This window comes from Ranitomeya imitator, chromosome 6 (assembly GCF_032444005.1).
Source record: "Ranitomeya imitator isolate aRanImi1 chromosome 6, aRanImi1.pri, whole genome shotgun sequence".
In the NCBI taxonomy this organism is placed as follows: domain Eukaryota; kingdom Metazoa; phylum Chordata; class Amphibia; order Anura; family Dendrobatidae; genus Ranitomeya; species Ranitomeya imitator.
The window spans coordinates 105,485,507-105,629,685 of NC_091287.1; positions in this window are offsets into that span (position 1 = coordinate 105,485,507).

Sequence of the window (144,179 nt, forward strand, 5' to 3'; positions counted from 1 at the left end):
ATGTTTGATCTATATGGCAGCAGTATGCAAAAAATATATATATGGCAACATTACGTTCCGTCCATATTACAGTATTATGTAATAGATATATCTGGCGGCATTATGTATGACCTATATGGCAGTATTATGTAATAAATATATATGGCGGTATATTTATTATGTAAAGGCAGGAAAGTTGTGAGCTATGCCCTTCTGTGACCCCCACAATTATTATTATTTTTTTTTTTTGGGGGGGGGGGGCAATTAGACCTTATGCTATGTCGCCCTATGATTTGTATGTACGCCCCTGGTGACGATCCTCACAGCTTGTCCTGAAAGACAGCAGGCTTGGGGTGTCGGTGAGATTGAGGTGGGTTTCAGGGAGCAGGAGATGGGTGTCAGGGGGCATGGGGTGGGTCAGTGAGCTTAGGGTGGGTGTCAGGGCTCAGTCTCAGTCTTTCCTCTTCTGCTCCCTGGATCACTAGTCTCAGACCACCTGCCCTCTGCTCTGCACTGTATAGTAGGACGATCATGCAGGAGACCTGAGGAGCTGCAGGACTACAACACTTAGGAGCTCAGTCCTGGCATGCTGGGACTTGTAGTGACACAGCAGCTAGAGCTTGCTGAGTGTCATCACCCCCTGGGTCTGCTTCCTTGTGCCAACCATAGCCCAAATGTTAGAACACTATTACTGTGCCAACCATAGCCCACCTCTTTACACTGTGCAGACCTCCCACCTGATCCATAGGTGAAGCCCCCAGGCCGCTGCCTGCCTGCACACTGATCCCCCTGCACCATGCACAGCTGCAGGCAGGGAAGGGTTAACCATTACAGGCCAGCCTGGGTGCCGCCCCTTGTAACCAGGAGGGATCCCCTGCTGCAGAGAATCGCTCTATTTTTAGAATCATGGGGCTTCAGACTCCAGGCTGCAATCTACAGGGACAGTCACTGTGTGGGGTGATGAAGTGTTGCCACAGATCAGTGCTGCACACATAACGCTCCATGTACAGGGAGACACACTGCTGCTGCTGGGGGATTTCCTGCCCCTGGACTGAGGGAGGAAGCTTTCAGCAACACAGGGCAGGTCGTCAGTGATCGCAGCCTGTACTGTAATAAGTACAGGCTGTGATCACTGCTAATGCTGCAGATACTTACCCCAAACCCTCGCTCCCAGCAGCTTCTCCTCAACATCTTCTGTCCTCGCAGCCCACAGCAAACAAAATGGCCGCGATCTCCTCTCACAGCTCCTCTCACAGCTGTGACGTAGCAGCCCAGTGGGCGTGTCCAGGTCACAGCTGAGAGGCAGGAGAAGCGGCCTCAATGTAAGAGATGCTGTCGGGGTCCGACTGTTGGCTCCTATGTCCATGTGTGCCGTAAGTGAGGAGTGCAAGTGTCGTTCCCAGACACACACACCCCCACTAGTCAAAATGGCAGCCCCCAGTGGCACACACAAATGTCAATAAATAAAAAACTATTAAAGTAGTTAATTTAATTTTGTATTAAAAATAATTGATTGTATAATCAATAATTATTAATACAAAAATTAAAATCACGGCACCTTCCCTTTAAAGTTGGAAAACTAATTTTGTACTTGCCTGGATACACAGCACTATTCCACACCGCTGCAGCTCCCAAGTTCTTTGCAAAAGCCTTTAGTACTTCTAGCGCTGAGGCCAACAGTCACAAGAGGGCTATGCACACCACTGACACCAATGACTTGCATTGCCTCCTTTGATATCATGTAATGCCATAATTATAAAGAGAAATAACATATGTTATTGATCTCAATGACATGCATTGCCCCCCTGAACTGAAGACTTATGTGGAGGACAAGGAAGCTACAATGGTGGAAGAAGCAACATAAGGAACTAGATTAAAACCAATGACATGTGAATATATACAGTAGAGGAAATAAGTATTTGATCCCTTTCTGATTTTGTAAGTTTGCCCACTGACAAAGACACGAACAGTGTATAATTTTAAGCGTTGGTTAATTTTAACATTGAGAGATAGCATATCAAAAGTAAAATTCAGAAAATCACATCGTATAAATTATATAAATTTATTTGCATTTTGCAGTGAGAAATAAGTATTTGATCCCCTACCAACCATTAAGAGTTCTGGCTCCTACAGACCAGTTAGAAGCTCCTAATCAACTCATTACCTGAACTAAAGACAGCTGTCTTACATAGTTCCCTTGATAAAAGACTCCAGTCCACAGACTCAATCAGTCAGACTCTAACCTCTACAACATGGGCAAGACCAAAGAGCTTTATAAGGATGTCAGGGACAATATCATAGGCCTACACTAAGCTGGAATGGGCTACAAAACCATAAGTAAGACGCTGGGTGAGAAGGAGACAACTGTTGGTGCATTAGTAAGAAAATGGAAGAAATACAAAATGACTGTCAATCAACATCAATCTGGGGCACCATGCAAAATCTCACCTCGTGGGGTATCCTTGATCATAAGGAAGGTGTGAGATCAGCCTAAAACTACACAGGAGGAACTTGTTAATTATCTCAAGGCAGCTGGGACCACAGTCACAAAAAAAAACCATTGGTAACACATTACATCATAAAGATTTAAAGTCTTCCAGTGCCCGCATGGTCCCCCTGCTTAAGAAGGAACATGTGCAGGCCCTTCTGAAGTTTGCCAATGAACACCTGGATGATTTTATGAGTGATTGGGAGAAGGTGCTGTGGTCAGATGAGACAAAAATTTAGGTCTTTGACATTAACGCAACTCGCCGTGTTTGGAGGAAATGAAATGCTGCCTTAGACCCAAAGAACATTGTCCCCACTGTCAAGCATGGAGGTGGAAACATTATGTTTTGGGGGTGTTTCTCTGCTTGGGACACAGGACTACTTCACCGCATCAATGGGAGAATGGATGAAGCCATGTACCGTAAAATCCTGAGTGACAACCTCCTTCCCTCCGCCAGGACAATAAAAATGGGTCGTGGCTGGGTCTTCCAGCAAGACAATGACCCAAAACATACTGCCAATGCAAGAAAGGAGTGGCTCAAACAGAAGCACTTTAAAATCATGAAGTGGCCTAGCCAGTCTCCAGACCTTAATCACATAGAAAACTTATTAAGGGAGTTGAAGCTTCGAGTTGCCAAGTGATGGCCTCAAAATCTTGCTGTGCGTGCCAACAAGGGTTTTGCCACCAAGTATTAAGTCTTGTTTGCCATAAAATCAAATACTTAATTCTCACTGCAAAATTCAAAAAAATTATATAATTTATACAATGTTATTTTCTGGATTTTATTTTTGATGTTCTATCTCTCACTGTTAAACTTAACCTACCCTTAAAATGATAGACTGTTCATTTCAAACTTAGAGTGCCTTGCAAAAGTATTCGGCTCCCTGGAACTTTTCAACCTTTTCCCACATATCATGCTTCAAACATAAAGATACCAAATGTAAATTTTTGGTGAAGAATCAACAAAAAGTGGCAGACAATTGTGAAGTTGAATGAAATTTGTTGGTTATTTTACATTTTTGTGCGAATTCGAAAACTGAAAAGTGGGGCGTGCAATATTATTCGGCCCCTTTACTTTCAGTGCAGCAAACTCACTCCAGAAGGTCATTGTGGATCTCTGAATGATCCAATGTTGTCCTAAATGCCTAATGATGATAAATATAATCCACCTGTGTGTAATCAAGTCTCCGTAGAAATGCACCTACTCTGTGATAGTCTCAGGGTTCTGTTTGAAGCATAGAGAGCATCATGAAGACCAAGGAACACAACAGGCAGGTCCATGATACTGTTGTGGAGAAGTTTAAAGCCAGATTTGTATACAAAATGATTTCCAAAACATTAAACATCCCAAGGAGCACTGTGCAAGCGATCATATTGAAATGGAAGGAGTATCATGCCAATGCAAATCTACCAAGACCCACCTGTCCCTCTAAACTTTCATCTCAAACAAGGATAAGACTGTTCAGAGATGCAGCCAAGAGGCCCATGATCACTCTGGATGAACTGCAGAGATCTACAGCTGAGGTGGGACAATCTGTCCATAGGACAACAATCAGTCGCACACTGCACAAATCTGGCCTTCATGGAAGAGTGGCAAAAAGAAAGCCATTTCTCAAAGATATCCATAAAAAGTGTCATTTAAAGTTTGCAACAAGCCACCTGGGAGACACACCAAACATGTGGAAGAAGGTGCTGTGGTCAGATGAAACCAAAATCAAACTTTTTGGCAACAAAGCCAAATGATATGTTTGGCATAAAGGCAATCGAGAATCTGTGGAAAGAGCTGAAAACTGCTGTTCACAAATGATCTCAATCAAACCTCACTGAGCTCGAGCTGTTTGCTAAGGAAGAATAGGCAAGAATTTCAGTCTCTCGATGCACTTAACTGATAGAGACATACCCCAAGCGACTTGCAGCTGTAATTGCAGCAATAGGTGGCGCAACAAAGTATTAAGTTAAAGCCGAATAATATTGCACGCCCCACTTTTCAGTTTTTGAATTTCCACAAAAATTTAAAATAACCAATAAATTTCATTCAACTTTTCAATTGTGTTCCACTTGTTTATTCTTTACCAAAAACTTACATTTGGTATCTTTATGTTTGAAGCATGATATGTGGGAAAAGGTGGACGAGTTCCAGGGAGCTGAATACTTTCATAAGGCACTGTAAGGAAAAGGGGGAGGCATGTGCCCTGTGAGGGTCACAGTTCTCAATCCCAATGCCTATTAGATATGACATTCCTTTCCTGCCACACATATCCATAAGGGGTAATAACCTCAGAATATGATTCCCATGGAAGTCCAAATTTATAGCATATAAAAAAAGAAAAAAAAATTGAAAAAGAGATTTTTAATACAAGAATAAAAGGAATGTGCTTCATTGATATACAAAGAAGTAGTAAGTGATGATTATATATGGATCCTGCAGGACTTCATGAGTGGGATAAGTCATGAATCATGATTCTTCGATATATTCATATTTCTGAGATAATCTGAAAAATAAAAGAAAAAAAATGAATATCATCCTTATTGCTATATTCCTCTGAAAGGAAATAGTCCACAAGTTGGGCAGAGGGATGTCACACAAAAATACACCAGGATCAAAGAACTGTTAGTATTCTGAAGCTCCCTAATTTTTAGTAATTTAACCCTTTCACCTCCCCGTCTTAGTGGCAGAAACAGTCCACTTTTAACATAATAATACAGTTTATACATCCAAGACAGGGATAAAAGCTTTCTCTACACTTGCCGGTTAGGGAAGTTTGGATTGAGGACTTTTGGGGGCCTATGTCTGAATGGACTAGTCTATGTTTAATGTTCCTTGAACGCTTATATGAGATTAGAGGTGGCAGTTTTTATTCCTCAATTTCTGAGAGGCATCAAGGTCAAGGTAAAGAGGCTTATTCGCCATGCAATGCTCCTCTGGGAAATATAATATGCAAATTGCCTCTTCTGAAAAATAGAGGACTTGAAGAGGCAATTTGCATATTATATTTCCCAGAGGAGCATTGCATGGCGAATAAGCCTGCTTACTTTGACAAGCCAGAGATGGTATGTCACTCTCCATAAGGAGAAATGATACCCCTTAGACCCCAGTCCAGAGCCTCTCACCTAGCCAAATTAGTTCTCATGCTTCGCACTGACGAGGGCCAACAGCCCGAAACACCGTGTTTGCAAATTGAGATACTAATTTGGCTTTTATCCTAAGTCATATTGCACGACTCGTTAAAGAGTTGATTGTGACTTGTAGGATCGCTACTTCCAACAGGTGGCGCTATAGAGTTTAAGTCCTCTTTTTTTCAGAAGAGGCAATTTGCATATTATATTTCCCAGAGGAGCATTGCACGGCGAATAAGCCTCCTTACCTTGACAAGCCAGCGATGGTATGTCACTCTCCATAAGGTGAAAAAAATGGAAATTTGGCAAAAATTTTGAATTTTTATTCTGTTAAACCAGAGAGTTATGTGACACAAAATAGTTAATAAATAACATTTCCCACATGTCTAATTTACATTAGTACAATTTTGGAAGCAAAATATTTTATTGCTAGGAAGTTATAAGGGTTAAAATTTGACCAGTGATTTCTCATTTTTACAGCAAAATTTACAAAACCATTTTTTTAGGGAACACCTCACATTTGAAGTCAGCTTGAGGGGTCTATATGGCTGAAAAGACCCAAAAGTGACACCATTCTAAAAACAAATCAAGGTGCCCAAAACCACATTTAAGAAGTTTATTAACCCTTCAGGTGTTTCACAGCAGAGGAAGCAACATAGAAGGAAAAAAATGAACATTTAACTTTTTAGTCACAAAAATGATCTTTTAGCAACAATTTTTTATTTTACCAAGGGTAAAAGGAGAAACTGGACCCCGAGAGTTGTGGCCCAATTTGTCCTGAGTACGTGCGATACCCCATATGTGGGGGGGAACCACTGCTTGGGAGCACGACAGGGCTCAGAAGGGAAGGTGTTGTGAATTCTGTGGCTGAGTTCACTTCTGTGGTCACAAGTGGTATTGCAGTCTCTGGGCTTCCTCCCTCAGGTGTTTTGGTGAGCTCGTTGGCTGCCTTGCTATTTAGCTCCACCTGAGTCTGTCTTCCTTGCTCCTTGTCAATGTTCCAGTGTTGGATCTGAGCTACTGCATCTTTCCTTGGGCCTGCTGCTCTGCTAGATAAGTGCTTCTAGTTTGTTTTCTGTTTTTTTCTGTCCAGCTTGCTATTGTCTTTTGCTGGAAGCTCTGAGAAGCAGAGGGGTGCACCGCCGTGCTGTTAGTTCGGCACGGGTCTTTTTGCCCCTTTGCGTGGTTTTCGTTTTAGGGTTTTTTGTAGACTGCATAGTTCTCTTTGCTATCCTCGCTCTGTCTAGAATATCGGGCCTCACTTTGCTGAATCTATTTCATTCCTACGTTTGTCTTTTCATCTTGCTAACAGTCATTATATGTGGGGGGCTGCCTATTCCTTTGGGGTATTTCTCTGAGGTAAGTCAGGCTTGTATTTCTATCTTCAGGCTAGTCAGCTCCTCAGGCAGTGCCGAGTTGCATAGGTAGTTGTTAGGCGCAATCCACTGCTGCTTATAGTTGTGTGAGGATAGATCAGGTACTGCAGTCTACAGAGATTCCACGTCTCAGAGCTCGTCCTATTGTTTTTGGTTATTGCCAGATCTCTGTATGTGCGCTGATTACTGCACGCTGTGTTGCCTGATTGCCAGCCATAACAGTACAAGGAGCCACACCAATGATTCCCAATAGAGGGAAAAAAGAAATCCTGACATCATTTTTTTTTCTTAGCTCTGTCTTCAGTCTTTTTTTTCCCCTAGACATTAGAGTGCTTCAGGACACAGCTGTGGACATGGATATTCAGGCTCTGTGCTCCTCAATGGATAATCTCGTTGTAAATGTACAAAAGATTCAAGATACTATTGATCAGAAATCGATGCTAGAACCAAAAATTCCGATTCCTGATTTGTTTTTTGGTGACAGAACTAAGTTCCTGAGCTTCAGAAATAATTGTAAGCTATTTTTGGCCTTGAAACCTCATTCTTCTGGTAATCCTATTCAACAGGTTTTGATTATTATTTCTTTTTTGCGTGGCGACCCACAGGACTGGGCGTTTTCTCTTGCACCAGGAGATTCTGCATTGAGTAATGTTGATGCATTTTTCCTGGCGCTCGGATTGCTTTACGATGAGCCTAATTCAGTGGATCAGGCTGAGAAAAATCTGCTGGCTTTATGCCAGGGTCAGGATGATGTAGAAGTATATTGTCAGAAATTTAGGAAATGGTCAGTACTCACTCTGTGGAATGAATCTGCACTAGCGGCTTTGTTCAGAAAGGGTCTCTCTGAAGCTCTTAAGGATGTAATGGTGGGATTTCCTATGCCTGCTGGTTTGAATGAGTCTATGTCCTTGGCCATTCAGATCGGTCGTCGCTTGCGCGAGCGTAAATCTGTGCACCATCTGGCGGTACTGCCTGAGAGTAAACCTGAGCCTATGCAGTGCGACAGGACTATGACTAAAGTAGAACGGCAAGAACACAGACGTCTGAACAGACTGTGTTTCTATTGTGGTGATTCTACTCATGCTATTTCTAATTGTCCTAAACGCACTAGGCGGTTCGATAGCTCTGCCGTTATTGGTACTGTACAGTCCAAATTCCTTTTGTCCATTACCTTAATGTACTCTTTGTCATCGTATTCTGTCATGGCGTTTGTGGATTCAGGCGCTGCCCTGAATCTGATGGATTTGGATTATGCTAAACGTTGTGGATTTTTCTTGGAGCCTTTGCGGTGTCCTATTCCGTTGAGAGGAATTGATGCTACACCTTTGGCCAAGAATAAGCCTCAGTACTGGGCCCAGCTGACCATGTGCATGGCTCCTGCACATCAGGAAGTTATTCGCTTTCTGGTACTGCATAATTTGCATGATGTGGTCGTGTTGGGGTTGCCATGGCTACAAACCCATAATCCAGTATTGGATTGGAACTCTATGTCGGTAACCAGCTGGGGTTGTCAGGGAGTACATGGTGATGTTCCATTTTTGTCTATTTCGTCATCCATTCCTTCTGACATCCCAGAGTTCTTGTCGGACTTTCAGGATGTATTTGAAGAGTCCAAGTCTGATGCCCTACCTCCGCATAGGAATTGTGATTGTGCTATCGATTTGATTCCTGGTAGTAAATTCCCTAAGGGTCGTTTATTTAATTTGTCCGTACCTGAACACACCGCTATGCGCAGTTATGTGAAGGAGTCCCTGGAGAAGGGACATATTCGCCCATCGTCGTCACCATTGGGAGCAGGGTTCTTTTTTGTAGCCAAGAAGGATGGTTCGCTAAGACCGTGTATTGATTACCGCCTTCTTAATAAGATCACTGTTAAGTTTCAGTATCCCTTGCCATTGATTTCTGACTTGTTTGCTCGGATTAAGGGGGCTAGTTGGTTTACTAAGAATGATCTTCGTGGTGCGTATAATCTGGTGAGAATCAGGCAGGGAGATGAATGGAAAACGGCATTTAATACGCCTGAGGGTCATTTTGAGTATCTGGTGATGCCGTTCGGACTTGCCAATGCTCCATCTGTTTTTCAGTCTTTTATGCATGACATTTTCCGTGAGTATCTGGATAAATTCTTGATTGTTTACTTGGATGACATTTTGATCTTCTCAGATGATTGGGAGTCTCATGTGAAGCAAGTCAGAATGGTTTTCCAGGTACTGCGTGCTAATTCCTTGTTCGTGAAGGGATCAAAGTGTCTCTTCGGTGTGCAGAAAGTTTCATTTTTGGGGTTCATCTTTTCCCCTTCTACTATCGAGATGGATCCGGTTAAGGTTCAGGCCATCCAGGATTGGACTCAGCCGACATCTCTAAAAAGTCTGCAGAAATTCCTGGGCTTTGCTAATTTTTATCGTCGCTTCATCTGTAATTTTTCTAGCATTGCCAGACCATTGACCGATTTGACCAAGAAGGGTGCTGATTTGGTTAATTGGTCTTCTGCTGCCGTGGAAGCTTTTCAGGAGTTGAAGCGTCGTTTTTGCTGTGCCCCTGTGTTGTGTCAACCTGATGTTTCTCTTCCGTTCCAGGTCGAGGTTGATGCTTCTGAGATTGGTGCAGGGGCGGTTTTGTCACAGAGAGGTTCTGGTTGCTCAGTGTTCAAACCATGTGCTTTCTTTTCCAGGAAATTTTCTGCTGCTGAGCGTAATTATGATGTGGGCAACCGAGAGTTGCTGGCCATGAAGTGGGCATTCGAGGAGTGGCGTCATTGGCTTGAGGGTGCTAAGCATCGCGTGGTGGTATTGACTGATCATAAGAACTTGACTTATCTCGAGTCTGCCAAGCGTTTGAATCCTAGACAGGCCCGTTGGTCGTTATTTTTTGCTCGTTTTGATTTTGTGATTTCATACCTTCCGGGCTCTAAAAATGTGAAGGCGGATGCTCTGTCTAGGAGTTTTGTGCCCGACTCTCCGGGGTTATCTGAGCCGGCGAGTATCCTCAAGGAAGGAGTCATTGTGTCTGCCATCTCCCCTGATTTGCGGAGAGTGTTGCAGAAATTTCAGGCTAACAAACCTGATCGTTGTCCGGCCGAGAAACTGTTCGTCCCTGATAGGTGGACTAGTAAAGTTATCTCTGAACTTCATTGTTCGGTGCTGGCCGGTCATCCAGGAATCTTTGGTACCAGGGAGTTGGTTGCTAGATCCTTCTGGTGGCCATCTCTGTCACGGGATGTGCGTGCTTTTGTGCAGTCCTGTGGAATTTGTGCTAGGGCTAAGCCCTGCTGTTCACGTGCCAGTGGGTTGCTTTTGCCCTTGCCGGTCCCGAAGAGGCCTTGGACACATATTTCGATGGATTTCATTTCTGACCTTCCCGTTTCTCAAAAAATGACGGTCATTTGGGTGGTCTGTGATCGCTTTTCTAAAATGGTCCATCTGGTGCCCTTGGTTAAATTGCCTTCCTCCTCTGATTTGGTGCCTTTGTTCTTCCAGCATGTGGTTCGTTTACATGGCATTCCTGAGAATATTGTTTCTGACAGAGGTTCCCAGTTTGTCTCGAGGTTCTGGCGAGCCTTTTGTGGTAGGATGGGCTGACCTATCTTTCTCCTCGGCCTTCCATCCTCAGACTAATGGCCAGACCGAACGAACCAATCAGACCTTGGAAACATATCTGAGATGTTTTGTTTCCGCTGACCAGGATGATTGGGTGTCATTTTTGCCGTTGGCTGAGTTCGCCCTTAATAATCGGGCCAGCTCGGCTACCTTGGTCTCTCCATTTTTCTGCAATTCTGGGTTCCATCCTCGTTTCTCTTCAGGACAGGTTGAGTCTTCGGACTGTCCTGGTGTGGATTCTGTGGTGGACAGGTTGCAGCAGATCTGGACTCAGGTAGTGGACAATTTGACCTTGTCCCAGGAGAAGGCTCAGCTTTTCGCTAATCGCAGACGCCGTGTGGGACCCCGACTTCGTGTTGGGGATTTGGTTTGGTTATCTTCTCGTCATATTCCTATGAAGGTTTCCTCTCCTAAATTTAAACCTCGTTTTATTGGTCCGTATAGGATTTCTGAGATTCTCAATCCGGTGTCTTTTCGTCTGACCCTCCCAGACTCCTTTTCCATACATAATGTATTCCATAGGTCGTTGTTGAGGAGATACGTGGCACCTATGGTTCCATCTGTGGAGCCTCCTGCCCCTGTTTTGGTGGAGGGGGAATTGGAGTATATTGTGGAGAAGATTTTGGATTCTCGTGTCTCTAGACGGAAACTCCAGTATCTGGTCAAATGGAAGGGTTATGCTCAGGAAGATAATTCCTGGGTTTTTGCCTCTGATGTCCATGCCCCAGATCTTGTTCGTGCCTTTCATGTGGCTCATCCTGGTCGGCCTGGGGGTTCTGGTGAGGGTTCGGTGACCCCTCCTCAAGGGGGGGGTACTGTTGTGAATTCTGTGGCTGAGTTCACTTCTGTGGTCACAAGTGGTATTGCAGTCTCTGGGCTTCCTCCCTCAGGTGTTTTGGTGAGCTCGTTGGCTGCCTTGCTATTTAGCTCCACCTGAGTCTGTCTTCCTTGCTCCTTGTCAATGTTCCAGTGTTGGATCTGAGCTACTGCATCTTTCCTTGGGCCTGCTGCTTTGCTAGATAAGTGCTTCTAGTTTGTTTTCTGTTTTTTTCTGTCCAGCTTGCTATTGTCTTTTGCTGGAAGCTCTGAGAAGCAGAGGGGTGCACCGCCGTGCTGTTAGTTCGGCACGGTGGGTCTTTTTGCCCCTTTGCGTGGTTTTCGTTTTAGGGTTTTTTGTAGACTGCATAGTTCTCTTTGCTATCCTCGCTCTGTCTAGAATATCGGGCCTCACTTTGCTGAATCTATTTCATTCCTACGTTTGTCTTTTCATCTTGCTAACAGTCATTATATGTGGGGGGCTGCCTATTCCTTTGGGGTATTTCTCTGAGGTAAGTCAGGCTTGTATTTCTATCTTCAGGCTAGTCAGCTCCTCAGGCAGTGCCGAGTTGCATAGGTAGTTGTTAGGCGCAATCCACTGCTGCTTATAGTTGTGTGAGGATAGATCAGGTACTGCAGTCTACAGAGATTCCACGTCTCAGAGCTCGTCCTATTGTTTTTGGTTATTGCCAGATCTCTGTATGTGCGCTGATTACTGCACGCTGTGTTGCCTGATTGCCAGCCATAACAGGAAGGAGCGCCATTTTACTTTTTGAATGAAAAGTTGGCTCGAATCTTTAGCGAACACCATGTCGTGTTTGAAGAGCCCCTGTGTGCCCAAAGATTAGAGCTCCCACAAGTGACCGCATTTTGGAAACTAGACCCCCCAAGGAACTTATCTAGATGCATAGTGAGCATTTTAAACCCCCGAGGTGCTTCACAAATTGATCTGTAAAAATGAAAAGTACTTTTTTTCACAAAAAAGAATTTTAGCCTCAATTTTTTCATTTTCACATGGGCAACAGGATAAAATGGATACTAAAATTTTTTGGGCAATGTCTCCTGAGTACAACGATACATCATATGTGGGGATAAACTACTGTTTGGGTGCACAGCAGGGCTCTGAAGGGAAGGAGCGCCATTTGACTTTTTGAATGGAAAATTAGCTCCAATCGTTAGCGGACACCATGTCACGGTTTGGAGAGCCCCTGTGTGCCTAAACATTGGAGCTCCCCAACAAATGACCCCATTTTGGAAACTAGGCCCCCCAAGGAACTTATCTAGATAAGTGGTGAGCACTTTGAACCCCCAAGTGCTTCACAGTAATTTATAATGCAGAGCTGTGAAAATAAAAAATCATTTTTCTTTCCTCAAAAATGATTTTTTTTGCCCGCAATTTTTTATTTTCACAAGGGTGACAGGAGAAATTAGACCCCAAAAGTTGTTGTCCAGTTTGTCCTGAGTATGCTGGCACCCCATATGTGGGGGTAAACCACTGTTTGGGCACACGTCGGGGTTTGGAAGGCAGGGAGCACCAGTTGACTTTATGAACGCAAGATTGGCTGGAATCAATAGTGGCGTTTGGATAGACCATGATGTGCCTAAACAGTGAAAACCCCTCAATTCTAACTTCAACACTAACCCTAATCCCAACTCTAACCATGACCCTAATCACAACCCTAACTCCAACACACCCCTAACCACAACTCTATCCCCAACACACCCCTAACCTTAATCCCAACCCTAACCCCAACACACCCCTAACCCTAATCCCAACCATAACCCTAACCACAAGCCTAACCTTAACACACCCCTAACCCTAATCTTAACCCTAATTCCAACCCTAACCCTAATTCCAACCCTAACTCTAATTCCAACCCTAAGGCTATGTGCCAACTTTGCAGATTTGTGTGCTGATTTTTCTTCACCGTTTTTGAAAAATCCGCAGGTAAAATGCACTGCGTTTTACCTGTGGATTTACTGTGGATTTCCAGGTTTTTTTATGCGGATTTCACCTGCGGATTCCTATACAGGAACAGGTGTAAAATGCTGCAGAATCCGCACAAAGAATTGACATGCTGCGGAAAATACTGAGCAGTATTTTCCGCACCATGGGCACAGAGGATTTGGTTTTCCATAGGTTTACATGGTACTGTAAACGTGATGGAAAACTGCTACGAATCCACAGAGGCCAATCCCCTGCGGATCCGCAGCCAAATCCGCACCATGTGCACATAACCTAATTTTAACCCTAACCCTAATTCTAACTGTAACCCTAACCCTAATTGCAACCCTAACCATAGTTCTAACCCTAACCCTAACCCTAGTTCTAACCCTAACCCTGGTGGAAAAATAAATATATTTTCTTTATTTTATTATGTTCCCTACCTATGGGGTGATAAAGGGGGGTTATTTACTATTTTTTTTATTTTGATCACTGTGATATGATCTATCACAGTGATCAAAATGAATGAACGAATCTGCCGGCCGGATACACCCGCCATTTTGGAAGATGGCGGTGCCCATGCAGAAGATGGATGGACATCGGGAGGGACACCGAAGGTCAGTAAGTATGGGGGGGGTGGGATTGTAGCACGGGGGGAGCAGACAGGAGGACGGAGGTGAGCAGAGGACAGGACAGAGAGGAGGAGATCAGTGGCGGTGGCAGATCGTGGTCTCCAGCCATGGCCGATGATATTGCAGCATCGGCCATGGCTGGATTGTAATTGGTGAAATATTACGATTGCTCTGATTCACTGTTTCACTTTCAACAGCCAATCAGAGCGATCGTAGCCATGGGGGGGGAAGACACCCCCCTTGGGCTCAAGTACCACTCCCCCTGTTCCTGCAGGTCGGGTGAAATTTCAGTTAACCCTTTCACCCGATCTGCAGGAACGCGATCCTGCCATGACGCCACATAGGCGTCACAGGTCAGATTGGCACCGACTTTCTTGATGCCTACATGGCATCACAGGTTGGGAAGGGGTTAAATAAACAGCCACACGATGGATTTCATCAACCATGGTATCATTTTCATCAATATATCTGCTGACCTGAAACTGTCTGTAGGTTACTCTACACAATCCTGCTGACAGGTTCCCTTTAAAAGACTGATGATTTTCATAACTTCTTCCGCCCATTTTTTAGAGTTTTGCTGGGATAATTCTCTGTTTAAATTTTTTTTGTCATTTGATCGAGCAAAGTTTTTAACCTATTTCCGACATGAGGCGTAATAGTATGTCAATGTAGGACACCCTCCCATTGATGTGAGCCCACATCTTTCCCTGCACATGTCAGCTGTTTTGGACAGCAGACAGGTGCCCAGAACAGCCGCGGGGGCAATCGCGATCCACCTGCTGGTATCTTACCCATTAAATGCCGCTGTCAAACGCTGACAGCGGCATTTAACATCAGCTTTGCATGCAAAAAGTAAGCCCTCACTCAACCCGAGATCAAGAAAATTGGAGATGCTACGAGTATTGGAAAATGGCACAATTTCTTTATTTATTAACAAAGCTTATAATTTTTTATTTTACCACTTAGATAAAAAAAGAACCTGGAAATTTTTGGTGTCAATGAACTCGTTTTGACCTGGAGAATCATAATAGCAGGTCAGTTTTAACATTTAGTGAACATAGTAAAAAAAAGCAAAACAAAAAACAACTGTGGGATTGCACTTTTTTTTGCAATTTCACCGCACTTGGAATTTTTTCCCATTTTCCAGTACAAAATATGTTAAATCCAATAATCGTTCAAAAGTACAACTTGTCCCACATAAAACAAGCCCTCACATGGCCATATTGATTGAAAAATAAAAAAAGTTATGGCTTTGGGAAGAAGGGGAGCAAAAAATGAACAGATTGTGTATGAGGCGCTCATTTACGTCATGTCTAATAGAGTGTGTATCTGAGTCCCACTTACATCAGATTTTTGGCAGTTTTTGCTTCATTCACAAATTACACTGAAATTTCCAATTTTTAATAAAGATTTTGATTTACTTCAATTATTTTTTTTTAAATCGTTTGCTTTATATATGTCATTATACAGGAAAGACTGTTTCTTAACATTTTTTTCCTGTAAACTCCAATTTCTCATAAATTTTGTTTGTTTTATTGTCAGTAGTGTTGAGCGATACCGTCCGATACTTGAAAGTATCGGTATCGGATAGTATCGGCCGATACCCGAAAAGTATCAGATATCGCCGATACGGATACCCGATACCAATACAAGTCAATGGGACACCAAGTATCGGAAGGTATCCTGATGGTTCCCAGGGTCTGAAGGAGAGGAAACTCTCCTTCAGGCCCTGGGATCCATATTAATGTGTAAAATAAAGAATTAAAATAAAAAATATTGATATACTTACCTTTCCGGAGGCCCCTGGATATCACCGCTGGTAACCGGCAGCCTTCTTTGCTTAAAATGAGCGCGTTTAGGGCCTTCCATGATGTCATGGCTTCTGATTGGTCGCGTGCGGCTCATGTGACTGCCACGCGACCAATCACAAGCCGTGACATCATTCTCAGGTCCTAAATTCCTAGAATGAGGAGTTTAGGGCCTGAGAATGACGTCGCAGCTTGTGATTGGTCGCGTGGCGGTCACATGAGCCGCACGCGACCAATCAGAAGCCGTGACATCACGGAAGGCCCTAAATGCGCTCATTTTAAGCAAAGAAGGCTGCCGGTTACCAGCGGTGATGTCCATTGGCCTCCGGAGAGGTGAGCATATCAATATTTTTTATTTTAATTCTTTATTTTACACATTAATATGGATCCGATACCGATTCCCGATACCACAAAAGTATCGGAACTCGGTATTGGAATTCCGATACCGCAAGTATCGGCCGATACCCATTGCGTTATCGGAATGCTCAACACTAATTGTCAGTCCTTACAGTGGAGTCAAAGTTTGACACCGTTGTTCCCAGCAGTGATATGGAAGTCAGACATGCTTTCAGGGGTCTTCCCCATGCTGTTCTCCTTCAATTTAGCACTTTTTCAATCCATGTCAACATTTTCACTGGCCCCTAAATCTTCCTGTAAGATCTGCTGGAAAATGCTGAAATTTACCATTGACTCCCATTATTCTCGTTATTAGAAACAAGCATCTGAGCACTAAAAATCGCTTGGTTTGAGTAATGAGCATCCAAGCATTTTAGTGCCCATTTATCCCTAAATTTCACCTACAGTATATAAATGTTTTCTAAAGTTATCTATTTCTTAAAGGATCATTTTGACAACCACATTGATAACAACTTGCAGATAAAATATACAAAGTATTTTTCTTCTCCATATTATGGATATTAAATCAAACACACATGTATTATGAGCAGACTGGACAAGACTTATATAAGCATGACATTTTAATCCATATGGTTAGATTTAGGGCTGCGATTTTATAGCATGAGATATCTTCCATGAAAGAATTCTATTATGTATCGTTTAATGCCCTAACGCTACAGAGATTAGCCTATGAAAAATGTTAAATTACTTTCCAAGTTGCTCAGGCTTCTTAATATCTCTGTTGTACTGCAATGTTTATTTAATGTTTCCCCACTTAAATTCACATTGCAAATCTACAGAATCTGTCATACTAGTTGAAATGTAATTCAGATATCGTTTTTGTGAAAGAACAAAATAATAGAACAAATAATGTAACTTAAGTCTCACCATACATAGTAAGTCCTGTATTTGCTCTTGGAGAGCTGGTTGAAAAATACAATGCAGTGAGTAAACCCCAAAGGATTTGTCAGAAAATCTTTAGTTTCCTTTATGATTCAACATTTTCTATGCAATGCCATACTACAAAATAATTCTTCAAATTTGTTATTTGGCAAACCCCAAACAACTAATTTTCCTGATAAATTCATTCCAATGCAAAAATGAGAACACTCTTGTGAAAGTCTTAGGAGCAAAGCTAAAATTTAGACTGCATAATTGTAATTAACAAGAATTCAACCACAGGTAAATCTAATTGCTCCTTAAAGAGGTATCCATCAGACAGTTGACAATAAAAAGTTCTTACTTAAAGAAAACCTGTTCCATTTCATGCTGTCAGCAATGGCACCACATGGAAGAGGAATGTCACAAGATCTGAAAAAGAAAATAATTTCCCTACACAAGGAAAGTGAAAGCTACAAGAATATGAGCAAAGCTTTTCTTATCAGTCAGAATATTGAATCAAATCAGTCAGAATATTGAATCAAAAAGCAAAAGTTGTCCAAAAATTTCACAAAGATGGAACTGCAACCATCTCACACATAGATGTCCAAGCCTACCACGAACGTTAACACCTGAACAGAAGCATCTTCTGATGAGAAAGGTTGAAGAAAATTGATATGCAAGTTCTGGAAAATTAGCTAAAGAAGTGCAAAATCAAACCGAGGTGAGTATTTCCTATGACACAATTTGGTATATACTGCAGAGGAATGACATGCATGGTTGTCATCTACTAAGAAAGCCACTCCTAAAGGCCATGCAAAAAAAGCCCATTTAAAAGTTGCCACAGCCTATGATGAAAAATAAGAACACTACTGGGTGTTAGGGCTAGCGGAACGCACCGAGTAAATAGATGAAGTTATTGGTGCGTTCGCAGCCTGGGGTCCACCGTGCAGGAGGAACCTGCTGCTAGCAAATGGCACTATATGGCGGTATAAGCCATAATCTCCCTGGTGGCCAAGGCGTCCTTCACATGTTCTGCCAGTCCTTTCCAGAACCCTGGAGTAAGGACTTTTTCCGGCCACTCCACCTCTGAGGCCAGAGTCCGGAACTGGACGGCGAACTGGCTGACCCTGGATGAACCCAGTTGGAGTGCCGTATCGTGGGTGACACGAGGTCCTAAAAAGACATGTTTCAGAGAGTCCAGGAAGAGAGGAGCACTCTGCACCACATGATCATTGCGCTCCCACAGCGGCGTTGCGCACTACAACGTCCTGCCCGACAAAAAAGGGATAAGATAAAACCCACTTTCGCCCGTTCCGTAGGAAAGCGTGCAGCCAGAAGCTCTAGATGTATGGAGCACTGACTCATGAATCCCCGACATTGCTTACTGTCACGAGCAAACTTGTCTGGAAGTGGGAGATGGGATAAAGTCAGAGCAGGGGTGGCGGAGGACAAACTGGCTGCAGCCCCACTAGCAGCCTGTACAGCAACTGCGGTAACATCCACAGCTGAGGTTGTGCGTTCTAGAACCGCCAACCTACCCTCCAGCTGCTGGATGTACCACTGTAGATGCTGATCGTCTGCCATTTACTAGCCAGACCCTGATGCTAGTATTCTGTTAGGGCTAGCGGAATGCACCGAGTAAATAGATGAAGTTATTGGTGCGTTCACAGCCCGGGGTCCACTGTGCAGGAGGAACCCGCTGCTAGAAAATGGCACTATATGGCGGCATAAGCTAACTCTGTTACTTCACAGCATCACCAACAAAAGAAAGCACTGTGCCCTGTTAGACTCACAGGAGTACACAGCTAACTGCTGAGCTGATAGCAGTCAGTGGTCTTCCACACACACAAACTCCTCACTGAAGGTGCCGGTATACTAGGGGCTTATTTCAGCCGGGACTCTGAATACATACACACAAGACCACACTGGCACAAAGCACATAACATAGCTTGATACTAGTGCATGGCCATGCGGTCATGCAAACCTTTTATAGCTGCAGCAACTTCAGGACCTTCCTAGAGGACCAATGGGAGTTGCTGCAGTACCTGAGCATGTGACCCTTGATCTCCAATGAGAGATCTTACCCTGGGCATGCTCAGAAGGGGAAAAGTAGGACCTAGTCCCAAAGATGTCTGCTCACCGCTGACCAGTACTGGCTACAATGGCAGAAGCTGGAAAGGCAGCAGTAACCCTTTGCACAGTATCAGACTGAGCAAGACATTGGGACTGATGCCTCCACTGAGCAGGCTCCACTGCGGCAGGAGAAGAGTGGGAGACCGCAGCGGGGATGGCTCAAGATTCCCCTTGTGCAGAGGTGGGAACTCGACCCCTAACACTGGGTTTGTACTCTAAAGTGATGAGACCAAAATAAATGTTTCAGGATCTAGTGGCTTCAAAACTGCATGTTGTGCAAAGGTGAGGAGTATTTATGCAATGTTGCAGTTAAAGCTGATTGAGTATTTTGAGATACAAAAGCTTTCAAATTTGATTTGCTGTGAATACATTTACTGCACATTGCAACCACTGCAAATTGCCCTAAACTGAAGTGTATAATAATCTCTTTACCAAAACCTATTTCAATCACTTTAACACAAGCACAGCCTAGTAGTGTCAAACTGATCAACCATAGAAATAATTGGTAACCCTTGAAGCTGACAGACTTTTCATGCTTATTAAAATTAATACTGTGCAAAAATGATCCCTCTTAGTCATCTTATATTAGTCATGCCTTTCGGAATAGAATAGTGTCACTCTAAGGCTGACGTCACACTAGCGAGTTTTACGGACGTATGAGAGGCGCAGAAAATACGGATTGCATACGGTACATTGATTCTCTATGGTCCAGCTCCCATCTGCCGTATTTTACGGATCCGTATTATACGGTCTTGTACGGCCGTAGAAAATCGCAGCATGCTGCATTTGTCACAGTATTGCGCAGAAAAAGCCAATGAAAGTCTATGAAAGCGCAAAAAATACGGATTACGCACGGACCATGCGTGTGACTTGCGAGAAATACGCAGCGGTGTTCTATAGAAAAGCCAGCAATTCAGCGCGGTGTACAGTAAAATCACACTGACAGAATAGAATAGAATAGGTAGAATAAATGTGTACACATAGAATAGGTATATATATATGTCAGTGAGACACATATATATATACATATATTTATATTTCATACAGCGCTAGATATCAGAAAAGCCGGTAATTCAATTGCCGGCTTTTCCTATCTCCTTCACAAACCCGACAGGATTTGAGACATGGTTTACATACAGTAAACCATGTCATATCCCTTCTTTTATTACATATTCTTCTTTAGTAATGTAAGAAATGTCTTTGTGTCAAATTTGGGGGATCTAGCTATTAAATTAAAGGGTTAAATCGCAGAAAAAATTGGCGTGGGAAAATATTCTGAAAAGTTCCCAAGCTCGAGTTCATATGAGTTCATCCAGCAGAGGGCGCATCACCGCGACTCGAATTTACTACAGTACATTCCCATGCATTCCATTCATTCACCAAGTTTTACAGTTAGCAGCACAGCTGCATTAGCAGGCTCCTGGGTGTAAAATGATTTAACCCCGTCAGATGGATTTACAGCATGGGACAAGACTGTAACGATGGAAGGTATGAAATATTGTTGTTTGTTTTTTTAAAATTTGTTTCAGTTGACAAGGGTCTTCAGGTGGATTAAGAGTATAATAAAATATTAAAACACCATGTGTCCTTATTTCATTAAAATACTTTTTAATAATGTGTGTGTGTTTTATTAACCATTTCGTACTATTGGATTAATAATGAATAGGTGTCTTATTGATGCCTCTCCATTATTAACCTGGCTTAATGTCACCTTACAATAGCAAGGTGATATTAACCCTTCATTACCCCATATCCCACCACTACACGGGATTGGGAAGAGAGTGGCCAAGTGCCAGAATAGGCGCATCTTACAGATGTGCCTTTTCTGGGCTGGCTGGGGGCAGATGTTTTATCCAGGGGGGGCAATAACCATGGTCCCTCTCTAGGCTATTAATATTTGCCCTCAGTCACTGGCTTTACCACTCTGGTGGAGAAAATTGCGTGGGAGCCCACACCAATTTTTTCCGCAATTTAGCTCTTTAATTTAATAGCTAGAGCCCCCAAATTTGACACAAAGACACTTCTTACATTACTAAATAGGAATATGTAATAAAAGAAGGGATATGACATGGTTTACTGTATGTAAACCATGTCTCATATCCTGTCGGGTTTGTGAAGGAGATAGGAAAAGCCGGCAATTGAATTACCGGCTTTTCTGATATCTAGCGCTGTATGAAATATAAATATATATATATATATATATATATGTGTATCTCACTGACACATATATATATATATATATATATATATATGTTTTAACGAATATTTAAGCCCATGGATCCATTGTATGACCGTTTTGCAAGCCGGTGAGAAAATCTCGCAGTACGGATGCCATACGGATTACATACGGAGGATGACATGCACAAAATATGCTGCCACACCCTGCCTACGGATGACATACAGATCACTATTTTGGAAACATTTCTGCGTAATATGGCCGTAAAAAATGGACCATATTTTCGTACGCCTAGTGTGACGCCGGCCTTAGGGTTAGCATCATCCTACTGTGAGTGATGTGACATATATTCCATATTGGCTCTGCTTTCTGTGCACTGCTATGTTTGCATGAATACAAAAGAGAATGATACAGCACTACCATGATGAGGTACCATGAAGAAGTGTATCTAGAGCACCCTATGGGGTCATTTGGGATATCGTGGTGCTCTGCTCCATAAGAAAGTAAATTATAAATCCAAACGGAAAAAGAAAAAAAATAAGTACTCACCATCCTTTAACGTGTTATCAATTCAGAATGGTTGTAGTGTTAAACAGATGTGCCAAAAAGATGTCTACAGTTAGCTAAGTGAATATGAATGACCACAATGGCGCTCTTGACTAGCCTCTTAATCCAGCTGCAGATAATCCTACCAATCTACTTGTCGCTAAAATTGAACTAAATTATATGATATTGTGAACTTGCGCTTAGGAGGAAGTAATGGAATTATCTAAGAGCTCCCTCTGACAGGCATTCTAGAGTAATATGTATAGAAACCACTCATCCTACAGTGATGGTGTGCACAGAATAGATTAGTAGCCTTAAAGTGCCTTCATGCAGGAAATAAAATTAGGCATGTATACAAGTATTTATTGAAAATGTTGGGCTTTAGGAGCACACACACAAAGCTATTGAGAATGTAGAGCTGTAGGAGCACGCACATTGTTAGGACTGGCGGAACGCACCAAGACAGATGATATAGATGCGTTCGCAGTCCGGGGTCCACCGTGCAGGTGAAAACCTGCTGCTAGCAATTTGCAGACTATATGGCGGTACACTAAAGTATACACGCGTGGGTTAACCTCACCCAGTGTGAAAGAAGCAATCCTGTTGAGTCACAGGACCGCGGTACCGCACCTAAAGCGCGAGCAAGTAGTCAGCGAACTCAACCCCAACTAGGATTGAAGTCCGATTAGACCCTTGCTGGCACAACACCGCAACTGGGTGTGTAAGGAAACTGAACAACAATATTAAGGCACAAGAGTGCATGCGGTGCCGCACTGACAAACGCCACTAACCACCCAGGCTTGGGTAAGGAAAGCACAGAGGAAGTGCACGGCGCCTTACTGGCGGTCACAGCAACTGGACGCTGTAATGTGTGATTAGTGCTGTAGGATAAGTCGGGCACTAGATAGCAACCATACACCTTCCGCGAACAGACATTCAATAGGGTAGGGGTATCCAAGGACGACTTGCACTCACAACATACACACATTAACAATTGTAAGACAATACAAGCGCATGGCCGTGCGGTCATGCGCAGTTTATATAGCTGCAGCACAGGAAGTGGCCACAGCACCTTTGCCCTTCCAAGACCTGCCAAGAGGACCAATGGAATGTGCTGCAGAGCCTGAGCACATGACCCTCGATTTCCAACGGGAGATCTTACCCTGGGCATGCTCAGTACGTGCAGACAAGGACTTAGTCCCAGAGAAGTCCGCTCGCTGCTGACCAGCACTGATTTAATGGCAGAGACTGGAGAAGCAGCAACTCTCAGAACAGAGTGAGAATGAGCAAGACGCTGGGACCGACGTCTTTGCTGAGCAGACTCCACTGCGGCTGGACAAGAATGGGAGACCGCAGCGGAGGTGGCTCGAGATTCCCCCTGTGCAGAAGCGGGACCTCGACCCCTAACATTACCCCCCCCTCCTAGGGCCCCCCTCCTTGGGCCTCGCTACGCTCGAAGGCAGCAATGAGTTGCGGATCCCGAATGTGCTCAGCAGGCTCCCAGGATCTATCCTCAGGACCGTAACCCCTCCAGTCCACCAAATAAAATTTTTTGCCACGAACCACCTTGTACCCCAAGATAGCGTTCACCTCGTAATCGTCCGTAGACGAACCCGATGTCCCAGTAGATGACTCAGAAAACCGGGACATGTAGACGGGCTTAAGGAGAGACACATGAAAGGTGTCGGTGATACCCAGGCGTGGAGGAAGGGCCAGACGGTAAACCACAGGATTAACCTGTTCGAGGACCTTAAAAGGACCTAAGTAGCGAGGTGCAAACTTGGTAGACTCAACTCGCAGCCTGATGTTACGGGCGGAGAGCCACACTAAGTCGCCAGGAGCAAAGGTTGGTGCGGGGCGCCGATGTGCGTCGGCGGAGGACCTCATTCTCTCCTTGGAAGCCTGAATGGCATCCTGAGTGCGATCCCAAATGTCCCGTGCCTCCATAGCCCAGTCTGCCACCCTGGAATCGGCGGAAGACACGGGCATGGCCACAGGTACCCGCGGATGCTGACCATAGTTAAGGAGGAATGGATTCTGTCCAGTGGAATCAGCGACAGCATTGTTAAGAGCAAACTCCGCCCACGGTAGCAAAGATGCCCAGTCATCCTGACAAAATGTCGCAGATATGTGACCAAGGTCTGGTTGGCTCTCTCTACCAACCCATTCATCTCGGGAAGATAAGCCGAAGAGAGATTCAACTCGATACTGAGAAGACGACAAAGCTCTCTCCAGAACCGAGAAGCAAACTGGGGACCTCGGTCACTGACAATTTTGTCTGGCATACCGTGAAGACGAAAGATGTGTTTGACAAACAACGCTGCCAAGGCCCGTGCAGAAGGTAACCGGGGACGCGGCACCAAATGCACCATTTTAGAAAAATGGTCGGTGATTACCCAAATAATGGTACAGCCACGAGACTTGGGCAGACCCACAACAAAATCCATCCCGACCATCTCCCAGGGCCTGTCTGCCACTGGCAGAGGGTATAACAAACCAGCTGGCCGTTGTCGGGAAGACTTATTCTTGGCACAAGAGACACATGCCTGAACGTAGTCTCCGACGTCACGAACCATATGTGGCCACCAGTACATTCTCGCCAGTAACTCAGATGTCCTTTTTGCCCCAAAGTGTCCACCCACTCTGGACGAATGAGCCCAAGAGAGAACCTCCGGACGCAAATTGATGGGAACAAAAGTCTTGCCCGGGGGCACAGACTCTAGCGAAACCGGAGCTACAGTTCTCAGACTCTCCGAAGGGACAATGAGCCGAGGCTCGTCCTCCTCCTCCTCAGCTGACACGAAGGAGCGAGAGAGAGCGTCAGCACGAATGTTCTTCTCCCCGGCGAGATAATGTAGGGTAAAGTGGAACCGGGAGAAAAACAAGGACCATCTGGCCTGACGAGAATTCAGCCGCTGGGCTGTTTGTAAATAGACCAAATTCTTGTGATCCGTGAAAACTTGGAATGGGAACCGAGCACCCTCCAAGAGATGTCTCCACTCCCAAAAGGCCAACTTCATTGCTAGCAACTCTCTATCCCCGATGGAGTAATTTCTCTCCGCTGGTGTGAAGGTCTTTGAGAAAAAGAAGCATGGGTGCTTCCGACCCTGAGCATCCTTTTGATAGAGGACTGCTCCAGCACCAACGGATGAGGCATCCACTTCCAAAAGGAATGGCTTACCCACATCGGGACGATGTAAGATGGGAGCGCTAGCAAAATGGGACTTTATAGAAGTGAAGGCCTTGGAGACCCCTTCGGACCACGATTTGGGATTCGCTCCCTTCTTGGTGAGGGATACCAAGGGAGCTACCAAAGTTGAGAAGTGGGGAATGAACTGGCGATAGTAATTTATGAACCCCATAAAGCTCTGCACCGCTTTAAGAGAATGGGGTTCCTGCCAGTCCATCACTGCTTGTAGTTTGGCAGGATCCATAGCCAATCCCTGGGCCGAGATGATATAGCCCAGGAAAGGCAAGGACTCCTGTTCAAACACACACTTCTCCAACTTTGCATATAAGGAGTTCGCCCGTAAGAGTTCGAAGACTCTGCCAACATCTCTCCGGTGGGAGTCAATATCTGGAGAGAGGATGAGAATATCATCCAGATAGACGACGACCGAGGTAGAAAGCATATCCCGGAAGATATCGTTGACAAAGTCCTGAAAAACGGCTGGGGCATTACAGAGCCCGAAAGGCATCACCAGGCACTCATAGTGCCCATCCCTGGTATTGAAAGCCGTTTTCCACTCGTCCCCCTCACGGATGCAAATCAGATTGTAGGCACCCCGCAGATCTCATTTGGTGAATATTTTAGCTCCCCTTAATCTGTCAAAGAGCTCCGATATCAGGGGCAACGGGTATTTGTTCTTAATAGTGATAGCATTGAGACCCCTGTAATCGATGCAAGGACGTAACTCCCCGTTCTTCTTTTGCACGAAGAAGAATCCCGCCCCTGCCGGAGACACTGACTTCCTTATAAACCCTCTTGCCAAATTCTCCTGAATGTATTGAGACATAACCTCCGTCTCAGGGAGAGAGAGGGGATATACCCTTCCCCGAGGAGGCTCGGCTCCAGGCAAGAGGTCGATAGGAAAGTCGTAAGGGCGATGGGGCGGTAGAGTCTCAGCAGCCTTTTTAGAGAACACGTCTGCATAACACCAATAATACCTGGGAAGTGATGAAAGATCTGCGGGTACCTCGGTAGTAGAGACCTGTACACAGTCACTCACACACCTGCCCAAACAAGACTTACTCCAACCCAATATTCTCCCTGAGGACCACTCAATATGTGGGGAGTGGAAACGGAGCCAGGGTATTCCCAGCAAAATCTCATCCATTCCCTCAGGAAGGACAAGAAGGGAAATAATCTCCTGGTGGGAAGGAGATATGGACAGCGAGAACGGAACTGTCTGGTGTGTGATTTGCAGTGGGAGCGTCGCCCCATTCACAACTCTAACCGTTATTGGTTTGGCGAGCATGACTAGTGGTATAGCATGACATGTAGCAAAAGCAGAGGACATGAAGTTTCCCTCTGCTCCTGAATCCACACAAAGCTCGACTGTTAGAGTGGAGGAGCCTAACAGGATTGTCCCTTTAAAGGACAGTTTGGAGGAGAATGCTGCTGTGTCTAGTGAACCTCCCCCAATGGTTACTAGACGCAATCGTTTCCCGACCGCCGCGGACATTTATTGGTGTAATGTCCATGTTGTTGACAGTTATTACAAACCACGGGTACTCGAGCGGCTAGAGATTTAGGTCCCGCTCGAGAAACCTCCATGGCCTCATGGGAATCTGACGCCAAGACAGGGGATTCCAGAGGTCTGGCGAAAGTTGGAGCCAGCCGAAACCTCTGCCTACACTGGGTCCGCTCCAACCTCCGCTCGTGAAAACGGAGGTCGATGCGGGTAGACACAGAAATAAGTTCCTCCAGTGTGGCCGGTATCTCCCTAGTGGCCAAGGCGTCCTTCACATGGTCTGTCAGTCCCCTCCAGAACACCGGAATAAGAACTTTGTCTGGCCACTCTAACTCTGAAGCTAGAGTCCGGAACTGGATGGCAAACTGGCTGACCACGGACGTACCCTGTGTAATAGACAACAATTGGAGTGCGGTGTTGTGGGTAACCCGAGGCCCTAAAAAGACCTGCTTCAGAGTGTCCAAGAAGAGAGGAGCACTCTGTACCACACGATCATCTCGCTCCCAGAGTGGCGTTGCCCACTCCAACGCCCTGCCCGACAAGAGAGATAGGATAAATCCCACTCTCGCCCGCTCCGTAGGAAAACGTGACGCCAGGAGCTCAAGATGTATAGAGCACTGGCTCACGAATCCGCGACAATGTTTACTGTCGCCAGCAAACTTGTCAGGAAGCGGGAGACGGGATAAAGTCGGAGCAGGGGTGGCAGCGGACAAACTGGCTGCGGCTACACTTGCAGCCTGCACAGCTACAGCAGTGACATCCACAGCTGAGGTTGTACGCTCAAGAGCCGCCAACCTTCCCTCCAGCTGCTGGATGTACCGCTGTAAACGCTGGTCGTCCGCCATTTTACTAGCCAGACCCTGGCGCTAGTATTCTGTTAGGACTGGCGGAACGCACCAAGACAGATGATATAGATGCGTTCGCAGTCCGGGGTCCACCGTGCAGGTGAAAACCTGCTGCTAGCAATTTGCAGACTATATGGCGGTACACTAAAGTATACACGCGTGGGTTAACCTCACCCAGCGTGAAAGAAGCAATCCTGTTGAGTCACAGGACCGCGGTACCGCACCTAAAGCGCGAGCAAGTAGTCAGCGAACTCAACCCCAACTAGGATTGAAGTCCGATTAGACCCTTGCTGGCACAACACCGCAACTGGGTGTGTAAGGAAACTGAACAACAATATTAACCCCTTTACCCCCAAGGGTGGTTTGCACGTCAATGACCAGGCCAATTTTTACAATTCTGACCACTGTCCCTTTATGAGGTTATAACTCCGAAACGCTTCAACGGATCCTGGTGATTCTGACATTGTTTTCTCGTGACATATTGTACTTCATGATAGTGGTAAAATTTCTTTGATAGTACCTGCGTTTATTTGTGAAAAAAACGGAAATTTGGCGAAAATTTTGAAAATTTCGCAATTTTCAAACTTTGAATTTTTATGCAATTAAATCACAGAGATATGTCACACAAAATACTTAATAAGTAACATTTCCCACATGTCTCCTTTACATCAGCATAATTTTGGAACCAATTTTTTTTTTTGTTAGGGAGTTATAAGGGTTAAAAGTTGACCAGCAATTTCTCATTTTTACAACACCATTTTTTTTTAGGGACCACGTCTCATTTGAAGTCATTTTGAGGGGTCTATATGATAGAAAATGCCCAAGTGTGACACCATTCTAAAAACTGCACCCCTCAAGGTGCTCAAAACCACATTCAAGAAGTTTATTAACCCTTCAGGTGTTTAATAGGAATTTTTGGAATGTTTAAATAAAAATGAACATTTAACTTTTTTACACAAAAAATTTACTTCAGCTCCAATTTGTTTTATTTTACCAAGGGTAACAGGAGAAAATGGACCCAAAAAGTTGTTGTCCAATTTATCCTGAGTACGCTGATACCCCATATGTGGCAGTAAACCACTGTTTGGGCGCATGGGAGAGCTCGGAAGGGAAGGAGCGCAGTTTGACTTTTCAATGCAAAATTGACAGAAATTGAGATGGGACGCCATGTTGCGTTTGGAGAGCCACTGATGTGCCTAAACATTGAAACCCCCCACAAGTGACACCATTTTGGAAAGTAGACCCCCTAAGGAACTTATCTAGAGGTGTGGTGAGCACTTTGACCCACCAAGTGCTTCACAGAAGTTTATAATGCAGAACCGTAAAAATAAAAAATCATATTTTTTCACAAAAATTATATTTTTGCCCCCAATTTTTTATTTTTCCAAGGGTAAGAGAAGAAATTGGACCTCAAAAGTTGTTGTCCAATTTGTCCCGAGTACGCTGATACCCCATATGTGGCAGTAAACCACTGTTTGGGCGCATGGGAGAGCTCAGAAGGGAAGGAGCGCCGTTTGACTTTTCAATGCAAAATTGACAGGAATTGAGATGGGACGCCATCTTGCGTTTGGAGAGCCACTGATGTGCCTAAACATTGAAACCCCCCACAAGTGACACCATTTTGGAAAGTAGACCCCCTAAGGAACTTATCTGGATGTGTGGTGAGCACTTTGACCCACCAAGGGCTTCACAGAAGTTTGCAATGCAGAGCCATAAAAATAAAACAAAATTTTTTTCCACAAAAATTATTTTTTAGCCCCCAGTTTTGTATTTTCCCTAGGGTAACAGGAGAAATTGGACCCCAAAAGTTGTTGTCCAATTTGTCCTGAGTACGCTGATACCCCATATGTGGGGGGGAACCACCGTTTGGGCGCATGGGAGGGTTCGGAAGGGAAGGAGCGCCATTTGGAATGCAGACTTAGATGGAATGGTCTGCAGGCGTCACATTGCGTTTGCAGAGCCCCTAATGTACCTAAACAGTAGAAACCCCCCACAAGTGACACCATTTTGGAAAGTAGACCCCCTAAGGAACTCATCTTGATGTGTTGAGAGCTTTGAACCCCCAAGTATTTCACTACAGTTTATAACGCAGAGCCATGCAAATAAAAAATATTTTTTTTCCACAAAAATTATATTTTAGCCCCCAGTTTTGTATTTTTCCAAGGTTAGCAGGAGAAATTGGACCCTAAATGTTGTTGTCCAATTTGTCCTGAGTACGCTGATACCCGATATGTGGGGGGGAACCACCGTTTGGGCGCATGGGAGGGCTCGGAAGGGAAGGAGCATCATTTGGAATGCAGACTTAGATGGATTGGTCTGCAGGCGTCACATTGCGTTTGCAGAGCCCCTAATGTACCTAAACAGTAGAAACCCCCCACAAGTGACCCCATATTGGAAACTAGACCCCTCAATGAACTTATCTAGATGTGTTGTGAGAACTTTGAACCCCCAAGTGTTTCACTACAGTTTATAACGCAGAGCCGTGAAAATAAAAAATCTTTTTGTTTTCCCACAAAAATTATTTTTTAGCCCCCAGTTTTGTATTTTCCCAAGGGTAACAGGAGAAATTGGTCCACAAAAGTTGTTGTCCAATTTGTCCTGAGTACGCTGATACCCAATATGTTGGGGTAAACCCCTGTTTGGGCACACAGGAGAGCTCGGAAGGGAAGGAGCACTGTTTTACTTTTTCAACGCAGAATTGGCTGGAATTGAGATCGGACGCCATGTCGTGTTTGGAGAGCCCCTGATGTGCCGAAACAGTGGAAACCCCCCAATTATAACTGAAACCCTAATCTAAACACACCCCTAACCCTAATTCCAACGGTAACCCTAACCACACCTCTAACCCTGACACACCCCTAACCCTAATCCCAACCCTATTCCCAACTGTAAATGTAATCTAAACCCTAACCCTAACTTTAGCCCCAACCCTAACCCTAGCCCTAACCCTAGCCCTAACCCTAGCCCTAGCCCTAGCCCTAGCCCTAACCATAGCCCTAACCCTAGCCCTAACCCTAGCCCTAGCCCTAACCCTAACCCTAACCCTAACCCTAACCCTAGCCCTAACCCTAGCCCTAACCCTAGCCCTAGCCCTAACCCTAGCCCTAACCCTAGCCCTAACCCTAGCCCTAACCCTAGCCCTAGCCCTAGCCCTAGCCCTAACCCTAGCCCTAACCCTAGCCCTAATGGGAAAATGGAAATAAATACATTTTTTTTTATTTTTCCCTAACTAAGGGGGTGATGAAGGGGGGTTTGATTTACTTTTATAGCGAGTTTTTTAGCGGATTTTTATGATTGACAGCCGTCACACACTGAAAGACCCTTTTTATTGCAAAAAATATTTTTTGCAATACCACATTTTGAGAGCTATAATTTTTCCATATTTTGGTCCACAGAGTCATGTGAGGTCTTGTTTTTTGCGGGACGAGTTGACATTTTTATTGAAAACATTTTTGGGCACGTGACATTTTTTAATCGCTTTTTATTCCGATTTTTGTGAGGAAGAATGACCAAAAGCCAGCTATTCATGAATTTCTATTGAGGGAGGCGTTTATACCGTTCCGCGTTTGGTAAAATTGATAAATCAGTTTTATTCTTCGGGTCAGTACGATTACAGTGATACCTCATTTATATCATTTTTTTATGGTTTGGCGCTTTTATACGATAAAAACTATTTTACAGAAAAAATAATTATTTTTGCATCGCTTTATTCTCAGGACTATAACTTTTTTATTTTTTCGCTGATGATGCTGTGTGGCGCCTCGTTTTTTGCGGGACAAGATGATGTTTTCAGCGGTACCATGGTTATTTATATCTGTCCTTTTGATCGCGTGTTATTCCACTTTTTGTTCGGCGGTATGATAATAAAGCGTTGTTTTTTGCCTCGTTTTTTTTTTCTTTTCTTACGGTGTTTACTGAAGGGGTTAACTAGTGGGACAGTTTTATAGGTCGGGTCGTTATGGACGCGGCGATACTAAATATGTGTACTTTTATTGGTTTTTTTTTTTATTTAGATGAAGAAATGTATTTATGGGAATAATATATTTTTTTTTTTTCATTATTTTGGAATATTTTTTTTTATTTTTTTTACACATTTGGAAAATTTTTTTTTAACTTTTTTACTTTGTCCCAGGGGGGGACATCACAGATCAGTGATCTGACAGTTTGCACAGCACTGTCAGATCACTGATCTGACATGCAGCGCTGCAGGCTTCACAGTGCCTGCTCTGAGCAGGCTCTGTGAAGCCACCTCCCTCCCTGCAGGACCCGGATCCGCGGCCATCTTGGATCCGGGGCTGGAGGGAGCAGGGAGGGAGGTGAGACCCTCGCAGCAACGTGATCACATCGCGTTGCTCCGGGGGTCTCAGGGAAGCCCGCAGGGAGCCCCCTCCCTGCGCGGTGCTTCCCTGCACCGCCGGCACATCGCGATCATGTTTGATCGCGGTGTGCCAGGGGTTAATGTGCCGGGGGCGGTCCGTGACCGCTCCTGGCACATAGTGCCGGATGTCAGCTGCGATAAGCAGCTGACACCCGGCCGCGATCGGCCGCGCTCCCCCCGTGAGCGCGGCCGATCGGCTATGACGTACTATCCCGTCCAGGGTCAGATAAGCCCAGGGCACCTCGACGGGATAGTACGTCTAAGGTCACAGAGGGGTTAAGGCACAAGAGTGCATGCGGTGCCGCACTGACGAATGCCACTAACCACCCAGGCTTGGGTAAGGAAAGCACAGAGGAAGTGCACGGCGCCTTACTGGCGGTCACAGCAACTGGACGCTGTAATGTGTGATTAGTGCTGTAGGATAAGTCGGGCACTAGATAGCAACCATACACCTTCCGCGAACAGACATTCAATAGGGTAGGGGTATCCAAGGACGACTTGCACTCACAACATACACACATTAACAATTGTAAGACAATACTAGCGCATGGCCGTGCGGTCATGCGCAGTTTATATAGCTGCAGCACAGGAAGTGGCCACAGCACCTTTGCCCTTCCAAGACCTGCCAAGAGGACCAATGGAATGTGCTGCAGAGCCTGAGCACATGACCCTCGATCTCCAACGGGAGATCTTACCCTGGGCATGCTCAGTACGTGCAGACAAGGACTTAGTCCCAGAGAAGTCCGCTTGCTGCTGACCAGCACTAACTTTAATGGCAGAGACTGGAGAAGCAGCAGCAACTCTCAGAACAGAGTGAGAATGAGCAAGACGCTGGGACCGACGTCTTTGCTAAGCAGACTCCACTGCGGCTGGACAAGAATAGGAGACCGCAGCGGAGGTGGCTCGAGATTCCCCCTGTGCAGAAGCGGGAACTCTACCCCTAACACACATAAAGCTAGAGTTCCAATGCTGGTGGACATATTTTCCTACATGCAAACTTAAGAGGTGTTAATTTGCATATGATATGGCCACAAAATCAGGCTTGAGGTTTAGTAGTATTCCCCACTAAAATAATTATTAGCAGACAGCATACAACCAATACAACCAGAAGGGGTATATTTGCTCAACAATATCTCTTGGCATACTGGGTGCATCATATTAGCATTTGGGAGACCACTATTTCCAGTAGGTCAATGAAGTGACAGCAGGGGTATATTTGCTTGGCAGTGTCTCTTTTAAAGTGTTGTGTCCAAGGTATCAACACATGGTTATCCACTTTTTCCTGTAATGAGCAGATATGATTGTCAAGTAACTAGCAGGATACCTAAGGGCAGTCAGGGTGCAAAAGTTAATCAACACTATACATGTGCCATGCCATATATGTCCATTATATTGTCCCTGTCTATTGAAATTGACCACACTGCAGGTGATAGTGATTCACTGAAAGCAAAGGAGTTTAAATCCCAACCATAGGTGTGTGGTGGAAGGACAGAGTCCTCATCCAACAGGTTTTACTTTGTGGAGGTTTGCAGTGGGAGGATGGTGTTCAAATGCAGAAAGTTTTACCTTATGGAGACTTTCAGGTTCAGTTGCTTCTTTTATCGCATTACCTTTGACGTTTCACACAGAAGAAGAGACCTGGCTGGTGGCGTCTGTATGAAGACAGAGCCTTCTGGCAGACAGAGGGTGGGCGCCGTAGCTTGGTTACATCACACTTTCTCTTTGGAATGCTAGGTGAGTATAGTCCAGAAATAAGTTAGTCAGTTCAACAGTTGATGCATTTTGAAAACATTAGTTTTCTTCTTCAAGGTTTGGTGAACATCCCGATGTTTGCCAAACAGTTAGTCGAACATACTCAAACTCCATTTAATTCAATGAGAGACAAAACCAAACTCATAGACAACACCTTAAGTGGGACCAAAAAACTTCCAAACCCGATCAAATTAGGGAATAACACCAGGAAAAATGGCATAAATTGATGACAAATAGTATAAATAGTACAATTGTGCAGCATAGATGCATGAAGCAGGGCTTGGACCAGCCTTTCTAGCTGAAACATTGATCAGTAACAGGTGGATGATTGACAGGTGTAGGCCTGGTGCTTGGAGAGCAACCTGGAGTCCAAACATTTCCAAAAATTTAAAGCAGAAAACAGGAAAAGTGGCATCCATTGACCCACAGTAGAAACTTCATAATGGCACAGCAACAGTCAGCCATAGGCCATGATTGAGGTATCAGGGTCTGGGAAACATTTAGAACTTTGAAATTAAGTTTAAATTAAGATGAGGTGGATGAGGAACCAGTGTAAGCCTGCTTTGCTGTGAACCCTGATAGCTCATGCAACACCTCACAATGGATTTTTGCTCAGCCACACTTATGTGCCACAAGTATCAGCTTGGTAGACCACTATTGTTAGAAAAATTTAAAGGTAGTAACAAAGATGGTTGACTGATAAATTCAACCACAGTAGAAATTTGATAATGGCACAGCAGCAGCCAGCCATTAGGCATGCATGAGTTATCAGGGTTTGGAACAGAATTTACGGTTTTGAAATAAAGTTTGATACAGGAAAGAAATATAACTTGGTACCGTGTTAGCCAGTAGATAGAAAAATATTTAGACTTGAGAGTCCTCAGTGGTTAATACCTTTTAATGGCTAACTGAAAAGATGGTAACAAATTGCAAGCTTTCGAGACTACATACGTCTCTGCATCAGGCAAAGACTAAAACACATATTTATGCACAACATAGTATAGAAAAAAAAGGAAAAAAGGGGAAAAACCATGGATAAGCCAGGTGGCATGAAGCAGAATTACCATGGGTGATAAACAGTTACGTCCATAAATATTGGGCCAATTCTTAGATAAGGATTGTTTTATTGTCCTGTGAATAGGGTCTCCGTTGTGATGACCCCACATGAGGTCAAAGGAACTTGCCCCTCAGACCATGTCTGCATCCACCTGGCAGAAAGGCAGCATTTCCATGGCCAACAGATTGGAGATGGCAGAGTTAAAGCTTTTAGCTTTGGCATGTGTTGGAAACATTATTTTATGTGAACACAGCTCTGGGATTAAAAGCTGTCTGCTTTGCTGAGAGAGGGTGAAGTAGGGTGAACAAGACAAACTGCTGGACTGTGAGTGAGGTGCAAACAGAGATATCAGGGTGGATTGAGAAAGATATGGAGTGTTCAGTGAAACATAAATACAGTAGCAGGATATCCACTTCATTAATAGCTGACAGGCTGTAACTCACCCTGACTGTGAAGGGTTAACAAGTGGAGTTACTGCGGCTGGAGACCTGTGTGAGAATGCTTGCAACGGGACAGAAGGAGGAAGAAGCAGCAGATGTGGTTGATGGGATTGCTAGTGGTTGGTGAGGCTCGCTAGTCTACATTTTCTCTCAGTGAGATTGGCAGACTAACACATGTTGATCGCGCGTGTGCCGGTTCATACATGTAGTTGTTAAATTATTGCAACTTTTGCCTCTACTGAGCAGTTTTTTGCAAAGTTCACAGAGAATGTGAGTTGGGTCATCCTTTTCAGTCTCAAAAAAGGCCCCAGCTAGGCAACCCTTGCCAACCCTGTGAACTGCAGACTCTTGACTGCTGCTGACCGCAGCCAGAGTTGTTTCTGAGGATGCAGTGTTTGTCGTGGTTGCATCAATCTGTTTCTGTGCAGCAAGCTGCAATGTTATCTCCTCATCTTCCATCTCTTCTGCTGAGCTACATAGCTGCATGCCTCAGGCTTCACACCAAGTAGGATCTGCAAACTCATCATCATCCTTCCTGTTCTCCTACTCCTCACCCTGATAGTGTCACGCTGTAAACGGTGATAAAGGGGCAGGATGGCGTACTGGGACCCGCACCTGTCCCTACCAATATAATGGGGCCCTGGCTTTCCCTTATCTTAGGGGTACCTATGATGGTTAGGAGGCCTGAGCCGCCAGCGTATCCCTGTCTCCTGTGCAGGCCCTATCAGTGGCCCCCTCTCCCCCAAAGGAGGTGGACTGCACCAGTGTAATAATACAACAAATAACAGGGTATACAGACAAGGTAACTAAAAGTCTTAAACTCACCAAATGCTCACACAACCACAGAGGGTACACATAGAAGGGAAGAGAAGGAGAAAACTAGGAAGGAAAACAGGTTTAACATGCAACCAAAACAGCGGACACCAATCTCTGTAAATAAACCTCCAACACCAACACTACACTACTTCAACCTCCAAGCCAGGCAGTAGAACTGATCACTGACAATAGCTGAAGTCAGGACTGGGTCTATATAGAGAATCAGATTACAAAATCCACTTCAGCTGAGAGAGACCCAGCTCTCAGCAACTCAGCAATAAGGTTAACTCCTGCACTGCTGGCACAAAGCAGCCAGGTCAGAATACAGGTGAAGAGCTTCTGTTCACTGTGTGTGAACGAGGCCCAGAGCGCTGCGGTTCTCTGGAACCTCTCTGTCGTGGTAGCCCCGTGACAGATAGTCACTCTCCTCCCCTTCCTGCCCTGACAGCACAGTACAGTCCACCTGCACCTCAGGTATCTGATTTTCTTGAGGATCACCTCGACCCAGTGTTATCATCTAGTGATGAGCGTCTGGTTTCTACTCAGAGCCTATTACATCCAACCTTGGATCCAACAGAAACATTTTTTTGCATCATGCAGATGCTTTATTCCTCTGGATTCAGTGAATCTTTGAAGCAAACCTCTGATGCCCATGGAAAAGAATGTGTGAATAGCTTTGCAGACTCACCCATCTGTGGTTTCCAACAATCAGTTGGCCAATTGGAGAGTCATGACATGGATGGAAATAAGGGTAATTGGGGTGTCACCTCTGAGGATTGTACTGTGTCTGATGTTAAGGTGGATAGTATAGAAAGGTAGGAGACAAAAAAGTGCAAATAGGGTCTTATCCCCAGGATTGTTTCCAATCAATTATGAGAGAACTGCTCACCTGGTGGTACACAGTAAAGGCGTGTAGTTATCAGCTGCTGCAGATCCACAGGTCGGTGCTGCGACCTCTCAGAACCATTATAATTTTATCCACATTCATCTATTATAATGATGTTAAGGTGGACGGAGAGGAGGATAGGCCACTTGATGCAGCTCTTGCGATCCCCTGAAGCACAGCTCGTTCTGGCTCTCATCTACAAGCCATACTGCTGTGCGGTTGCCATAGAAAGGGAGTCAAGTAGCCCATGCAGTAACAGTTGTTAGTTGTTTTCAGTTGTGTTTGGAAAGGACAAGGTGGTGTTTGTTCAGTAGCGCTTTCAGTATCATTACCATCTAATCCACGTACACGTTGAATGCAAAACATATTCCCCCTTTCAAAACTACCTTGCTTTTTCCCATTAATGCTGTCACCCGTCACTAAATTAGCAATTAGTTTTTATTTGCTGAGATAGTTTGTCTGCATCCCAATATTAGCCCAAATGATTTTACTTAAAAAATGTAGCCTAATGTCTGTTAAGGTTGGCGGAACGCACTGAATATATATATGTAATAATAGGTGCGTTCGCAACCTGGGGTCCACCGTGCAGGAGATGATCCTGCTCCTAGCAATTGGCGGCACTATATGGAGGTATAAGCGAAGTCTGTTACTTCACAGAATTGCTAAGAAAGGTAAATGCTGTGCCCTCTTAACCTCACAGAGGATCACAGCTGCCTAACAAAGCAGAAAGCAAACAGTGGTCATGCAGTCAGCATAGCACACAAACAACTCCTCTCCGGTGGATCCGGAATTCTAGTGGCTATACGCCAGCCCAGAATTCAAACACATGAAACTCCTCACTGGAGGTGCCGGTATTCTAAGGGCTTATTTCAGCCAACCCTGACCACATGCAGACATGACCACAAGGTAGCAAAGCTCATGACATAGGTGGATACTAACGCATGGCCGTGCGGCCATGCAAACCTTTTTTAGCTGCAGCAGACAAGGACCTTCCTAGTGGTCCAATAGAAGCTGCTACAGGACCTGAACGTGTGACCCCAGACCTCCAATGGAAGGTCGTCCCTTGGGCATGCTCAGAAGAGGGAAAGCAGGACTTAGTCCCAAAAGCATCTGCTCGCCGAAGAATAGTGCTAGTTACAATGGCTGAGCCTGGAAGATCAGTAGTAATCAAGCGCACATTATCTGCCTGAGCCAGACCCTGAGAATGACATCTCCGCTGAGCAGGCTCCTCTGCGGCTGGAGGAGAATGGGAGACCACATTGGATGTGGTTCGAGATTCCCCCTGTGCAGTGTCTGCACACTAATAGTAGCCCAAATTTATTTGATCAGGAAATATGGCCTGTGCCTGAACAATACTAGCCCAAACAATTTTGATTATGAAATGTGGCCTCTTGCCTGCACATTAATATTAGCTCAAATGATTTTGATTATCAAATGTGGCCTAGTGCCTGGACCACAATATTAGCCCAAATGTATTTGATTAGGAAATGTGGCCTGTTGCCTGCGCACCAATGTTAGCCCAAATAATTTTGATTAGGAAATGTGACCTGGTGCTTGCACCTTAATATTAAGCCAACACAAATTTGATTAGGAAATGTGGCCTTGTGCGTACACCCCAATATTAGCCCAAATGTTTATGATTAGGAAATTTGGCCTGGTGACTACACACCAGTTTTAGCCCATGCAATTTTAATTAGCAAATGTGGCCAGGTGTTTGCACACCAATATTATCCCAAACGATTTTGATAAGGAAATGCAGCCTGGTTACTGCACATTAATATTAGCTCTAATGATTTTGATTATCAAATGTGGCCTAGTGCCTGCACACCAATGTTAGCCAAAAGGATTTGATTAGGAAATGTGTCCTGGTGCCTGCACACCAATGTTAGCCCAAACAATTAAGAAATGTGGCATGGTTCCTGCACAACAATATTAGCCCAAATAATTTTGATTAGGAAATGTGACCTGGTGCTTGCACCTCAATATTAACCCAAAACAAATTTGATTAGGAAATGTGGCTTGGTGCATACACCCCAATATTAGCCCAAATCTTTATGATTAGGAAATGTGGCCTGGTGCCTGCATAACAATATGAGCCAAAATTATTTTGATTAGGAAATTTGGCCTGGTGACTACACAAGAACATTAGACCAAGCAATTTTAATTAGCAAATGTGGCCTGGTGCTTGCACACTAATAGTAGCAAAAATGATTTTGATTAGGAAATGTAGCTTGGTTCCTGCACAACAATATTAGCCCAAACAATTTTGATTATGAAATGGGGCCTCATGACTGCAATGCAGTGTTAGCCCAAACGATTTTGATTAGGAAATGTGGACTCCTGTCTGCACAACACTATTAGCACAAAATAGTTTGATGCTGCAAGGGTCATTTCACACAGGGCAGGACCATATCTAACTTTTTGACAAATTATAGCAGGAGTGGCATCTGTGTTGTTACACTGAGAAAATAGTGACAGCAAAACTACATGTCCGCTTTTTTTATGAAGCGGGACATGTGAATTTTGCAGCCAATGACAGAAGCCCTTGTGTCTGGATGTTGTGTATGGTTCCTGCACCCTGATTGGCTACTGGAATCTACACTCATTAAGTTAATAAAAAAAATTAAAAAAACTTCCCCTCATAAAACACATCTCCTCTCATCATACTTCACCATTATCCTAGCCAAAGTCCTAACAATAGCATTAGTGGAAACGTGATCATTTACCGAACTGTGTTCAAATTTTGCCGACTTTGAGGCAAAATGCTCAGGAATCCGAACATGAATCTGAATTAGTTACAGTTGATCTGTTCTTTTCTAGTCATTTAGTTTTAGAAATGTTTCTGTATTTATCATTAAGGGTGGACACAACCAAAATGTGCAGCCTCTATTGATATTTGTGGCACATGGCAAAATGTTATTTTTACTATGATTGAATTTAGAAATTATAATTTACACCAAATGCTGGAGTTTTATCAATTTTTTTTAAATTCATTACCATTCAGTACTCCATTTTGCAGGAGCTTCCGAGCACCTTGATACTGGGATCATTAACTGATACCCCTTTTTTTCTTTGCTCTCCACAGTTCCAAAAGTTTGTAAGAGTTGCTGTGAAATTGGCTGAATCACTGAAACTGAACTCCTCTAAGGTTCGAGCCGAAGGCTGGAAGGTGAGAGGCAGGAGTATGGTGCACTCTTAAACAGCAATCTTGAGAAAACATTTTTAAATATAAGAACTGGTATTCACAGGTAATTGCACATGGTCAATGTTTCCATATTTCTGACATAGTAATTTGTTCTCTGATATAGCAATAATATAGTATCTTGCAAAATATTATTAACACTATTGATAACATACTAACATATTAATTTAATTGAAATGCAACAGAAGTGACTGTATATACTAGAAATTTAATTAATTTAGCAATTATGTATTTCTATTCACTATGATATGATTGGAATCTTGCTCACTTCTTTAGTGGTATGAACTTTTAGGAACACTAACATATATGTGGGATAAATTAATTTTGTTTTCCATTTTACAAACATTATCTGAATGACATCAACAGTGTGGCAAAATATATATTTTAGCCATGAGAAAAGATAATGCAGATACTTAAATGTAAGTAATTCTGTTGCTCACCTCATTACATTTCAGTGCTACAATTTGACCAATTCCAAATTCCAGGATAAGTTATTTTACCCACACCTTATCTTTGCAGCATGTAATGCATAAGCATCTTTGGTTCTTAAATTCTCTAGCACTCCGCCCACTTTACCCCTCTTCATGTAAACCACTGTCAGGGTTTGACACACTCGGCTGCTTCCCAAGTTAGACCCAGGTAACGCTTCTTGTAGTAAATCACCATTTGTTGGCTCTGCAGGTGGAGATATGGTGGACACCTTCCCACCATCTAAAACTAGCCTATGTCTGCAACTTTAATTTAACCCTCCCAACACGTAGTGTCCTGGAGGAAAATATCCTGGTTTCACATCACTGATGGCATTATGTGCAGTGACACATATCTCCCTTTATACACTGTGCCAGTCACTCTGTCACTCCATAAATAGTAGTGATATTATCATCCATAGTGCCTTAGTCAGTAACAACAAGCTGTCAGTGCTGAACATAGTAATAATAACCCAAATTTACGCTTCACAGAAAAAGTGTCCCCACTGTGCCACCACATAATAATAACTTGCCGATTGTACCTCCACATACTGATAATGCACCAATTATGCGTCCAAAAAGAAATACAAATGTTAAAAACTTGATACACTCAAATCAATGCAAAAGAAATGAAAAAAGTTAGTTTTTATTTCACACGAGCAATCCACGGTATACAAAACTGACGTTGCGTCCTATTGTTATGCCTTTATCCAAACAGGATGTAATATATAATAGGCCAAAACATCAGTTGTATATTCAGTGGATTTCTCTTGTGAAGTAAAACTTTTTTAAATATTTTTTGCATCGATTTTGGAGTGCTAAGTAGTTTCTATCTTTATTGGTATCTAGAGTGGAATCCTACTTGAGCACCCACCATATAGGAGTGCCGCGCAGCCCTTTTTGCTCCAAAGATAAACCGTAATCCCTCTCTAAGCCCCCATACTATAGTTACCCCACCTTCTTTAATTCCTCCCAACTCGCCTCCATCTCACATCAAGAGGTGATTCCTATCTACTCCTCACTGCTGTCTGGAAAGCTGTGCAGGCAGAGAAATTTAGTTATGTTATCACATCGCATGATGTGCCCTATGCAACTTCAACCTCTAACAAGGCCGCAGGCTCAAAGTAGCCTATTTTATGCCAAAGTGAGTAGACGAGCAGGGGCTCTGTCTTGCCATAGCTTATGACAGTCATTTGAGGAAGCAGGTATCATTAATAGAGAGAGTAACTGATGTGGCTCACTTCTAGCATTTCCACATCTTGCATTTTCCAGAATTTTCAAATGAACAGTCCAGCTCTGATCTGGTCAATCTATGCTGAACCATTTCCATTTTTTTGGTGAGTTCTTTAATTTTCTTAGACTATTGCAATTCTACTTTGCATTGATAAAATATTCCAGTTCCCATTTGCAAGTTATTGACATGTTCAGGAGCCATTTTCTATTTTTTTATTCCCCAAATGTGTCCTGTCAAACATACACAAAAAAAAACATTTTGAGCTATTCAATATTTCCACAATTAACGAAGATATAGCAATTGAATCTAACTATATGACTGATTGCTGACAGCTGGTGCCTTGTTACAATATTTGCCAGAAATAACCAGTGGTGTTTCTGTTTATAGCATTCAAATAACTTGATATTCCCAAGGTTCCTTGAGCAAAGTCATATCTAATCCATGAATGTTTGTTTTTCTGTATGAAGATTACGACTCTTACTTCTTGAGGATTAGTAATTTTGAAATTTTCTTTGATCACAATGTTAATTCATTAGAGCCTTATGCCTCAAAATGGTCCATCTGTTAAGACGTGTTTCTCATCAGTTGTTTAAATTACTAGAGGATTTGTTGGTGTGTTATTTTTGTTCACAGCCATATTAATGTTAGTAGTAACATAATCAGTTTCATTATGTGCATTTCATGCCGTTTGCACAGATTTAAAGCTTGGTTGCTTCATCTAGTCTCATGCTTCTGAAGCAGCTGTTAGGCATTTAGCTAATATAATTCTAATCCATGGGAGGATTTGATTTGTCCATTCAAAGTTAGATGTATGTGCAGCCCTGGAAATAAAACCATTCTCTATTTATGACAGCAATTTAGGTCTATAGGGTTGGCAAGCAGTATTCATTTATGTATTTAGGTCAGGTTTTCGTGGCTGACTTTAAAGCTAGAAAATGCTAGCAGAAATTAAAGTTAATCCTATATCAAAAGGCCAAATACATTTTACATATTGAAGCCTAACACCTGACAATTCAGGTAAAACTTCAGTTACTTTAGCACCCTCCCATGTCATCTTAGAAGTTTAATTTGCCCATGGTTTATTATTAGTCAGATATGCCAAAATGGTGTCCTGATGATAAATATATGGTGTGCAATAAGAGATAAACACAATTTATTACAGTGGAATTCAATTCTTAAGTTTTACAAAAATCTGCAATTCACTAAGGCTAGTGATGGGCGGACCTGTGCATGTTTGCGTACATCCAAACTTTAGAAAAAAGTTTGGTTTGGGTACCAGAGTAGGTAGCCCAAACATTCAGCAGTTCCCACACACTCCTCTAAGTGACAGTGTGGGAAACAGCGGCTCTTACCGGCGGTAACTTTCCTGTAGTCATTGCCGGTGACAGCAGCTGGGTATTGCGGACCGCTACGAGTTCCCATGCTGTCACACAGAGGACAGAGTGTGAACCAGTGGCTGTGACCAGCGGTAAAAAGCATACAGCTAGTCAGGCACTTACTGATTTCTACAACTGTCATCGGCGTCACATGCTTCTGAGATAAAGATAAGCCCACAGTGACTGCTTTACCTGCGCTTGTTATCAAGAATAGTGGGTACCCCACATCTTTTTTTAATTTATTTTTTTTTTAACATGCTGTGCCGTCCAAGGTATGGATCCTGAACTTTAGCGTTCGCATTCGTCCATCGCTACTTAGGACAAATTCAACAAAAAGGACCAAATGTGGCTGCCATTCTTCTGAACCACAGAAAGACAGACAAACGGGTAAAGAAAAAAGTGTCATAATTAATGTTTGCCATGATGGGACAGCACACAATGACGTCCAAGGCCCTTTCCAGCCAGAAGGTCTGTATTGCAGTAAAGAATTCAGAAGGAGGAGAAGAGTAAAATAGGTCAAAACACAGGAATAATAGGAATTTGCTTAAGTTAACATAATATACAGGTATTTATTCACCTAAAAACAATCTATCAAGAATAATTCTACATAAAGAAGAGTGTATATAAATGTACAACATGCTATTAGACATGAAGGACCAAGATGATAGAGTGCACTGAAACCAAAAAAATCCCCCACTACAGAGGCCGAAAAGCCCCGCAATACCAGTATCAGTCATCAAAGGTAGAGGAAAAAATACTACCACTGCCAGAATTCATCACAATTTATAATCTATAATATACAGTATTAATTGAAAAGGTGGCAAGTAAATGGTTTGGCGGTTGCTGAGTTTCTGATTACACTTTACAATAAAAAAAAATGTGAATAGTTTTATACTGCAATTTGACTGCTCTGATTTATAGAAAATCACACTGCTCACTGATAGAGGAACATGTGGGATGTGAAAACATTTGATAAGTGTAAACCCACAATCCAACATCTCTCCTAAAGTATGGTAGCAGATTACAAAAACTGACTGGTGATCTGTGAGATTGTTATGGCACCATTCAGACTGTGATAGTGTGGAGTGGCGCTAACTTTTTTTTTTTTTTAGTCTGCTAAGTAAAGATGAACAAATCTTTTGGAATTTGAATTTGTCAACTTCGTCAAATTTTGCCCCAAAATGTGATTTGTGACAAATAAATTTAAGCTTATTTCATTGCCAGAAAGCTTGTAATTGCTCATAAAATACACACACAGGAACTTATACTTCACAGGCGAGAGAGAATCTTCCACTGACCATAAGAGCTTACACTGTACAGGAGAAATAGAACCCCGCTGACCACAAGAGCTTACAGTTTACAAGCAAGAGAGAGGGAAGACCCCAGTGATCATAAGAGCTTACACTTTGCATTAGAGAGGACCCTGCTGACAATAAGAGGTTACTATGCAGAGAAGCGAGATTTACCTAGTGAAACCGGAGATGTAAAATAACTCTGCCATACAAACTGTGCTCCCCAGGGGACCACTAATTTCTAATGACCCAGGTACTTTGGGATCCTTTGCAAATGTCCTAGTTGTTTGGGCCCCAAAAGATTGAATTAAAAAAAAATGTTGGGCTGGGTACAGAAGAGCGTATACTACAATTTTGCAGACCTTACAAAGTAATTTTGCCCCTTAGTGATCCAACAGACTATAATGGGCCCCACTAGCACTCCAAACAGTATAATGGCCTGTACACAACCCTCCACACAGTATAATAACCCCCACACAAGCCTCCACACATTATAATGGCCCCCTACTGCCCTCCAACTAGTATGATGGCCCCATAAATAGCTCCCTACATAGTATTTTGGCCCCACATATAGTCCTCCACATAGTATGATAGCACCACAAATAGCTCTCTACATACTATGATGGTCCCATATATAATCCTCCACATAGTAATATGGCCCAATTAATAGCCCCCCATGTAATATTCTGGCCCCATAACTAGCCCTCCGTGTAGTATGATGGCCACATAAAGAGTTCTCCACATAGTATAATGGCCCCACAAAGTACTTATTGATTAAAAACAAAATAATAATAAAAAACTCCACTCTCCTGGTTGCTCTGCTGTTCTCGTCTCTGCAGCATGTGGTCTGAACTGCTCAGCACATCAGTCACATTGTAGTGATGTCATCACGCCCGCTGCCCTGAGATTTTATGCACAGGGAGGATGACGGGGAGCCGATGGCTCCCTACTCTATCAATTCTGTCTGCATTTAGTATATAGATACAGTTTAAAGTCAGGGGCCCCAGTACCAGTGCTGGCTATGTGACCTCCAGACTCACAGGCCCAAGTAGCCACCACGTGGTTTGCCGCTATTAGCAGTATGCTAGCACAGGTACTGACCACCACTATAGAAAGGCATTTATTTAGCTTACTCTCGTATACAGCGCCATTAATTCCACAGTCCTTTATAGACATCATCTCCAAAAGATGTCATAATTGTAGGGCATTATATGGAAGCCCACGCAGCAATGTAAAATGATATTTGCCTGTTCTCTGATGCTTCAGCAGTGAAGGAAATGGTGCCAGGCAAGTTTTATTTGTTAACTGTGAATCAAATCTCAAAATGTTTCAATTTGTGTAAAACTGTGAATTTCAGAAAATTTTACTCAAACTCAATCCTCTGGGCATTGATCCGCTCATTTCTACTGCTAAGAAAGTTTTCAACTATTTCAGATTTAAGAACCAATGTCAGTATAATCATAAGAATGTTTTATTAATAGATTACATTTCCCCATGTAAACTTTCAGCTGTAGTGAAAAAGAATAAGTATTCCATGGAAAGAAGACAAAGAAATTTGACTCTTATTTATTGGTACCCATATTATCCTTTATTAATATCGAATATATGGGGGGTTGTCATGGTATTGCTAGGCAACACACATGTCTAAATTGTCTTTTCTGGCCACCTAAACTGTACAGTGCTTAGTTAGGAAGGGAGAAACTGAACTTTATTCATCTCCGCAGGGTTCCGGTTATAGTCACAGGAGCAGCGCCAGCACAGGTTCAGTCACCTCTCTGAGTATAGAGCGCGGCAGCTGTAACCGTGCCCCTTACCTGGACTGACAGCGGGCAATAATGTAGAACCAGTGTAAGGCAGGACAGAGAGTCGCAGCTCTGTATAGCAATGACCGAACCCATGCCGATGCTGCCCTCCGACTGAAACCGAAATGCTGCCGGGCTAATTAAAGTTCTTTTTCTTTTGCTGGTGACAGGTTCCCTTTAACGTATGTCACATAACTATTTTACAGTGTAAAAATTATTCATTTTCTTGCAGTTTAAAGTCAAAATGAGGTTTATTGAGGAGGAAATGAGAATTACACAAAATGGCTAATAATAATTAATGACGACTATTATATTTGATCTGTTTTATAACAATCTATGACATCCAAGTAGTTATTTAAAAAAACATTATCTGCACCCCATCTGAAAGAATAGCATAGAAGGTATGAGAAAATTATTAACTAAAGATGAGAAATATTAAACATTTTATGTATTTCCATAATTTTATGACTATTTTCTTTTTTTATGGCTTGCGGTTTTATAACGTAGCACTAGCATTCCATTAGAGAGTGTAGTCAGCTAGTTCCCATATAAATAGCCAGCCAAATTTAATATTTTATATACAGTAATCAAATAAAATGGAATAGTGTCCTCCTGCTAGCTTTAGTGGAGAACTCGGGGGATTAACCAAAGAGACTGTCAAGCCAAGCTGCTCTCTTACTCTTAGTGAACAAGTCCTTGCGTGACAAAGGGCAGCAATGATTCTGTAGACAGAAATGGAGCAATTAAAAAAAACACATTCACACGGAGTATAATTTGTCAGTTTTCTTGTCAGCTAACTTCTTTGTGATAACATTACAGGGGCTAATCAGCTTCATGGATGTTTCTATTGGACAAGCCTCTGTAATTATTATTTTTACAGATTTTTCTTTGAAAAGTGCTGACACATTATTTAAGATTTCGTAAAAAGGTGTAGGTAGATTAAATATGAATAATGCAACCACTTGAATGGTGACAACTTAATTGTACCTAGTAAAGGCCATTTTTTTTTCAAAGTGTCATAAATGATATTTGCTGAACGCTTGTTCAATCTTATTCAGTGAATGCAGAAACTTTTCCAGGTATAAGTTAACATAATTGTGATACTCTGTAAATAGTAAGAGAGATTTATGTTTGTTAATACATATATTTAGCACATTTTTATGGTGATTAATTATATAGGAATTAAGAACATTATATAAAAATGACAATAATGGTAACAATTAAAATACAGTATATTATAAGGTAAGGATAGATGTTTTTAACAAATCATTTCATACAGCATAAAAGCCTAGTGAAAAACTTAACAAGCTCTTACTATTAATAAGTCATAGCAAGGTTGATTAGTGAAATTTTAAGTACATGAAATAATTGTAACACTTGGGTACTTCAGCATACGCCGGTGTTTAGATAATTTCACTATTCATCTGCACGGTGCCTCTACTCAAGTCTTTCTTGAAGGATGGGTAGTGAGAGGTTTATCCACTTGGGGTGACTCGAGGAACCGCTTTCCAGCAGTATATACAGTCATGGCTGTTGACACCTGTGACACGAAACACTACTCAATGTGACACTAATCACTGCACTCAGACTTACTATGAGGCATGATAGTCAAGAGGTCCATGGTCAGTACCAAGAGGGCTCATAATAGACAGAGGGAAAGGACAAAAGCATAGTCAGGAAACAGTCCGAGGTCAGAGTATAAGGAACGTAGCGGATCAAGACACAGGGGTAAGTCAAAAGGATGGTCAAAGGTAATTCCAAGGTTGTCAGTGGAGATCATGATATAACTCAGAACAGAACAGACAAACACATGCCACTTGAACAGAGTTGTCACTCACAGCATCCGTAGGACACCGTACGTGGTGGAACCATGACACCACCCTTGAAATTTTTCCAGAAAATGAAGAATTTCTCCCAGAAAATTATTGTAATTACATATGTTTAGGTATACACAGCTGTATGTAATAGTTTTTGCGCCCCTGGTTAAAATGACTGTTATTGTGAACATTTAAGCAAGTTGAAGATTAACTGATCTCTAAAAGGGCTAAAATTAAAGATGACACATTTCTTTAGTATTTTAGGCAAAAAAATATATATATATTGTAATTTTTTACTTTTTAACAATTACAAAGAGGAAAATGGGCAGATACAAAATTTTGGACACCCTTGGAGCAAGTTGCGTGCTCAGATAACTTTGGCACTCCCCTTGAGGAAGCGGCGTGTTTATGCCGCGAAACGCGCGTCGGGGCGTATTACCGGTGGGACCCCCTCATCTCTCTCCCCCCACAGACATTAGGTGAGCACCTGGTGTGTTTTCTATTGTTGGCACTGGGGCCGTTTTTCGGTCATCCTTGCATACTGGCTGTGCACCCTTCATTTAGTGCCAAATGCAGTGGTGATTCCCTTCCACACCATATTACTCCAGTACTCTTTCACATATGATACGTTTTCTGGTGTTGTAGGGACCATGATCGTTAGCATAGATTATTTGTCTAGCTCTGCATACAGGTAGCCACTTGTGAGCTAGGCATTACCATCGCTGCAGAAATCTCTACCTATTTGCCAGTGTGTATTTGGTTTTCACCTTTTTGGTGTCTCTATGTTGTCACCCACATAGGTGCCCACCTGGTGTTAGATTACAACCATCTGATTACTTTACGTCGGGGTGGCGGGATGTGGGATGTTTCTCTCCCCTGTTCATGTTATGTCATGGTCACATTGTTACGCATATTTATGTCCTATACCCTTCTTTTAATCTTTTTGTATAAATAAAGATTGTTCGTTTTACATATTGACTATATGCTCCCATTTCTCCTTTTTTCTCAAAGAGGAAAATGGGCAGATACAAAATTTTGGACACCCTTGGAGCAAGTTGCGTGCTCAGATAACTTTGACCAAGATTTCAGAACTTAATTAGCCTCTTAGCTTTATGGCTTATTCACTATCATCATTAGGAAAGGCCAAGTGATGCAAATTTCACAGTTTTATAAAAACCCAGCCTCCTTTATCTTTGTGCCAAAAAATGCAGCCATGGGTTCTTCATAGCAGCTGCCTAGCACTCTTAAACTGAAAATGGTGATGGCCCAACAAGCAAGTGAAGGCTATGAGAAGATAGCAAACAGTTTTCAAGTTGCCCTCTCCTGAGTTTGAAGTGTAATTAGGAAATGTCAGGTAACAGGAATAGTGGAGATTAAGATAAGGTCTGAAAAACCAAGCAAAATTTCAGCGACAGCTGTTCCTAGTATTGCTAGAGAGGCAAATCAGAACTCCTGCTTGATCGAAAAAGACCTACAGAAACATTTAGGGTATATGCGCATGTTACAGATTTGCTTCTGTAAAATTCTGTGCAGATTCTGCCTCTCTTGGCAGAAAATGCTGTTAAAATTGCACGCAGTTTTTATGCATTTTTTATGTGGATTTTCATGCCGATATTTCATGCGGATTTGTATGCGTTTTTCTTAGCTAAATAAAGATATTTTATTTAACAAAAAAAAGAACTGTGATGTGATTTCCTTGATCAACCTCTTCAGCCAGAAACCTTTATTTATATTAAATAAAGACACACACACAATTAAATAGAGACACACACAGTTAAATAAAGGCACACACAGTCACCAGCCTATGTAGGAGCATTAACATAATTAACCATATATGCTGTAATAAAACAGCAACTGTTATTAGTCTACGTCTCCATGGTCAGTAATTGGCAGCGCTTTGGACGCAGCATATGTCCGCTCTGTTCAAAGTGCTGCTGGCTTTTTAACACAGGTGTTCATTGAACCGTACTGCATCACCGCACCCAATACATTGGACAGGTGATATTTATTTTGCAGAGACCGAGCATCTCCCCAAGATAAATAGACATGCTGCAGTCTGGAAAGATGTGCCGCATGTCCGTCTCCTCAGGGAAGCTGCGGGCGCCGGTCCACGCATAGTGGACATGGGATTTATTGAAATCCCATCCACTGTGCTGTAACATCTGGCTCCTGTGGGTTGGACACTGCGGATGTATGCAGCGTCCATCTGGCAGCTTTTACTGACAGTGGGAACATACTCTCAGAAATCTGCGTGAAAAGCAATATCTCTTTATTTTTTTAAAAATGTAAAAAATATTGTGTGGGCTCTCAAGCTTAATTTTAAGAACCAGCAGAGGGAAAGCCGATGGCTGAGGGCTGATGTTAAAATTCTGGGAAGGAGCCAATAGCCAAAAAGGTACCCAGGCTATTAATATCAGCTCACAGATGTTTGGTTAGCCTTTACTGGCTAGTTTACAGGGGAACCCCAGAAAAAAATTGACATGGGGTCCTCCTATAAAATCGAACAAGCAAAGGCTAGGCAGACAGCTGCAGGCTGATATTAATAGCCTGGGAAAAGGCCATGTATTTTGGCACCCCCAGGCTAAAAACATCAGCTCTCAGCCACCCCAGAAATGGCGCATCTTATAGATGCGCCAATTCTTGCACTTAGCATCGCTCTTGCCATTTGCCTTGCATCGGTTGAAGTGGGGTAATATTTGTGGGGTTGATGTCACCTTTGTATTGTCCTGTGACATCGATACACCCGGTCCGATGCAGTCCATTTACCAAGTGTCCCATGACAATCTCATGTGTAAAACAGTTACATCGGGAGATGTAACTGCTCTATCCATCCTCTGGTGATACACTGACAGGAGCTAATCGCTCCAGCAGTGCATCACTGAGAGTTCACAGGAGTTCGTGCTCTCACTTATGGCACCACTGCGTGAGAATTTTCTCATGCAGCGGTGTCGCAAGTGACAGCCCGAACTCCGGTGAACTCTCATGGCAGCACAGTGATACACTGCAGGAGTAATCACCTCCTGTCAGTGTATCGCTGGAGGCCAGGTAGAGCGGTCACATCTCCTGATGTGACTGTTCTACACTTGAGATCATCTTGGAACACTCACTATTAGGGTTGAGCGACCTTTACTTTTATAGGATCGGGTCGGGTTTCACGAAACCCGACTTTTTCAAAAGTCGGGTCGAGTGAAATCGGCCGATCCTATAAAAAAGTCTGGGTCGGGGTCGGCCGAAACCCGAAACCCAATGCAGTGCATTGGGTTTCCATGGTTCCCAGGGTCTGAAGGAGCGGAAACTCTCCTTCAGGCCCTGCGATCCATATTTTAGTGTAAAATAAAGAATTAAAATAAAAAATATCGCAATACTTACCCTCTGACGCGCCCTGGTACTAACCGGGAACCTTCCTTCCTTAGAATCAGCCTTCCAGGACCTTGCGGTGACGTCGCGGTGACGTCGCGGCTTGTGATTGGCCGCGCGGCCGCCCATGTGACCGCTCGCGCGACCAATCACAAGCCGCGACGTCACCGCGACGTCACCGAAGGTCCTGGAAGGGCTGATTCTTAGGAAAGAAGGCTGCCGGAAAGAAGCAGGGCGCGTCCGAGGGTATATACTCACCCTCGGTCGCGCCCTGCTTCTTTCCGGCAGCCTTACTTCCTAAGAATCAGCCCTTCCAGGACCTTCGGTGACGTCGCGGTGACGTCGCGACTTGTGATTGGTCGCGCGAGCGGTCACATGGGCGGCCGCGCGGCCAATCACAAGCCGCGACGTCACCGCGACGTCACCGCAAGGTCCTGGAAGGCTGATTCTAAGGAAGGAAGGTTCCCGGTTAGTACCAGGGCGCGTCAGAGGGTATAAGTATCGCGATATTTTTCATTTTAATTCTTTATTTTACACTTAAATCTGAATTCCGATACCAATTCCCGATATCTTAAACATATCGGGAATCGGTATCGGAATTCCGATTCTAGATTCAAAAGATCGCCGACTTCATGGCCGACCCCACACAGGGGTCGGGTCGGGTTTCATGAAACCCGACCTTGCCAAAAGTCGGTGACTTTTGAAAATTTTCGACCCGTTTCGCTCAACCCTACTCAATATTAAATGGACTAAGGCAGACAGGGAGTATTATATGGTGGTTTATTATTTTATTTTTCTTGCAGGAGATACGGGCGTCGGAAATTGGGTGTTTGGTGAATATAAAGAGTTTTTTTGTTTTACAATTGAACACAGACTACAATCCCATCATCGGCTTACACTGTCACTGTTATATGTGACTGCAGACATAGCCACATGGGAGTAGTAGTCCCATCAGATGATGCCTGGCTACACACACACACATACTCCCACAGACAGACACATGCAGACAGGCACCCACACACATACACACAGACCAACGCACACATATACACAGACACCTGCGCAGACACCCGCACACACACACAGACACCCGCACGCACACACAGACACCCGAACACACACACAGACACCCACAGACAGACCCGCACATATTCTGTGCTCAAACAGTCTCCGCCCACACACACATTCCCCGCCCACACACTCTTCCTCCTTCCTTTCTGCAGGGTTTTTGGCATGCAAATCCGCAAACCTTTTTACATCTGCAGTGTAGGTGTGGATTGACTAAGTTATAATAAGTCAATGAGTGCAGAAATGCTGCAGATCCCTGTTAGGACTGGCGGAATGTGACAAATATAAATAAGAGGCGATATAAGATGCGTTCGCAATTCAGGGTCCACCGTGCAGAGAAGACACCTGCTGCTCGATAATGGCGGACTATATGGTGGTATTAGGAGAAGATACACACGGGTTAGCTTCACCCAGCATGAAGGAAGCAACCCCTGTTGCGTCACAGGGCCATGATACCACACAGAGAGCGCAAGCAAGGAGTCACAGAACTCTGCCCCAAGACTCAGGGTCAGAGTCCCTCGAGACCTCTTGCGCTTGATACCGTTACAATGGTGTCAGGAGTAAACTATACTTAAAATAGATTTAGTGTACTAGGTGCACACAGCGCTGCTCTGGCAAACATCAATAACCTCCCTAACTAGGGACAGGTAAGCGCACTGGTTGTGCACGGTGCCGCACTGGCTAATGCTGTTGTTAGATGCTATAGATTGTGCCTTGTGCTGGATGGCACTAACTGGAGCTAGACAGCTCCAACATTCACGAGCAGTCATCAACACTAGGGATGGGAATGATTCGGAGCTTTCACCAGAACAGGCATACATCCACGCACACAATAACTGATTTATACTAGCGCATGGCCTACTAGCTGTAGCTCTTCAGGACCTTCCTAGTGATCCAGTAGGAGCCGCTACAGGATCTGAGCATGTGACCCCCAACCTCCAATAAACGGTCGACCCATGGGCATGCTCGGTAGGGGAAAAGCAGGACATAGTCCCTGGAAAATCTGCTCGGCACTGATCAGTGCTGGCTACAAGGGCTGAGCCTGGAAAGGCAGCAGTAACCAAGAGCACAGTATCAGCTTGAGCCAGACGCTGGAATCGAGGTCTCTGCTGAGCAGGTTCCATTGCGGCTGGAGGAGAATGGGAGACCACAGCGGATATGGCTCAAGATTCCCTCTGTGCAGCGGTGGGAACTCGACACCTAACAATCCCAAAAAGAATTGACATGCTGCGGAAAATAAAACTCTGCGAATCAGTGCGGAATTTTCCGCAGAGTGTGCACACCAATTCTGGATTCCCATTGATTAACATTGCTTGAGCACTCCTTTACAGTTATGGTGCAATTCCATGTGGAGAAAATGCGGCGGATCCGCAACAAAATCCGCAGAGTGTGCACATAGCCTTAGAAGACTCTTGAGTTGTGGAACATTGTTCTACTGTTCAAAGATAACTGGACAAGTATAACCTTCATGTAAGAGTCGCCAAAATAAAACTTCTCCTGTGTTCTTACCATAAAAATCAGCATCAGAAATTTGCAAAAGGACATCTAAACAAGCCTGATAAATTTTGGAAAAAACGCCTGTGGACCGATGAGGTTAAAATAGAACTCATCTGCCACAATGAACAAAAATATGTGTGGATAAAAGAGGGCACAGAATTTCAGGGAAAAACATCTCACCAACCATTAAAGATGGGGCTGGATCAATCATGCTTTGAGGTTGTGTTGCAGCCAATAGCACGGGGAACATTTCACAGGTAGAGGGAAGAATGAATTCAACAAAATTTCAACAAATTCCTGATGCAAGCATAACACCATCTGTAAAAAAGCTGAAGTTGAAAGAGGATGGTGCCTACAAATGGATAATGATCCTAAATGCGCATCAAAATCCACAATAGGCTACTTCAAAAAGTGCAAGCTGAAGGTTTTACAATGGCCCTCACAGTCTCCTGATCTGAACATCATTGAAAATCTGTGGCTAGACCAACCTCAAAATAGAATTACATTCAAGATGATCCATGAATCTCACAGAACTGCAAGAATTTTGCAAGGAAGAATGCAGGGTGCCAAAACTTTTGCATAGGCCCATTTTCCTTTTTATAATTTTTAAAATGTAACAGCTGAAATTTTTGCTTTTTCTAAAATACAGAGGAAATCTGTCATGTTTAACTTTAGTCCTTTTAGAGATAATTTCATCTTCAACTTTTTTAACTGTTCACAATAACAGTAATTTTAACTAGGGTGCACAAACTTTATATAAAGTGAATCCTGCTGTCTGTCCAAGTTAACAGAGAACATTGGTGAGGTTGCTTTTGCTTGTGTTGTCCTGACAGTGGCAGTCCAAATTCGCCGTGACATGCATGTCATAACACAGAGGTGGAGTATCAAAAAGGTTAGAGACATAAGAGGAGTACACCTGAAATCAGTTGGGGTAGTTGGAAGGAATGCATAAATGGTATTATAGACCTTCACATAGGAAGTGGTGTAATAGAAACTATAAACACAAAAAACACAGATGTAACAAGCAGCATGACACTTGTGCAAAGATTTTAAGACTTTTTTTATTTTCACACCATTTTTGCCCAGCTCGGTCAGAGCGGGCAGAGCTGGGGCAGGATAGAGGTATGATTTTACATGATGGAGTATTGAAAACCCTGCCAGTCAAATTCACCATGAATAGTGTCATACCTTAAACCAGAAATATTACCTAGTCACTGACTGGAGTAAGATTTTTTGTGAAGGCACATATGAATGCATACATCATTTTGCACATTGATTGATTTATTAAGAGGCATGTGCTTCTTAATGAATGTAGTACCTTGCACTTCACTCCACCCCACCCCACCGCAAAACACTGGTCTTGAGTAATTGAAGCCAAAGTGTCTATTGGAATAATCACAATTGTAGTCATTATTCCACCATTACTTCATGAGTGTGCTATTTGTTACGCAGCACGAATACAGAAATCATATCATATATGTACCCTTTTACTAACCATAAACTAGAGGTGGGAGTTCAGATGACTGACACCATTTTTAGTCCCATTCAGCTAGTCATTTTGTTATGGGCTCATCTTGTGAGGTGCATCCTCTAAAATCGGGTCCGGGTTGGAACATGGATTTGGATGTTGCTGCAGCAAAAGAACAGTATGTATGGAGAAAGCTCTGAAGACCACAGGCAGACAGTTACACCAGAAATCAGATACTAGAAGCACTGGAGGATGCAGTCAGATAGGATACAGGGAAACAGGTATGGAGCAGTTAGTGGCCAAACTAAGAGTTTTTATATGCCTAGGATAATAATCACATGGGAGTACACTTGGCCACTTGAAAAACTCAGTGTGGAGCATAGCAGAGAGGAGCGGCAATAGGAGTAGGTGATGAAGCAGATTTGGCTTTCAGTACCATCTTTATGCCGATGACACACAACTATATACATCATCCCCTGACCTTACCCCCACTGTACTACAGAACGCCACTGACTGTCTGTCTGCAGTCTCCAACATCATGTCTGTTCTCTATCTGAAACTCAACCTCTCCAAAACTGAACTTCTTCTGCTCCCGCCATCTACTAACCTCGCTAAATCTGACATTTCCCTCTCCGTGGGTGGCACCATAATAACACCCCGGCAGCAGGCGCGCTGTCTGGGTGTTATGTTTGACTCTGATCTCTCCTTCACATCCCATATACAATTTCTTGCACGCTCGTGCTGCTTACACCTAAAGAACATCTCTAGAATCCGCCCTTTTCTCACCATGGAAGCAACAAAAACCCTCACTGTCGCATTGATCCACTCCCGCCTGGACTACTGTAACGCTCTATTAATTGGCCTCCCCCTCACTCAACTTTCCCCTCTCCAGTCTATCCTTAATGCAGCAGCCAGGGTTGTCCATCTAGCTAATCGGCATTCAGAAGTGTCCGCTCTTAGCCAGTCATTACACTGGCTGCCCATTCATTACAGAATCCAATTCAAAGTACTTGTTCTCACCCACAAAGCTCTCCACAGTGCGGCACCCCCATACATCTCCTCCCTCATTCCTTTCTATCTGTCTAACCGACCACTGCGCTCTGCAAATGACTTTCGCCTAACCTCTGCACTAATCTGTACCTACCACTCCCAATTCCAAGACTTCTCCCGTGCTGCAGCAATCCTCTGGAATGCTCTACCCCAAGATATTAGGACCATCCTCAATTTACATAGTTTTAGGCACTCCCTCAAAACACATTTGATCAGAGCGGCCTATCACGTTCTCTAATCAAAGTCATTTTATGTTTGTGTGTGTGTATGTAGCCCATTCACTATCCCCATCTAACCCCTACCCCCTGAAGATGGCTGGAACATCATTGTAAATACATCATAAAATACACACCTGCACTTTGTATTTCCCCCACCTCATTGTAGATTGTAAGCTCTCACGAGCAGAGTCGTCTTATTTTGCTTTAATTATTGTATTGCTAACGTTGTTACTTATGACTGTTGTGTTTGAAACAGGTAAACTGTAAAGCGCTGCGGAATATGTTGGCGCTATATAAATAAAAATTATTATTTATTATTTATGAAGTCCTGCCAAGCCAGGGCAGATGCGTAACATCATGCATGTATTAAATAGGACTGATAATAGGATTTTGCCAGTCTATTGTATTCTATTGTGCAGAGATAAGTAAAGTACACTAGTATTAACCCCTTCATGACCCCAGCTTTTTTTGGTTTTGCATTTTCGTTTTTCGCTCCCCTCCTTCCCAGAGCCATAACTTTTTTATTTCTCCATCAATATGGCCATGTTAGGACTTATTTTTGCGGTACAAGTTGTACTTTTGAATGACATCATTGGTTTTAGCATTTCATGTACTAGAAAACAGGAAAAAAATTCCAAGTGCCGTGAAATTGTAAAAAAAGTGCAATCCCACACTTGTTTTTTGTTTGAATTTTTTGCTAGGTTCACTATATGCTAAATATAACCTGTCATTTTGATTTTCCATTTCATTACAAGTTCATAGACACCAAACATGTCTAGGTTCTATTTTTTCTAAGTGTTAAAAAAAATTCAAAACTTTGCTAAAAAAAGAAAAAAAAATTTCTGATACCCATAGCGTCTCCATTTTTCGTGATCTGGGGTTGGGTGAGGGCTTATTTTTTGTGTGCTGAGCTCATGTTTTTAACACCTTAACCCCCAAGGGTGGTTTGCATGTTAATGACTGGGTCAATTTTTACATTACTGACCACTGTTTATTTATGAGGTTATAACTCTGGAACACTTCAACGGATACTGATGATTCTGACAATATTTTCTTGGGACATATTGTACTTCATGATAGTGGTAAAAAATATTTGATATTACCTGCGTTTATTTGCAAAAAAATGGAAATTTGGCGAAAATTTTGAAAATTTCACAACTTTCCAAATTTGAATTTTTATGCCCTTAAATCACAGAGATATGTCACACAAAGTACTTAATAAGTAACATTTCCATGTGTCTACTTTACATCAGCATAATTTTGGAATCAATTTTTTTTTGTTAGGGAGTTATAAGGGTTAAAAGTTGACCAGCAAATTCTCATTTTTACAACACCATTTTTGTTTAGGGATCACATCACATTTGAAGTCACTTTGAGGGGTCTATATGATGGAAAATACCCAAGTGTAACACCGTTCTAAAAAATGCACATCTCAAGGTGCTCAAAACCACTTTCAAGAAGTGTATTAACCCTTCAGGTGTTTCACAGGAATTTTTGGAATGTTTAAAAAAAAGTGAACATTTAACTTTTTTCACAAAAAATTTACTTCAGCTCCAATTTGTTTTATTTTCCCAAGGGTAACAGAAGAAATTGGACAGCAAAAGTTGTTGTGCAATTTGTCCTGAGTACACTGATACCCCATATGTGGGGGTAAACCACTCTTTGGGCGCATGGCGCCATTTGACTTTTCAATGCAGAATTGACTAAAATTGAGATAGAACACCATGTCGCGTTTGGATAGCCCCTGATGTGCCTAAACATTGAAACCCCCACAAGTGACACCATTTTGGAAAGTATACCCCCTAAGGAACTTATCTAGATGTGTTGTGAAAACTTTGAACCTCCAAGTGTTTCACTACAGTTATAACGCAGAGCCGCGAAAATAAAAAATATTTTTTATCAGGAGAAACCACCAGGTGGCACTCCCCAGTGGTTTATGCTGCCCTGACAGTGAGAACCCAGAGTCTCAGACAGCCTGTGACAGCTATACTCACAGTGCCCGAGAGCTGGGCAAGAAAACACCGTAACAGCTGAGCTGGAGTGAGAAGAACGCCAGGTAGTGAATGTACTGAAAGGACCTGTGGTCACGTGACAACAGGGGGCGGGGCTTAGTGTCCTGTAGCAGGAGTATGCAGGATACTACAGGAACAAAGGGTACAGGAGAAGGGAAAGGGAGTCACCGGACACCAGGGAAAGGATGAGGCAGAGGGAGGCGCAATCCAAGACAAGCCGAGGTCAATAAACGGGAGCGGAAACGCAGTACACAAGGAGCAAGGAAATAAAGAATAGTCAGGGACGTGGCAGGAGTCAGAAAACCAGAGACGCAGATACACAGTACAGAATCAGAAGGCAAAATCACACCAGGGAACACAACCGAGTCAGAACCATACAAGCAAGCTACAATACTGGCACAAGGCACAAGCAAGCAGAGGTCAACACACTCAGCCAATAGCAAAAGTATAACTGACAGAGATTGAAGCTTCCCAGGACTATAAGAAGCTCACCCCGAACCAAAGAGAGGCCAATAACAAGCCCCAGGTGTGCAGGTCAGAGCCTGCACTGATCAACACATTAACCCCTGGCGTGCAGGTGAAACCCAGCACTGGGATCATGACAGTACCCCCCTCTCAACGGGGGCCTCTGGACCCCCAGGCTTCCCTGGGTACCTGGCATGAAAAGCCCGAACCAGACGATCCGCATGTACCGAGTGAGCAGAGACCCATGAACGATCCTCCGGTCCATATCCCTTCCAGTGGACCAGGTACTGCAAGGACCGGCGCACTCGCCGAGAGTCCACAATATGTCCGACCTCGTACTCCCTGTGACCCTCCACTAACACTGGAGGAACAACATACTCTGAGTCCTCCTTGACAGACCCCATGGGTTTCAACAAAGATTTATGGAACACATTAGATATTTTTAAGGACGCGGGAAGACGCAACCTATATGCCACTGGATTGACTATCTCCACAATCTCGTACGGACCGATGAACTTCGGTCCCAATTTAGCTGATGGTACCTTCAAATTGATGTTACGTGTGGAGAGCCAAACTTTCTCCCCCACCTGAAACATGTGTCCCAGGGCTCTCTTCCTGTCCGCAAAATATTTATACCTCCCCTGGGCCCGAGAGATATTACGCTGGACTTCAGCCCAGATATTTTTTAACCGTTGAACAGACCCCTCAGCCCCTGGACAGCCGGAATCCAATCGAGAAAATTCCCCAAAATGGGGATTAAACCCATAATTGATCAGGAATGGGGACATGTTGGTGGATTGACTCACCCGGTTGTTAAAAGCAAATTCCGCCAACGGTAACGCATCACACCAATCCTCCTGTCTGGCGGAGGTCAGACACCTGAGAATCTGTTCCAGGGATTGATTGGTGCGTTCCGTCTGACCATTGCTCTCCGGGTGATACGCCGACGAGAAGGAGAGTGAGATGCCCAATTTCTTACAGAATGCCCTCCAAAATTTGGCCACAAACTGCACCCCTCTGTCAGACACAACATTCAGGGGTACCCCATGCAAACGGACCACATGCAGCACAAACAACCTTGACAAAGTTTCTGCTGAGGGCAATGCTGCCAAGGGAATGAAATGGGCCTGTTTGGAAAACCTGTCCACCACCACCCAGATCACGGTATTACCCCTGGAAGGTGGAAGACCGGTAATAAAGTCCATGGAGAGATGAGTCCATGGTCTATCAGGAACCGGTAAAGGTATGAGTTCCCCAGCCGGCCGGCTATGCGAGCTTTTGGAACGGGCACAAACACCACAAGCAGAAATGAATCTCTTAACATCAGACCCAAGTGAAGGCCACCAAAACACCCTGGCTACAGCCTCTCTAGTGGCTGTGATACCGGGATGAGCACTGAGTCTAGACCCATGAAACTCCTGCAGAAGTCTAGGCCGCAATAAATCTGGAACAAACAATTTATCCCCTGGTCTAAATGTCGGAGCTAGGAACTGAGCCCTCAAAATTTCTTGTTCCAACTCAGACGAGATCCCCGCTACTACCACCCCCGGGCGAAGAATGGAGGACGGCGGCTCGGGGGGAGACACCGGGTCAAAACTTCTGGACAGGGCATCCGCTTTAACATTTTTGGACCCCGGTCGAAAAGTAATGGAGAAATCGAATCGTGAAAAAAAAAGTGACCAACGGGCTTGTCTAGGAGTAAGCCTCTTAGCAGATTCAAGGTATGCTAAATTTTTGTGATCCGTGATAACAGTGATAGGGTGAGCCGCCCCTTCCAAAAAGTGCCTCCATTCTTCGAATGCCAGCTTGACCGCAAGAAGTTCTCTATTGCCTACATCATAGTTTCTCTCGGTGGAAGAGAACTTCTTGGAGAAAAAGGCACAGGGTTTGAGATTAGTGAGGGTGACCGGACCCTGGGACAACACTGCCCCCACCCCCACTTCAGAAGCATCCACCTCCACAATAAAAGGTCTGGACGGGTCAGGCTGAACCAACACCGGGGCTGACATGAAACATTTCTTAAGCGCAGAGAAGGACTCCTTAGCAAGTCCCGACCAATTTTTTACGTCTGCACCCTTCCGGGTAAGATCCGTCAGTGGTTTAACCACTTGTGAGAAACCTTTAATAAATCTCCGGTAATAGTTCGCAAACCCTAAAAAGCGCTGGAGCCCCTTGAGATCTCGAGGCTGAACCCAGTCTGCAATTGCCAGCACCTTCTTAGGATCCATATGAAACCCCATACTGGACACAATCAGCCCCAAAAAAGACAGTTCTTGAACGAAAAATGAACATTTTTCCAATTTCACAAACAATTGGTTCTCTCTGAGTCTCTGGAGAACTGTCCGTAGATGTTGCAAGTGAGACTGACTGTCCTGGGAATATACCAAAATATCATCCAAATAAATGACAACAAAATGGCCTATCAGGTCTGAAAACACCACATTGATAAAGTTCTGGAAAATAGCAGGGGCGTTAGTTAACCCAAACGGCATAACGAGATTTTCAAAGAGTCCCTCTGATGTGAGGAACGCCGTTTTCCATTCGTCCCCTTCCCGAACCCTTATCAGGTTGTAGGCCCCCCGGAGATCTAATTTGGAGAACCATTGTGCCCCTGATAACTGGTTACATAAGTCTGGAATGAGGGGAAGCGGATAAGTGTTCCTAACTGTTATCTTGTTAAGTTCCCGAAAGTCAAGGCACGGCCGCAAACCACCATCTTTCTTCTTCACGAAGAAGAATCCTGCTGCCACAGGTGAAACAGAAGGCCTGATATGCCCTTTGTGGAGACTCTCAGCAATGTACTCCTTCATAGCTTGACGCTCAGGACCAGACAAATTGAACAACCGAGCCTTAGGTAACTTGGCTCTGGGTACTAAATCAATGGCACAATCGTAGGGTCTATGTGGTGGCAGCGCCTCAGCCTCACTTTCGGAAAACACGTCTTTGAAATCCTTCAGGTATTCCGGAATACCCTCCAGACCGACAGACGACACAGATATGGATTTAACAGAGTTAACATGAGGTTTCAGATTACAACATTTATCTTTGCATCCCCATTGAGTGATATCCCCCATCACCCAATCAATAGTAGGATTATGGTGTTGAAGCCATTGCATTCCCAGTACCAGTCCCGCAGGCAAATTATCTAACACAAGACAACTTAATTTTTCCACATGAGTGGTGCCCACTCTCAGAGAAAAAGGTTCAGACCTGAAACAGATACCGTCCCGAGTAAGAGGGGATGAGTCAATCGCCACCAGTTTAACAGGATCCTGAAGCCTAACTGTCCCTATCTTATGAAGAGTCATAATCCGGGTGTCAATCAAGTTAACAGCAGAACCACAGTCAACAAAGGCGGTAGTCTGAACAGGACCACCACCAAGTTCCAGTTCCACCTGAAGCACAATTTTTGCAAGTGAGGAAAACCGTACTTGAAGGTCTGGGTAGCCTCCTCGACTACTACCCAGACCTAGTCGTTTCCCGCCACCTTGGAGGATGACGGACAGGATGGGCAGTCCTTCCTCCAATGTCCAGATTCCCCACAATAGAAACACAACTGCTTCTCCTGGCGACGTCTTCTTTCCATCTCACAGGTGACCGTGCTCACCTTCATAGCCGCAGGATGAGTCCGGGTCTCACCTCCACTGGAAAATAAGGAAGTTTCGAGTTGCATAACGCCTCTTGCCCGCAGTCTGCGATCCATGCGAACCGCTTGAATCATGGCATCCTCCAGGGAGTCAGGTGGAGGATGAAGTGCCAGGGCGTCCTTCAGACGTTCACACAGGCCTCTACGGAACAACCCCCGAAGGGCGGCATCATTCCAAGAAACTTCAGCTGTCCAACGTCTAAATTCAGAACAGAACCACTCTGCCGAGCGCTTCCCCTGACAGACACTCATCACCTTGTCCTGAGCCAAACGCACTCTATCCGGCTCATCATAAATATGCCCTAAGGCCTCAAAAAACACATCCACAGACAGTCTCTCTGGGGCAGAAGAGGAAAGAGAAAATGCCCAGGCTTGCGGGGACCCCCTAAGCAGGGACATAACCACCCCCACCCTCTGTTTCTCATCCCCAGAGGAGCGGGGTCTCAGAGAAAAGAAAAGCTTACAGCCCTCCTTAAACACTCTAAAATCTCTTTTGTTACCAGCAAACATATCTGGTAACTTAACCGGGGGTTCGGGTGGGACTAACAAGACATCTCTAGCCCCCGGCTGCTGAAACCCTGCGGATAGCGCCCCCTGAACCGAGTCCGCAACCTGCCGTTGGGACTGGGCCAGAGTTTGGTGCTCCAAATTTAGGTTCTGAAGCAACTGAGTCAAGTGTTTCACCTGCTCAGATAAAGCATGCAGCGGGTCCATGCTGCAGGGAAAAAAAAAAAAAAAAAAAGTTTAAGGTCAGTTATAATATCAGGAGAAACCACCAGGTGGCACTCCCCAGTGGTTTATGCTGCCCTGACAGTGAGAACCCAGAGTCTCAGACAGCCTGTGACAGCTATACTCACAGCGCCCGAGAGCTGGGCAAGAAAACACCGTAACAGCTGAGCTGGAGTGAGCAGAACGCCAGGTAGTGAATGTACTGAAAGGACCTGTGGTCACGTGACAACAGGGGGCGGGGCTTAGTGTCCTGTAGCAGGAGTATGCAGGATACTACAGGAACAAAGGGTACAGGAGAAGGGAAAGGGAGTCACCGGACACCAGGGAGAGGATGAGGCAGAGGGAGGTGCAATCCAAGACAAGCCGAGGTCAATAAACAGGAGCGGAAACGCAGTACACAAGGAGCAAGGAAATAAAGAATAGTCAGGGACGTGGCAGGAGTCAGAAAACCAGAGACGCAGATACACAGTACAGAATCAGAAGGCAAAATCACACCAGGGAACACAACCGAGTCAGAACCATACAAGCAAGCTACAATACTGGCACAAGGCACAAGCAAGCAGAGGTCAACACACTCAGCCAATAGCAAAAGTATAACTGACAGAGATTGAAGCTTCCCAGGACTATAAGAAGCTCACCCTGAACCAAAGAGAGCCCAATAACAAGCCCCAGGTGTGCAGGTCAGAGCCTGCACTGATCAACACATTAACCCCTGGCGTGCAGGTGAAACCCAGCACTGGGATCATGACATTTTTTTTCCACAAAAATTATTTTTTAGCCCCCAGTTTTGTATTTTCTCAAGGGTAACAGGAGAAATTGGACCTCAAAAGTTGTTGTCCAATTTGTCCTTAGTACACTGAGACCCCATATGTTGGGATAAACCCCTGTTTGGGCACACTTGAGATCTCGGAAGGGAAGGAGCACTGTTTTACTTTTTCAATGCAGAATTGGCTGGAATTGATATCGGATGCCATGTCACATTTGGAGAGCCCCAGATGTGCCTAAACAGTGGAAACCCCCAATTCAAACTGAAACCCTAACCCAAACACACTCCTAACGCTAATCCCATCCATAACCCTAACCACACCCCTAACCCTAATCCCAACCTTAATCCCAACCCTAATCCCAACTGTAAATGTAATCCAAACCCTAACTTTAGCCCCAACCCTAACCCTAACTTTAGCCCCAACCCTAAATTTAGCCCCAACCCTAACCCTAACTTTAGCCCCAACCCTATCTCTAACTTTAGCCCCAAACCTAACCCTAACCCCAACCCTAACCCCAACCCTAACCCTAACCCCAACCCTAACTGTATCCCTAACCCTAACTTTAGCCCCTAACCGTATTGGGAAAATGGAAATAAATACATTTTTTTAAATTTTATTATACTTCCCTAACTAAGGGGGTGATGAAGGGGGATTTGATTTACTTTAATAGCAGGTTTTTTAGCGGATTTTTATGATTGGCAGCCATCACACACTAAAAGACGCTTTATATTGCAAAAAATTGTTTTTGCGTCTCCACATTTCGAGAGCTATAATTTTTCCATATTTTGGTCCACAGAGTCATGTGAGATTTTGTTTTTTGCGGGACGAGTTGATGTTTTTATTGGTACCATTTTTGGGCACGTGACATTTTTTGATCGCTTTTTATTCTGATTTTTGTGAGGTAGAATGAACTAAAACCAGCTATTCATGAATGGGGGGCGCTTATACCATTCCACGTCTGGTAAAATTGATAAAGTGTAAGGATTTGGACTGTACATCTGTTCCTGTCTGCTGTTGCCCTCAGTTCAGTTAGTTTTGCCCTTTCCTAAGATGGAGTCACTGGCCTCACGGGGGCCATCTTGCTTCCTGTCAGACTTTCCCTGTTCCTGTCTGTGGAGTATATAAGGGAGCTCTGTATATTACTCATTGCTTGAGTATCTTGTTCCTGGACTTGTGATCAAGCTGGAAGAACTGCTATCTTGCTGGTTCTTTGTTACCTTGGGATACCCCGTCTGTCTCCGGATCTACATCTCTTCATCGTAAGACTTGTTTCCCTGGATCTGCTCTGCACTCCTCTCTGCTGCTGGACTGTTCCCTGCTAGGAGGCCTGGCCTGGTCTCCAGGTCTCTGGACCTGACATACTTGGACTTCCACGGTCTGTACACGTGCTTACTGCTTATCCAGCTCTGTCTGCTACTAACCTGCTGTGTCATAGCTGTTTACCTGCATACCATCATAAATATTCTTGAACTCTTAACCTGTTGTCTCTCGGCCTCTTTTCTGACCCATGATACTGATCTCCACTGCACTTAGCACTAAGTTTATAACATAAAGCAGCTTTATTCTTCGGGTCAGAACGATTACAGCGATACCTCATTTATATAATTTTTTTCATGTTTTGGCGTTTTTATACGATAAAAATTATTTTACATAAAAAATAATTTTTGCATCGCTTTATTCTGAGGTCTATCACTTTTAAATTTTTTTGTTGTTGATGCTGTATGGGACCTCGTGTTTTTGCGGGACAAGATGACGTTTTCAGCGGTACCATGGTTATTTATATCTGTTTTTTTGATCACGTATTATTCCACTTTTTGTTTGGCGGTATGATAATAAAGCGTTGTTTTTTGCCTCTTTTTTTATTTTTTTTACGGTGTTCACTGAAGAGGTTAACTAGTGGGACAGTTTTATAGGTCGGTTTGTTACGGGATAGTACGTCATTTGGGATTAAGGGGTTAATGATACTATTTTGGTGCAGATACCTTTTTTTATGGCCTGTTATTGCATTTTAATGCAATGTCTCGGCGACCAAAAAAACGTAGTTCTGGGGTTTCAAAAATTTTTCTCGCTACTCCATTTAGAGATCAGGCTAATTTTTTTTTTATTGATAGATCAGGAGATTCTGAAAGCGGCGATACCAAATATGTGTAGGTTTGATTTTTTTATTGTTTTATTTTGAATGGGGCGAAATGGGGGTGATTAAAACTTTTATATATTTTTTTCAGATTTTTTAAAACATTTTTTTTGTTTGCCATGCTTCAATAGCCTCCATGGGAGGCTAGAAGTTGGCATAGCCTGATTGACTCTGCTACATAGGATCGATGCTCAGATCGCTCCTATGTAGCTGAATTACAGCATCAACAACCATAGAGGTCTTCAATAGACCTCTGGTTGTCATGCCGATGCATCGCTGACCCCCCGATCATGTGACGGAGTCAGCGATGCGCGGATTTCCGGCCTGATGGCTGGAAGCGCTAGTTAAATGCCGATGTCAGCATTTGACAGTGGCATTTAACTAGTTAATAGCAGCGGTTCCACCTGCCGCTATTGCGGGCACATGTCAGCTGTTCAAAACAGCGGACATATCTGGGCTTTGATGCGGGCTCACCGCCGGATCCCATCTAAGGTCAGAAAGGGGTTAAAAATTATTTCTGAAAACACTTTGAAATACATCTATATGGAAATGTTGCATGTAATGATAGCTGAATGTTGCTGGTCACACATGCTCAGTCCTTCCTCCCCACAGCAAATTCCCTGTGAAGTGATCCTCTGTTCACTGCATAACTGCTAATAGAAATAGCTCTCTGCTCTGCTTGCTATTTGTAATGGATGCTCTGCAGGGAGCAAAGGATCGTTTTCCAGAGCTTACAATGAGGCGAAGGACTGAGCTTGTGTGAATGCTATCATACACTGAACACAAGGCACACTATACTATAAGTAATTGTCTTTCTAACTCTTTTGAGCAAAGATCTAACAAGATGTAAATTCCAAATATTGTAAAATATTGTTTGGGTTTTTTATGCACTTGATGTGATTTTTTTATTGTGCTCCAACCACTTTAAAGCCAATTTAGAAGGTGTGTGGATTGTTCTCCAACCTCTTTAAAGACTATGTGGAAACTGCATGTTCTCATACTCCTTAGGCTACGTTCACATTAGCGTTACGCTAATGTGCGTCGCTGTTGCGTCGGCGACGCAGCGGCGACGCAGCGGCGACGCGCCCCTATGTTTAACATAGGGGACGCGTGCGTCTTTTTGCACGCGTTTTCCGACACGTGCGTCGTTTTAGACGCTAGCGTCGGATGCAAGAAAACGCTACAAGTTGCATTTTTCTTGCGTCCGATTTCGTCAAAAAACGACGCACGCGCGCGTTTTTCCGTGCGTCGCCGCTGCGTCGCCGACGCAACAGCGACGCGACGCTAATGTGAACGTAGCCTTAGTGGTTTACTTCTGCACTGCTACCCAGTTCCAATGCCGGTCCTCAATGTTTAGGATTGTTAATTAGAATCAATCAGTAGTGTAGTCCGAGCCTTACAACTGCCTCTACATGTTTATAATGCTGTGTTGCACAAAATGAGTTCAGTTGCTCACATTACCATCCTCATTCTATCTCTAGCATGTCTTTTAAAGAGGAGTTGTCTGTGTCTCTGTTATTAGCACAGCTTTTCATCAGAAGTGCAAAGCGGAAGGCAATATGCACATAAGAAACATCCCAAGTGACATGGCTGTTATAAATAAGATTTGCTTCTAAAGCAAAACTCAACTATGAGCCAATGCTAAAGATATGCAGCTCTAGTTATACAAAGTTCATTGTGAAACAATTTTGAGACTTGCTGTTTTTCTGCACAGTACAATGTGTTATACAGTTTAAGTGTTGATTGTTGTTTTAATTATTACCTATAGGATTATACTTGATGGACCACAGAGTAGGGAAACATCTGGGTACAGATTGGTAAAGTGGGTAGTTCATACACATGTGGTTAAAATTGTTGGTACCCCTTGTTTAATGGCATAAAAACCCACAATGGTCACAGAAATAACTTCAATTTGACAAAAGTAATAACAAATAAAAGACCTATGAAAATGAACAAATTAAAGTCAGACATTGCTTTTCAACCATGCTTCTACAGAATAAAAAAAAATAAAACTCATGAAATAGGCCTGGACAGAAATGTTTTGTTGCACAACCTTTTGAGGCAATCACTGTAATCAAAGATTCCTGTAACTGTCAATGAGACTTATGCACCTCTCAGCAGGTATTTTGTCCCACTCCTCAAGAGCAAACTGCTCCAGTTGTCTTGTGTTTGAAAGTTGCCTTTTCCAGACGGCATGTTTCAGCTCTTTCTAAAGATGCTCAATAGGATTTAGGTCAAGGCTCATAGAAGGGCACTTCAGAATAGTCCAATATTTTTCGCTTAGCCATTCTTGGGTGTTTTAGCTGTGTGTTTTGGGTCATTATCCTGTTGCAAGACCCATGACCTGCGACTGAGACCAAGCTTTCTGACACTGGGCAGCACATTTCTCACTAGAATCCCTTGATAGTCTTTAGATTTCATTGAACCCTGCACAGATTCTAGACACCCTGTGCTAGATGCAGCAAAGAAGCTTTAGAACATAACAGAGCCTCCTCCATGTTTCACAGTAGGGACAGTGTTCTTTTCTTGATATGCTTAATTTTTCTGTCTGTAAACATAGAGCTGATGTGCCTTGCCAGTTCCATTTTTGTCTCATCTGTCATTCTCCCAGAAGTTTTGTGGCTTGCCAACAAGTAGTTTGACAAATTCCAGTCTGGCTTTTTTATATTTTTTTTTACAACAACGGTGTCCTCCTTGGTCATCTCCCATGAAGTCCACTTTGGCTTATACAATTACGGATGGTGCGATCTGACACTGATGTTCCTTGAGCTTGAAGTTCACCTTTATTCTACTTAGAAGTTTTTCTGGGCTCTTTTGTTACCATTCATATTATCAGTCTCTTTGATTTGTCATCAATTTTCCTTCTGCGGCCATGTCCAGGGAGGTTGGCTGCAGTCCCATGGATCTTACATTTCTGAATAATATATGCAACTGCAGTCACAAGAACATCAAGCTTCTTGGAGATGGTCTTATAACTTTTACCTTTAACATGTTTGTCTATAATTTTCTTTCTAATCTCCTGAGACAACTCTTTCCTTCACTTCCTTTGGTCCATGTTGATGTGATACACAATTTGTCACCAAACAGCTCAGTGAGTATCTGTAGCCCTATATACAGGCCCACTCACTGATTCCAAGATTATAGACACCTGTGATGCTAGTTAGTGGACACACCTTGATTTAACATGTCCCTCTTGTCACATTATTTTCAGGGGTACCATCATTTCTGTTTAGACCTATTTCATGAGTTTCATTTTTTTTCTTATTCTGTGGAAGTGTGGTTGAAAAGCAATGTCTGACTTTCATTTGTTCATTTTCATAGATCATTTATTAATACTTTTTTCAGATTCAAGTTATTTCTGTTACCATTGTCGGTTTTCTGTTTTTAAATGAAGGGTACTAACAATTTTGACCACGTGTGTATTTAGTTATAAAGGTAGGTCATACCTTTTAGGGTAATGAACCCATCACGTCACACATGGATCTGGGATAAGTATGCATTTTGTTTTCGTAGTATGTATAAAATATTCAATAATTACCATATGACAATGCGTTTTTCAATGGCTTGGATTTATTAGGCAGCAACTGAACTATGAGTTCTTGCAGTTAATGTGTTGGAAACCCTGAGATCATTGTAGGGAGATTGAAATTGTACTACAGCTACGTTCTGCCACTTACATTGTGTAGTGTAATACACTGGGCCTGAGTTTTGTTGCAGTCTCCCCCAAATAAAAGGGAGATTTAAATTGGCACAAAGTGGATCTACGTCACAGTTCTGTTAGTTTGTCGTACATCTTCCAGCCACGTTCTGCCACTTACATTGTGTAGTGTAATACACTAGGCCTGAGTTTTGTTGCAGTCTCCCCCAAATAAAAGGGAGATTTAAATTGGCACTAAGTGGATCTACGTCACAGTTCTGTTAGTTTGTCGTACTTCTTCCAGCCATGTTCTGCCACTTACACTGTGTAGTGTCATACACTGGGCCTGAGTTTTGTTGCAGTCTCCCCCCAAAAAAGGGAGATTTAAATTGGCACTAAGTGGATCTACGTCACAGTTCTGTTAGTTTGTTGTACATCTTCCTGCCACGTTCTGCCACTTACATTGTGTAGTGTAATACACTACGCCTGAGTTTTGTTGCAGTCTCCCCCCCAAAAAAAGGGAGGTTTAAATTCTCCACAAGTTTATATACACCTTCTACCTTGTTTCACAGTACCATATAACGGTTGTTATTTTGGTTAGATTTTTCCAAAAATGAGGAAGTCTGGTGGAAGAGGCCGTGGGCGGGCGTTGCCAGCTGGTACTGATGGTGGTGTTGGTGGTGGTGGAGCATCTGGTGGTAGTGGGAAAAGCAAAATAGCACCAAAGGCTTGAGGTGTTGAGCCAGCGTCATCGTCTGGCTATACAAGGCCTCGAAGGCTCCCTTATCTGGGAGTAGGAAAACAGCTTTAAAGCCGGATCAGCAGGAAAAGGTTTTGGCTTTCCTTGCTGACTCAGCCTCTAGCTCTTTTGCCTCCTCTTCAGAAGGTTCGAAATATAAAAGCAGCGAGTCATCAGTGGATGCTCCTGGTCAGGAACAAGTCACTTCCTTATGTCCTTCACCCAAACCAAAAGTGAAGGATGCGGCTGGCGACACTACAGTTTACTCCATGGAGCTCTTTACACATACCGTGCCTGGGTTAGAGAGGGAAATTGTAAAAAGCCCATTACAAGATGAATCGGACATGGAGTGCACATATGCACAGCCACAGCTAGATTATTATGATGTTCCGTTGACTCAGATCGCTACATTGCCCTCGCAGTGTACTGAGCCAGAATCTGACCCTGATGAGACTATGGTGCCCCGTCACGAACGCTATAGCACCTTACACAGTGACACAGAGGAAGGTGCACATGAAATTGAAGAGGAGGTGATAGATGACCCAGTTGTTGACCCAGATTGGCAGCCATTGGGGAAGAGGGTGCCGCTTCCAGTAGCTCAGAAGCGGAGGAGGATGATCCGCAGCAGCCATCTACATCGCAAAAGCTTTCATCTGGAAGGCCCGTATCTGGCCAAAAATGTTTGTCAAATCCAAAAACAGTTTTAGCACACTGTGGCAATCCGGTGAAAGTAGCACAGTGTGCAATGCCTGAAAAGGTAATCCATAGTAGGAAGAGTGCAGTGTGGGCATTTTTTAACCAAGATCCGAATGATCAGTGCAAAGTTATTTGTAAGAAGTGCTCAAAGACCTTTAGCAAAGGGAAGAATCTCCAAAGTTTAAATACAACGTGCATGCATAGACATTTAACCTGCATGCACTTGCAAGCCTGGACTAACTACCAAACGTCCAGTACCGTTGGTGCACCTGCTCAGAATGAAGGCAGTCAGCAATGCTACATTGCTTCCCTCACAATAAGCCCACCAGTTAGGACACCACCAGCAGCAAATGTGGAGGTATCATCACAAGGCCAAAGCAGTCAGGGAATCACAAGGTTCTTGGTAGGAAACACTGTAGGTAGGCCAACATCAAGAATACCATCACCAACCCTCTCTCAATCTGCCATGTCCACCACCGCCACCACTAGTTCCACCATATGCAGCTCTCCAGTCCAGCTCACCCTACAAGAGACTCTCGCTAGGAAAAGAAAGTACTCATCCTGTCATCCGCACACACAGGGTTTGAACGCCCACATTGCTAGACTAATCTTGTTAGAGATGATGCCCTACCGTTTGGTTGAAAGCCAAGCTTTCAAAGCCCTGATGGCCTACGCAGTACCACGCTATGACCTACCCAATTGACACTTCTTTGCGAGAAAAGCCATCCCAGCCCTCCACCAGCATGTCAAAGACTGCATTGTCTATGCACTGAGGCAATCAGTCAGTAAAAAGGTGCACCTCACAACAGATTCATGGACCAATAGGCATGGCCAGGGACGTTACGTGTCCTTCACGGCACACTGGGTTAATTTGGTGGATGCAGGGTCCACAGGGGACAGCCATAGTGGGACAGTTCTGCCTAGCCCACAGTCTGGGAAACAGTTGGCTGTAGGCGTTCGCCACCCCTCCTCCTCCTCCTCCAGAAGTGAAAGCTCGTCCACAGAGCGCAGTCGCATGACCACTAGGGTTGAGCGAAACCGGTCGAAATTGTTCAAAAGTCGCCGACTTTTGGCAAGGTCGGGTTTCATGAAACCCGACCCGACCCCAGTGGGGGGTCGGCCATGAAGTCGGCGATCTTTTGAATTTGGAATCGGAATTCCGATCCCGATTCCCGATATGTTTAAGATATCGGGAATTGGTATCGGAATTCAGATTAAAGTGTAAAATATAGAATTAAAATAAAAAATATTGCAATACTTACCCTCTGACGCGCCCTGGTACTAACCGGCAGCCTTCCTCCTTCGAATCCGCGCTTCTAGGACCTTGCCGTGACGTCGCGGTGACGTCGCGGCTTGTGATTGGCCGCGCGGCCGCCCATGTGACCGCTCGCGCGGCCAATCACAAGCCGCGACGTCACCCGCGACGTCACCGAAGGTCCTGGAAGGGCTGATTCTTAGGAAGGAAGGCTGTCGGAAGGAAGCAGGGCGCTTCCGAGGGTGAGTATATACCAAATAGGAATATACTCACCCTCGGAAGCGCCCTGCTTCCTTCCGACAGCCTTCCTTCCTAAGAATCAGCCCTTCCAGGACCTTCGGTGACGTCGCGGGTGACGTCGCGGCTTGTGATTGGCCGCGCGAGCGGCCACATGGGCGGCCGCGCGGCCAATCACAAGCCGCGACGTCACCCGCGACGTCACGGCAAGGTCCTGGAAGGCTGATTCTAAGGAAGGAAGGTTCCCGGTTAGTACCAGGGCGCGTCAGAGGGTAAGTATAAGGATATTTTTTATTTTAATTCTATATTTTACACTTAAATATGGATCCCAGGGCCTGAAGAAGAGTTTCCGCTCCTTCAGACCCTGGGAACCATGGAAACCCAATGCACTGCATTGGGTTTCGAGTTTCAGCCGACCCCGACCCCGACTTTTTTATAGGATCGGCCGATTTCACTCGACCCGACTTTTCCAAAAGTCGGGTTTCGTGAAACCCGACCCAATCCTATAAAAGTGAAGGTCGCTCAACCCTAATGACCACTCCATCCACAGCTGCCAGTGTTGCACACGAGGTGTCCCATTATGGAACAGCTAGTGGTAAGCATCAGCAGGCTGTGCTACAAATGAAGTGTTTGGGCGACAACAGACACACCGCGGAAGTACTGGACGAGTACTTGCAGCAAGAAACTCAGTCATGGCTGGGCAGTGTACATCTTGAGGCAGGCAAGGTAGTCAGTGATAATGGAAGGAATTTTATGGCTGCCATAGCCCTTTCAGAACTGAAACACATTCCTTGCCTGGCTCACACCTTGAACCTGTTGGTGCAGTGCTTCCTGAAAAATTATCCGGAGTTACTAGCCGTGCTCCTGAAGGTGCGAAGACTTTGCACGCACATCCACCGGTCGCCCGTACACTACAGCCGTATGCAGAACCATCAGCGAACGCTGAATCTTCCCCAGCACCACCTAATAATCAACATTGCAACAAGGTGGAACTCCACACTGCACATGCTTCAGAGGCTGTGCAAACAGAGGCGTGCTGTCATTTATTTGTGGGAGGATACACATACATGGGCAGGCAGTTGGATGGCAGACATGGAGTTGTCTGGTGTGCAGTGGTCGAAGCTCCAAGACCTCTGTCAAGTCCTTCAGTGTTTTGAGGAATGCACATGGCTGGTAAGTGCAGACGACGCCATCATAAACATGAGCATCCAACTAATGCGTCTGCTGATGCAAAGTTTGACGCACATCAAGGAGCAGGCGTCTGCAGCTGAGGAGGAGGGAAGCCTTGATGACAGTCAGCCATTTTCTGGTCAGGGAACTCTCCTGGATGAGGTAGCGGACGAAGAGGAGGAGGAGGAAGAGGATGATGGGGATGAATATTTATGGGAGGAGGATGCTTCTCAGGGGGCAATAGAAACTGGTGGTGTTGCAAGGTCAGGTACAAGGTTTTTGCAGGCCACAAGTGAAGTTGATTTGCAAGAAAGTGCTCCTCAACCCAGCACAAGCAGTGAATTCACACCTGGAACATTGGCCCACATGGCAGAGTATGCCTTGCGTATCCTAAAAAGGGACCCCCGCATTATCAAAATGATGACCGATGACGATTACTGGTTGGCCTGCCTCCTGGATCCACGATACAAAAGAAAATAACAAAATATCATGCCACATGAGAACCTGGAGCAAATATTGGCTACCAAACAAGCAACTCTTGTAGACCGTTTGGTTCTGGCATTCCCAGCACACAGCGGCGCTGATGGTTCTCACACGAGCTGTAGGGGGCAACATGGCAGAGGTGTTAGAGATGCACAAATCCAAAGTGGCGTTGGACAGAGGGGTTTTATGACCAGGTTGTGGAGTGATTTCGCAATGACCGCAGACACGACAGGTACTGCTGGATCAATTCAAAGTGACAAGAGACAGCGTTTGTCCAGTATGGTTACCAACTATTTTTCCTCCCTTATCGATGTTCTCCCTCACAGGTCATTCCCCATTGATTACTGGGCATCTAAAATAGACACCTGGCCTGAATTGGCAGAATATGCATTACAGGAGCTTGCTTGCACAGCTGCTAGTGTGCTATCAGAAAGAGTCTTCAGTGCTGCTGGTTCAATACTGCCGTTTGCCTGGACAGTTGGGTGTGCCCACTCTTGGGCGACGGCACTGGCACAGGGTCCCTCATAGTACAATGAAGTGTCTCTGATGGTGGTGGTGCACAACCAACATCAGACACACTGTCGTAATATGAGGGGCCCTGTGACAGTACCGCCGCCCACGAGAGAGTGTTCCCCCCGAGCTCGATCAGTGCTCTACCACTTGCAAAACTTACCTCTCCCTGCTCCACCACTGTGTACTCTGTGCTGTTAAATCCTTCAATGGCACTGCCAATACAAATTTGTTGAAATGATAGATGATAGTAAAAATATACAGGGGCCCTGGCCTCCATTTAGACCAGTTAATACTTTGCGCCAACTACCACTGTCTACTACTCAGCAGAGGAGCCCACCCCTGTACCTAGCTATGCCACCAGTTTATTTATGAACATTTTTTGGGCTGACATTTAGCCCACTTTATTATTTTGGCCTACTAACTGTCAGCCACTTATTACAGTTGTCCTCCACTGAACAAAGCAATGCCGCCTGTGTACTCCTCTTACCTATTTTGAACTGCATTTAGCCTACTTACTTACTTGGGCCTAGTAACTGTGTGAGCCTCTCATAACAGTTGTCCTCCTCCGCTGAACAAAGCTATGCCACCTGTGTACTCCTGTTATCAAATTTGAACTGCTTTTAGCCTACTTTTTCATTTTAGGCCTACTAAGTCTGTGTGAGCCTCTCATAACAGTTGTCCTCTTCCGCTTAACAAAGCTTTGCCGCCTGTGTACTCCTGTTACCAATTTTGAACTGCATTTAGCCTACTTACTTATTTGGGCCTAGTAACTGTCTGCCCCTCATTACAGTTGTCCTCCGCTGAACAAAGCAATGCCACCAGTTTAGTCCTGTTAGCAATTTTGAACTGCATTTAGCCTACTTTTTTATTTTAGGCCTACTAAGTCTGTCTGAGCCACTTAATACAGTTGTCCTACACTGAACAAAGCAATGCCGCCTGTGTACTCCTCTTACCTATTTTGAACTGCATTAAGCCTACTTACTTACTTGGGCCTACTAACTGTGTCTGCCCCTCATTACAGTTGTCCTCCATTGAACAAAGCTATACTGCCTGTTTAGTCCTGTTACCAATTTAGAACTGCATTTAGCCTACTTTCTTATTTGGGCCTACTAACTGTGTCTGCCCCTCATTACAGTTGTCCTCCGCTGAACAAAGCAATGCCGCCAGTTTAGTCCTGTTAGCAACTTTGAACTGCATTTAGCCTACTTACTTTTTGGGGCCTACAAACTGTGTCAGCCTCTCATTACAGTTGTCCTCCGCTGAACAAAGCAATGCCGCCTGTTTAGTCCTGTTAACAATTTTGAACTGGATTTAGCCTACTTTCTTATTTGGGCCTATATCTGTGTTTCCTCTTCATCCTGACCATTGGCCAGCCACTGCTAGATGAGTCTGCTGGTACATTGACCCAGACCACTACATTCCCCTTGCACTGTACACAACCAGAATCTGACCCTGCTGAAAGTCAGGTTCCTCTTCTCGCATACTATACCACCTTACACGGGGACAAAGAGGAAGGTGCAGATGAAAGTGCAGGTTCCTTCATCAGGTGGGGGGGCAAACTCGGCACTGGCACAGGGCCCCTCATAGTATGCAAAAGTGTCTCTGGCAGTGGGGGCGCCGCCCGCCGTCAAACACACCGCTGTACTATGAGGCGCCCTGTGCCAGTGCCAACTAGTGGGCCCCCCTGCTTGCTCAGGATCATAGCACTTGCAAAGTTGAAATACTTACCTCTCCCTGCTCCACCACCGTGACGTATTCCGCGTTTCCTGGGCCCACGAAAATCATGAGCCAGCCCTACCCCCCACAACTTTAGCCAAATGAGCCCCTGTTTTCAATGCCTAACTATTATTATAAAGTAAATTAAGATTGACAAGCTTAAGAAATATGAATTGATGTTTTTGGCATTAAAATGGGCACTGTAGGTGTTTTTCTGTCCTCCACTCACTGCAGACTTTGATTCCCCATTGACTTGAATTGGGTTTCGTGTTTCGGAAGACCCCCGACTTTTCGCAATAATCGGCCGATTTCACCCGACCTGACTTTTGTGAAAGTCGGGTTTCGCGAAACACGACTCGATCCTAAAAAAGTAAAAGTCGCTCAACTCTAAACCCAACTCTAAACACATTAGATAGGGATTGATTTGTTTTTTACAACAGAGTATTTTTGACCTCACTGTGCTCTTTTGTGTCTCCAAGTTTCTTGGTGGTGTGTGAACAGGTTCCTACAGACTTGTTCAATGTGCAAGTAGCCCATGTGTTTCTGGTTCTATAATTGTTCTCTTGTTTCTAGAAGACTAGGGAGTCCACCAATCCTTATGGGTCATTTGCATCAAAGCTTTTCCATCCAGCATGTCCACATAGTTATTCCGTCTCTGAACCCTGCTTATACAGGTACTATACAGATGATCAGGTTTTTAAACACATCAGATAGGGATTATATACATTAGGTAGGACTGCTCTATATGGGTATACCTTGACAATTGGTGGAGCAGCTTAGTATACATTTTTTGCAAAAAAACGTATCAGCTAAATGCCCTGTTTTTTCCATCTGGTTTCTGGTTCTAATACAGTATATAGTATAGGAAGTTAGGTGAGGTGAGACGGTTGTTCACCTGACCTAGTTGTCAATATCACAACTCCATTGTATGCCCATAGAGTTTACAGCTGCTGCAGTCATGCCTGCGGATAGAAGAAAATCTTCATCTGCAAATGTATTGAGGAGTAAAAGGACATGGACGTTTATGCTGAAAGAGTAGTAATTCCACGCTTTGAAAATACTCTATGTAACAGTTGGTTTATTAAGCATTCAATTTCATACCAAACTTTAAAAAAAATAGACTACATACCTACACTACATACCTATACAGGTAGTCTATTTTTTTAAAGGGAACCTGTCACCCCCCTCAGGCGTTTGTAACTAAAAGAGCCACTTTGTGTAGCACTAATGCTGCATTCTGACAAGGTGGCTCTTTTAGTTATGCTCCCTGCACACGCTAAAATAAACGCTTATAAAATGTGCCCTCTCATATCGTGAAATCGTCCTGGGGCGGGTCTTTCTCCCCAAATCAGACGCAGCACAGCCGTCACTCTGGGCTTGTGTGTGCTGGGTGCTGCCTCGTCTTGCTTCATTAGTGTTCACGGCGCCTGCGCTGTAAGTATTTTTTTCCAGGCATGCGTAGTTGTGCTTGCCCTTCGAACTTACAGAGCAGGTGCCAGGGACGCTGATGAAGCAAGAGGAGGCGGTGGAGGGGGTTGACTTAAACTTTTAGATTTTTTTTCATTTTTTTCACATTGTTTTAAACATTTTTTTTTACTTTTGCCAGGCTTCACTAGCCTCCATGGGAGGCTAGAATCTGGCACAACTCGATCGGCTCAGCTACATAGTAGCGATCATCAGATCGCTGCTTTGTAGCTGAATTGCAGGCTTGCTATGAGCGCCTACCACAAGGTCTCAAGGACCTCTATGGTTACTATCCTGACTCATAGCTGACCCCCGATCATGTGATGGGGTCAGCGATGCGCTCATTTCCGAACGCGTGGCCGGAAGCGGTAGTTGAATCCCGCTGTCAGCGTTTGACATTGGCATTTAACTGGTTAATAGCGGCAGGTGGATCGCGATTCCACCTGCTGCTATTGCGCGCACATGTCAGCTGTACAAAACAGCTGACATGTCGCGACCTTGATGTGGGCTCAGCGCCGGAGCCCACATCAAAGGGGGAGACACGACATGTGTTGTACTAGTACGGGGAATGTCATGAAGGGGTTAAGAACAAAAAATTTTAAAGTTTGAAAATTGCAAAATGTTCACATTTTTCACCAAATTACTGATATTTTTACAAAAAATGCAAAAATACCAACATAAATTTACTACTAACATAAAGTACAATGTTTCACGAAAAAGCATTCTTAGGATCACTGAAATACATTGAAGCATTCTAGAGCTATTACCGCATAAAGTGACACTGGTCACAATTGAAAAATGTTGCATTTTGAGGAAGGTGAAAACAGGGTTGGTGGTTAAGGGGATATATCAAGTTGATCATTCTTGAATGCTAAGGCCGCCTTCTTTAACTTTTTGCTAGGAAAAAGGGATCATCCTACATTTGACATTTATGCATTTAGATATTATTGAAGCTTGATGTTGTCTCAACACCAACATTGCTAATTAACTTCAATTATCATACAAGTTACATAATGCACATTAGACTGAAAAAAATATATATTTACATTTTACATGCATTGTATAAAGTAAAAATACAATAGGTGTTCCCATAATTTATACACTCAGAAAAAGAACTAGAGACCTTGTTTATAGGAGATAGGATAACTATGTTGTGTATGCCCGAGGAAGAGATTGTAAAGAGTTATGGGCTTAGTAAGCAGCTTATTTAAGATCTGTTGGTTTAAAGTCTGTCAGATTTGAAGCTGTTCAGAAATCTCTTCTTGTAACTATTGGTCTATAAAATATATCTGGTGATTGTTGTAAGCAAAGAGTCATACTGAGAATATTGAATTGTACTGACATTCCAAATTAATCTTTGTACCCAAACTTTAGAGCAACATGAAGAAAGAAACACTAAAGAAAAAAAAAATCTGCATAATAAATAGATTATAAAGCAGTGCACTATTGTGTGTTGTGCAGAAAGGAGAAATTGAGAAAATGTGTCTCTCAGCTTTTTGAGATATTATGCCACAGTATCTGGTGCTCGCTGTTTACTTCCATAAGTCATTGCCTTCCATTTTCTTGTAATGGTAGCCGGTGCCATTAATTAAGAAAATGATGACAAATCACTTGACAATAGATATAATATCCAATACGTGACAGATGCCATGGTGAACAGCAGAGAAACATTTGTATAATAGCTTTGTAGATAGGGATGATTTCATTTTTGTTATGAACATTTGTAATATAATTAAAATATTCAAATTGAAAATGAAATCAAGGGGTTTATGCCCATGAACGCTTTGATGATTTGCAATTATTTTCCAGGGAGAAACCACATTAACTTGGTTAGTACTAGTAATTTTGGCTTTTCATTTTCTGTATATCATAGTAGAATATGTATTGCATTGTACATATCTGAGATTTGTGTTTTGATGATTTTTGCTTTACTATAGGAAGCCTTTCACCAAAAAAACACACGATTGGGGGTACAATTGTCCCCAATATATAGTTATATGAAAAAGTTTGGGCTCCCCTATTAATCTTAAGCTTAATGTTTTATAAAAAAACTTTTTTTCCAACAGCTATTTCAGTTTCATATATCTAATAACTGTTGGACACAGTAATGTTTCTGCCTTGAAATGAGGTTTATTGTACTAACAGAAAATGTGCAATCTGCATTCAAACAAAATTGAATTGTTTTGCAAAAAAACGTATCAACTAAATACCCTGTTTTTTCCATCTGGTTTCTGGTTCTAATACAGTATATAGTACAGGAAGTTAAGTGAGGTGAGAGGGGTGTTCACCTGGCCTTGTTGTGAATATCACAACTCTATTGTATGCCCATAGAGTATACAGCTGCTGCAGTCATGCCCGCGGATAGAAGAAAATTTTCATCTGCAAATGTATTGAGGAGTAAAAGGACATGGATGTTTATGCTGAAAGAGTAGTAATTCCACGCTTTGATAGTACTCTATGTAACAGTAGGTTTATTAAGCATTCAAGGTCATACGAAACTTAAAAAAAATAGACTACATACCTACACTACATACCTATACAGGTGTTGTTTGGTCATACAAAAAGGCGTTATGCATGGCGGCCAAAAAACACAGCATTCCAAGAAAAACACTTGCTACCCACAGTAAAATTTGGTGGAGGTTCCATCATGCTTTGGGGCTGTGTGGCCAATGCCGGCACTGGGAATCTTGTTAAAGTTGAGGGACGCATGGATTCCTTTCAGTATCAGCAGATTCTTGACAATAATGTTCATGAATCAGTGACAAAGTTGAAGTTACGCAGGGGATGGATCTTTCAGCAAGACAATGATCCAAAACACCGCTCCAAATCTACTCAGGCATTCATGCAGAGGAACATTTACACTGTTCTGGAATGGCCATCCCAGTCCCCAGACGTGAATATCATTGAACATCTGTGGGATCATTTGAAGAAGGCTGTCCATGCTCGGCGACCATCAAACTTAACTGAACTGGAATTGTTTTGTAAAGAGGAATGGTCAAAAATACCTTCATCCAGGATCCAGGAACTCATTAAAAGCTACAGGAAGTGACTAGAGGCTGTTATTTTTGCAATAGGAGGATCTACTAAATATTAATGTCACTTTTCTGGTGGGGTGCCCATACTTATGCACCTGTCAAATTTTGTTTGAATGCAGATTGCACATTTTCTGTTAGTACAATAAACCTCATTTCAAGGCAGAAACATTACTGTGTCCACCAGTTATTAGATATATGAAACTGAAATAGCTGTTGCAAAAAAAACAATTTTTATAAAACATTAAGCTTAAGATTAATAGGGGTGCCCAAACTTTTTCATATAACTGTATAAACTCTTGAGTGCTATCAAAGCACAATCAAGTAGCTTAAACGAAAAAGCTTTCTCTCCGCAAACATCAGAACAAAAAAAACAAAGTGGTAACTAACACCTTTCACATCTGCAACACTGACTAATGACCCTTTTAAACGAGTTGATAATCAATGAAGAAGTGTTCCAAAGAACATTCATCTGTATCACCTCTCCAGCATCCCCACTGTTTGCTGCTCATCATCTGGTCCTAGGGACCTCTTCTTTCAGTTGACACATGCCTCGTCTGCCTGTTCTTCACTATAGGTCAGTACATCCATCCACAACTAGGCCTCAGTGGTCACGATGCATTATAATGTCACACAACGACACATCATGACATCATAATCTTTGCGACCTCTGAGGCCTAGTCACAACAGGAAGTCTTGCACTTTAGTAAAACGTCCCTTTACCCCTCAATTCATTATAAGTTCTTCTACAGCATTTGCCCCACCCACCAAATTCATTGTAAGAACCTGATTTAGTTCTTGCCAGTTCTCAATTCATGATAAGTCCCTGATAGCAGCTTCTCCCCCCAAATTTATTATACATCCCTGATTGCAACTTATCTCACCCCCATTTCATTATACAATGGGGACGTAAAGTATTCAGACCGTTTTAAATTTTCACTCTTTATTTCATTGCAGCCATTTGGTAAATTTAAATAAGTTCATTTTTTTTCACATTAACCCCTCTCTGCCATCCGACCTACTACATGGGCCTGTCTGACCATGGACGGTATAGTAAATCATATCTTTAATGCGGCACTATGACTGAAGTTGCAGTGAATGCATTAAAATTCTGGCTCTATCTTACCTGTGGAAAGATGGTGTTGGCATCCTGGGGGGTGTCAACGCCCACCCGCACTCATGATTGCTGTGATTGGCTGTTCAATTCTTAACAGCCATATCACAGCTTCTCTCATTGTTTCAGGCAATCACATTGCTTGAAACAGTGATGTCCCATCCTAGGATCGAGTACCGATGTACTCGATCCTAGGCTACTACCTGGCAACGCCAGGCATCAGCAAAACCTTCTCAGGTTAGCGCTATTGATGATCACATTGATCACACCAATCGCAGGCACAGCCACAGTGTTACCGCTCTGTGCCCTGCTGGTGGCCTGCCAATGATCAGTGCTATAAGAGCACCAATCCTAGGCCGATGACTAGGAAAGGCCAGGTATGGCCTGGAGCTGCTGATTGGCGTGATCGATGTAATCGTTGATTGTGCCAATCACACAGCACTGCCGTGGTGTGACCACGCTGTGCCCTGCCAGTGACCTGCCAGTGCCCTGCCTAGGATCGGAGCTATCAGCTCCAATCCTAGGCCAGTGCCTAGCAACACCGGCATCACCAGTGCCAGCTCTGATTGGTGTGATCGATCACACCAATGACAGGTCACAGCAGCAGTAAGACTACACTAGCTGAGAATTCCTGCAGAGCAGTCACACTGCTGAATCTCCTGCTGTGTTGGGCCTTGTGGTGCCACAGAAGCCTGTGACTCCACAATCCCTGCTGAAAAAAGAAAGAAGAAGAAAGATGACAAGACAGAAGAAAGAAGAGAGACTACAACCGTAAGTGTTTTGATCCCTGTCCGATCTCTCTTTATCCACCCCAATCCACCTTCCCCTGTCCCCTTTCCCTTTGCCCCTCTTTTCCCCCCTCCATCCCCCTTTCTGCTTCCTCTGTGTGCAAATTTACCAGCCGCTGAGTGTTGATTGGTGACAACACAACCTTTGGGGTCCAATTTCTCTTGTTACCCTTGGGAAAATGAAAAATTGGGGATTAAAAAATCATTTTTGTGGAAAAAAATGATTTTTTTTTTCAGGCCTGGGCATTATAAACTTTAGTGAAACACTTGGGGGTTCTCAACACACATCTAGAAAAGTTCCGTATGGGGTCTAGTTTCCAAAATGGGGTCACTTGTGGGGCGTTTCCACTGTTTAGGCTCATCAGGGGCTCTCCAAATGCGACATGGTGTCCGATGACAAATCCAGCAAATTTTGGTTTGAAAAAGTCAAACAGCATTCCTTCCCTTCCGAGCTCTGCCGTGTGCCCAAACAGTGGTTCCCCCCACATGTGTGGCATCAGTGTACTCAGGACAAATTGAACAACAACTTATGGTATGCAATTTACCCTGTTACCCTTGGTAAAATAAAAAACTGGGGACTAAAAATCATGTTTGTGGAAAAAATATGATTTTTTATTTTTGCACCCGGGTGTTATAAACTTTAGTGAAATACTTGGGGGTTCAAAGTGCTCATCACACATCTAGATAAATTCCTTGGGGGGTCTAGTTTCCAAAATGGGGTCACTTGTGGGGGGGTTTCACTGGTTAGGCACATCAAGGGCTCTCCAAACATGATATGGCGTCCGATCTCAATTCCAGCCAATTTTGGTTTGAAAAAGTCAAACGGCATTTCTTCCCTTCCAAACTCTGCCATGCGCCCAAACAGTGGTTTTCCCCAACATATGGAGTATCAGTGTACTCAGGAGAAATTGAGCAACAACATTATCTGTCCATTTTATCCTTTTATCCTTGTAAAAATAAAAAAAGGTTGCTAAAAATAGTTTTTGTGACTAAAAAGTTAAATGTTAATTTTTTACTTCCATGCTGCTTCTGCTCCTGTGAAACATCTGAAGGGTTAATATACTTATTGAATGTGGTTTTCATCAGCTTCAGGTGTACAGTTTTTAGAATGGTGTAACTTTTGGGTATTTTCTGCCATAAAGACCCCTCAAATGTGAAGTGGTCCCAAAATCAAAGAAGTATCTTTTCTCCTTGCAGAAAGTGACATGTTAAGCATGTCGAGCTGAGGAGACTTAAAGCCACAATGCTCCTCTGGGAAATATGCAAATTGTCTCTTGAGAGAGGAAGAGGACTAGATCTCTAGTGCCACCTATTGAAAGTAGCAATCCTAACAGTCAATGTCGACCCTTTAATGAGCCTTGTCACATAACTTAGGATAAAAACCAAACCAGAATCTCAATTTGCAGACACTGTGTTTCGGGATACTGCCCCTCGTCAGTGCAAAGTGGAAATATGGTTTGGCTGAGTGATAAGCATCTGACCGGGAGCCAAAACACAGTGTCTGCAAATTGAGATTCTGGTTTGGTTCTTATCCTGAGTCATGTGACAAAGCTCGTTAAAGGGTCGACTTTGACTGTTAGGATTGCTACTTCCAATAAGTGGCACTAGAGTTCTAGTCCTCTTCCTCGCTGAAGAGACAATTTGCGTATTTCCCAGAGGAGCATTGCGGCTTTAAGTCTCCTCATCTCGACATGCTTAACATGTCATTCTCTGCAAGGAGAAACAATACTTCTTGGATCCCGGTCAGACGCCTCTCACTCAGCAAAACCAGATCTCCACTTTGCACTGACAAGGGGCAGTACCCCGAAACATGGTGTCTGCAAATTGAGATTCTGGTTTGGTTTTTATCCTAAGTCATGTGACAAGGCTCATTAACAGGTCGGCATTGACTGTTAGGATTGCTACTTCCAATAGGTGGCAGTAGAGTTCTAGTCCTCTTCCTCTCTGAAGAAACAATTTGTGTGGTCCCTAAAAAAATGGTTTTGTAAATTTTGTTGTAAAAATGAGAAACTGCTGGGCAAATTTTAACCCTTGCAACTTCCTAAGAAAAAAAATTTTGGTTCCAAAATTGTGCTGATGTAAAGTAGACTTGTGGGAAATGTTATTTATTAGCTATCTTGTGTGACATATTTCTCTGTTTTAAGGACAACAAAATTCAAAGTTTGAAAATTGCCAAATTTCCATTTTCACACAAATAAATATCGAAGAAATTTTGCAACTAACGTGAAGTACAAAATTTCACAAAAAAACAAGCTCAGAATCGCCAAGATCTGTTGAAGCGTTCCAGAGTTATTACCTCATAAACGGACGGTGGCAGAATTGTAAAAATTGGCCAGGTTATTAATGTGCAATCCACCTACGAGGGTAAAGAGGTTAATGTACACTCTGAACCCCATCTTGACTGAAAAAAAAACAGAAATGTAGAATTTTTCACTCATTACCCATCTAGATGCTAATTAAATTGTAAACCACTCAGAGATCAAGTTTGGATGGCTGAGATGTCGGTAACTGTTTCTCAGACACACTGAGGGGTGGAACCATGACTCTTACCATACCGATTCAATGTGAATGCTTTCTTCGTATGATGTTTGTTAACCATTTATAAACCTCAATAAAAATTACAGTTTTAAAAAAAGAAGCTTTCTCATATTTCAAAAGCAGTGATTTTATTTTATATCTAGCAAAAAAGGATGTTATAAAATAAACAGAGGGCGCTATAATTAACAAAAGCGACTTTATGTATTAATGAGAAGGTGCTACAAATAACAAAAATAGCAAGAGAATACGCTATGTAAGGGATGGTGCTGTATATAAGAAAAGTGGTTCTAAATAATAAAGTTTGACACTGTCCATAACAAGAGAGGATATTGTGGAGTAAAGGATAGCGCTATACATAACTAGAGAGGAGGCTATGTAATAAGAGATGGAGCTATACATAAGAGAGAAAACTACTGTATGTAATATTTATATACAGTATATACAGTATTTATAAATATGACTTGAAAGAAAAAGAGAAAAAGAATTAAAGCACCAAAATAAAAATTGATTATGGTGGGAAAGAGTTACAGTTATCTTCAAAGGTGGATTCTAACCAACACCATTATAGGGTCCATGTAAACCCACAATGAAGTTTTCACCCACCTAGGACTTATTATGTGTTATCGGTTTTCCAGTTACTCAATCCAAATGTAGCGACCTGATACTTGATGCATTTTCTCATAAAAAGAATAAATGATACATTTTCTTTTGGAATGTTTGATAGGGTTCATTGATCATCATTATACTTAATATTCACTTGGCTTACACAATCCTAAAGATGTGGTGGTCTGGGCTGTGAAATTAGTATTTTCCAGCTGACTAGCTTTTATGCTGCCTATGAAACACAGTATGAGTATTTAAAAAAGCAGCGGAAAATAACCTTATGATCATTTTGATTAAGTTTGATTTGCGTACAATGGTTCTGTGCCCACAAGAAACATTAGTAGCTAATCTCAGAAGGAAAGCATATTCGTTCTGCACCTGTCAGTGCAAAATTAATAATATGTCCAGAAATAAAACTCTTCCCAGTGGGAATAGTCTAGTCTCAGATTTGCATGAAATATGACAGGTGTATTCTTCTTAAAATGTAAATGAAAGTCACCAACGTGAAAAAAAAAGGAAAATGTTTAGTGGAATTTGATATAAAAATATTATTTTTGCTATTTCAAGAAAAAGCTTTAAAGTTTTATTTCCAAACACTTGAAATCACTTTAACCAAGGTAAAAATGTATGTGGTTTGCCACATCTAAGGCTTCTTTCACACTAGCGTCGGGCCCGGCCCGTCGCAGTGCGTCGGGCCGAGGTTACCGACGCTAGCGTTGCCTCCGCCGCACAACGGGTGCAGCGGATGCTGCTTTTCAGCGCATCCGCTGCCCCATTGTGAGGTGCGGGGAGGTGGGGGAGGAGTTCCGGCCGCGCATGCGCAGTCGGAAAAGACGGTCCGTCGGCTGCAAAAAATGTTACATGGAATGTTTTTTGCGGCCGACGGTCGGCCGAAACACGGCGCAACCGTCGTGCGACGGTTGCGACGTGTGGCAATCCGTCGCAATGCGTCGCGTAATGTTAGTCAATGGAGAAAAAACGCATCCTGCAAACACTTTTGCAGGATGCGTTTTTTCTGCAAAACGACGCATTGTGACGGATTGCAGTTAACGCTAGTGTGAAAGTAGCTTAAGTTTTATACTGTACTTTATTATGTAAGCGCTAATAAATAGATAAAATAACTTTGCATTCTCTCTTGCATGCAAGGGTGGTAAAGGTGTCCATTTACATTGGCACACTGTTAGACAACTCAACCATAAGCAAGTAGAAATAGAGAGCCAGAATAAGTGGACTTCAAGTGCACTGGCAATTCAGGAACGAATCATAAACATTTTGGTTGAAGGTGGTTTATTTGTCAACGCTTTTCAGAGTGAAATGTAGTTCTGAGGAAGGAGTCGGATTTGACTCTGACATGCTTTTACAAACAAACCACCTTCAACCAAATTGTTTATGATTCGTTCCTGAATTGACAGTGCACTTGAAGTCCACTTACTCTTGTTCTCTATTATAAGCAACTCTGTGGATGTTGCATCGAATGACAACTAGAAATGGATGAACTTGTTCAGAAAACTTTAGCCAATCTCAAATTCAGCACAAACATAGCACATTCCGATTCATGTTCAATTTCCCAAGCATTTTTACTCAAAGTCAGCAAAATTCGGTCACAGTTTGATAAATCATTGCGTTTCCACTAATGCTTTTGTTATTACCTTGGGTAGGATAGTGGTGCTGTATGATTATCGGTGGGAATGGGGAGACGTGTTTAATGAGGGGAGGGGGTGTGGAGAGGTTAGAGTAGCGGAACACTCTTTTTTTTTTCCATTAACTTTATGTGTGTTGATTCTGGCTACCAGAAACCATCCACAACATCATGACACAAGGTCTTCTGTGATTGGCTGCCAAAGTCATATGCCTCTGGCCTTAAAAAAAGCAGACTTCTTGTTTCGCTGGTGCCATTTTCCCAGTATCACAGTGCACAGAAGCTGCTCCTGCTAGTGCTGCAAGTGAACGTGTCAGTTAGCTAGATTGGATCCTGATTTATGTGAAATCGATCTTCCAGCATCTAACTAAAGGAGGCCCCATTTGCTAATCCAAATAATTTGTGATATAACTGTGTTTCAGTGAGAAATCAGAAGGCCACATTTCCACTCAAATGTGGTACTTTCGCACTTTTTTTTCCCCACATGATCTACATACATCTCTCTGGACATTGCAGCACCAGACAATTAGAGATGAGCGAACTTGTTCAGAAACGTTCGCCAATCTCAAATTTGGCATGAACGTAGCGCATTCGGTAAATGACCACGTTTCCACTAATGCTTTTTTTATTATTTTGGCTAGGATAGTGGTGCTGTATAATGAGCGATGTGGATGGGGGCATGTTTTTGATCAGGGGAGGGGGTGCGGAGAGATTAGAGGATCGGTGCACTCTTTGCTTTCCCCTCAACTTTATGTGTGTTGATACGGGAAGCCAATCAGAGCACAAAAATGATCTTAAATGTCATGACACAAGGTTTTCTATGATTGGCTGCCAAAGTGAAATTTCCTTGGCCATATAAAAAGCGGCCATTTTGTTTTGCTGGTGCCATTTTCTCAGTGTCATAGTGCAGAGAAGCCTCTCCTGCTAGTGCTGCAAGTGAACTTATCAGTTTGCTAGATAGAATCTTGTCCTGTGTGAAATCGATCTTCCAGCATCTAACTAAATTGTGCAAAAACTGTGTTGCAGTCTCAGGAGGCACCATTTGCTAATCCAAATCATTTGTGATCAAACTGTTTCAGTGAGAAATCAGAAGGCCAGATTTCCACACAAGCGCTGCAAGTGAACTGAACACTTAGGCTGGTTTCCCACTAGCATACGGGAGTGCTGCGGATGGCAGTGTACTTCCTCCCTTCTTCCTCCCTGAAACCACGCCTATGCTCCATCTATGCTCCGCCTACTACTCCTTGCGTGCTGCAGTGCCCTGCGTACCTATCTTTAACATTGGGTACTCAGGGACATATGCTGTATGCGCCGTTTTGACGCTGTGACGACTGCAACAAAATGCATCCGCATGTGACTGACAGCTGTGGGCCTAAGGTTATGAAAAAGCAGCTTACAAGAGGGGAAGACTACATACAACATGAGTGGGAAAAAGTTAGGTCGTGGTGGAAGGTGGAATAAGCTTGGTGTTAGACCTGCACGTGGGTTAGGTGGGTTAGATATTAATGTTAATGAAAGCTCAACTGAACAAACACCATCTCGCCCTATCCAAGAACCACTGAACACATCTGTTAGTGGATGGGCTACTCGATTCACTTTCTTTGACAGCAGGACAGTTGTAAGCCTTGTAAATGAGGCTCAAAAAGAGCATGTGCTCCAATGGATGGCAAGCACTGTACTGTGCTTTCATGGAAGGAAGAGGAGGAGGGTGACTCTCAGGGTGAGGAGTTTGAGAACAGAGAGGATGATGATGAGGTTGTAGATCCCACCTGGTGTGAACCCAGAGGTATGCAGCTAAGTAGCTCAGCAGAAGAGGTGGAGGAGGAGGAAGATGAGGAGGTTACGTTCAGGCTACCCACACAGACATGAAGTGATGCAACCATGAGAAGCACTGCATCCTCAGCTCCAACTCTGGCTGTTGCCAGCACCGGTCACGAGTGTGAACACAAAAGATGACCCAACTTATGTTATCTGCCAAATTTGCAAAAAACTCAGTAGAGCCAAAAATTGCAATAATTTGACAGCTACATGCATGAAGCGGCAACAACATGCCTTTGTGTTGCAATCTCACTGCACTAAAATGTGGGCTAGCATGCTTTGCCAACCACTGTGAATTCTATCAACCACATTTGCTGCTTCTTCCTCCTCTATCATTAAGCCCATTCTTCTCACACAGAAACTCCACTTCTTTGATGGATTTACAGCGTGGGATGTGACAGATCATCGGAAGATATGTATATTGTTGGTTTACTATTTTTAATTTGTTACAGAATGAGGGTCTTGAGGTGGATTGAGAGAGCAATAAAATATTAAAACAACCTGTGAGTTTATTTCATTAAAATACTTTTTAATAATGTGTGTGTGTTTTTTAACCCTTTCATACAATTGGATTAATAATGGATAGGTGTCAGAATTGACGCCTCTCCATTATTAATCTGGCTTAATGTCACCTTACAATAGCAATGTGACATTAACCCTTCATTACCCCATATCCCACCTCTACACGGGAATGGGAAGAGAGTGGCCAAGCACCAGAATAGGCGCATTTTACAGATGTGCCTTTTCTGGGGTGGCTGGGGGCAGATGTTTTTAGCCGGGGGGGGGGGGGGGCAATAACCATGGACCCTCTCCAGGCTATTAATATCTGCCCTCAGTCACTGGCTTTACTACTCTGGCGGAGAAAATTGCGCGGGAGCCCACACTAATTTTTTCCGCAATTTAAACCTTAAATTTAATAGCTACAGCGCCCAAATTTTGCACATACACACTACTAACCGTAGTGTGGAATATGCAAAAAAAATGGGGATATGACATGGTTTACTGTATGTAAACCATGTCTCATATCGTGTCTGGTTTGATAAGGAGATAGCAAAAGCCGGCAATTGAATTACCGTATTTTCGTACGCCTAGTGTGATGCCGGCCTTAGGGTTAGCATCATCCTACTGTGAGTGATGTGACATATATTCCATATTGGCTCTGCTTTCTGTGCACCGCTATGTTTGCATGAATACAAAAGAGAATGATACAGCACTACCATGATGAGGTACCATGAAGAATTGTATCTAAAGCACCCTATGGGGTCATGAGGGATATCGTGGTGCTCTGCTCCATGAGAAAGTAAATTATAAATCTAAACGGTAAAAGAAAAAAAATAAGTACTCACCATCCTTTAACATGTTACCAATTAAGAATGGTTGTAGTGTTGAACAGATGTGCCAAAAAGATGTCTACAGTTAGCGGGTTTAGGAAGAAGAAATGAAAAGCCGGCAATTGAATTACCGGCTTTTCAACATTATCGCTCTGAAGTAAATATAAATATACTGTATGTATATATATATATATATATATATATATATGTGTGTCTCTATGACATATATATATATATATATATATATATATGTATATATATATATATATAAAAAATGAAACCCGACTTTGGAGAACAGATCGCCGACCGCCGACCCAATCCCACAGTGGGATCGGGTCGGGTTTCACGAAACCCGACTTTGCTAAAAGTCGGCGACTTTTGAAATTTGCCGATCTGTTTCACTCAACCCTAGTGTCTACCTCTAATTTTAGCTGTTTGGGAATCTTCTCATCACCCCTTAAGGTGTTGTGTATACGTTTGGTTTGGCCTCCCATTGAATCTAATGAGGTTCAGGCATGTTCAGCTAATATGTTCAGGGAATGTCTAAATGATTGGAGAATCGAACCGAACCTTTTTAGCATGAAATTCAGTAAGCAGAATCCTAACAGTGAGTAACATGCACACTGTAAGGATTCTACTCTGCTTGCTAGATTGATCAGTTGTTACACATCTACAAGTATGCACTTTAAATTCTTGCAGCCACATACTGTCTAACTTCATCAATTTCACTCTATAGAACAGTCATAGAAGAAAAAAATGTGTCCCATCCACGGAGAAGATATCTACACCCGGGTTGTTAACCTCCTCACAACCCGGGCTCTTTTGTTTTCTGGCTGCTGTTTACGGTGAGATAGTGAAGGACATGTGCTCACCAAAGTGCCCTTTCTACCATAGTACAAACCAACTCCTCCTTTGCACTGATCAACAGACTGCTTTCCAGAATGAGTTGCCCACCCAACTGCATAGGTTCTTCAGATTATTAAGACCAGGTTTCCCTTGGCCCTAGACCTATCGCACATTGGGTTGTTTCTTTATTCCTCGGTCGAAGACAGAGATTCACCAGTATAGCCAGAGACATGGCCAACTCAAGGGAAACTGGAGTCTCAAACAGAACTAAAGCATCCTTCACCCTTACTGATAGCCCTTCACAGAACTGGCTATGGACCACGGGGTCATTCCATTGAGTGTCAGTGGACTACCTCGGAAACTCAGAGCAATACTCCACCAGCTGGTCTCCCTGCTAAAGCAGATGTAGTGTGGACTCAGCCAGCCAGATGTGGTCGAGGTCATTGTATATATGACACAGTGCCACAAAATATTCCTCCACCATCTGGAGCGACTGGGAGTTAGATGGGAGAGAGAATGCCCATTTTTGAGGGTCACCCTGAAGAAGAGAGATTATTAAACCCACCCATTGCTCCTTTCTTCCTGAGGAACAAAGAAGTAACCTGAAGTGTAGCTCCCTCTGTTCCCCGGATTACTTCTAATGGTGAAGACACCAGGGCCACATACCTTGCAATAGCTCCTGAATCTGCCCTCAGTCTGTATGCTTCCCCCATCAAGCGAAGATGGGAGTAGTAGTGTACCATAATACACCAACCTCACTAACAGGGTAATGCAAACAGGGATAAAAGAAAATAACAATCATACAAATATAGACACATAAACAACAGAGGTAAACACCAGGGAATGGAGGATGAGGTTAGACCAAAGTAGGAGAAGAAAGGGAATTATCACACACTCAAACACTAGCAACAGCAGTGGCGTATCCAGGGGGGGGCAGGCGGGGCATCTGCCCCGGGCGCAGCTGACAGGGGGCGCCAGCGGGGCCACCTGATGATGCAGCATTGCGGCTGCATGTCTCAAAGTTAGGCTCCTCGTCGGCGCCGGCGGCATTCTGCCGCCCCCACAGACAGACCAGTGAGATAATCCACCCCGTGCTGCTGCGCTACTACCCGCCTGGTTCGCTTGCCTTGTGACTAGTAACTCACTCAGTGACAAGAGGAGTCCTGTCCCTGCGTGCGCCCCTGACAACCGCTGAGAGGCGCTGACCGCTGCTGGCACTTCCGCATCAGGGAAGCGCCAGCGGCGGCTGACGTCACTGAGCGTGTGACAGGCTGCCGTACCGCTGCTGCTTCAGTTCATTCGTCGTCACTCACGGTCGTTGCGCCGCAGCGCCGGTCAGTGACTCGGGTCACTCACTCGCACTCTCTGTGTGCTGTTTGTGGGTGGAGAGCTGGACGGTGACGTCGTCGGTGCCAGTGGTAAGTGCTCCAGACCGTGGCCACGGGGACTGGGTGGAGCTGAAGTCTGACTCTGAAGAGTCTGAACTAAGTTAGTAACTTTGCAGACACCGACCGAGTAACCGAACCAAAACCTGCCTGCTGCATAGGGGGAGGGTGTGTAGGACTGGAGGAGCAGATTTACAGTGATCTGATCTCTGGAGGAGCAGATGCTTGTACTATGGGGGTGACTGTGTCAGACTGGAGGAGCAGATCCTCTTGTATTATGGGGGTCCCTATATCTCTGGAGGATCAGATCCTGGTACTATGGGGCCCTGTGACAATGGAAAAGCAGAGCCTTGTATTATAGGGGTCCTGTATATGCGGAGAAGTAGATCCCTGTATTATGGGGGTCCTGTGTCTCTGGAGGATCAGATCCTTATATTATGAGGATTATTGTTTTTCTGGAGGACAAGATCCTTACATCATGGGGGGTCTCTGGAAGAGCAAACCCGTATATGAGGGTCCTGATCTATGGAGAGCAGATTCTTGTATTATAGGGGGTCCGCAATCTCTGGAGGAATAGATCCTGGTATTATGTGGTCCCCTGCATCTCTGGTGGAGCATATGACTACATTATGGGGGTCTTGTATATCTGGAAGAGAGAGCGGATCCTTGTATTAGGGGGGCCCTGAGTCTTTGGCGGAGCAGATCCTTATATTTTCGGGATCCACTGTGTCTTGATGACAGCGCCGGCCAGGGCAGGGGCAACAACGGAAAAAATGGGTATGTGTGTCTGTCAGACTCACTGTTGTAAGAATGTGAGTCTGACGACTGTGAAGCTTAGGAAAGCAAGGCAAAACCTAAAGGTACCGTCACACTCAGCGACGCTGCAGCGATATCGACGAGTCGATTGCTGCAGCGTCGCTGTTTAGGTCGCTGTAGAGACGTCAAACAGAGCAGCTCCAGAATGATGCAGGAGCGATCCAGTGACGTAACGGCGACTGACTTATCGTTCTCGCTGGTTGTTAGCTCCATGTAAAAACATTGCAGGCATCGTTGCTTTTGCTGTCAAACATGACAATACACGCCGACCTGACGACCAAATAAAGTTCTGGACTTCTAGCTCCGACCAGCGATATCACAGCGGGATCCAGATCGCTGCTGCGTGTGAAACACAACAAGATCGCTATCCAGGATGCTGCAACGTCGCGGATCATTGTCGTTCTCGTTGGTAAGTTGCTGAGTGTGAAGGGACCTTTAGGGGCAGGCACTGGCAGCTCAGCTGGATGAAAGACTGCTGCTCTGACTGAGGGAACATATCATGATATGGGGGCCGGGGGGAATGGATGCGGATGGGTTTCAGAATCAGGACATTAAGGGGGCACAACAAATCAGTATAGTATGGGGGCACTGTGGCACAAATCAGGACAGTATGGGGGGCACAAATCTGGACATTTGGGGGCACAAATCTGGACAATATGGCCCATACTGTCCAGACCTGTGCTCCCATACTGTCCAAATCTGTGGTCGGGGGGGGGGGGGGGGCGCCGAACTGATCCTTTGCCCCGGGTGCAGGAAAGGCTAGATACGCCTCTGAGCAACAGTCACAGGTAATTCCACCAATCACCTTCTCTAATAACAACCAACAACAACCTCCAGCCATGCAGCAAAAGCTATCTCTTAAAATAATTGCCAGCCAGGGCCTCGTTTATATAAGAGTTGGGAGTGGCTAAGAAAGCACAGCTGAGCCTTAAAACAGGAAATCTTCCAGGAGCTCTGGTGAATAGAAAGCCTCACCAACTGATCTTGTGGAAGAATATTGAATATGGCCCAGTCCGGAGAAAGAGAGATAGATATACCAAAGGTATTAGTGAGATGTTGCGAGAGTGTATCCCAAACCTCACGTATTTTTGGACAGTCCCAGAGACAATGAAAAATATCCGCAGGAGAATGTAAGCATTTAGGGCAGGGAAATTACCTGAGGGTTACATTTTTTATTTAATCTATGGGGAGATATATACTCTATGGAATATAGCAAGAGTCACGGTTATGTAACTATCATATGGTTACATAGAGTTAATACGTAATGTGGGTTTCAAGAGGTCCTTTACCTGACAGTCAGTTACCCACCTCTCCAGGCCTGGTGAAGAGTCTGACCATTGTATGGAAGCTTTTATTGATTTGTATATAAGACTTAAAGAATAATTCCCCTCGTGGGATTTAATGGAGATTAAGTTTAGAGTGTGTGCCCTAACGTCCTCCAGTATATCCCGCAGTATTGAGCCCACATAATGTCTTATTTGGGTGATAGTAAAATTATCTCCTCCCAGGATCACGGTAGAATTTTAATCCTTTACGGTGTAATGTGTTAGCAATTGTTTTCATGATGACCGTGATCCCAGCTGCCTTGAGATCATTAACAAATTTCCCCCATGTAATTTTAGGCTGATTTCTCACCTTCCTCATGATCAAGGATACCCCACGAGGTGAGATTTTGCATGGTGCCCCAGATCGATGTCGATTGATAGTCATTTTGCATTTCTTCCATTTTCTTACTATTGCACCAACAGTTGTCTCCTTCTCACCCAGCATCTTATTTATCGTTTTGCAGCCCACTCCAGCTTTGAGCAGGTCTATGATCTTGTCCCTGATATCATACACCTGATACAGCTGTCTTTAATGCAGGTAACGAGTTGATTAGGAGCGTCTAAAGGTACCGTTACACTAAACGATTTACCAACAATCACGACCAGCGATACGACCTGTCACACAGTCACACAGACAGCTCTCTCCAGCGGCCAATGATCAGGGGAACAACTTCGGCATCGTTGAAACTGTCTTCAACGATGCCGAAGTCCCCCTGCAGCACCCGGGTAACCAGGGTAAACATCGGGTTACTAAGTGCAGGGCCGCGCTTAGTAACCCAATATTTACCCTGGTTACCATTGTAAAAGTAAAAAAAAAAACAGTACATACTCACATTCTGATGTCTGTCACGTCCCCCGCTGGCATCCACAGGGTTAAAACTGCTTTTGGCAGGAGCGCTGCTAATGCACGCGCTCCGGCCGAGAGCTTCCCTGCACTGACTGTCAGCGCCGGCAGTAACAGTGGTGACGTCACCACTGTGCTCTGCTTTACGGCCGGCACTGATAGTCAGTGCAGGGAAGCTCTCGGCCGGAGCGCGTGCATTAGCAGCGCTCCTGCCGAAAGCAGTTTTAACCCTGTGGACGCTGGGGGAGTAGTGACATTGTAACGATATCCTTAACGATATCGTTATGTGTGAAGGTACCTTAACACGTCTGTAGGAGCCAGAACTCTTAATGGTTGGTAGGGGTTCAAATACTTATTTCTCACTGCAAAATGCAAATAAATTTACATAATTCATACAATTTGATTTTTTGGATTTCATTTTTGATATTCTATCTCTCAATGTTAAAATTAACCTACCCTTAAAATTATAGACAGTCCATGCCTATGTCAGTGGGAAAACTTAAAAATTCAGCAAGGGATCAAATACTTATTTCCCCCACTGTATATATATTTGTACTGTGTTAGCCCGTAGATAGAAAAATATTAAGTTGTCAGAGTCCTCAGTGGTTGATACCATTTAAAGGCTAACTTAAAAGATGTATTTATGCACAACAGGAATAATGCAATAGAAAAGACTAGAGAAAAAAAGGGTTTGGTGCTGTGTTACCAATTGAAAAAAGAATGCTCTTAGTGGGAAAACCATGAAAAGCTCGTAATTATGATACCTTTAAATGAGTAACAAAAATAATAAATGAAATTATGTTACAAAATAAGCTTTTGAGACTTCTTATATCTCTTCCTCAGGCATAGTATAACAAAGTATCTGAAGAAACACAAATATATGCACATGGCATAATAAATGGACATTTAAATAAACAAGCAAAGTTCAGAGAAAGAATCCTAAATTGGATTACATAAGTGGTGTGAAAGTTTTATAGTCACAATATCAATGTAAGAGGGAGGGAATCAAAGACTCTAATAAGTTTGTATTCCCAAACCATTCGATGTTTCTGTGCTTTAACCCCTTTCTGACATCGGACGTACTATCCCGTCCATGTGGGGTGGGCCCCTATGACCATGGACGGGATAGTACGTCCAGCGCGATCGGCGGCGCTCACGGGGGAGCGCCGCCGATCGCGGCCGGGTGTCAGCTGTTTATCGCAGCTGACATCCGGCACTATGTGCCAGGAGTGGTCACGGACCGCCCCCGGCACATTAACCCCTGGCACACCGCGATCAAAGATGATCGCGATGTGCCGGCGGTACAGGGAAGCTTCCCGCAGGGAGGGGGCTCCCTGCGGGCTTCCCTGAGCCCCCCGCAGCAACGCGATGTGATCGCGTTGCTGCGAGGGTCTCAACTCCCTCCCTGCTCCCTCCAGCCCCGGATCCAAGATGGCCGCGGATCCGGATCCTGCAGGGAGGGAGGTGGCTTCACAGAGCCTGCTTAGAGCAGGCATTGTGAAGGCTGCAGCGCTGCATGTCAGATCAGTGATCTGACAGAGTGCTGTGCAAACTGTCAGATCACTGATCTGTGATGTCCCCCCCTGGGACAAAGTAAAAAAGTAAAAAAAAAAAATTTCAAATGTGTAAAAAAAAAATAAAAAAAATATTCCAAAATAATGAAAAAAAAAAAAATATTATTCCCATAAATACATTTCTTTATCTAAATAAAAAAAAAAAAAAACAATAAAAGTACACATATTTAGTATCGACGCGTCCGTAACGGCCCGACCTATAAAACTGGCCCACTAGTTAACCCCTTCAGTAAACACCGTAAGAAAAAAAAAAAAAAAACGAGGCAAAAAAACAACGCTTTATTATCATACCGCCGAACAAAAAGTGGAATAACAAAAAAGACAGATATAAATAACCATGGTACCGCTGAAAACGTCATCTTGTCCCGCAAAAAACGAGCCGCCATACAGCATCATCAGCAAAAAAATAAAAAAGTTATAGTCCTGAGAATAAAGCGATGCCAAAATAATTATTTTTTCTATAAAATAGTTTTTATCGTATAAAAGCGCCAAACATAAAAAAATGATATAAATGAGGTGTCGCTGTAATCGTACTGACCCGAAGAATAAAACTGCTTTATCAATTTTACCAAACGCGGAACGGTATAAACGCATCCCCCAAAAGAAATTCATGAATAGCTGGTTTTTGGTCATTCTGCCTCACAAAAATCGGAATAAAAAGCGATCAAAAAATGTCACGTACCCGAAAATGTTACCAATAAAAACGTCAACTCGTCCCGCAAAAACAAGACCTCACATGACTCTGTGGACCAAAATATAGAAAAATTATAGCTCTCAAAATGTGGTAACGCAAAAAATATTTTTTGCAATAAAAAGCGTCTTTCAGTGTGTGACGGCTGCCAATCATAAAAATCCGCTAAAAAACCCGCTATAAAAGTAAATCAAACCCCCCTTCATCACCCCCTTAGTTAGGGAAAAATTAAAAAAATGTATTTATTTCCATTTTCCCATTAGGGCTAGGGTTAGGGCTAGGGCTAGGGTTAGGGCTAGGGTTAGGGTTAGGGCTAGGGTTAGGGCTAGGGTTAGGGCTAGGGTTAGGGTTAGGGCTAGGGTTAGGGCTAGGGTTAGGGCTAGGGCTAGGGTTAGGGTTAGGGCTAGGGTTAGGATTAGGGTTAGGGCTAGGGTTAGGGCTAGGGCTACAGTTTGGGTTGGGGCTAAAGTTACAGTTAGGGTTTAGATTACATTTACGGTTGGGAATAGGGTTGGGATTAGGGTTAGGGGTGTGTCAGGGTTAGAGGTGTGGTTAGGGTTACTGTTGGGATTAGGGTTAGAGGTGTGTTTAGGTTAGGGTTTCAGTTATAATTGGGGGGTTTCCACTGTTTAGGCACATCAGGGGCTCTCCAAACGCGACATGGCGTCCGATCTCAATTCCAGCCAATTCTGCGTTGAAAAAGTAAAACAGTGCTTCTTCCCTTCCGAGCTCTCCCGTGTGCCCAAACAGGGGTTTACCCCAACATATGGGGTATCAGCGTACTCAGGACAAATAGGACAACAACTTTTGTGGTCCAATTTCTCCTGTTACCCTTGGGAAAATACAAAACTCGGGGCTAAAACATATTTTTTGTGGGAAAAAAAAAGATTTTTTATTTTCACGGCTCTGCGTTATAAACTGTAGTGAAACACTTGGGGGTTCAAAGTTATCACAACACATCTAGATAAGTTCCATGGGGGTCTAGTTTCCAATATGGGGTCACTTGTGGGGGATTTCTACTGTTTAGGTACATTAGGGGTTCTGCAAACGCAATGTGACGTCTGCAGACCATTCCATCTAAGTCTGCATTCCAAATGGCGCTCCTTCCCTTCCGAGCTCTGCCATGCGCTCAAACGGTGGTTTCCCCCAACATACGGGGTATCAGCGTACTCAGGACAAATTGGACAACAAATTGTGGGGTCGAATTTCTCCTCTTACCCTCGGGAAAATACAAAACTGGGGGCTAAAAAATAATTTTGGGGGGAAAGATTTTTTTTTTTAATTTTCACGGCTCTGCGTTACAAACTGTAGTGAAACACTTGGGGGTTCAAAGCTATCACAACACATCTAGATGAGTTCCTTAGGGGGTCTAGTTTCCAAAATGGTGTCATTTGTGGGAGGTTTCTACTGTTTAGGTACATTAGGGGCTCTGGAAATGCAATGTGACACCTGCAGACCATTCCATCAAAGTCTGCATTGAAATGGCACTCCTTCCCTTCCGAACCCTCCCATGCGCCCAAACAGTGGTTCCCCCCCACATATGGGGTATCAGCGCACTCAGGACAAATTGGACAACAAATTGTGGGGTCGAATTTCTCCTGTTACCCTCGGGAAAATACAAAACTGGGGGCTAAAAAATAATTTTTGTGGGAAAAAATTTTTGTTTTATTTTTACGGCTCTCCATTATAAACTTCTGTGAAGCCCTTGGTGGGTCAAAGCGCTCAGCACACATCTAGGTAAGTTCCTAAGGGGGTCTACTTTCCAAAATGGTGTCACTTGTGGGGGGTTTCTACTGTTTAGGTACATTAGGGGCTCTGCAAACGCAATGTGACACCTGCAGACCATTCCATCTAAGTCTGCATTCAAATGGCACTCCTTCCCTTCTGAGCCCTCCCATGTGCCCAAACAGTGGTTCCCCCCACATATGGTGTATCATCGCACTCAGGACAAATTGGGCAACAAATTTTGGGGTCCAATTTCTCCTGTTACCCTCAGGAAAATACAAAACTGGGGGCTAAAAAAATAATTTTTGTGGGAAAAAAATTTTGTTTTATTTTTATGGCTCTGCATTATAAACTTCTGTGAAGCACTTGGTGGGTCAAAGTGCTCACCACACCTCTAGATAAGTTCCTTAGGGGGTCTACTTTCCAAAATGGTGTCATTTGTGGGGGGTTTCAATGTTTAGGCACATCAGTGGCTCTTCAAACGCAACATGGCATCCCATCTCAATTCCTGTCAATTTTGCTTTGAAAAGTCAAACGGCGCTCCTTCCCTTCCGAGCTCTCCCATCCGCCCAAACAGTGGTTTACCCCCACATATGGGGTATCAGCGTACTCAGGACAAATTGTACAACAACTTTTGGGGTCCAATTTCTTCTCTTACCCTTGGGAAAATAAAAAATTGGGGGCAAAAAGATAATTTTTGTGAAAAAATATGATTTTTCATTTTTACGGTTCTACATTATAAACTTCTGTGAAGCACTTGTTGGGTCAAAGTGCTCACCACACCTCTAGATAAGTTCCTTAGGGGGTCTACTTTCCAAAATGGTGTCACTTGTGGGGGGTTTCAATGTTTAGCCACATCAGGGGCTCTCCAAACGAAACATGGCGTCCCATCTCAATTCCAGTCAATTTTGCATTGAAAAGTCAAATGGCACTCCTTCGCTTCCGAGCTCTGCCATGCGCCCAAACAGTGGTTTACCCCCACATGTGGGGTATTTGCATACTCAGGACAAATTGTACAACAATGTTTGGGGTCCATTTTCTCCTGTTACCCTTGGTAAAATAAAACAAATTGGAGCTGAATTAAATTTTTTGTGAAAAAAAGTTAAATGTTCATTTTTATTTAAACATTCAAAAAATTCCTGTGAAGCACCAGAAGGGTTAATAAACTTCTTGAATATGGTTTTGAGCACCTTGAGGGGTGTAGTTTTTAGAATGGTGTCACACTTGGGTATTTTCTATCATATAGACCCCTCAAAATGACTTCAAATGAGATGTGGTCCCTAAAATAAAATGGTGTTGTAGAAATGGGAAATTGCTGGTCAACTTTTAACCCTTATAACTCCCTAACAAAAAAAATTTTGGTTCCAAAATTGTGCTGATGTAAAGTAGACATGTGGGAAATGTTACTTATTAAGTATTTTGTGTGACATATCTCTGTGATTTAATTGCATAAAAATTCAAAGTTGGAAAATTGCGAAATTTTCATAATTTTCGCCAAATTTCCGTTTTTTTCACAAATAAACGCAGGTACTATCAAAGAATTTTTACCATTGTCATGAAGTACAATATGTCACGAGAAAACAATGTCAGAATCACCAGGATCCATTGAAGCGTTCCAGAGTTATAACCTCATAAAGGGACAGTGGTCAGAATTGTAAAAATTGGCCCGGTCATTAACGTGCAAACCACCCTTGGGGGTAAAGGGGTTAAAGTTGCCTTTTAATATGACAACTTTTGCATTGTTTATGTTGTGTCCTGAACCACAGACATGTTTGGCCACTGGTAAATGTTTTATTATTATCTGTAATTGTTTTGCCATGAGACCTAATCCTTGCTCTCAGTTTCTGTCCTGTTTCTCCTTCATAGAGACCCCCAATAGGACATATAGTGCACTGCACAGAAGTAAGAACACAACATTGGAAGAGAAACACGTGAATGTCCCAGGAATCTTATAGTCCAGCTATGTTTTGGGAATCTGTATCCTATCTTGGGTCTCTACATGAGTGCATATAACAAAGCATAAGTGGAAAATTTAAAACGTAACTTTTATTGTTTGTAAGCCACACAAAAACAAAAAACCAATCACCAAAGTGAATTAAAAACCGGGGCGTAATCTCAACCAAATGGTGTGATGGCCATTGAGACTACCGTATATACTCGAGTATAAGCCGAGATTTTCAGCCCAAAATTTTGGGCTGAAAGTGCCCCTCTCGGCTTATACTCGAGTCAAGGTGGGTGGCAGGGTCGGCGGGTGAGGGGGTGAGGGCGCTGAGGCATACTTACCTAGTCCCAGCGATCCTCGCGCTGTCCCTGCCGTCCCACGGTCTTCTGTGCTGCAGCTTCTTCCCCTCTTCAGCAGTCACGTGGGACCGCTCATTACAGAAATGAATAAGCGGCTCCACCTCCCATAGGGGTGGAGCCGCCTATTCATTCCTCTAATCAGCGGTGCCGGTGACCGCTGATAGAGAAAGAAGCTGCGGCACCGAAGACCAGGCAGAGGGACAGCGCGAGGATCACCAGGACTAGGTAAGTATAGCATATTCACCTGTCCTCGTTCCAGCCGCCGGGCATCGCTCCATCTTCCCGGCCGGCGCCTCCATCTTCCCGGCGTCTGCGCTCTGATTGTTCAGGTCAGAGGGCGCGATGACGCATATAGTGTGCGCGGCGCCCTCTGCCTGATCAGTCAGAGCAGAGACGCCGGAAAGATGGAGGCGCCGGAACAAGATGCCGGGAGCTGCAATCAAGGGAGGTGAGTATGTGTTTTTTTTTTTTATTGCAGCAGCAGCAGCGGCGGCGGCAGAGATTTATGTGGAGCATCTATGGGGCACAGTGAACGGTGCAGGGCACCGTATATGGCACATCTATGGGGCACAGTGAACGGTGCAGAGCACCGTATATGGCACATCTATGGGGCACAGTGAACGGTGCAGAGCACTGTATATGGCACATCTATGGGGCACAGTGAACGGTGCAGAGCACCGTATATGGCACATCTATGGGGCACAGTGAACGGTGCAGAGCACCGTATATGGCACATCTATGGGGCACAGTGAACGGTGCAGAGCACCGTATATGGCACATCTATGGGGCACAATGAACGGTGCAGAGCACCGTATATGGCACATCTATGGGGCACAATGAACGGTGCAGAGCACCGTATATGGCACATCTATGGGGCACAGTGAACGGTGCAGAGCACCGTATATGGCACATCTATGGGGCACAATGAACGGTGCAGAGCACCGTATATGGCACAGCTATGGGGAAATATGAACGGTGCAGAGCACTGTATGGCACAGCTATGGGGAAATAATGATCTATTTTTATTTTTGAAATTCACCGGTAAATGCTGCATTTCCACCCTAGGCTTATACTCGAGTCAATAAGTTTTCCCAGTTTTTTGTGGCAAAATTAGGGGGGTCGGCTTATACTCGGGTCGGCTTATACTCGAGTATATACGGTAATTAACCCCTAACAGGATTTTATGATTCCGACTATAAGGTGCTTGCGAAATCAATATGAACTAGAGTATAGCTTATAAAGAAGCTGTAGACAAAATATTCATATAATACACAGCATCATATACCTAGTTGCATGTAAAAACAATTAGTTAATAGCAGTAAAAGCACATAATATAACCAGTGCTACTGGTGGCTATTTGTATAATAGAAAAGGAACAATCTCACCAGTTCCAGGGTGTAGGCAAAGGAGCACCGGATAACCTCTGGTCAGGGGATAATCCGGAAAAAGAACATGAGTGCAGGTTTGGCAGCTCTTCACATTGCAAGGATAAGTTCCTCTTGGTGTATCCGAGGGCATTAAACTTTGGATCATGACGTTTCTTAGATTTGTAGGTTGCCTGTAGCACAGCAAGGGAGGATCTATGAATATTGTTTTTAGCTTCTCATCCTTTTGTAGGATGTGGTGAAGTTTATAGCAGCTTTTTTTTTCAGTACCTCAAGCTGTGGGTTGTAGGTTACCACCAGGGGTATACAATTATTTTCTTCTTTTTCTCCGTATTGAAATAATTGACTTCTTTTGATCATTGCGGCTTTAATGATCTGATCATCAATGGATGTGGAGTGGTAGCCTTGGTTTGAAAATCTCTTTTTAAAATGGGTTAAGCATTCACCCCCCATACGTTGGGCTGGAACAGATGCAATTATATCTAAGGGTCTGGCTGTAGATCATGAACTTTTTAAAGTGTTTCAGGTAGAAGTTGTGCTATTTGAGGTCTATGGGATAGTCAAATGATTTCCTCCTATACACCGATGTCTGGATTGAACCATTTTGAATGTTTATGGTGGTATCAACAAAGCTGATTTTCATTTTTGAGTGGTCCAATGTTAAATTTATGGTGGCATGAAATGTCCTGAATTTGTTATCGAATTTTAGAAGTTCTTGTTCAGACTTAGTCCAGACTATTAAGATGTCATCAATATAATGGATATAGTCCAAGAGTTTGATGGAGCAGGATGCTAAAAAAGTCATTTTCCAGTTCAACCATGAAAAGGTTGGTATACTGGGGTGTCATTTTGCTGCCTACAGCAGTTTTGGTTCTTTGTAAACATAGCTCTTTGTCGAGTGAGAAAAAGCTATGTATAAGGATAAATCTGGTGAGTCTTAATACCGACTCAGAAGGAATCTCATTAGCCTCAAGAAAAATTTGGCAGACAGATAGTCCATCTTCATGTAGGATGTTTGAAAATAGGGATTCCACATCCATGGTTGTTAAATGGCACTCTTAGGGAGAGGACCTATTATAGATAACTTTTAAAAAGGTCTATGGTGTCTTCTAAATAGCTGGCTATCTTCCTTACCAGTGGTTTAAGTACATTTTCTACCCACCCTGAGATTTTTTCAGTGAGTGTTCCCACCCCTGAAATATCTGGCCTCCCTTGGGTACTTGGCTTATGAATCTTGGGGAGCATATAAAAAATTTCTATCCTGTGATTCTCAGGTATAAAGTCCAGAAGGTATGTGAAATCTGTATGTAGACCTCTGATGACTCTTTTCAACTCCCTCATGTTTTTTGGATAAGACAAGTGACGTGAATGAGAAAAAAATGTTGCTGTCCTGTCACTTGTCTCATATATTGCATTATTCCTGTGTTCTGTTGTGCATAAATATGTGTCTCTTCAGATTTTGTGAATATTCTATGCCTGATGAAGGGACCTGACTTGTTTCAAAAATTTTCAATTTGTTACCATCTTTTCAGTTAGTCATTAGACGACATCAACCACTGAGGACTTTCAAATCTTAATTTTGTTTTGTTCTCTTTACACCATTTTCCAATTAGGTTAATTGATTTCATATTTTAATAAATAGGATTTTTACAGAACACCGACTATAGCAAATGTGCTTTTTTATTTGTTTTTTACCAATGCGATAGTATTATTATTTTTTGTTTACCAATACCAACGACAGACAAAACTCAACACCAAAGGCAACTGTTAGAGACTAATGCATACAATTTGCCCACATCTGCCATGTTTGGAGTAAGCTCAGCTCATGAGCCCCCTCTATAACTGAGGAAACCTTCACAGGATGTAAATACAATGTCCGTTTGCAAGAAAGGATGAAGCAATTATTTGTCCATTGGTATTTTAGGGAATTCCATTAATGCACATCAAAATTGCATTGTAAGAACATCCAAACTACTATTTAAAAATGTTTAATAGTGTAAAGTAATGAATGACGAAAAACTTACCAGGTTGAAATCCCATCACTTACAGGTGCATCTCACATGCAACCAATGATGGTTTCGGGAGACACGTCATCTGAGGGTGTAGGTCCACTGTGTTTTATCAAGTCCAAAGTCAGCGCAGCAGGGTTTGGCACCTAACCACACTGCCAATACCTGGTTTAAAACTAACCATATTACTGTGGTTGATTGGCCAGCAAACTCGCCTGACCTTAACCCTATTGAGAATCTATGGGGTATTGTCAAGAGGAAGATGAGAGACACCAGACCCAACAATGCAGACGAGCTGAAGGCTGCTATCAAAGCAACCTGGGCTTCCATAACACCTCAGCAGTGCCACATGCTGATCGCTTCCATGCCACGCTGCATTGATGCAGTAAATGGTGCAAAAGGAGCCCAGACCAAGTATTGAGTGCATTTACTGAACATACATTTCAGTAGGCCAACATTTTGGATGTTAAAATCATTTGGTGTTATAAAGTATTCTAATTTACTGAGATAATGACTTTTAATTTTCATTGGCTGTAAGCCAAAGCCATCAACATTAACAGAAATAAACACTTGAAATAGATCACTCTGTTTGTAATGACTCTATTTAATATATGAGTTTCTCTTTTGTATTAAACAACTGAAAAAAATTAACTTTTTGATGATACTCTAATTTTGTGAGATGCACCTGTAAAGTGTAGTCTTCTCTGGTGGTCCCCTCTGGGATAAAAGCCTCAACGTCCCACTGATCAGTCATTGGACAGCTGAGAAATCTAATAATAATAATAATAATAATAATTTTTATTTATATAGACAGCACCAACATATTCTGCAGCGCTTTACAATTCAACAGTTCATATACAGCAGTCATAACAAAGTTAACAATAACACAATAATTAATGCAAAGATGTATTCTTATTTTCTACCATGGTCAGGTAATGGGAACAAAACACCATTGTATATGCAAGTTATAATCTTGTTATACTGTGTATATGATAATACCATGAACCCCATGTACCTTCAAAGGGTCTGTTGGTGGCCTGATTATTTTAATAACAATAATTATGCACACCGTACAATTCTTGCTAACAAAAAATGCCTTAAAAGAGTTGTTTACCACTCAAACAAACTCTTCTCAATCGCTATGTTCCCTTCAAGTAAAATAATAACAGCTACTTCCATATCAGGTGCTTGCACTTTTCCAGCGGTGTCAACACTGGCTCTCCCGTGGCTGTCGGTTCATTATTATGTCATGGCAGCCCTGCAGCCAGTCAATGACCACATCACTTACCCCTCCTTTAGACAAATTTGACATCCGAAAAAAGGCGGACATTCCTCCGGATGTCAAATTTGTCTGAATGAGGGTAAAATTAAGCTGTTGTTTACTGGCTGCAGAGCTCCAGTGACATAAAGTCACTGCAGCCCCACAAAAGTCAGTGCCGAAACCACTGGAATGGCACAGGCACTGGAGGTGAGTATAGCTGTCATTTTACTTGGGGAAACATAGTGATTGAGGAGGAATTGTCTGAGAAGTGAGCAACAATTTAAAGATTAAAGGAACCATCAAGGAAAGCTCTTGCAAGAAACTTTTTAGCAGTATCTATAAGGTACTATTTACTGCTAATCTTTGCCAACTGAATATTTTCTAAATAGCGGTAATCCACAAATAACATATATTAGGCAATTAAACATATATTTTTGTATGCAAATCTATGGATGTATGACTATACAGCTACAATTGTCGGAGCTCTGATGGAAATTCTTGTGAGATGCATTTGGTATGAAAGCTAACTTACTTGTGCTGTCCAGTCCAGACTAAAATGTAAAGTTTGCAGTCACTCTCTGACTGCAAGCTGCCGAATTATGAGGATGTGTGATGCGAACATCGTCACATACATTCGGTCACATCACTGGCTCCCCACATGTGGAATACAGGTGAATCATGACAGTTTGCGCATTGCACACTGTCAAGTATTCTGCAGTTACTTACATAGATTGACTGCAAACTTTTCATTTCAGCCTTGGATAGTGCCTTTAACAAGAGTTTGTCTGCTTCCAGCCATGAATCAAAAATGCAGTCACTTTGCGAGATTGGAGGATGCACATCACATTATGTATCTTTTCTTAAACAGACCCTACAGGTGGTTCTTTGAAATATATGTTAAGTGCAAATCTCAAGAAATGCTGAGGAAGTGAAGTAAAGTGCACAGCAAGAAAAAGGACAAGATGTTTGCTATGAGTTGGCAGCAGAGAAATTCCACTTAAATAAATCATAATAGACAGCGGCTGTTGACCAGACCCGTAAAGTATGATCTGCAGCTTCATTAACATTAATATCATTGTAGCTCACCTTCTGTTATCTATCACCAAAGAAATCTCTGCAGAAAATGTTGCCAACGGATGGCAGAGATTGAGTTTATTTAGTAACATTTACTGCATTGTGCCAGAGATTTCTCCCTTAGTGACCTTTATTCTTCCTTCATAAAGTAAGTAGCAACAATAAAATAAAGTGTTTTCCATTTTCTATTTCAACTCTAACACTTTATAGCATGACGTTAATAGAATACTGTTCACAATCAATAATCTAGATTTCTGCAAGTAGATGCCAATACTAAATAAACAATTATATCTATACTAGATGGTGACCCGATTCTAACGCATCAGGTATTCTAGAATATGCATGTCCACATAGTATATTGCCCAGCCACGTAGTATATTGCCCAACCACGTAGCATATTGCCCAACCACGTAGTATATTGCCCATTCACGTAGTATATTGCCCAGCCACGTAGCATATTGCCCAACCACGTAGTATATTGCCCAGCCACGTAGCATATTGCCCAACCACGTAGTATATTGCCCAGCCACGTAGCATATTGCCCAACCACGTAGTATATTGCCCAGCCATGTAGCATATTGCCCAACCACGTAGTATATTGCCCAGCCACGTAGTATATTGCCCAGCCACGTAGTATATTGCCCAGCCATGTAGCATATTGCCCAGTCACGTAGTATATTGCCCAGCTACGCAGTATATTGCCCAGCCACGTAGCATATTGCCCAGGCACGTAGTATATTCTCCAGTCACGTAGTATATTGCCCCGCTATGTAATACATTGCCCAGCCACGTAGTATATTGCCCAGCCATGTGGTATATTGCCCAGTCACGTAGTATATTGCCCAGCTACGTAGTATATTACCCAGTCACATAGTATATTGCCCAGCCACGTAGTATATTGCCCAGTCACGTAGTATATTGCCCAGTCATGTAGTATATAGCACAGAGCCACGTAGTATATTGCCCAGCTACGTAGTATATTACCCAGTCACATAGTATATTGTCCAGTCACGTAGTATATTGCCCAGCGACGTAGTATATTGCACAGCGATGTAGTATACTGCACAGCGACATAGTATACAGCACAGAGCCATGTAGTATACAGCACAGCCATGTAGTATACTGCCCAGTCACATAGTATATTGGCCATTCACATAGTATATTGCCCAGCCACGTATGCAACAGGATAAAAAAAGAGTTAAAATAAAAAATAAACATATACTCACCTTCCAAGGGAGCCCTTGTAGTCCTGTCGCCTGTGTGTGGTGCACGTGGCAGCTTCTGGTCCCAGGGTTGGATGAGCACAGGACCTGTTATGACGTTGCGGTCAAATGACCATGACATCATGGAAGGTCCTTCTTGCATACCATCCTTGGCCCCAAAACCTGCCACTTGCACTGCCGAGGAGAGGACGCGACAGCGGAGGGTGAGAATAACCTTTTTTTATTATCATTATTTGTAACATTAGATCTTTTTACTATTGATGCCGCATACGCATCATCAATAGTAAAAAGTTGGTAACACAGAGTAAATAGCTGCGTTAATGGAGTGCTTTACACCACGGCCCATTAACACCGGCATTATCCCTGTATGAGTGGTGACCGGAGGAGAGTATGCGGGCACCGGCACTGACTTCGGGGAGTAAGGAGCGGCCATTTTCTTCCAGAGTGTGCCCGTCGCTGATTGGTCATGGCTGTTTTGCCACGACCAATCAGCGACTTGGATTTCCATGACAGACAGAGGCCGCAACCAATGAATATTCATGACAGACAGACAGAAAGACAGACAGAAAGACAGACAGTCAGACAGATGGAAGTGACCCTTAGACAATTATATAGTAGATACACTGGCAGAAACAGATATAAAAGAGCCAATGTGCAAGAACACTATACAGGCTCTCTACAGGCCAATAGGTCATCATAATGCACATTTCTGCCAGTTTTAGAGATGGAAATGGGCCCCCTTAACTCTTGGGTGGGCCCCTATGAGAGCACACAGGTCGCACCAATTATATGTCTGCACATATAAATATACATATATGTGTATATATACAGAGGGGAAAATAACTATTTGATGCGCTGACGATTTTGCCAGTTTTACCACTTACAAAGAATGGAGAGGTCTGTAATTTTTATTGTAAATACACTTCAACTGTGAGAGACAGAGTCTAAAAACAAAAACCAGAGAATCCTATTGTATAATTTTTACATAATTAAATAGCATTTTCTAGCATTAAATAAGTATTTGATACAGTAGAGAAAGAGAACTTAATATTTGGTATATAAAGTTCTGGCAAAAATTAAGAGACCACTGCATAATGTTCAGTTTGTCTATTTTTAGTCTTTATAGGTATATTTTTGAGTAAAATGTAAATTGTTCTTTTATTCTATAAACTACTGACAACATGTCTCTGAAGTTCCAAGTATTAAATTTTGTATTTTTATTCTGAAAAGGAGAAATGGTCAAAATTACAAAAATTACAAGTGCTTTCAGACCTCAAATAATGCAAATAAAACGACTTCATAATCATTTAGAAACAACAATACTAATGTTTTAACTCAGGAAGAGTTCAGAAATGAATATTTTGTGGAATAACCATGATTTATAATCATAGCTTTCATGTGTCTTGGCATGCTTTCCACCAGTCTTTCACACTGCTTCTGGCGCAAAAATGTAAGCAATTCTTCTTTGTTTGATGGCTTGTGACTATCCATCATCCTCCTGATTACATTCCAGAGGTTTTCAATGGGATTCAGGTCTGGAGTTTGGGCTGCCCATGACAGGGATTTGATGTGGTGGTCTCTTAATTTTTGCTGTATATTATACTGTGTATATACAGTGGGGCAAAAAAGTATTTAGTCAGTCAGCAATAGTGCAAGTTCCACCACTTAAAAAGATGAGAGGCGTCTGTAATTTACATCATAGGTAGACCTCAACTATGGGAGACAAACTGAGAAAAAAAAATCCAGAAAATCACATTGTCTGTTTTTTTATCATTTTTTTTGCACTTTATGGTGGAAAATAAGTATTTGGTCAGAAACAAACAATCAAGATTTCTGGCTCTCACAGACCTGTAACTTCTTCTTTAAGAGTCTCCTCTTTCCTCCACTCATTACCTGTAGTAATGGCACCTGTTTAAACTTGTTATCAGTATAAAAAGACACCTGTGCACACCCTCAAACAGTCTGACTCCAAACTCCACTATGATGAAGACCAAAGAGCTGTCAAAGGACACCAGAAACAAAATTGTAGCCCTGCACCAGGCTGGGAAGACTGAATCTGCAATAGCCAACCAGCTTGGAGTGAAGAAATCAACAGTGGGAGCAATAATTAGAAAATGGAAGACATACAAGACCACTGATAATCTCCCTCGATCTGGGGCTCCACGCAAAATCCCACCCCGTGGGGTCAGAATGATCACAAGAACGGTGAGCAAAAATCCCAGAACCACGCGGGGGGACCTAGTGAATGAACTGCAGAGAGCTGGGACCAATGTAACAAGGCCTACCATAAGCAACACACTACGCCACCATGGACTCAGATCCTGCAGTGCCAGACGTGTCCCACTGCTTAAGCCAGTACATGTCCGGGCCCGTCTGAAGTTTGCTAGAGAGCATTTGGATGATCCAGAGGAGTTTTGGGAGAATGTCCTATGGTCTGATGAAACCAAACTGGAACTGTTTGGTAGAAACACAACTTGTCGTGTTTGGAGGAAAAAGAATACTGAGTTGCATCCATCAAACACCATACCTACTGTGAAGCATGGTGGTGGAAACATCATGCTTTGGGGCTGTTTCTCTGCAAAGGGGCCAGGACAACTGATCCGGGTACATGGAAGAATGAATGGGGCCATGTATCGTGAGATTTTGAGTGCAAACCTCCTTCCATCAGCAAGGGCATTGAAGATGAAACGTGGCTGGGTCTTTCAACATGACAATGATCCAAAGCACACCGCCAAGGTAACGAAGGAGTGGCTTCGTAAGAAGCATTTCAAGGTCCTGGAGTGGCCTAGCCAGTCTCCAGATCTCAACCCTACAGAAAACCTTTGGAGGGAGTTGAAAGTCCGTGTTGCCAAGCGAAAAGCCAAAAACATCACTGCTCTAGAGGAGATCTGCATGGAGGAATGGGCCAACATACCAACAACAGTGTGTGGCAACCTTGTGAAGACTTACAGAAAACGTTTTACCTCTGTCATTGCCAACAAAGGATATATTACAAAGTATTGAGATGAAATTTTGTTTCTGACCAAATACTTATTTTCCACCATAATATGCAAATAAAATGTTAAAAAAAACAGACAATGTGATTTTCTGGATTTTTTTTTCTCAGTTTGTCTCCCATAGTTGAGGTCTACCTATGATGTAAATTACAGACTCCTCTCATCTTTTTAAGTGGTGGAACTTGCACTATTGCTGACTGACTAAATACTTTTTTGCCCCACTGTATATATATATATATATATATATATATATATATATATATATATATATATGCATATATATATATATATATATATATATATATATATATATATATATATATATATATATATATATATATATATAAGAAGTGAAGTTGCAGTGCAGACAGTTGAGCAGCATCAGGGTGAGAATGATGAAAACACGCACGAAGAGCCTGCACTTTCAGCAGCAGCTCTGACATATTTGTGTAATTGTTAAGGAAGCTCTGCACCAGCAAAGTCGGTACATGCGCCAAGCAAGGGATGTGCATCAAACCAACTAGGCACCAACCACACATCTGTCTATTCATTGATCCCCATCCACAGCTCCTGCGCGGTCTGGGATTTTTCCCACAAGTTGATGAGTTTCAGAACAGCCTGATGTAGTTTACCCTTGACTGGCTGGGCTGAATTTGGTGGTGCAGGTGTTACCCTTACTGGATGAGGAGGTGTTGAAGAAGCAGAGTAAGAGGAGAAGGCAACATGGACAGAGAAACATCCCAAAAACATCCATCAATCCAGTGCAATGGTAGGACATGCACCAAAATGATTCCTGCCTCAGGACCAGCTGTCACAACATTTAGCCAGTGGGCAGTAAGAGAGCTATAACTTCCCGACCCGTGCTTACTGGTCCATGTATCGGTGGTTATTTGGACCATTATCAAACATCACACAACTTCAGCACCTGTAATATCAATATCTTTATCAGTTCTGAGTTGCAAATTGGCACGTAACCTATAGATACTTATATCATTACCCATGTGCAGTTTCAGCGACCTGTAATAAATAGAAGTGGGTCAGGGGAAATCTGCAATGGACGCCCCTAGTATGTATAAATATGTATAAGTGGTCAATGCAAAGGACTGGCACCTGACTTATTCCTTCCAAAGACTATACTAGGGACGAGCTAAATAGCAAAGTGTTCTTTACAGTTAGATCAGTCAGACTGTGGCATGCCCTACCACAAGAGGTAGTAATGGCAAACACTATAACAGCTTTTAGTAAAGGCCTGGATGATTTCCTCAATGCACATAACCTTATGGGTTATAGATAATTTAGTGTCAAAATGTACAAGTGGTGGAGAAAAGTTGAACTTCATGGACCTAGGTCTTTTTTCAACCTACATAACTATATAACTATGTATGTGTGATCTACTGCACATCTTAAAGGAAATACAAAGGTTTGGTACCTTGTTAGCCAGTTGAAAAAACATTGATTGTTTTCAGTGGGAGAAACAAAATAATAATATTGTAGTTATGATACCTTTTAATGGTTAACAAAAATAAAATGCAAGCTTTCAAGACTACTGAGGTGTCTTCATTGATCTGCTGTGTCATCCTCCGAACTTACCTGTGTCCGTGCATGACATAAGTAGTGTGAAAGTTTTATTGTCCCCGACCTAATAACCTTAGTGCCTCTGGAGCAGATTCCTCAGAGTTTGTACTCTAAGGCGTAAGGTTTCTCCTTATGGAGAGTGACATACCAGAACTGGCTGATATCAGTCTTTGTAGTAAGTCATACATTCTTGTGATAGATTTAATCCTGTGTGGAAGGTATCAAAGATTGCCATACATTTTTGTTCACTGACTTTCGTAGGTGTATTTGTGATTTTAAGTTGCCTTTTAATATAACAATTTTCATATGTCTGTGTTATGTCATGGATCACAGAAATGTTCAGCCTCAGGTTCTTACATTTTTTGTCTGTAACCACGTGGCGATGAGATCTCATCCTTACACTCAGTTTCCATCGTGTTTCTCCATCATAGAGAACATAGTAGGACAAATAGTGCACAAAATAAATTCTACCACATTGGAAGAGGATCATGTGAATATCCAGTAATCTTATAGTCCTGCTATTCATTGTGGATCTGTATCTGGTCTGTGGTCATTATATGAGTGCTGGTTTTGCAATTCTTCACATTGCAAGGATAGGTTCCTCTTGGTGTATCAAAGAGCATTAAGCTTCTGATCACAACATTTCTTAAATTTGGAGGTTGTCTGTAGCATAGCCATGGAGGGTCTTTCAATATTATTTTTAGCAGGTCATCTTTGTGTAGGATATGGTGAAGTTTTTTGGAAGCTTTTCTGAGCACTTCAAGTTATGGGCTGAAGGTCACCACCAGAGATACACAATTATTTTCTTCTTTTTCTGTATATTAAAGTGGTAAACTTCTAGGGATCCTTGTGATTCTATTGATCTGATCATCAATGGAGGTGCGGTGGTATCCTTGGTTTAAAAATGTGTTTTTAAGATGAGTTAAGTGATACGATTATATCTGAGGGTCTTTCTGTAGACAATTGAATCCTACATGTGTTTTTTGTGGAAGCTGTCCTATGTCATGTATGTGGGCCTGTCAATTGGTTTCCAATCCAACGATGTCTGGATTGATCCATTTTGAATTTTTGTGGTGGTATCCATAAAGTTGATTTTTGTATTTGAGTGGTCCAATTACTATTTTATCCTGGCGTAAAAAGCTACTACTGCACTCCGCAAGACCAAGTGGCTCCAGACAGGGGTGAAGTTAGTAACTATACTGCTCATCAGAGTTCATGAGTGTCATAAAGGGATCTGTCAGGACAGCAACGATGTCAGTAACAACAATGGTTATCAGCGTATCTTTTTTATAATTGTTGAAAGGGGGAAAGTGTTGCCAAGTGTTTTTTTCTAAAGATTTTTTTGTTTATGTGTTTTTCTATTAGTGGGATAGTAATGGGGGTGTCTGATAGACAACTCTCCATTATTAACCCCTGGGCTTGATGCCAGTTGACATCAGCCCTATTAAATATTACCCTGAGTGCCACCGCACCAAGGCAATAGAGAAGAGTCAAAGCGAAGCAACAAAATTGGCACATTTAATATGATGCGGCACTTCTGTAGCATCTGCAGGCTGGTATTTTAAGCCTGGGAAGGGACCAATGATCATGGACCTACCCAGCCTAATAAAATAAGCTCACAGCTGTCTGCTTTAGCTTTGCTAATTATGAAATATGGGGGGGGGGATCCCAAGTCGTTTTGTTCATTTATTTGGTTAAACAAGATTTTAAAAAAAAAATGGAGAATAAACTCCACAAGAAAGGCACTAAAAGGTGCAAGTTTATAATATGCACGGGGCTTATGAAATGATCTATCTATTTATCTATCTATCTATAGTAACATAGTAACATAGTTAGTAAGGCCGAAAAAAGACATTTGTCCATCCAGTTCAGCCTATATTCCATCATAATAAATCCCCAGATCTACGTCCTTCTACAGAACCTAATTGTATGATACAATATTGTTCTGCTCCAGGAAGACATCCAGGCCTCTCTTGAACCCCTCGACTGAGTTTGCCATCACCACCTCCTCAGGCAAGCAATTCCAGATTCTCACTGCCCTAACAGTAAAGAATCCTCTTCTATGTTGGTGGAAAAACCTTCTCTCCTCCAGACGCAAAGAATGCCCCCTTGTGCCCGTCACCTTCCTTGGTATAAACAGATCCTCAGCGAGATATTTGTATTGTCCCCTTATATACTTATACATGGTTATTAGATCGCCCCTCAGTCGTCTTTTTTCTAGACTAAATAATCCTAATTTCGCTAATCTATCTGGGTATTGTAGTTCTCCCATCCCCTTTATTAATTTTGTTGCCCTCCTTTGTACTCTCTCTAGTTCCATTATATCCTTCCTGAGCACCGGTGCCCAAAACTGGACACAGTACTCCATGTGCGGTCTAACTAGGGATTTGTACAGAGGCAGTATAATGCTCTCATCATGTGTATCCAGACCTCTTTTAATGCACCCCATGATCCTGTTTGCCTTGGCAGCTGCTGCCTGGCACTGGCTGCTCCAGGTAAGTTTATCATTAACTAGGATCCCCAAGTCCTTCTCCCTGTCAGATTTACCCAGTGGTTTCCCGTTCAGTGTGTAATGGTGATATTGATTCCTTCTTCCCATGTTTATAACCTTACATTTATTATTATTTAGATCTATCTATCTATCTATCTATCTATCTATCCATCTATTGTAAGACTGCAGTAGGATCGTACGCAGTGAAGAGGCAGTGACCCACAAAGTTCCAACACAAAAGTCTCTTTAATGTGTTTCCCTCACAGCATTAAAGTCCAATTCACACAAATGCATATAACGTCAGTGTATATTATCAGTATTCAGTCCACACCAGTTCATAGCAATACATATCATATGGCTTTAGATTTGTAGTTCCTAAACAGGCCAGACTTCCCTTGTCCAGTTTCCTTGGGCGACCGCATGCCATATTACAGTCTTCATACACACAGCCTCATATGTTGTAGACACTACACATGCCAGCCCCCTCCGACTAGTCCCCATGGGTGTCCTGCATCACTGTATCACAGTCTTTTACAGTCTCTTTACTCACACAGCCGTACACAGCCCAGGATATCCTCCGGATAGCAGCCGGGCACTATATCCACCTGTTTGCAATCATTACACATGCTAGTCCTCTTTCAGGCACACGACATCCACCTCCGGGCACAGGACTGTCCACATCTGAGACCAGTACCATGGACGACTTGCATCACTGTATACGCTGCGAGTGTCAGGCTATTCAGCTGGCCCGGGTGCTGGCTTTGCTGGCCTGTGCCTCCATGCATTCAGCCAGCGCTCTGCAGGCCTCTGCTCTGCACACCAGCACACACCAGACTGACACCGACGTTGCACCTCACCTGAAACACCCATACCTCTTACTGGAGGGCTTTTAACACACACAAACCTGTGGCCTTCAGCCACATGGAAAGCCCAGATCGGAAATCTGTGACTCCCATGCACACCTATGGGCTTCATCCGTGTACATGCACAACCTGGGGAGAACACACAGCGCCCCTACCTGTGACTTGAGTCACTGCCTCACACTATCTATTCTGAGAGATATGGCTGTGAACTTCCTACACATGGATGATGAAATTTCAAGGTTTCTTTCACATATGTGTGTAAAAATTTGATGGCGTACGGATGGTCTGTGTGACATCTGATTTTTTTCTCGCACACATCGACTTGCATTGGCAAGTATTGTCTGATATACGCAGCCACATGCAGCAAGCTGCAATTTTTTATCAGTTCGATTACAGATGGGGAAAGAAACCGCAGATCAGCACAGACTCATTGATTGACAGACGACTCTATAGTAGAAAGTGACCAGGAATGTGTGACTGTCTGACGTGTGACTACATAACTTGCTATGTCACTGATTGACGTGTGGCTACCTCAAATGATGTTGTCGCTGTCTGACATGTGACTATCTGACATGGCCTGTGACTGCCTGACCTGTGACTACCTGACATGATTTGCAACTACCTGAAGTAACGGCAGACCGTCACCTTCAGGAGGGGAATGCATGGCACTACTATGTATTTGTATTTCTTTCCTGAAGGGTAAAATGGCGGGAAAAGGTTTTCCAGCCAAATTCTTCCCACTCTTCATGGGGAAACATGAAGTTGGGGATTGGCTGCATGTGTCAGCCAGTCATCGGTACATTGCAGGGAAAGATTGTGCTTTCTCTCATGTGATGTCTGCTGAAAGGTGACAGGACTGTGAATAGAAAGGGGTGTTAAGAATAAAAGATGGCAGCGCCGAGACTCCATGTCAGTCCTCGATGTTGCCATAACAAAAGTGCTGTCCACCCACCCTCCCCATTGCTTTGTAGCTGGAGAGATGTCAAGGCCTTGTGTTAGTTGTTCAGGGAACTGAATGAACAACAGGTATTGTAAAGGGTAAACGGACTTGAGTTTTGACTAAGCCACAGTTTTGGTTTTAAGTAAAAATAAGATTGTTATATGATTGATTGAAGTTTGGCTATCTCCAATATGTATTAAAGAATTTTAATAAAGGCTACTGCCATTGGCTGCAAAGTGTGGGAACCTGGTATCAGCCCCTGGCTCTTAAGCAACCCCATTACATATGGTAACATTATCAAATGCCCCCTTTAATGTAAGATCTCTAAGTTGAGCAGTCCCAAACTTGTCTTCAGGTATATTTCTTACTCGGGAAAATTGGGTTCATCTGCCACCATCTCGTCCCCCTTTTTAGCGAGGCCAGATAAGGGAAACTCCTCCATCTTTGTTTGGATGGAGTCTGGGACACTCTGTGCAGCCCCCTTTTTGACCCAGTATGACAGGATGTATCAAGTCTTTTACTACCTCAACCTCATAGGACTTAGTATCACAGTCTGTTTCCATGGTCACTCTGGCCACAGGGTAGTCCTTGGCATCTCCGTGTAAGCAGCAGACGATGACAAACTTATTAGGGATCAACTGGTGAGGCAGTGTAGTAGTAATTAGGGTCATTAGACTTCCAGAGTCCAAAAGTCCAAGAAATAGTACCCCATTTATGGACACGGCACATGCAACCCCTCACCAGATTGACAGTCCACACTGCAGGCCGGATAGGCGTAATAGGAGCAACGCCATCTTAGACTGCAGTCCATTGGTTCAGGGGACATATGACACCAGGCGGCTATGCTTCCAGGATTGTAACCACCAACAGACCATGTCCTTAACAATAGCCTTAGGGGATCTCTCAGTGGGATTGGGATGCCTCCCATTTGTAGGTCTATACACCCTCCTTTGGCTATCCCAGTATGGGAAGTGATGATGTCTGGTTTCTCGAGGGATTTCTCAACAACCTGGTATCTCTTCACCAGGCTAACTAGGTTGTCCACATTCTGAGGGTCACCCTTGGCAATCAGGTCTGTATTGGCCTGGGAAGAGACTAGCTGAAACTGTCCATTACCACACACACACTCGACCATCTGGGCAGGAGTGGAAGTCACTGGCTGCAACCGCTTTTGGACTAGATGCAACAAGTCAAACACCTGCGAGCAAGTGGGTTTCTCACCAGCATATACCCAGAGGTGGACTTGCTGAGCTCTAATGGACATAATTACTCCCAGGCATGCCAAGATTTCAGTCTTTAATTTGGCATATTCTTTGGCATCCTGGAGTGCTAAGTCATAATATGCCTTTTGAAGTCCGCCCAACAAATATGGCTCCAGCATCTCTGCCCACTGCTCCGGTGGAAGTTTCTCTCATTCAGCCACCCTCTCTAAAATAGTCAAAAAAGCTTCCACATCATCCCCCGGAGTCAATGACTGCATGGCTCCTCTTACCACTTTCTGTACGTATGAGTCATCACCTGGAGTTGGGGAGGAGACCGCCAGCCTCCCACGAACCACCTCTGCGAGGAATTCTATTTGCTGCGTTTGCGCATCTTGCTGCTCTCGCTACTGCTGTTGTTGGAGTTACTGTGCCAACAGTCTATTTATTTCCTGTTGCATCATTTGCTGCTGTTTACTGGCCAGCTGTTGCTTCTGTTGGACCTTGATCAGATGCTTGACTAGCTCCTCCATGTTGCCAGACGTCTCTTGATAGATGGCGAAATTTACCCAGGACATACAGTTTGTCCACAGCAGCTGTGTGTGTTCCTGGATCGCTGCCCCCATTCGAAACACTACGTGTGAGGGGTGGACTCACTCAGCTGCTTTCAGAAGTAGACACTGGAATGCTTCTTAAGTAACTCAACTGCTTGTTTAATATGGAACAGCATATAAATAGTGATGAGTAGTGTTGAGCGATACCGTCCGATACTTGAAAGTATCGGTATCGGTTAGTATCGGCCGATATCCGAAAAGTATCGGATATCGCCGATACCGATATCCGATACCAATACAAGTCAATGGGACACCAAGTATCGGAAGGTATCCTGATGGATCCCAGGGTCTGAAGGAGAGGAAACTCTCCTTCAGGCCCTGGGATCCATAGTGAGGTGTAAAATAAAGAATTAAAATAAAAAATATTGTTATATTCACCTCTCCGGCGGCCCCTGGAACATCACCGTGAGGAACCGGCGTCCGGCAGGCTTCTTTGTTCAAAATGAGCGCCTTTAGGACCTGCGGAATGACGTCGTGGCTTCTGACCCATGTGACCGCCACGCGACCAATCAGAAGCCGCGACGTCATTCCACAGGTCCTTAAGGCGCTCATTCTAGGAATTTATCTGAGGAATGACGTCGCGTCTTCTGATTGGTCGCGTGGCGGTCACAAGTTTTGATTGACTTGAATATTAACGCAATTGATACATTTTCACTACCTCATTAAAAAAGACTTGAATATTGTTGGAACCCCTAAAGGGGATGTTTAATTCTTGCACATTTCTAGAATATATTAAAGAGTTAATATAGTTAATAGTACTGAAAGCTGAAATTTAAATTTAGTTGGAATGGGGTTTCAATATAGCCGATAGTGAGTACTGATATCCTGATGCACTTTTGATAAAATGAAGAGAATAAAGAAACGCGCGGGGGTTGGAAGAAAATTTTGCACTTGAATAAAGATAGAATGTTTGCCTTAGCACTTAAGAGATACTATGCCTTTAAGGGTCGTGGCACTCAATAGTTAAATAATAATTATATTGTTTTATTAAGGTTTCCTATCCGTGGAAGTATGCATACATGTAAATAGTTAATGCAATGTTCAAGAGTCCTCACCTCCCATAAAGGGAAGCTTTAGTATAGTATTAATTTGTTTTATAAGTTTATTGCATTTTAAAAATTGTATGTATTTTGCTAACCTGTAACTGTTTTTTTTCTTTTCCCAGTCCGGGAGTACTGGATTTAACGGGGGGGAGTGTGGCACCCCAGGGTCCTGGTCGTCACAGTGGTATTGCTTTCCTCTCAGGGAGAGTGATGCTATGTTTGGAGGCAAAGAAGGATAACTGTTATGATAAGGTAACATAGTAACATAGTAACATAGTTAGTAAGGCCGAAAAAAGACATTTGTCCATCCAGTTCAGCCTATATTCCATCATAATAAATCCCCAGATCTACGTCCGTCTACAGAACCTAATTGTATGATACAATATTGTTCTGCTCCAGGAAGACATCCAGGCCTCTCTTGAACCCCTCGACTGAGTTCGCCATCACCACCTCCTCAGGCAAGCAATTCCAGATTCTCACTGCCCTAACAGTAAAGAATCCTCTTCTATGTTGGTGGAAAAACCTTCTCTCCTCCAGACGCAAAGAATGCCCCCTTGTGCCCGTCACCTTCCTTGGTATAAACAGATCCTCAGCGAGATATTTGTATTGTCCCCTTATATACTTATACATGGTTATTAGATCGCCCCTCAGTCGTCTTTTTTCTAGACTAAATAATCCTAATTTCGCTAATCTATCTGGGTATTGTAGTTCTCCCATCCCCTTTATTAATTTTGTTGCCCTCCTTTGTACTCTCTCTAGTTCCATTATATCGTTCCTGAGCACCGGTGCCCAAAACTGGACACAGTACTCCATGTGCGGTCTAACTAGGGATTTGTACAGAGGCAGTATAATGCTCTCATCATGTGTATCCAGACCTCTTTTAATGCACCCCATGATCCTGTTTGCCTTGGCAGCTACTGCCTGGCACTGGCTGCTCCAGGTAAGTTTATCATTAACTAGGATCCCCAAGTCCTTCTCCCTGTCAGATTTACCCAGTGGTTTCCCATTCAGTGTGTAATGGTGACATTGATTCCTTCTTCCCATGTGTATAACCTTACATTTATCATTGTTAAACCTCATCTGCCACCTTTCAGCCCAAGTTTCCAACTTATCCAGATCCATCTGTAGCAGAATACTATCTTCTCTTGTATTAACTGCTTTACATAGTTTTGTATCATCTGCAAATATCGATATTTTACTGTGTAAACCTTCTACCAGATCATTAATGAATATGTTGAAGAGAACAGGTCCCAATACTGACCCCTGCGGTACCCCACTGGTCACAGCGACCCAGTTAGAGACTGTACCATTTATAACCACCCTCTGCTTTCTATCACTAAGCCAGTTACTAACCCATTTACACACAATTTCCCCCAGACCAAGCATTCTCATTTTGTGTACCAACCTCTTGTGCGGCACGGTATCAAACGCTTTGGAAAAATCGAGATATACCACGTCCATTGACTCACCGTGGTCCAGCCTATAGCTTACCTCTTCATAAAAACTGATTAGATTGGTTTGACAGGAGCGATTTCTCATAAACCCATGCTGATATGGAGTTAAACAGTTATTCTCATTGAGATAATCCAGAATAACATCCCTCAGAAACCCTTCAAATATTTTACCAACAATAGAGGTTAGATTTACTGGCCTATAATTTCCAGGTTCACTTTTAGAGCCCTTTTTGAATATTGGCACCACATTTGCTATGCGCCAATCCTGCGGAACAGACCCTGTCGCTATAGAGTCCCTAAAAATAAGAAATAATAGTTTATCTATTACATTACTTAGTTCTCTTAGTACTCGTGGGTGTATGCCATCCGGACCCGGAGATTTATCTATTTTAATCTTATTTAGCCGGTTTCGCACCTCTTCTTGGGTTAGATTGGTGACCCTTAATATAGGGTTTTCATTGTTTCTTGGGATTTCACCTAGCATTTCATTTTTCACCGTGAATACCGTGGAGAAGAAGGTGTTTAATATGTTAGCTTTTTCCTCGTCATCTACAACCATTCTTTCCTCACTATTTTTTAAGGGGCCTACATTTTCAGTTTTTATTCTTTTACTATTGATATAGTTGAAGAACAGTTTGGGATTAGTTTTACTCTCCTTAGCAATGTGCTTCTCTGTTTCCTTTTTGGCAGCTTTAATTAGTTTTTTAGATAAAGTATTTTTCTCCCTATAGTTTTTTAGAGCTTCAATGGTGCCATCCTGCTTTAGTAGTGCAAATGCTTTCTTTTTACTGTTAATTGCCTGTCTTACTTCTTTGTTTAGCCACATTGGGTTTTTCCTATTTCTAGTCCTTTTATTCCCACAAGGTATAAACCGCTTACACTGCCTATTTAGGATGTTCTTAAACATTTCCCATTTATTATCTGTATTATTAGTTCTGAGGATATTGTCCCAGTCTACCAGATTAAGGGCATCTCTAAGCTGGTCAAACTTTGCCTTCCTAAAGTTCAGTGTTTTTGTGACTCCCTGACAAGTCCCCCTAGTGAAAGACAGGTGAAACTGTACAATATTGTGGTCGCTATTTCCTAGATGCCCGACCACCTGCAGATTTGTTATTCTGTCAGGTCTATTAGATAGTATTAGGTCTAAAAGTGCTGCTCCTCTGGTTGGATTCTGCACCAATTGTGAAAGATAATTTTTCTTGGTTATTAGCAGAAACCTGTTGCCTTTATGGGTTTCACAGGTTTCTGTTTCCCAGTTAATATCCGGGTAGTTAAAGTCCCCCATAACCAGGACCTCATTATGGGTTGCAGCTTCATCTATCTGCTTTAGAAGTAGACTTTCCATGGTTTCTGTTATATTTGGGGGTTTGTAACAGACCCCAATGAGAATTTTGTTACCATTTTTCCCTCCATGAATTTCGACCCATATGGACTCGACATCCTCATTTCCTTCGCTAATATCCTCCCTTAAAGTGGACTTTAGACAAGACTTTACATAGAGACAAACCCCTCCTCCTCTCCGATTTTTACGATCCTTTCTAAACAGACTGTAACCCTGTAAGTTAACTGCCCAGTCATAGCTTTCATCTAACCATGTCTCGGTTATTCCCACTATGTCAAAGTTACCTGTAGTTATTTCTGCTTCTAGTTCTTCCATCTTGTTTGTCAGGCTTCTGGCGTTTGCAAGCATGCAGTTTAGAGGATTTTGTTTTGTTCCAATCTCCTCGCTGTGGATTGTTTTAGAAATGTTCTTACCTCCCTTCTGAGTATGTTTTCCTGGATCTTCTTTGTTCAAGTCTAATGTTTTTCTTCCCGTCCCCTCTTCTTCTAGTTTAACGCCCTCCTGATGAGTGTAGCGAGTCTTCTGGCGAATGTGTGTTTCCCAGGTTTGTTGAGGTGTAGTCCGTCTCTGGCGAGGAGTCCATCGTACAAGTAATTCACACCGTGGTCCAGGAATCCGAATCCTTGTTGTCTGCACCATCGTCTTAGCCAGTTGTTTGCATCAAGGATCCTGTTCCATCTCCTGGTGCCATGCCCGTCTACTGGAAGGATAGAAGAAAAAACTACCTGTGCATCCAGTTCCTTTACTTTCTTCCCCAACTCTTCAAAGTCTTTGCAGATTGTCGGTAGGTCCTTCCTTGCCGTGTTATTGGTGCCAACATGTATCAGAAGAAATGGGTGGACGTCCTTGGAGTTGAAGAGCTTTGGTATCCTATCGGTCACATCCTTGATCATCGCACCTGGAAGGCAGCATACTTCTCTTGCAGTTATGTCCGGTCTGCAGATGGCTGCTTCTGTGCCTCTCAGTAGTGAGTCTCCCACCACCACCACTCTTCGTTGCTTCTTGGCTGTACTTTTTGCTGTCACTTGTTGCTGTGTGCCCTTTTCTTTTTTGCTTGCTGGTATTGCTTCATCCTTAGGTGTGCAATCTTCATCCTCTACAAAGATTTGATATCGGTTCTTCAGTTGTGTGGTTGGTGATTTCTCCATGATCTTCTTGCTTCTTTTGGTCACATGCTTCCACTCATCTGCTTTTGGAGGTTCTCTGACACTTTTTTCACCTTCTGTGACCAGTAGAGATGCTTCTGTTCTGTCTAGAAAGTCTTCATTCTCTTTGATGAGTTTCAAGGTTGCTATTCTTTCTTCCAGACCCCGCACCTTTTCTTCTAAAAGGGCCACTAGTCTACACTTCTGACAGGTGAAATTTAATTCTTCTTCTGGTCGATCTGTGAACATGTAGCACATGCTGCAGCTCACCATGTAGGTTGTCACATCTGCCATGTTGCTCCTAGATCCTGCTGACTTGCTGTGTTTTCCTTCTTGTGTAATCTACTCAGCCAAGCTCTCTTGCAATAATGTCCTACAGGCAAAAATTCGCTTTCCCAGAAGGCACCTGGAATATGCAAATTAGCCTCCTCAAGCTTGAATCCCTGGTTTGATGATTCTTTCCAAGCAGCTGGTCCCGGCTGTACCCAACGATCTTCTAGCTTAGGGAGACTCTTCGCTTTCCCAGAAGGCACCTGGAATATGCAAATTAGCCTCCTCAAGCTTGAATCCCTGGTTTGGTGATTCTTTCCAAGCAGCTGGTCCCAGCTGTACCCAACGATCTTCTAGCTTAGGGAGACTCTTCGCTTTCCCAGAAGGCACCTGGAATATGCAAATTAGCCTCCTCAAGCTTGAATCCCTGGTTTGATGATTCTTTCCAAGCAGCTGGTCCCGGCTGTACCCAACGATCTTCTAGCTTAGGGAGACTCTTCGCTTTCCCAGAAGGCACCTGGAATATGCAAATTAGCCTCCTCAAGCTTGAATCCCTGGTTTGATGATTCTTTCCAAGCAGCTGGTCCCGGCTGTACCCAACGATCTTCTAGCTTAGGGAGACTCTTCGCTTTCCCAGAAGGCACCTGGAATATGCAAATTAGCCTCCTCAAGCTTGAATCCCTGGTTTGATGATTCTTTCCAAGCAGCTGGTCCCAGCTGTACCCAACGATCTTCTAGCTTAGGGAGACTCTTCGCTTTCCCAGAAGGCACCTGGAATATGCAAATTAGCCTCCTCAAGCTTGAATCCCTGGTTTGATGATTCTTTCCAAGCAGCTGGTCCCGGCTGTACCCAACGATCTTCTAGCTTAGGGAGACTCTTCGCTTTCCCAGAAGGCACCTGGAATATGCAAATTAGCCTCCTCAAGCTTGAATCCCTGGTTTGATGATTCTTTCCAAGCAGCTGGTCCCGGCTGTACCCAACGATCTTCTAGCTTAGGGAGACTCTTCGCTTTCCCAGAAGGCACCTGGAATATGCAAATTAGCCTCCTCAAGCTTGAATCCCTGGTTTGGTGATTCTATCCAAGCAGCTGGTCCCGGCTGTACCCAACGATCTTCTAGCTTAGGGAGACTCTTCGCTTTCCCAGAAGGCACCTGGAATATGCAAATTAGCCTCCTCAAGCTTGAATCCCTGGTTTGATGATTCTTTCCAAGCAGCTGGTCCCGGCTGTACCCAACGATCTTCTAGCTTAGGGAGACTCTTCGCTTTCCCAGAAGGCACCTGGAATATGCAAATTAGCCTCCTCAAGCTTGAATCCCTGGTTTGATGATTCTTTCCAAGCAGCTGGTCCCGGCTGTACCCAACGATCTTCTAGCTTAGGGAGACTCTTCGCTTTCCCAGAAGGCACCTGGAATATGCAAATTAGCCTCCTTAAGCTTGAATCCCTGGTTTGATGATTCTTTCCAAGCAGCTGGTCCCGGCTGTACCCAACGATCTTCTAGCTTAGGGAGACTCTTCGCTTTCCCAGAAGGCACCTGGAATATGCAAATTAGCCTCCTCAAGCTTGAATCCCTGGTTTGATGATTCTTTCCAAGCAGCTGGTCCCGGCTGTACCCAACGATCTTCTAGCTTAGGGAGACTCTTCGCTTTCCCAGAAGGCACCTGGAATATGCAAATTAGCCTCCTCAAGCTTGAATCCCTGGTTTGATGATTCTTTCCAAGCAGCTGGTCCCGGCTGTACCCAACGATCTTCTAGCTTAGGGAGACTCTTCGCTTTCCCAGAAGGCACCTGGAATATGCAAATTAGCCTCCTCAAGCTTGAATCCCTGGTTTGATGATTCTTTCCAAGCAGCTGGTCCCGGCTGTACCCAACGATCTTCTAGCTTAGGGAGACTCTTCGCTTTCCCAGAAGGCACCTGGAATATGCAAATTAGCCTCCTCAAGCTTGAATCCCTGGTTTGATGATTCTTTCCAAGCAGCTGGTCCCGGCTGTACCCAACGATCTTCTAGCTTAGGGAGACTCTTCGCTTTCCCAGAAGGCACCTGGAATATGCAAATTAGCCTCCTCAAGCTTGAATCCCTGGTTTGATGATTCTTTCCAAGCAGCTGGTCCCGGCTGTACCCAACGATCTTCTAGCTTAGGGAGACTCTTCGCTTTCCCAGAAGGCACCTGGAATATGCAAATTAGCCTCCTCAAGCTTGAATCCCTGGTTTGATGATTCTTTCCAAGCAGCTGGTCCCGGCTGTACCCAACGATCTTCTAGCTTAGGGAGACTCTTCGCTTTCCCAGAAGGCACCTGGAATATGCAAATTAGCCTCCTCAAGCTTGAATCCCTGGTTTGATGATTCTTTCCAAGCAGCTGGTCCCGGCTGTACCCAACGATCTTCTAGCTTAGGGAGACTCTTCGCTTTCCCAGAAGGCACCTGGAATATGCAAATTAGCCTCCTCAAGCTTGAATCCCTGGTTTGATGATTCTTTCCAAGCAGCTGGTCCCGGCTGTACCCAACGATCTTCTAGCTTAGGGAGACTGTTCGCTTTCCCAGAAGGCACCTGGAATATGCAAATTAGCCTCCTCAAGCTTGAATCCTTGGTTTGATGATTCTTTCCAAGCAGCTGGTCCCGGCTGTACCCAACGATCTTCTAGCTTAGGGAGACTCTTCGCTTTCCCAGAAGGCACCTGGAATATGCAAATTAGCCTCCTCAAGCTTGAATCCCTGGTTTGATGATTCTTTCCAAGCAGCTGGTCCCGGCTGTACCCAACGATCTTCTAGCTTAGGGAGACTCTTCGCTTTCCCAGAAGGCACCTGGAATATGCAAATTAGCCTCCTCAAGCTTGAATCCCTGGTTTGATGATTCTTTCCAAGCAGCTGGTCCCGGCTGTACCCAACGATCTTCTAGCTTAGGGAGACTCTTCGCTTTCCCAGAAGGCACCTGGAATATGCAAATTAGCCTCCTCAAGCTTGAATCCCTGGTTTGATGATTCTTTCCAAGCAGCTGGTCCCGGCTGTACCCAACGATCTTCTAGCTTAGGGAGACTCTTCGCTTTCCCAGAAGGCACCTGGAATATGCAAATTAGCCTCCTCAAGCTTGAATCCCTGGTTTGATGATTCTTTCCAAGCAGCTGGTCCCGGCTGTACCCAACGATCTTCTAGCTTAGGGAGACTCTTCGCTTTCCCAGAAGGCACCTGGAATATGCAAATTAGCCTCCTCAAGCTTGAATCCCTTGTTTGATGATTCTTTCCAAGCAGCTGGTCCCGGCTGTACCCAACGATCTTCTAGCTTAGGGAGACTCTTCGCTTTCCCAGAAGGCACCTGGAATATGCAAATTAGCCTCCTCAAGCTTGAATCCCTGGTTTTTCAGTACCACCCAGGTAATTCAGTACCACAATGGACATAGAGGTCAGAGCACATACAGTGACCTGACAATAACCCAAAAACATAGAACGAGCTCTGAGACGTGGGAACTCTGCTGACCGCAATCCCTAATCCTCTCCAACCACACTAGAGGCAGCCGTGGATTGCGCCTAACGCTCCCTATGCAACTCGGCACAGCCTGAGAAACTAGCTAGCCTGAAGATAGAAAATAAGCCTACCTTGCCTCAGAGAAATACCCCAAAGGAAAAGGCAGCCCCCACATATAATGACTGTGAGTTAAGATGAAAAGACAAACGTAGAGATGAAATAGATTTAGCAAAGTGAGGCCTGACTTTCTGAACAGAGCGAGGATAGGAAAGGTAACTTTGCGGTCAACACAAAACCCTACAAAAACCACGCAAAGGGGGCAAAAAGACCCTCCGTAACGAACTAACGGCACGGAGATACACCCTCTGCGTCCCAGAGCTTCCAGCAAGCAGGAAAAAAACAAATAGACAAGCTGGACAGAAAAAACAGCAAACAAAATAGCAAAGCAGAACTTAGCTATGCAGAGCAGCAGGCCACAGGAACGATCCAGGAGGAAACAGGTCCAATACTAGAACATTGACTGGAGGCCAGGATCAAAGCACTAGGTGGAGTTAAATAGAGCAGCACCTAACGACTTCACCACATCACCTGAGGAAGGAAACTCAGAAGCCGCAGTACCACTTTCCTCCACCAACGGAAGCTCACAGAGAGAATCAGCCGAAGTACCACTTGTGCCCACAGGAGGGAGCTCTGCCACAGAATTCACAACAGTACCCCCCCTTGAGGAGGGGTCACCGAACCCTCACCAGAGCCCCCAGGACGACGAGGATGAGCCATATGAAAGGCACGAACAAGATCGGGAGCATGGACATCAGAGGCAAAGACCCAGGAATTATCTTCCTGAGCATAACCCTTCCACTTAACCAGATACTGGAGTTTCCGTCTTGAAACACGAGAATCCAAAATCTTCTCCACAATATACTCCAGCTCCCCCTCCACCAAAACCGGGGCAGGAGGATCAACAGATGGAACCATAGGTGCCACGTATCTTCGCAACAATGACCTATGGAATACGTTATGTATGGAAAAAGAATCTGGAAGGGTCAGACGAAAAGACACAGGATTAAGAACCTCAGAAATCCTATACGGACCAATGAAACGAGGTTTAAACTTAGGAGAGGAAACCTTCATAGGAATATGACGAGAAGATAACCAAACCAAATCCCCAACACGAAGTCGGGGACCCGTACAGCGTCTGCGATTAGCGAAACGTTGAGCCTTCTCCTGGGACAAGGTCAAATTGTCCACTACATGAGTCCAAATCTGCTGCAACCTGTCCACCACAGTATCCACACCAGGACAGTCCGAAGACTCAACCTGCCCTGAAGAGAAACGAGGATGGAACCCAGAGTTGCAGAAAAATGGCGAAACCAAGGTAGCCGAGCTGGCCCGATTATTAAGGGCGAACTCAGCCAAAGGCAAAAAGGACACCCAGTCATCCTGATCAGCAGAAACAAAGCATCTCAGATATGTTTCCAAGGTCTGATTGGTTCGTTCGGTCTGGCCATTAGTCTGAGGATGGAAAGCCGAGGAAAAAGACAAGTCAATGCCCATCCTACCACAAAAGGCTCGCCAAAACCTCGAAACAAACTGGGAACCTCTGTCAGAAACGATATTCTCTGGAATGCCATGTAAACGAACCACATGCTGGAAGAACAATGGCACCAAATCCGAGGAGGAAGGTAATTTAGACAAGGGTACCAAATGGACCATCTTAGAGAAGCGATCACAGACCACCCAAATGACTGACATCTTTTGAGAGACGGGAAGATCTGAAATAAAATGCATAGAGATATGTGTCCAAGGCCTCTTCGGGACCGGCAAGGGCAAAAGCAACCCACTGGCACGAGAACAGCAGGGCTTGGCCCGAGCACAAATCCCACAGGACTGCACAAAAGAATGCACATCCCGCGACAGAGATGGTCACCAAAAGGATCTAGCCACTAACTCTCTGGTACCAAAGATTCCAGGATGACCAGCCAACACCGAACAATGAACCTCAGAGATAACTTTATTCGTCCACCTATCAGGGACAAACAGTTTCTCCGCTGGGCAACGATCAGGTTTATTAGCCTGAAATTTTTGCAGCACCCGCCGCAAATCAGGGGAGATGGCAGACACAATTACTCCCTCTTTGAGGATACCCGCCGGCTCAGATAAACCCGGAGAGTCGGGCACAAAACTCCTAGACAGAGCATCCGCCTTCACATTTTTAGAGCCCGGAAGGTACGAAATCACAAAGTCAAAACGGGCAAAAAACAGCGACCAACGAGCCTGTCTAGGATTCAACCGCTTGGCAGACTCGAGATAAGTCAAGTTCTTATGATCAGTCAAGACCACCAAGCGATGCTTAGCTCCTTCAAGCCAATGACGCCACTCCTCGAATGCCCACTTGATGGCCAGCAACTCTCGATTGCCCACATCATAATTTCGCTCAGCAGGCGAAAACTTCCTGGAAAAGAAGGCGCATGGTTTCATCACCGAGCAATCAGGACTCCTCTGCGACAAAACAGCCCCTGCTCCAATCTCAGAAGCATCAACCTCTATCTGGAATGGAAGCGAAACATCTGGTTGACACAACACAGGGGCAGAAGAAAAACGACGCTTCAACTCTTGAAAAGCTTCCACAGCAGCAGAAGACCAATTGACCACATCAGCACCCTTCTTGGTCAAATCGGTCAATGGTTTAGCAATACTAGAAAAATTGCAGATGAAGCGACGATAAAAATTAGCAAAGCCCAGGAACTTTTGCAGACTTTTCAGAGATGTCGGCTGAGTCCAATCATGGATGGCTTGGACCTTAACAGGGTCCATCTCGATAGTAGAAGGGGAAAAGATGAACCCCAAAAATGAAACCTTCTGAACACCAAAGAGACACTTTGATCCCTTCACAAACAAAGAATTAGCACGCAGGGCCTGAAACACCGTTCTGACCTGCTTCACATGAGACTCCCAATCATCCGAGAAGATCAAGATTATACGCACCACGAAGATCTATCTTGGTGAACCAACTAGCCCCCTTAATCCGAGCAAACAAATCAGATAACAACGGCAAGGGGTACTGAAATTTAACCGTGATCTTATTTAGAAGGCGGTAATCTATACAAGGTCTCAGTGAACCATCCTTCTTGGCTACAAAAAAGAACCCTGCTCCTAATGGCGACGATGATGGGCGAATATGCCCCTTCTCCAAGGACTCCTTCACATAACTCCGCATAGCGGCGTGCTCAGGCACAGATAAATTAAACAGTCGACCTTTTGGGAATTTACTACCAGGAATCAAATCGATAGCACAATCACAATCCCTATGCGGAGGTAGGGTATCGGACTTGGGCTCATCAAATACATCCCGGTAATCAGACAAGAACTCTGGAACCCCAGAAGGGGTGGATGACGAAATAGTCAGAAATGGGACATCACCATGTACCCCCTGACAACCCCAGCTGGACACAGACATGGATTTCCAATCTAATACTGGATTATGGACTTGTAGCCATGGCAACCCCAACACGACCACATCATGCAGATTATGCAACACCAGAAAGCGAATAACCTCCTGATGTGCAGGAGCCATGCACATGGTCAGCTGGGTCCAGTACTGAGGCTTATTCTTGGCCAAAGGCGTAGCATCAATTCCTCTCAATGGAATAGGACACTGCAAGGGCTCCAAGAAAAACCCACAACGCCTAGCATACTCTAAGTCCATCAAATTCAGGGCAGCGCCTGAATCCACAAATGCCATGACAGAATACGATGACAAAGAGCAGATCAAGGTAACGGACAGAAGAAATTTTTACTGTACCGTACCAATGGTGGCAGACCTAGCGAACCGCTTAGTGCGCTTAGGACAATCAGAGATAGCATGAGTGGAATCACCACAGTAGAAACACAGCCCATTCAGACGTCTGTGTTCTTGCCGTTCAACTCTGGTCAAAGTCCTATCGCACTGCATAGGCTCAGGTTTAAGCTCAGGTAATACCGCCAAATGGTGCACAGATTTACGCTCACGCAAGCGTCGACCGATCTGAATGGCCAAAGTCATAGACTCATTCAGACCAGCAGGCATAGGAAATCCCACCATTTTCTGAAAATAGCTGCGAGCGCACCTTCATTCCATTGAGTGAGTACGGACCACTTTCTAAATTTCTGACAATATATCTCTATCTCATCCTGACCCTGACACAGAGCCAGCAAATTTTTCTCTGCCTGATCCACTGAATTAGGTTCATCGTACAGCAATCCGAGCGCCAGGAAAAACACATCGATATTACTTAATGCAGGATCTCCTGACGCAAGAGAAAATGCCCAGTCCTGAGGGTCGCCATGTAAAAAAGAAATAATGATCCTAACTTGTTGAACTGGGTCACCAGAGGAGCGAGGTTTCAAAGCCAGAAATAGTTTACAATTATTTTTGAAACTCAGAAATTTAGTTCTATCTCCAAAAAACAAATCAGGAATAGGAATTCTCGGTTCTAACATAGAATTCTGAACCACAAAGTCTTGAATATTTTGTACTCTTGCCGTGAGCTGATCCACACATGAAGACAGACCTTTAATGTCCATCGCTACACCTGTGTCCTGAACCACCCAAATGTCTAGGGGAAAAAAAAGGCAAAACACAGTGCAGAGAAAAAAAAAATGGTCTCAGAACTTCTTTTTTCCCTCTATTGAGAATCATTAGTACTTTGGGCCTCCAGTACTGTTATGATAAGGTAATTCAGTACCACAATGGACATAGAGGTCAGAGCACATACAGTGACCTGACAATAACCCAAAAACATAGAACGAGCTCTGAGACGTGGGAACTCTGCTGACCGCAATCCCTAATCCTCTCCAACCACACTAGAGGCAGCCGGGGATTGCGCCTAACGCTCCCTATGCAACTCGGCACAGCCTGAGAAACTAGCTAGCCTGAAGATAGAAAATAAGCCTACCTTGCCTCAGAGAAATACCCCAAAGAAAAAGGCAGCCCCCACATATAATGACTGTGAGTTAAGATGAAAAGACAAACGTAGAGATGAAATAGATTTAGCAAAGTGAGGCCCGACTTTCTGAACAGAGCGAGGATAGGAAAGGTAACTTTGAGGTCAACACAATACCCTACAAAAACCACGCAAAGGGGGCAAAAAGACCCTCCGTACCGAACTAACGGCACGGAGGTACACCCTCTGCGTCCCAGAGCTTCCAGCAAGCAGGAAAAAAACAAATAGACAAGCTGGACAGAAAAAAACAGCAAACAAAATAGCAAAGCGGAACTTAGCTATACAGAGCAGCAGGCCACAGGAACGATCCAGGAGGAAACAGGTCCAATACTAGAACATTGACTGGAGGCCAGGATCAAAGCACTAGGTGAAGTTAAATAGAGCAGCACCTAACGACTTCACCACATCACCTGAGGAAGGAAACTCAGAAGCCGCAGTACCACTTTCCTCCACCAACGGAAGCTCACAGAGAGAATCAGCCGAAGTACCACTGGTGACCACAGGAGGGAGCTCTGCCACAGAATTCACAACAGATAACTGCATCCAGGCATCATAAACATGCAACACACTTCACACTCCAGGCCACCAGGGGGAGCTTCTGCTCCAATTTATTAGGTCACTCCCCATATATATATATAACTGGTAGTCTGTAGGGAAAGTCAGTCAGTTCCAGACAGCAGTCTGAGGAGGACAGAAGATTAAAGGAGCTGTGCATGCCCTCAGAGCTGCAGCTCCCAGAAAGAGACATTGAAAGGCAGAATTGTATTGCAGAGAGCGTGATGGAAGTCAAAGCAAAGGAGATGATACCAGAAGGGGACCAGCCCCACTCAGGCTGCCTCCTTCTGAGGCGCAAAGTCCCGGTAGCTGAAACACCGAGGGAGTAAGTACCTCTACGCCTTATTTCAGAGACCGGCAGGACAGCAAATTGCATGTTACCTGTCCACACCTACAACCAAGAGGCACGGTGACACCTACAGAGCCGGGTTATCTAAGAGACCCTATAAACAGGCTCAAGTCACCAGTCATACAGGTTCTGTCCTATCCTATATGGGGGATAGAGAGAACTTAAGCACCACATCTGTGAGACCCTTATGTGAAGCCATAGGCAGTAAGGGACTACACCACCGCAGCGCAAAGGAAGGCTACTGAATTCCACCTGGATAAGGGAACTCTGGACTTGCCTCCACCGACCGGACTCTGCCTGCCCTGTGATCTGGTGCCCTGGAGTGTGGATGCTGAAGTCTTCAGTAAAGGTAAAGAGACTGCAACCTTGTGTCCTCGTTCTTCTCTGCGCCTCTCACCATCCACCATCTACAAACCGGGAAGCCCTGGGGACATACTTCACCTGTGGGAAGGTATACCATCGAGCTGCCATAACATCACCCCAGCGGACCCCTTAAAGCAGCGTCGGTCACCCTGACCGAATACCACAGGTGGCGTCACGAACATAAACTTTATCCCTTTAAAGACCTTTCCCTTTTATACGGACATCCCAGGGCCACAGACCAGGTCAGCCACCGTGACATCCCCCTGTGAACCGAAGGACCCAGTACCGAATACCCCACGGCCCTTGGGGGGCAATCTACATACATCGCCCCCTAGCTGCAGCATGGGTCACTGTATCACATCAGCTTGAATACATGTGGGGATTCCCTAAAAAACAGGCAATCCCCACATGTAGTAAAGCTGTCTAGCTGCTGCAAATCATGCAGCTGCATTAACAAAAACTAAATCTTCGAGCACGCTGAAATACTCGGAGACAACTCGAGCATGCTCGGAGAAACTCGAGTAACGAGCATACTCGCTCATCACTACATATAAACTATAGAAGGATACAGTAAATTAAACATCTCCTTTCTGGCATAAAAGCAAAACAAAAGATAAATCACAGCAAAGTCCTTATACCTGAGGGGTTTGCCTGCTCAGACCAGCATATGCCTTCAGCTACTCCTGGAGCCACGTCTGGAGACTTTCCTCTCCAAACCACAACACAGAGAAAAAAAATCAGTGGCTGAACATTCAAATTCCCAGCCTCACCCTTAGGGCTCCTTTCCACTTGCGAGATAAACGTCCGTGTCTCGCATGTGAAAACAAGCTCTGGCGCCGGCACTTGGGAGCGGATCGTGCGGCCGCATGTATTGCTATGCAGCCGCACTCTCCGCTCTGGAGTGCTGGCGCCACAACTTGGTTTTCACATGCGAGACACGGACGTTTATCTCGCAAGTGGAAAGGAGCCCTTAAGGTGGAGATATGGTGAGTAGGCAGTGGGCATGAGCAGGATTTGCCAGGTGGATGCCGTGACGTTGGTCCAGTCACGGCAATCAATCACAATGCGATGGGTGTGAAAAATTGCAATAGGACCCTGACTGACCGAGACAGAATCGTTACAAAGCGCCACTCCTATGACTAAAACAAAAGGAATGTGATGTAATCACCTAAGGATAAAAACAGTTTTTGTAAGATATATAGTGGGAGCTTTTCTTTGGGAAAAACATGACAGTTATGCACATTTAATTACTAGCAACACATTGGGGGCAGTTTATTACAAAAAAATAGCAAGACAGGTTCCCTTTAACCAAAGAGAGGTTTCCTCTGTAGTAAAGGAAAACTGATTATAAGACAAGATGTAGGATGGCCAATAAAGAAAGTGGTAAGATGGCAAAATGCTTTACAGCAAAAAGTCCATTGTCAGCAGAATGCACCTTGCTTTTTAGCAATGCCAGCAAAGTACTGCTATTATTTACAGCGCCAGATGGGCTCTCCTATTATTAGTAGTACCAGCAGAGTACTCCCATAATTGACAATGGCAGCAGAGTGCCCCCCATTATTAATAGTGCCAACGAAAAGCCCCTAAAATTGCTGCCAGCAGAATGCTCCTATTTTGAAAGTTTCCCCATTATGATTAGTGCTGGTTTTGTCTGTAAACTGTTGGACATTTTAAGCATTCAGAATTTTACTTTGGCCTCATGAAATAACAGTCTGGCGATATGTCCCTCAGATATATAATGGTTGTGGCCCTTCACCTATAATGTCCGGCTGGGGTACTTACATAAAAATAAATACAAATTGTATTAAAGGGAACCTGTCACCTGAATTTGGCGGGACTGGTTTTGGGTCATATGGGCGGAGTTTTCGGGTGTTTGATTCACCCTTTCCTTACCCGCTGGCTGCATGCTGGCTGCAATATTGGATTGAAGTTCATTCTCTGTCCTCCATAGTACACGCCTGCGCAAAGCAATCTTGCCTTGTGCAGGCATGTACGATGGAGGACAGAGAATGAACTTCAATCCAATATTGCAGCCAGCATGCAGCCAGCGGGTAAGCAAAGGGTGAATCAAACACCCGAAAACTCCGCCCATATGACCCAAAACCAGTCCCGCCAAATTCAGGTGACAGAGTCCCTTTAATTGTGAACTTTTCTATAGACAAAACAGTTTCTTTCAAGTATTATTATGGACTCTCATTTTATTCTTCATACATTTTATTTGCATGTTATCGCTCAATATTATTCTGTCAGCCACGTATTTGGAAGGTTAAAATAAAGAGCAATTACATACATGCTTATGACACTGATCTTTCTTCTACACTGCTGATGTTCATTGTCAAATCCTATTACTACCTCCCACAGTAAGCAACTAAGAATTTGCATTGTTAGAGTATATTAATAGAAAAGGCCTACAGTGATAACTTCGATGTCCTTAGGGTCTGTCTTGTTGAATTACTGTAAAACACATATTAACACTTTTTGCGATGGTATAGCAGCAGAATGCTGTTAAATGTTTATAGACTGCTTGTATTAAATGTGGAGTTTGCTTGTGAATCAGAGATTCTGGTGTTTTTTTTTGCAGTGAAAATCATGAGCTCAATTTTCCTGGTAGTCAGACATCCATTTATTGTACACTGTTAAGTATAAAATTATTACACATGACAGTTGTGGTTTTCCAAAGTCAAACATACAAGCATGTGTTCAGATTTTAGTTATTTTAACTAGAAGCAATCAGCAGGTTTTTGCTGTGTAATCTGAGGATGGCATATTGTAGCAGCTGAGACACAGATTTCAGGAATTTGTCACTTAGTCTTTTTGTGGTGGTGTCCATACAATAAAGGTTTTATCACCAGGAGATTATCACTGCTCAGCCCACAGTGCATGAGAGCCCTTGTCTGACCACACCCCCTCCTCTGATAGCTTACTCTCTACAGACAATGTACACAGCAAGCTGTGGTGGGGCGACTTTTCAGCTCTGCTACAAGCTACATCCAAAAATTATGATTGTGTCACAACTATGCACACAGTAAACTAAGGGATACATCGTTGTAATCAGGGTCTCTTTTCATACATTATGCTGCTCTCAAATGAGGTAGCAAAAGCCTGCTGACAGGTTCCCTTTAAGTGGAAGGTTCAAACAGCTATTCCTAGCTTGCTTAGACATTTTTGGCAAATCCACTAGACATTGTTTAACAGATGTTCTGCCTTCCAGTTTCAATTATGATATGTCCTGTGGATATTCTATAAATTCCCAAGGTGTAGATGTAGAGACTGATTGCATAGGATGGCAAAACTAAAGCCTGCATAACAACACAATTGTAGTTTACATAAAGGTTGCTAATAAGTGTGGAGGACCAAGGGAGGACAGAGAGCAATCTGAGTCCCCAAGCCTCAATGTGTAAAAGCTCTTAAATAAAGTCATTAACAAAAGATATTACAAAACTGTTGGAAATTCAAATTTGTAGGTTTGCCGAATTTGATATGTAGCCATTAGTTGACTATGAAAATAGGTGTATAAAACCCAGAGATCTCCTAAGATTATACTGAATCCTTTCCATGCAAACACAGCCTTGTTAATGTCCAAGTAACCTCACCCTGTAGATAGATAAAAATATCTTCCAGGCTGCCGATCATCCCATGACCGAGCAAATTACTTAATGATTAATAATGATATGTTGTGTAGTGCAAAAGATCATCCTGTGCTGCCGAGAACCATGGGAGCCTATGACGACTTGACAATCTAGCATGGATCGTTCAGTGAGCATCATTTGCTTTGTTCTGCCTCTAAACAGGCAGTTGAAGGACATCTGATGGATAAGAGTTTTCCAAGTGACGGTCACATCGTATAGCCAGTCAGTCCATGGAAACAGACTTTTGCTATGCAGATACGGCACTTTACCATTGCACTTGAATCTTTGTATTATTATTCACAGACTGACTACTAATTCCATTTTGTTCTTCAACACAAGTGCAGAAGTACAATACAATACAATTTTGGACTTTATCTGTCTACATGGGACATAAGCTCTGGGATCTGACCTCTATTCATACTCTGCAAAAAGCATTAAATGGCACAGCTTTTTTATTTTTTATGCATGCTGTGATAGTCCAACCTGATTGGCTATACCAAATTAATTGATCTAACCAGGGCATTATGGGGAAGCCCGTCTGGCTGCTCTTGTCATCTTTAACCTATCTTCAACATTTCCCAACAGATTGTGATTTTTTTTCTCAATTCATATTTTAGATATATTATATGAAATATCGTTTCTCCTTGCGGAGAGTGACATGTTAAGCATGTCGAGGTGAGGAGACTTAAAGCCGCAATGCTAATCTCCTCACCTCGACATGCCCTAACATGTCACTCTCCGCAAGGAGAAAGATACTTGTAGGATCCCGGTCAAACACCTCTCAATCAGCCAAACCAGATCTCCACTTTGCACTGACGAGGGGCAGTACCCCGAAACACAGTGTCTGCAAATTGAGATTCTTGTTTGGCTATTATCCGAAGTCATGTGACAAGGCTCGTTAAAGGGTCAACATTGACTTGTAGGATTGCTACCTTCCAATAGGTGGCGCTAGAGTTCTAGTCCTCTTCCTCTCTGAAGAGACAATTTGCAGATATATTATATGTAAAGGTACCTTCACACATAACGATATTGTTAACGATATCGTTGCTTTTTGTGATGTAGCAACGATATCGTTAAGGAAATCGTTATGTGTGACAGCGACCAACGATCAGGCCCCTGCTGGGACATCGTTGGTCGCTGAACAAAGTCCAGAACTTTATTTCATCGCTGGATCTCCCGTGGACATCGCTGGATTGGCGTGTGTGACACCGATCCAGCGATGTCTTCACTGGTAACCAGGGTAAACATCGGGTAACTAAGCACAGGGCCGCGCTTAGTAACCCGATGTTTACCCTGGTTACCAGCGTAAAAGTAAAAAAAAAAAACACTACATACTTACCTACTGCTGTCTGTCCCCGGCGCTGTGCTCTGCACTCCTCCTGCACTGGCTGTGAGCGTCGGTCAGCCGGAAAGCAGAGCGGTGACGTCACCGCTCTTCTTTCCGGCCGCTGTGCTCACAGCCAGTGCAGGAGGAGTGCAGAGAAGCAGAGCGCGGGGGACAGACAGCGGTAGGTAAGTATGTAGTGTTTGTTTTTTTTTACTTTTACGCTGGTAACCAGGGTAAACATCGGGTTACTAAGCGCGGCCCTGTGCTTAGTAACCCGATGTTTACCCTGGTTAACCGGGGACTTCAGGATCATTGGTCGCTGGAGAGCTGTCTGTGTGACAGCTCTCCAGCGACCAAACAGCGACGCTGCAGCGATCCGGATTGTTGTCGGTATCGCTGCAGCGTCACTTAATGTGAAGGGGCCTTAAGCCATAAGCAGTTGTAACTGAGCTTTACATCAACAAGGGTACACGGCATTCATTGCAGTTGAAAATAAAACAAAAAACCTTTTAGGTTCTATTTCTTAGTTGAGCTGTTAGCCAAAGGATATAATGAAACCGTAAGTCCATGTGTTTGTGGCATCATATTGAGAAGAAAATCTTGTCTGAAAGTTTTGCATTATTTGCAAAAGCAATACAAAGCGATAAAACAATATTAGGTTAGACAAATTATCTGGCTATATATCATCTCTTATACAAATATAACTGCCTTCTTTAATAAATATGCTTAAAGAAACACCAAAATAGCTTGGCTAGGATCTTTACCATTTTCGTTACTTCTTTTTTTGAGAGTTTATTGGGAAAAACATAAAAAATTTGTACATGACAATAAGTGGGTATTGATGCACGATGGCCATTACATTTTTCTACCATTTATTTAATGGCAGAAATGTCTCATTCCAACTGATCAAATCTTCCTCTATGAGACCCTATACCATGCTACAAAAACAGTAGCTAAGCTTAGGATGGCTCCTGATCCTTCTGCCATATGGGACAGCATGCATTAACATATGCAAGTCAGTTTCCATGTTAAAACAATCTGCAGCATGGGTTTGATATTTTACTAAACATATTCACATATAGAGATGAGCACATATACTGCATTTGTGCCAAATTTAATTTTCATTGAACGTCCCAAAAATTCACATTCGACAAAATGCAGATTTTTTTTATAATCCTCTCCATGTGGCCGCCATTTTTCAGAACTATAAAAAGATATCTAAAAGTTAAAAAAAAATAAAAAACTTGCAGTAGCGGGTAAAAGTTTGGGCACCCCTGATCAAAATTACTTTTTTTGTGAAGTTAAGCAAGTTGAAATGAAATGATCTCTAAAAGGGCTAAAGTTAAGGATGACAAATTTTATTTCTATTTTAGGCAAAAAAAATTGTCATTTTTTACATTTTAAAAATTGCCAAAAGGAAAATGAGCCGATACAAAAGTTTGGGCACCCTTGAAGAATTGTGAGCTTAGATATTCTTGATCAAGGTTACAGACCATAATTAGCCTGCTATGGTTATGACTTGTTCACTATTATCGTTAGGAAAGGAAAGGTGATGCAAATTTCCCAGCTTTACAAAAACCCAGCCTCCTCAAACCTTGTGCCAAAAAACTGCAGCCATGGGTTCTTCTAACCAGCTGCCTAGCACTCTGAAAATGGTGGAGGCCCTCAAAAGCAGAAGAAGGCTAAAAGAAGGCAGCAAAGCATTTTCAAGTTGCCCTTTCCTCAGTTTGAAATGTAATTAAGAAATTAATTAAGAAATGGCACGTAATAGGAACAGAAGTCTAGATAATGTCTTCAAGATCAAGCGAAATTTCAGTGAGACCTGATTGTAGGATTACTAGAGAGGCAAAATCAAAACCACCGCTTGACTGCAAAAGACCTTTCAAAAAAATTAGCAAACTCTGGAGTTGTGGTACATTGTCCTACAGTTCAGAGACACCTGAACCGCAGCGTCGGCCGTTTCCTTATTGCTGAACACCACGGGTGGCGTCACAAACTAATCCCCTATAAACTTTATTCCCTTTCTTCATTAATTTATTGCATGCATAGGGCCATGGATCGGGACACTGCTGCTGTTACAACCCCCTGTAGAACTGCCCGAACCGGACTGAGTATCCTGCTGCCCTAGCGGGCACCGCATTTGCCAAAGACCATCTAAACAGACCAGTGAGGATAAGATAGAACTCTTTGGCTACAATAATCAAAGGTACGTGTGGAGAAAAAAAGAGCACAGAATTTCAGGAAAAGAACATCTCATCAACCATTAAGCCTTGGGGGGATCAATCATGCTTTGGGGTTGTGTTGCAGCCAATAGCACATGGAACATTTCACGGTTAGAGTGAAAAATTGTTTCAATGAAATTTCAACAAATTCTTGATGCAAACATAACACCATCTTTGAAAATGCTGAAGTTGAAAAGAGGATGGTTTCTACAAATGTATAATGATCCTAAACACACATCAAAAGCTACAATAGACTACCAAAAAATGCACAATCCGGACTCTCTAACGTACTTTTCGCCTGTTTTTTTCTTCAAAAAAGGGTTTACCAGGCTGATAATTTAATTTTATGTGTATGACTAGCCTTGAAGTGTTTGGCTAGTACAAGAGGTGAGCGCTACCCTGAGTTCTAGTGTCATACCAGCAGTAAAGCATCATGAGACAATTCATGTAAGGGGTTGCTTTTCATCCATGGAAGTGGCTCACTCACAATTTTGAATAAGAATGCTGCCATACATAAAGAATGGCATCTAAACATCTTCCAAGAGCATTTTCTCCCGAGGATCCTAGAGCATTTTGGTCCACCCAGCACGTGGGAGCACCATCTCAGAATGCAAAAGTGATAACTAAGTGGCTTGGTGATCAAAGCTTTGAAATCTTGGTCCATGGCCAGTAAACTCCCAGATCTCAATCCCATTAAGAACCTATGGTCAATCCACAAAAAATTGATGCACACACAAAAACACAGAAATTGTGCTAGCTCTGAGCACTGATCAGTTAAGAATTGTTGCCGTCAGTCATGATTTGGACAAAAGCTAATATTCAGTTTCCAGGATGAACTGCTGAAGTCTTGATAAATAAGTGCAATCAATGTAAATATTAAGTATTTCCATAAACTAATAAACCATACCTAAACCATAAACTGAATTTGTCGATAAAAGTTTAAAAAACTATGAAATGCTTAGACTTGTACTTCCGTACCCATGGAGACATCTGACTAAAAGATCTAAAAACACTCACACAGCAAACTTTGTGAAAACCAAAAGTTGTGTCAGTCTCAAAACTTTTGGCATTGATGGTGTATCATTTTGAGCTAAGGTGTTGAGTCTGAGCAGTAATAATTATTATTGTCAAAGAACACTATTGCGAGTGTTTACCTGCCAGTAAAATGCAAGTTACAAAAATAGATTACGTATAGAACTGTGATCATAAAACATGTTTTTTTTTTAAAGTGGCACATCCATTTTTATCCTCTTTATGTATTGCAATCATCATATCATATTTCACTGTATACTTAAAATTGCTAATTTTGCATTAAACTATACAGGCTGCATATGGGGGTGCATTATACTATACAGGCTGCCTATGGGGGTGCATTATACTATACAGGCTGCCTAATGGGGGTGCATTATATTGTACTGTTTGCCTAATGGGGGTGCATTATACTATACAGGCTGCCTAATGGGGGTGAATTATACTATACAGGCTGCATAATGGGGGTCCATTATATTGTACTGTTTGCCAAATGGGGGTGCATTATACTACACAGGCTGCCTAATAGGGGTGCATTATATTGTACTGGCTGCCTAATGGGGGTGCATTATACAGTTCTGGCTGCCTATGAGGAGTGCATTATACTATACAGACTGCCAATGGGGGTGCATTATACTATACAGCCTGTCTAATGGGGGTGCATTATACTATACAGGCTGCCTATTGGGGGTGCATTATATTGTACTAGCTGCCTAATGGAGGTGCATTATACTGTATT